Raw genomic sequence first — 136,954 nt, forward strand, 5'->3', positions numbered from 1 at the left:
GCATACCTGACTGCCTGGCCTTTTACAGTCTAATTCAAGCCCATCAGAAATGCAAGGTAACCAAAAGGGTTTTCCTTTCCATGTGTGGGCTATAAAAAGGTCCTTATTGAAAATGACTTTGTCTCGGAGCCTACAGTTCAGACTTAGCTGCGTGCATAATGCTCTGGGTAGGTCGTGCTTGGCTCCAGTGAGCCAGCCACGAGAAAAGAAACCCAGCATTTTTGGCCTCACTGCAAAAATCACACAAGCGACCTGCATGTGGATGCTGGTCCCACATGGTGGCACAGCCCTCGTTTTTGTGGTCAGTACGGTCACTGCCTAGCATTAGAGAATCACACCTGAATCTTAACTCTAACACTGTCTCCTGGGAATCACAAAGCACTTGCAGCCTATATTTTCAGCCCTTGAAGTATTGCTGGAACATAGAAGCCCTTTGCAGAGGCTCAGTGACAACAGACAAGCACATCGGTCCATGCCATTCCTGCTCCTTTCCTTCATTTTGTAACTGTGCATGTAGCTCTCTGTGGGGCTCTGCTGAATTCAAAACTAAAACCTTAGGCCTGGAGAAGCCCAGGAGAGGGCAATGAGCAGCCTGAGGTGGAGAAAGGAGAGAGAGGTTTTCGAGTGAACTTTGGCACTACAGGAAATCCTCACATAACTGTCTTTCTGGGATGAGTTCAGGACACTTAATCAGCAGGTGCCAGGGGCCAGGATGTGAATCAGAGTGATTCATTTCCATATACAATTGTGAGACAGAAGTGAAGACTCCCCCCTAGGGAAGACCCAGAAAACAAGCCAAGTAATTACAAAGAGCTGGAAGGACAAGGGACAGTATTTCCTTCTCCCTCTGAAATTTCAGCACCCAAACCCCGCTCCCTTATCACGTCCTGAAACAATAAATTCATGTTTAGGACAAAGAAGTGAGGGAATAGAAATGTCCCATACATTTCCACACAGCCCCATACATTACCGGCCCAGTAAAACCAGTAGAAGTAGAAGCCGGTCTTGTTTTTTCCAACAAACTTAATGCTGCTCAACTCTCATGTGGCCATGCTGGATTGCTTGGACTTCTCAAGCCTTTCCACCATCCCTTCCCACTTGCTGTGTCAGCATCTTGCCATGGAGCCCACAGCTCTGCAAAGAACCTGCAAGAAGCCTGGAGAGAATCATGAGTACATGTGGGAAGATGCCATTGCAATGAGGCTCCTGCTCCTACAGAATTATGGTGCAGAGCTTGCTCCAGAGCACAGAGTTCATTCCCAGCCCAAATGTTGGAGGCTGACCCGTGTCGAAGGCCAATGCACCATCTCCAGGGCAGGTGGGAACCTGTGTGATGCAGTCAGGAACTGCTGGAAAGGACAAAGTCAGTGGTGGAAAGGGCTTTCTGAGCCCTAGGTACCCCCAGGAACCCATGGACCTAAGGCATGAGCCAGCAGCTGCCAACCTATTTAAGGGAGCCTTTGCAGGCCCCTTCTGCTCATATTTATTTTTGGTGTTTTGCTTTCTGTCCCTTAGGGCTTTGTCTGTTCCTGGGCATGCGGTCAGGCCCTGGGCACTTTGCCAGCAGTGCAGTTCAGCCTTGCTGGTCACACCATGCTCCAGCCTGGGAACTTCTGCTCCCAGCATGGTTGCTCCAGTCTCTTCCAGCCAGAAATACATGGTGGCAGTTTTCAACAAGCAAATGCAGACTGACATGCACCCATGCAGCCTTTGTGGTGATGCTCATTGCTCATCCTATTCAGAAGCATGTTTGGAAAAGAGAAGCAAGGCAGGATCCACAGCTCTTCTCAGAAACTACCAGTCTGCCAACATATCAGGAAAGGAGAGACTAGAGAATAGCTTAGGATAGCTATTAGCATTGCCCTTCTACCTGGGACAGCAATTTTTTGTGTATGAATGTCCTAGATGCAGCAATACACAAACCTGGGAGGAGCTTCTTTTCCATCAACACTGCTCCTGTACTTCACCTGTTTTGAATTGCTAAGCTGGAGGGCATAGCCTTGAATTCAGGCCAGCATTTCTTTACCATAAATATCTGTGATAGCAACCTCAAAGACAATGATTTCCCCTGCCACCCTTAGTGGGTTTGTTTTAAATGTTTCAGTATGTTACTGAGCCATTAGACTTCAAAGTACTCTAGCACGTGTGGTTCCCGTATCTGCACAGGAAGGACAAATGCTGCAAATAGAGGGCATGAATCTCCTGATGGGAAGGAGAGACACTGACTCTGGTATCAGTCCTTTCCACCTGATGCACCAAGGCTTTACCATAGCTGTCAAGAGCAGAGTGAAGCCAGTTAGAGATTTTAGGTTGAGCAGCAATGCAGTAGCACCAGGCTGGCACAACAAGGCTGCTAGGCTGCCTCACCACCCCACCTCCTGGGGCATCAGCTAGAGGAAGGAGAGCAAGCTCATGTTTGTGCCATATAGGCTCTATCCCAGGACATCAGAATGCGAGGTAATTCAATCTTTATTTTTTGTTTATGCAAGTATGGAAATATTTTAAGCTCATTTGGGACTTTTTCAGCTCCTTCAGGGTATGCCTTAAAAATGTCCAAGCTTCAGACATTTGCAGGGCAAAATGCAGAGGAACATTAGAAATAAGATCAGAAGTAGGCAAAGCTGACATACCTGATGTATTTGGAAAACAGTTTCAGGCCCTGAAAAAGATAAAAATGTGGTTTTCAGTGGCTGCCTCTGACTGTCTTACCAGAAGACTGCTTTTTAACAAGCACTTTTCATTTTAGGAAAGAGTAAAACAGTTGCACCTTGCTTACTGGACCATCGGCAATCTGTGTGATCATTGCCCTTTTGCTTGTCCTGTGCCTCCCTTTTGCAAGACTGAAGTGGTTAAATGAGAATTTTTATTTAGACTATTGAAGATTTTTAGCTAAAGAATAAAAAGTATTTTACAGAGGAGGATCTGGATGGTGCCTACAAATTCCTGTCCCTATTACTAACCAGCTACATGAGGTAAGTAATTTAGAAATCCTTATTTTGGCAGTTGAAAATTAGGCAGCTTTTAGGAACTGAAGTCTAAGACAATTATTCAAAAAGCACGAAGTCACTGTTATTGATCAGGTAAATAACATGTCTTTGCAATTACCATCTTCTGTATGTCTGCTAAGCACACAGCTTGGTTGGCTTTCTCCTAATCTTTCCTCCTTAGGGCAAAAAGAAATGCAAATAGAAGATAATGAAGATTATCTTCTTTGGGAGAAGTCCAAATGAGACTTTAGAAGTCCAAAGTGCTTCTCTGCACTAGTATCAGTATTTTATATGAGATAAATAGTATTTACAAGTTTTGGAGGGTTAACAGTCATTTGTTTTCCTGAGGTGGAAACAGTCAGAAGACAACAATGTGGTTTTGCTGTGAAGTGAATGTGCTGAGAGCAGCTCATGTGTCTGTCCAGAACTGCTGACTTTAGGGTGCACTGATAAGTGCCTGGTTTTAATCTCATGATAATTCATGTGTGTTCATGCTGCTGCTGTAAAAAAATACAGTTCTTTTAGCAGTTAAGGATAATGTATTTATGTGAGAGCATGGTATACTTTCCAGCAGGTACAGTGCACTAGCACTAATGTTTTAGTTTGAGTAATTAATGGGAATAAGGATTTGCCTCAACTTGAGCTGGGATTTTTATGTTTTTACTACACTCAGTTACAGATGGCTGCTTTCGAGCAGAACTTCTGGGCAGCAGAAGTCCCTTCAGCTCAAGCTTCTCCAAGGCCGGATATTGCAGTGCATGTAATAATGCTGAAAAGTGGAATGGCAAAAGGATTAGGAGACTTTGAGCCCTGTGAGACATAGACGCATGATCTCTTGCAAACTCTTTTTATCAGGGTAACACTGGAAAGACTTGTTCATTGCTGTCAGTCGCTGAGTCCATAATGGCTGTGGTGCAAGCACGGGATTGACAGAAACACCTAAGAGTGAGCCCTTCCTTTTGGATAAATGTTCTGCCTGCTGTAATCCTTGTATAAGTCAAGAAAATGATTAGAGAATCTTGTAGTGGTACACATGCTGTTGGATCTCAGCAGAACGAGGCATAGGTGGGAGCGGGGAGGGGGACAAACACTAAACCTGCACTTATGTTATCTGTGTTTACATCTCAGTTCTGCCACAAACCACCCATTTGTCTCTCACTGTCTCTCTCTTGCTGGGTACGTGAGTGAGGCACAGTGCAACCTGTGCTGTGGCTGGAATTTCTAAGTACTCTTGTGATAAATGTAGCATAGACATTTACATTCCAGTGTTGTGCCTATGAGGGTTTGCATTTCTGTATCAGTATCATCAGTTCAATGAAGCCAGCTGAAGTAACAGTAGAAACACACAGTAAAACAGGTGTTCTCCATTTAAACTCCTTGACCCGTGCCTATTAAAGCATTTAGTGGAGGTCTGATCTGTAGCCTACTCAATTTAATGCAAGTCTGTGCATTCACTTCCATGGGCCTCAGATCAAGACCAATGAAATTAATTACAGAAACCATTCTCAGGAAAGAAACAATAAAAAGAAAAGCATTGTATTGGAGGATGCAGAAGAGAATGGCAGCAACAAAGCTTAATCACTCAGAACTGCTTAGTCTTTTTTTCAGTTAACTATCAAAAATGTTAGTGAAAATGTGAATATGATGGCAGGAAAATTAGATTTTTTTGTATAAAGATTATTAGATTAGATTAGACACTACACGCTGACTTCTGAATAACTGCATATAATTGACTTTAAAGCAATAAACTGACCAAGACAATGACCAACCTGTTGTTAAGAATAAGGCTGTAAGCAAAGATATAAAGATGGAACAGCCTTGCTAAGGTACAGGACAAAGGCACTAATTCCACTGCTCTCATCTAAGGCAGTGGCTTCAGAAGATACAGTATTTGGCAGCAGTATCAGTTACTGATATTTTCTTTCTCAGCTCTTGGGGTTCCTTCATTTCACCCCTTGATCCTGCCTGCCCTTGTACCAGCACAGACCTCAGTACAGCCTTTGCTTGAATCACATGGAGAAACTGATTCCACTTTCAAACTTGCATACACAGAGACAAGCAAACGTGTTTTGCTGGGTTATTTTTTAAACCAGATTGCACCCCAGTCTAGCTCAGAGCATGGGCTTCCAAGAGCTGGTGTTGACACCAGCACCAGGATAGCACAAGCTGAGGACAGGCAGGGTGGCTGGGATGAGCATGGGGCAGGGGGTGGCAGGGCAACCCTGAGGCATCAGCATTTCAAATCAGCCTCTCCTTCGCTAACAGGTCCGAAAAGCTTTCACATGATCCAAAGATCACCAGAAAATTCTTGGTTTTCCATTTGTTTGTTTGTTTTAAGGCAGTCAAATGGTGTTTTTACAGTAACCATTTACTTTAAAAATTGTTTAACCTTGTAGGAAATGATGGAGTGTTGATTACTCATTCACTGAAATTCAGGAGTCTGAATATAAATTCTCCTCACACTCCCATTCTTAGCATGTCATTATTCCAATTAGGAGAGTGTTTAAGGTATTTAAGTAATCTCCCATTCAGCTACATTATGAGAAAATGCATTCACTCAGTGCAATAATGCATTTGTGCCTTTACTCTTAGATGGCAAAAGAGGGTTCTTGGAGCCATTTTGAGAAACAGTAACTGAAAAGCAAAGGCAGTTGAACAGATTGGGCATGAGAAAACATAAAATCAAATAGCAAATGTGAAAAAGCCCCTTTGCATGTGCAGACAGCAGAGAACAAAGCAACTGTGTGAGATGAGAAACCACATCACTTCACCAGCTAAGGAAATACGTCAGTTTGAGTTGACTCTTTCAAACTGGCCAAGAGAACGGAGCATGAGTGGGCTGATGCTCTTCTGACCTTCACTGATCAAAGCAACTATGCTCAAGCGACTCATTTCAGTACAGGTACACTAACATAAAAATTATCTACGTGAAAAAAGGCTCAGGTCCAAAAGAACAGGTGCAAAACCTGGCAGTCAGCCCGTGTACTTTGTAACAGCCATAACACTTTTGTGGTGATGACCTAAAAAATTATGAAGTCCCAGTGACAATTATTCACAGCACAGGCACTGGGACATTTACTGTACAGCCAAAAGAGTAGCAGCAGCATAGGAGGTCTGTATTTTAAGCAAAGGGAACAAAACAACATTTTTGCAGTTGTTTGTGTTTGTTTGCTCTATAAATACTGAGTCAAGATTCCTTTTGGGCCACTCTGTGGATCCAATTAATTTGCTTTTCAGTTTCATTTTTGTGACTATAAGTTCGGAGGTGACTTAAGGTTGCCATACACAGCAGCCACAGCTGCTAAAAATAGACCGCAATAACGTAATAGATACAACAGTGTTTAACCACCTCATTTCCCTGTACCTCAGCTCTCTGAAGTCCCTATACTTAGGAGATCTGTGTATTTGAAGGCATGTAAACCTGCTGTGGCTGTGAATTATCATGTCCAGAGTAACATGGGGAAGGAGATGAAAACAACATGTCCAAGAGGCATTCTGAACTGCTGAACAGACGCATGGCTGAACATTATCCTGTCCCATAGCAATTGGTGGGGAAAAGTTTTCTTTTGGGAAAGCTGGGATTTCAGCCTTTACAGTGTTCCATGGCATTGATTTCAATTGAAAAGTTATTAAAATAGCAGTCTCTAAAATTAAGACAGAAAAGAAAGAAAAGGTTGTGGTGGGAATCAACACAATGTGATTTTGATGGAATTTTTCTTGCAAAGTCACAAACCTAGAAATAGGTCTTACAAAGCAAACTAAAAATTCTGCCCCTTCCAATAGTGGGCCATGGCCATTTTTATCCTTAAAATTTTCAGGCCATCAGATATAAAACAGCTCTGAAGAAGAGCTAGTAACTCCCTGCTGGGCCAGGGGACTCCAAGCAAGGTCTGGAGTGGGTGCCCTGAGCAGAGAACAGTGCATCAGTGCTCTTGGAGCAGCTCAGTAAGTAGCCTGAGATCTTTCCAGCTGCTTTGCAGTGGCAGAATCAATGTTTTACTCACTCCCTGCTGCTCTTCTCTGGGTAACTGAGATCCAGAAGTGGCCTGGATGGGGCAGAAGACCAGCTACTAAGCCAGGATGTTGGGCCAAGAGGGACAGGACAGCTACAGGAGGTGGGGATAATGCTGGAGGAAGTCATGAAAGGTCTAAAATAGTGGGAGTAGAGGTGTTTAATTATGCACATGTGTCAAAGTAGATACAGGAGAGGCCAAAGTAGGGCCAGTTAATGGGACCTCCTGCCCCAGAAGCTACTTTCTGATATTGCAACTAGGAGCAGTTCGTGACTGGTTGTCGTGGTTTACACCCAGCCAGACAGCTTGTTCACTTACTTCCCCCACTTCTTGCCCTCCCCCTACTCCTGGAGGGACGGAGAGGAGAGTCAAAAAGAATGCAACTCCCACGGGTTGAGATAAGAACAGTTTAGTAACTAAGGTATAACACAAATCACTGCTGCTACCACCAATAATAACAATGATAAAGGAAATAACAAGGGAAGAGAATACAACACCTCATCACCAGCCGACCGATAACTCACCCCCCCCCACAGCCTGACCAAGCTCTGACCGATGCCTCCTCCAACCCCGCAGTCCCAGCCCTTCCAGCTAACTCCCAGTTACATCCTGGGCATGACGTGCTGTGGTATGGAATACCTCTTTGGCTAGCTTGGGTCAGGTGTCCTGTCTCTGCTTCCTCCTGGCTTCCCCTCCTACCTGGCAGAGCATGAGGCTCACAAAGTCCTTGGCCAAACCAAAACATCACTGTTATCAGCTCTGTTCCCGAGCCGAAAGTCAAAACACTGCACTGCACCAGCTACCAAGAAGGAGAAAAATGACTGCTACTGCTGAACCCAGGACACTGGCAAGCAAAGGTCTGGGTGAAATTATCCCATCTAATGACATTATTTATACTGTTCTGCTTGGCATGTTCTCCTTCTCAGACCAAGAAAAGAAGATGCTTTCATAGGAAAAGCATACAAGGTTTGGTTTTGTGCAAGAAGAAGCAACATTTATAAGTTGGAAGGATGCCAGTCGGTAGGGTAGGGATGCAGCAGCGATCTCTGCCATTAATGGTCTATCTATTTTTTCAAGTGGTGCCTACCTAAAGTTACTTGTCCAACTTCATCAGTAAAATCAACAGCAGTGCAGGAGGTAGCTTGTGTTTCCTTGCTCTCTGACAGTTGTCATCTTCTTCTTTATGGAGGGAGAGGTAGAAATTTCTTGGTTGATGGAGGGGAGGCAGACAGGGCAACACTGACAGCCGAAGAGCATGGCAGGACAAATATTACCAGGAAGCCAAGGGTATGCAACTCCGGAAGTGAGCAATGCAGAACCTGTGATGGTCCACCACAGCAGGGCTTTAGGTTTTTAGCTGCCTCTATTTAGGGTTTTAATTTTGTATTTAAGGCCTTTAATTTTGTGGTTATGGCACAAACTTGGCATTCATGCAATACTCCTGGTGACCAGCTGAAGTCCTCTTTTCTGCCCCTCTTTCCTGGCACTTTTCTCATCTCTCTTTCTCCATCCCAGCTCCGTCTCTGGCTCTGCCAGCCCTCCCATGATCCCACAGGATCTCAGAGCAGCTGCTGACAGATGGATGGAGATCCCTCACATTTGGTAAAATTGTAGCCTTGCCTAGATGTGACATATCTGACAAAATATCCCATTCCTCCCAGACAGCCCTTTGCTCCTGTCCGTGTCTCCAGTGACTGTCACCTAATCCATTCCTGCCAAATCACTTCCTGCATGCAGGGGTATTTGCGTGAAAAGTGTTTGTAAGACCACATTGTGCGATGTGTTTGTGCTCTGGATTAGCTTAATGGAACCTGCAAGACAGTTTCCCATCTGGTAAACCATGTTTAAACAGTGAAAAACAAATACACTTTCTTATTGCTCCAGTCTGTTTACATCTGGTTGCTTAGCATTGTTCCTATCTGGTGTCCACTTTGCAGTGCTTCAGCAAGATTGCCAAACAAACTGGCCAAAAATCAATTTAACAGAGACCAGAAAAAAAGAAAAAAAAAAGAGATAACAGTGACTGATGGGCTGCACACATGGATCAATTTGGCACCTACTCAAACTTCTCAGAGCCATCAACTGTGCTCATTACATGCCAGAGTTGTGAATTTGCCCCAGAACTCATCAGCAAAGGTTTGAATGTGTCCCAGCTTGGTTGAAAGAGATTTTCTCCCCCAAATTTCAGGTACGCAGATGAATGAGATATCAATAGCAATGCCATACCCCAGTTTTAGCTCCAGAATCAGATTTCTCTGCCACAAAGCCAGGCTGTAAATTTCCCTTTTATTCCAAATAAAGATAAATCTTTTCCCTAAGTATTCACAGGTACTTCTCAAGCAGAGGATCCCAAATCATAGAGATTTGAATTTAATGCCAGTAAAACTTTATTTTATAATGCTCACTTATACAGCAATGTAAGCATTTATATAGACACATTTTCCTCAAATCTTTTACCCTACCTTGCGGAAGTGATAGAGCTTCTAAGTGGGTTTTGGTTGTTTTGTTTTGTTTTGTTTTTTTGATGTGGAAGATTCACGAAGCAGCAAACTTTCTGTAAGCACTGAAACTTGGAAAGAAAGATGCTGCCATTACTGGGGTTTGTTTTCTTTACTATCACAGCAGTTCATGTATTACATGACAACTGCTAGGAGGTGACATAAAATTGAAGACAACTAGAGTGAGGTAGAGAAAATTGCATTCTTCTAGAGGTCAGCAAAGAAAGAGAAACAGCTCCCATCCCCACTACCACTGCTGAGCAGTGGGGGAGAGGGCATAGCCAGCACAAGAGAGCTCCCAGGCCCTGTTAAGTTGTTCTACTCTGCACATCAGGAGGTTCTCACTGCTTTAGGTTCAAAAAGCATAAATTAGAAGACCCAGTGGTTTGCTCTTTGTATAGGCTTTGGAAAAATCTGAGGAGTTTATACTGAGCAGATATCAGGAAGGTCACCTTTTTTTGCACCTGACAGGGTCTTGACAATGATAGGATTTAAGCAAGGTATTACTCAGGTTACAGAAATCAGTGACAAACTGGTTACCCAATGTGGCCTAGCTTGCGAAACACACACTTGGCTAAGAGCTTTACCTCACTAAGGACCTTGAGATTTGACCTTTAATTTTGAACATGTGAGTGTATAAACAAGCCATCACAATTTGTCTGCGCTGCGCTTGTCACAAAAACTATTTACACAGAAAGGACCTACAGCTAAGTAGCAGGCAGAGGCCATTCTTGTAACACCCTACCCTGGTGATTTCTCTGAGGGTAAGAGACCTCCTTGCCTTACCACACAGGTGGAGAGGTGCCCAGCTTTATAGCTGGGGCCCTAAGCACTCTGCAGGTCCCTCCACCGGACAGCCTTTGACTTGGATCTTCATGTATCTGGGCATCTGGGACAACGCTCAGAAGTCAAGCATTCCCCTGTTTAAGAGGTACTGTTGCTTCTGAAGTGCAGCATTACTGTTGCATTAGGCAAGAGTCACCATCAGTGTCCTGAGTAATGCTGCCTGCTTATATCATGTTTCAAAACATGCAAACAAATCTGTGGCCTTTGCTCCCAGCAGAAGCGTTGTGTGGATTTGAATGGAGATGGAAAGACTGGCTGGTAGGAGGGGACCTGCAGACCAGCTAAACCATGCACTACTGAGCAAGTAAGCCAGGGAGCTTCTTAAGAATGAAATGCCTGTGTCAGACACTGCATTTCTCTAGCCCTGGACCCAACAGGAATCAGTATCCTTTGTTCCATTGCTCAAATGTGGTAGCACCTTCAGGAGGAAGTGGCATTTATTAAGTGAATGCTGAGTAGCATCTGCAACATACATGATACTGGTGTCTTGGGTATTATTATTAATATAATAAATTTATTATATAAAAATATGAATTATATTATTTACCAGAAAGGAGGGTATCAATTCTCCACCTCTAGTTTGCTAATTATCAGGGAAGAGTTAAAACTGTAACTGCAACCCCAAAATCTGCAGCTACTTGTACCCTGTTGTTGGGTCAGCAGTTTGCCTTATAAGGAGCCCTCACCTCCTCACCTGTAGAGGAAAGTCCAAATGCGTATTCAGAAGGTTCTGGGGTAGTTCACCAAAAGGCAGAAGTGCAGAAATCCACGTAGAAGGACAGCCTGGGAATACAGGCCAAAACTGCAACATGCTGGAGATCTCTGACTCCCAAGAAGACAGTACAAGTCTTTACTCGGAACTTTGTAATGCCCCTCAACCATCTGAAACCCCAACTCATCCTGTGAGTGACATGAACTGAATCTTGCTGAATCTATGATTCAGTGCCATGACTGTGCTGTTTCCTGCAATCCCTCTGATGCTGAAGAAAATGACTTGCCTATTATCTTTACTGCTAAAGCCTGGATTTCCTATGCAGGGGAAGTCTTCATGTAAAAAAGCAGCAAAAATGCTTTAAAGAAGGAGGAGAATGTGCTCAGTTTGTGAAGCAGCCGATTTAAAGGCAACAAGACCCTTAGGGAACCCTGAGCCACAATAGTTGACATTTGGAGCAGGAAATGATGGTTTATTTAACTGAACTGAAAACTACCAGGGAATTTATACAAGGAAACAGAATTAACAAGAGCATTTAGCTAAGACAGACATGAAGGCTAAAACCCCTGTGACTGTGGGAAAGACTGAGATTTTTGCCATCTGTAAAGTGAAAGTGGCCTCTGCTTTGTGATTAATCTATAAGACAGATCAGGTGGGCAAGAGATCCCCCCAGGCGTGTTCCTTTTGCTCATCAACACTGCTTCTTGCAGTGTCTGCTGCTTCTCTGCAGTTTCCCTTCCAGCCACAGACCTGCCTTGAAGCTTCTAATAGCACAATTCTGCTCCTAAATATGCATTTTTTTTCAAATGCTTCAGTAAAAATACCTTTGAACACACTTGCTAGTTAAAAGGGAGCTTTCTGTTCAAATAATGGTCTTTTTTCAGAGATTTTCTTCACTCTTCTTACCAATATGCAGTAACTGTGATCTTTCACCTTCTGTGGTAGTGAATGATATCTAGGAGTTTAACTTTGCTAGAGGATCTGCCTACAGACAGCAGGGCAAGAGAAGAAAACCTAAGTCAGGTAACTTTAGTAACAGGAAAGGAAATGGAAGGAATGGCACAGCATAAAAGCATTAATTATTCATTACTAAATACCGGGGGGTGAGGGGAGGGGGGAAGAAGAAGTATCTGTGAGCAGCTTTGGGGTTTGCCAGAACATGGATGTCTCAAGACAGAGGTCCCTTAGATGATGGGCTTGATCTATGATCTCCTCTGTCATTGCCCAACAGCGACATTCCCATGGCCTAGCTTTCTTTTCTGTGTGTCTCTTCCCTTCTCCCTCCACCCCTGCTGAGGGCCAAGGAGTCTGTGTTTTGGAACTGGCATCCATTGTCTCAGCTGCACTTGAGCCCATCCAACAGGGAGAATGCAAGTAGCTGGCCTTCTGCAGAGCTGTCCTGGTTTGGGCTGTAACAGCTATTTTTTCTCCCTCCTAGCAAGTGATCCCAGCTGCTTGGCTTCCTTACCCTCAGATCCCCGTTCTGACTTACTGGCTGGGTTTAAACCACAGCAAGAACAGTGACCTTAACCTCCTTCTCCAGCCCGCTGGGAGAGCAGAGTTCAATGAACAACAGTCTGGGTGCGCTGCTGAAAGCCGTGGCCTTAGGGGAACTAACTTTTTGTTGTTGTTAGGTTTGCTTCCAGCTGAATGGTTCCCAGTCGGCTTCATTGTGCAATCCTACAAATCCTGATGCCAGCACAAATAAGGGGTGATGAAAAAGCTAGCAATGCAGGGAGCAGAGGTTTCTTCTGTCAGCAGCTGCGCTGGCTTAGGCCATCCACAAACACTTATGGGATGCCTGCTCCAAGAAAAGCTTGATGAACCATGTTGAATGTGAAACCCTGTGAGATGATTATTCAGACTTTCCTGCAATTCTCACAGATCCTAGCATGGGCTTGCTTCTCTCTGTACTGCACTCTGTGTGCTGCGTACTTTTTAGGTATTCACACGGCACTACCTGGACGAGAGTGCTTCAAAAGGGAATGAGTTTGTTACACCAAATCATCTTCTGTTGAGCACCACCAAATCATCGCAACCTTGGACAACCAATCAACTGACTTTGTGTTATCTATGTTGTTCTAAAGGCTACATTTCAAAACCTGAAATGTATGGATTGGAGAAGCTGACAACAATTTGTTCTGCTCAAGCTGTTTAATAACACCACACAGACCTTGTTTGAAAAGCTTGCTTCCAAGGGAGGGAATTTAACCAACTTCCAGATTAACTTCCTCCTCAGTTATAGTGAACAAGAAGTCTTCAAATATTTAGCATCTAATTTACTCTAACAAGTCGAGGAAATAAGTGTTAAAAACTCAAACTCCTGCTTGACAGTCTATTTGTAGTTCCTCCTGTGGTAATGAGCCAGATTCTTGTCTAGTATAAATGGACAAAAATCCACTTAAGACATGCAAAAATGTTGATTTATGCTAGCTACAAATCTGACCTTTATTTTGGTATTTCATGGTAAGCTCCAGTCACTGTTCATTTATTGAAATTGAATTAGATTTACCAAAGTATGCTCTGACAAAATGGATGGCTTTTCCCTTAACTTTTTGTGCCAGGGATAAAATGGTGGTCTATTTCAATGTAGAATTGTTAATAAGACAGTTTTGTTAAAGGAAAGCTGGAAATCATATTAACATTCATTACAATGCCACACGTTTTTTATTTCTCAAGGTTACACCACATGTGTACAATTTGATCCACAAGTTACAGCATCCTTCCATGAAATCTGAGATAAACCTGCAGAATAGAGGTTGAAATAAATTTAGCTAACAAGCAATTCCATTAAAGTTTAAATATATGAAGCCAAAGGATTTGCTGAGAGTGTATTGGAATGAATATATCCTTATGTTTGCTTAACTGAAACTACATTGCTCCAAATGACCTTATGTTCTTTATTTCTAAGTCCACAATCTCTGCACTGAGGCACAGACTTACCAAAGACAATAATCAAGAATTTATCTTATTAAATATCACACTATTTTTGACTATGCCAGCTGCACAGTAAATACAGCTTAGCACTGCAGAGAACCATGCTGAGAAAATTGCATGTGAGATTACACTACTGTGACTTGCTCAATATGGGGGCTACACTCAAAAGACAGAGCTCATGTAGGAGGCAGCAGCCTGTTTGCTAAATTCTTTTTCACATAGGTAACATCTGACGATGCTGTTTCCAGTCTGCAGTACTGGTTTTTATTAGCTTCCTGATGAAGTAGTTTGCATTAAATTGTTTACAACCCAGCCACTAGGTAAAGACTTCTCCTCTAACATGACAGTACACCCATAGGGATTTGACAAAGAAACATGACGTGTGACATGAATGAGGTATGAATGGCAATCTGCTAGTGTGAAATCATCAAGAAACAGTAAGAATGGGCAAAGTAATGGCATGTGCAGCTTCTAAAGACACTGGGGTGTGGAAAACCAAGCGCTGCCTCCTGGATGGACCTCAGACATATGCTGGAGGCAGGTTTTTCTCCAGCCCTGACTCCTAGACCTATACCAGAGCTGGCTTGTCTCCAGCCATGGTTCCTAGAAGGACCTTGGACTTATGCTGCAGCTTTGTCTTCAGCTCCATCTCCTGGGTGGACCGTGGGCCTGTGTTGCAGCCTTGTTTCAAGCTGTCTCTTTGTCCTATCTCCTGCTACTCCTGGATAACCCCTGGACCTGATTCATTAACTTCACCTTGTTTGAGTCCATTGATGGACCCTTTAATCAATATCTGTATCTGCATGCCACATTAAGGGAATGCACCCAGTCAATGAAGGCACTGCTTGTACTGGGTTACCCTTGGTTCCTGGCTTGCACCTCAGAGTCCTGTCCAGGCTAAGAGTTCACATGCAACTCCACCCTCAATGCACATGAAAGGAGAAAGTCTGTGAGAGAAAGTATGTGTGAAATCAGTTTAAGTATTGTGTCCAGCTCTAGGGCCCCCAAGATAAGGACTTGTACCTATCAAAGGGAGTCCAGGGGAGGGCCACAAAGGTGATCAGGGGGCTGGAGCACCTCTCCTGTGCAGACAGGCTGAGAGAGCTGGGCTTGTTCGGCCTGGAGAAGAGAAGGCTCTGGGGAGACTTTAGAGCCGCTTCCAGTAGCCAAAGAGGGCCTACAGGAAAGCTGGAGAAGCCCTTTTTACAAGGGCAAGTAGTGATAGAACAAGGGGGAATGGCTTTAAGCTGAAATAGGGGGGTTGAAACTAGGCAATCTTTAATGTCCTTTCCAAAACAAACCGTTCCATGATTCTATGAAAATAAAATCATCTTTCCTTCTGTGTGGTTTTGCATTGAACTTTGCTATGTTAGGCAAACATAAGGAAACAAAACACTCAGGACAACACTGATCTAATAGACAGGTGCAGAGTTTTTTGTACCCTTCATTCTGAAACTTGTTCCCTCATTATATACAAAGGAGACTGATTTATTAATCTTGGAGGGTGAGGGGTACCTAATAATCTGGGCATGATTTTCTTCAAGACAGGGAGCAGATGAGATGAAAAGGTGCAACAAGTAAAGGAGCAGAGTTTCAAGAAACAGTTCATCTTCTGTTGCTTCCATTTGCAGCTTATTATATTGTTTTTATTCTCATGTGTAATACAGTAGAGATCTGTAGAAACAGCTAGGAGCCTAAGCTGCAGAAATGCCATAGCCCCAGAAAATTACACAGATCTTCAAATGAGGCTCTCAGCACTGTTTGGGAAATAAATCCAAATATTTCTCTAAGTGTTTGAAGAGAAGATGCTTTGGCTCCAGAGCAATACGAGAAAATGTACAATCCAATTGATCTGCTTCAGATGCCACAACCATCTGCAACTGCATGTGGCATACACATATTTCTCAGCTTTGCAGACATGTATAATTATGAAAAGCCTTGAATACTTTCAGTAAAATAGATAAACCTTTGATGTGTTCTTTTGGTTGTTTACTTATGTCTCAGCAGCACTCTGTGGAAAGATCTCCTCCTGGAAAGCTCAGGGCGGGGGGCTCTGCGAAGGCACTGTACAGAAGCGCCTGAGAAGCAGCCAATATGAACAACAACGGCTGGCACCAGCGGGGGTCACAGGTGCTTGTCTGAACACAGTATTGTGCAACATCTCCAGGCAGTGTAGGCGACCGCCGCGGCTGTACCAGAGACACGACCGCCATCTGCTGCCACAAACCCAGCCCGACCCATGTAACGCAAACGAGGAGCAGAAATCCCGCAAGAAGCCCCATGTCCACGACCCACCAGCGGCTCCCGTGGGCTTGCGCCTTAGCGTCTCATCTTCATTATTTCTAGCGCTGCTGTCACTTCTTACCTCTTATTTATTTCTGTCAGGTAGAAAGAGCAAACTCCTGTTACCGGTCGTATGAGCTGGCGTGCGGATGGGCAGCTGACCGCAACACTGCACTACATCCTCTGGGGATGCCACACACCATGTGCGATGGGGATGGAGAGGCACACATAGTCAAAGTAACTATACAGCCAGCACACACGCATATACCTGCATATGCACATGTCTGTGCTCACTGCAGCTCAATAGTGCTAACAATTGCTTTCTATGCACCTGAAATACACAGAGTTTATATTCCATGCAAACACTTGGTCCCTTAGTTGGAAGCTTGGATGGAATGCAGACAGGGGTTTTGGTTGTGGGTATTTTCTATGGAAGAGAGCTTGCCAGCACTGAATGATTGATCTGTTGGAATCAGCTCACTAAACTGGGGCAGTCGGCTCTCAGTCCAAGTTTTCTTATCTGGATGCTCTCCCCAAAGGCTGTTTCCCCTGTGATCTAAATCCACCTAATCACTAAGGAAAACCCTTATTGCTTTGCAGACTGTCTTACATACGTTGTTTGCTTTCCTATTAACTCTATAATATCTGAGCGCTGTGCCCGCTGTTCAATATTTAAATACTGTTTTTTCCTCATTTACTATGATGGTGATTTTTTTCATTGCCTTATTTTTAGTAACTTTGGAAGGAAGTTTATTCTTATAAAATAATCCTTTCTTTGCCTCATATTTTCAGAATTCTTATGAACATATTGCTTGCTTAAATAGCTCAACCTACTGTCCATGTATCCTGATACCACATATCAGAGAAGGGTTTTTGTCTATTTCCTGCAATAGCAGAAAATGCACACATGCCAGATATCTCTGTTTTAGAAAGACTTCTAACACTGTCTCACATGGCCATGCATCTCACAAGCAAGTCCAGAAAAACACAAATGGATGAACACACAACTGGGTGGAAACTGGACCCACAGAATATTTAGCAAGAGTACACTGTTGACTTGGCTGGATGCATCAAGCAGAATTCTGCAGGAGTATCTCCATTAAACAACTTGGATGGCAGAACAGACAACTTGCTTACCAAATCCACTGGCTTGGAGGGGCAGGAAGTTTTGCAGGATAAAGTTAGGATCACAATGAACCTGGCAAATTACAGTAGGGGGGAAGAAAATACAAAGGAGGTGCTTTCATTCTCTGCAGAATCACCAACATCGGGAATGGAGGTTGCGGAATTACTGGTCTGATAGCATCACTGAATAAACAGACTTGGTGGTTAGCACAGATGGCAAACCAAACAGGAGTCAGCCATACCACTACAAGAAAGGTAAATACCACCTGGAGTTATATAAAAAAGAATATTTTTTTGCCAGGCAAATGAAGCTATTCTTCTGTTATGCTTGGGGCCAGTAAACCTTCAGTTGGAGTACTGTCTTCTGCTTTGGGTAGAATAAGGAATTAGAGGTTTTATGAGGAAACACTGGAAGAATTGGAGTGGTTTGGCCTAGAGAAAAAGGAGACCCAGTAGGGGGGCCCTAAATATGTGCTCTGTATTTCTAAGGGAGAGGCCAATAAATTCACGTGCTGAAAAGGCTCAGTGGACAACAAAGAGCTGGGTTTGATGTTTGAAACAGATCGCTCATGGTGCAGATAAAAAAACAGTAAGAAAGATTATTGCAGGGCACAACAGCATTGGGTTTTGAGTTTTCAGGCACAGGCTGGACAACGTATGTGTCAGAAATTACCTGAATACAATTGATCCTGCTTTTTGGGTGGGAGGAAGTGGGCAATTCCCATCCTTGTTTCTCTGATACTCCTGTTTGGAGGCAAAGGTCATAATTTAGACATCAAGGTTAGATGTCAAAATTACGTATTGTCAGTACCAGCTAATTACCATCCCAAGACTCTTGCTTTCCATTTCTGTTTAATATATCATTAGGGAAAAAAAAAACAACCCTGTAGTTAATAATTCACATGAAAAGCAGCAATAAAGTAGGCTGGCACCACGCCATGAAAGCTTGATTTGTTCAAACCTGTGTTTTCCAAGTTGTAGGCTTCTTTTGAGCACATCCTGCCAATTTTGCTGATGTCTAAATGGCTGATGATCTAGAGACCTGTCTGTTGGCCATTAGGATGATTCAGTTCATTTAATAAAGGCCATATTAGAACACCCATTTAAGTTACTGCAGAAAGGATCCTGGGTGAACAGGGGAAAGGAAAACTAACACAAATATTACTCACCCAGAAAATGCTAAAACTTGGGCTCTGAACAGCCTTTGATATTTGACCTCTGCAGATGGCCTGTAATTAAGATTCTAATCCTTTTAACACTTAAGCACACTTCACTCAAAATTAGTAAGATTAGTCACATGCCTGAAGTGTGCATGGCTGGGGTGAAAAACTTGTTGAGTACAGCTGGTTAAAAACTTGCAGTGAAGACACTTTCTGGTGGAATATTGTCTTACATTTTCTAAGTCTTTGATAAACAGTTCTAGTCTCAAGTAATTTCCTAATGTGAAGATATTTCATAAAAAATAAACTTAACCAGGTTCCTGCTTAAAAAGTTACACACAAGAAGAATAAATCAATCTGAACTTTTTCAAAAGCGGAAATTACCGGTTCTTGGGAGATTTGAGGGGAGTTATTTTGGTTTTATGTAAGATGTAGTTTTAAATTCACTAACTTTCATGAGTCTTTCAAAGTATATTTGGGGTTAAACATGCACAGAATCAGACAAGTCAGAGAGTTATGAAATGAGTAAGAAACATTTTCTATGTTGGTGCTTATTTAACAGGAGTATCAGTTTGGCTTAAGAGCACAATTTGTTTCTTCTCCTGCTGCTGACAAACCAGCTATACTTGGGAATCCTGACAAGTCTGGTCTGGATCAGTTCATCACATTTGAAACATATGCAAAGATTATGAAGAGTGAACACAATTTGGGAAGTGATTTAAGACACAGGGACGATAGATCTGTAGGCATACATGGCATGGAGGTTCCCATTTGTTGTTGCACATCTGCCAGAAAAGAGACTGGACCACATCAAGGCATTGTGCTGGTGTGTAACATGCGCTAGAACTGGATTTAACTGCCACAGGTGCAATCTGAGAATCCTGACACAGCTCAGCGTCTCTTGCTGCTGCCCTATAAAATGCCTGCAGCATACATTTACACAGCACTATTATTTCTCCCATTGGCCCTAACACAGATATAAATCCCGTCTGATGAAGGACATGTGATATCACACTATTGTCATAAACAAGAAAAGGTAAGGACTGTGGTTAAAGGTTTCCCAAAAGTGGCATGCAACAAACAGCTGCCATGCCATCCCCTGATCTCTTTTAGATGCAGGGAGAGATTTTCCTCATTCATCTTCAAGACTGCAGTCAGCAGAATAAAGACTGCATTTAGCCAAGTATTTTTGCCAGCTCTCACAGGGACCAAAGTAAGCAAACATAAAAGCCACAGAGAGCAACAACCATCGCTCTGTCAATACTGCTGTTGTTATACAGGAATCCGAGTCATACTAAAAGCCCTCTCAAGGAAGCAGTGCAGTGGAGATACAAGAAATTCAAGACAGACCAGGGAAATTCTGATTCAAGAAGCACCACAGCAGTGATGGGGTGGCAGAGAAGACTCCCAGAAAATGGCATCATATCTTTGACAGCACCACCATGGGTAACAGAATGCCAAAACTGAGAGAAAGTTGGTGAACCACTCACTGCCTGTGAAGACAGACTGGAAAGTCTTACAATTAAAAAAATACTTAAGCTGAAAATTTAAAGAAAGTAAAAATACAAAAAGGGCGGTAACCAGAAGAGATGATCTAGGTCTGAGTCAGAAGTAAAAAGTCAGTGCAGTGTCTTATGGAGGTAAGAATTAAAAGGGGAAGTGAGAGAAAGATTAAGTTCTTAAAGGACAAGGGTTTAAACTGGGACCGTGGCCCAGGTGAAAGCAAAGAGAGATCAGTGGAAGCATCACCCTGCTTGCAATGCAAGCATCACAGAAACAACTTCAGGTCTCCCTTAGCTCAAGAACTACAAAAGCCCTGTGAGTTAACTGGTGTGATGCCTCACTCTAAATATTGTCCTGTTCCTCATCTCAGTTAGGGCCACACTGGACACCTTTATCCCAGGCTGCAACATGGCTTATAGCTACATACAGGAAAGGCATTTCAGATACAGAAAAAATAAGGTGAAGGCAGTGAAGAGGCAAAGGGAGATTGGAAAAGGCAGGAACCTGGAGGAACAGAAAGTGAAAAGTGGTCAAGGAATAGCAATGTTAAAGAAGAATTTATGTTAAAGAAGAATGAAATAAAGACGGGAGGGAAAGGAGAGTTTCCTTTCAGTGCCTGTGTTTCTCTAGAAGCAGTGTGTAGTAGAGGAATTTTTCAGATGGATCTCAGATAACAGCTCCTGAAAAGAGCTGACCACTGGTACAAGGGAAGAGTCTTTATTCAGCTACATTGCACAGTTTTCCGGGTTGTGAGAGACTTGGAAGAGTATTTAAACACACACAGAGGGTTTTGTTTGGCCCCTTCGAAGGTCAGCACTGCTCTGGGGAGCCCTGTTTATCAGGAGGCATTCATGGGACCCAGGGCGTGCTGATAGTGCAACCATGACGTGCCTAGAAGCCAAGCACCGTTTTTCAAGGCCCCCATCAACCAAGGAGGGTCGTTGCGGAAACTTAGTACATACTTTTGGTACAGGGTTTCGGCTCGGCTGTGGTCACCTTAGCAGCTGACCTCCCTCCCCGGGAATGCGAGAGGCACTGGGGCAGGTGTTGGGGAGCACCTCAGCCCTCACCCCAAACAGCTTTCCCCCTTCAAGACCCAACAAACCTCACCGCCAGCGGAGGAGCAAGAGCTGTTATTAAATAAACTAGCCACCTGCTTGGTCTATTGACCTGTCCGTACGCCGAGGCCGCGGAGCTGGCGCCCTGTTAGTCTAGGTGACACCAAGCCGCACGAGGGGCCGGAGAGGCAGAACTCTGCGGAGGGCGGAGGGCAGCGAGGGGCGGGGCAGGGGCGGCCCCGGAGGCCGTTGTTAGGCCGCGCCCGGTTCGGCCCTGGACCTCGCTGCTCCGCGGGGCTCCTGGAGAGGCGCCGCTGAGAGGAACAGCACGGGAAACCGCTCCCCCCTCTGCAGCGGAGACGTTTCCTGAGGCGTGGCGTCCGTCACAGTGGAAGTGACGTGCAGGCCGGGTGACGCCGGCGCGAGGCGAGGTGATATAAAGGGTAGGCGGTGGCGGCCGGAAGCGAGCGGAGCGGAGCTGAGCCGAGCGGCGGTGGCGGAGGGGTGGGCTGCGGGTGGGGGGCGCTTCCGTCGGGCGCGGAGGGGAGCGGGGAGGAGGAGGGCCGGTGCCCCAGCCCCTCTCGAGCTGGCCATGGATTTCCACAATATTCTCTTGAAGGCCTCGGAGCAACAGGGGCTGAACTCGGTGCCGGTGAGCTCGGGGGTCGTCAGGGCTGTTGACGGGGAGGGCGGGCTACGTGAGGGCCAGGGCACGGTGACCGCTACAGCCGCTGGGGCGGCGGAGCACCCGGCTGCCCGATCTCTCGTGGCCCCGGGGGGAGCGGTTACTGGGGCCGCGCAGGGAGGAGCTGGCGGGCCCGGCAGCCCTGCGCTCCCCTCACCGGGGGCTGAGGGTCCCGCTTGGGCCGCTGCCCCTCTCCTCGGCCCCTGCCCCGGGGGCCGCCCGAGGAGGCCGGTGTACGGGCCTGGCTGGCCTTCGCGGAGCGGGCCTGGGGCCGCGCCTTCCGCCTCGCCAGCTGAGGTACTCGCTTTAGGGTACCGGAGAGGAGCCGGCGTGGGGGAGGCGAAGCGGGGCCCTTCCTGTCAGCAGGTCTCGGCAGTCTTGGGGCTGGGAAGGGGCTGCCGGAGTTTGCGCTTTCTGGTCGCCGAGATCCCGAGAGAGAAAACGGTGGTGCAGGGGTTGTTGTTAAAAGTTGGCTAAGCCCTTTTGTTTGCTCTGAAAACAGAAGTCTGCCACGTCTCAAATGCAGGTCGGAGACAATATCAAGCTTGGGATGAATATGCTGTGTTTTCCAATACCTTTGTATACATTGCTAAGGGATAACAACTACATGGGGATGACTGGTGAAAGGCATTTGATTTGTTATGAGTATTGCTCAGAAGTTTGTGTTTCAGCAGTTTGTGCTTTAACTCAAACTAAAAGTTTTATGTTGATTCAGTATGAAATAACCCACTTGGCTGAATGAAGCCCTAGGAAGGGCCTGTGGCCTGTCGGTACATTCATATACTGGGTTTCATTCCTTTGACAGGACCCAAATTGTAAGTCGTGTGCTTATTTGGATAAAAGAAAATATTTTCTTTTTTAGTAGCCACGAGCTAGAGAAACACTTTTCCTGTCCTTTAACTGAGTGCCAGAGTCCCATGTTTCTATGATTAGCTTGCTTGTACCAGTATAAATGGGAGGGGTAGTTGTTTTTCTACAGTTTATCCTAAAAAGCAGAAAAAAGTATACTCTTCAGTTCTGACATTGCTGAAGTGGAGACACTGTGGAATTGAGAGTATCTCAGTTTCTGTATCGCTCGTAAAACTTTGGTAATGTTCACCGATACTGTGACTAGTTGACAATATGGACCAGCTGTATGGTAGATAACTTGTCAAATATTACTGTGTTTTAAAAATCTGATAAAATGTATTCAATATCTAGCTTGATTTAGTTTGCCTCTTGACTCTACATAGAGGTCTAATTTGTAACATAAATATGAAAATATCAAATGTATAAATACTTTAAGATAACTAAATATCTATTTATGACTCTTAAAACAACTTGTTCCATTAAATTGTCATTGGGATGTTGTAGTTCTTACTCCAGATGTTTAAAACTTATTTTTATCTATTTAGTTTGCTCTTGCAGCTTTAGTGTAGTGTACTGCTATTTTTTGTCACAAATAGTTACAAGCCATGATGATGAATTGATGAAATCTGCTATGTTCTCTATTGCCGATGTGATGGTAGAGAGAGGCAGTCCTACTTGCTGTGCAATGGATGACAGTTCTGTTACTCTTTTTAGTAAAGGCAAGATTAGGATTTGCATATGCGATTAATTCAATCCATAGCTGGAGCAGTTCAGTTCTAGACAATGTGGCTTTCAACTGTAAAGCTGGCCTTAGTTTTTGAGCAAAAGTGGAGCTGCACTTGGCACTGCCTGAGGTTGTCTTCAGCTGTTAAGCTTCAAAAGGGGGTCTGATCAATGGACATCAAAGTAACTCCAGATTAAAGCTTGTACATAAAATGTGCATATAGGAATATAATTAATTTTAAATATTTTTTTATTAAAAATGCCATATAGGCTAGTAACAACTTACTGGTGTGTCAAGTTAGCAGGTTTCCAGCAATGTCCATTCCTGGGTTAATCACCATATTGCCCGAGTTTTTCTTTGGGAAGTTTAAAGTTTACAGTGCACTAAACTGAATATTCCGTGCCTCTTTTAATGAAAAATAGTAACATGCACTACAGTATATATCTCAAAAGTAGAAACTAGAAAAACTCTATTTAAGACATAATATAGTCTTGTACTGTGGAAGAGGGACCTGCATAAAACAGGTCCCTGTAAAAATGGATCTATTTGTTCATCTCCCTGTGGAAATCCAGATTCAAAAGGAATATTGTTGAAATAAGATTTTCTATACCCTATTAACTGCATCAGGGTTTTTTTCTAAATAAAACAGAAGGTATATGAACTAGTGTAAAGCTATTAATGATGTGTTGCTAATGATCTTCATAGCAGTTGCTGGTAAGAGCCCCAGTTTTTCCTCACATAATGTTCCATAGGGACTCCTGTATCATGTGTGTATATCTTGTTACATGTGTTCATGTTAGCAGCTTATTAGATTTCCAATATGGTCTTGCTTTGATTAGACATGATGTCAATTAGGAGGTCTAATGTTTATTTTAGTAAAATTTTAATACTGTCTATGTTGCTCTTCTCTGTGAAACTGGTATATTCTATTATGCTGCAGCAAGTTTTATGTGACTTGATAGATGTGGGGAAGCACTTTGAGATGTTTGAATGGAAGATATTCTTAAAGCATAAAATTGTATTGCAGTTCAAAGAAAAAACAAAACTCACACACACACTGAGCATAGTTGGAACTGTCATTCTTTTATTTCACCTTCTTTCTACTGTCATTAATAATTTATTAGAAATGATCTCGCGTACCTCGATGTTCCTTTTAACTGAGGCTGGATCTTTGGTGCAAAACATCTGGTACAGAATATCATTCAACCAAGAACAGGTGACCCAAAACTGAAACAGCTGGGCAGCCACGAAGTCTCATTTTAAGTTGGACTGATACATAGTGAGTATTCAAAGTTGCAAAATACCCTCTGGTAAAGTTGACAGATACACCTAGTGACAGGGAGTTAAGTATTTGCAAAGTAAAAGAGTAGCAAAGTCCCAGAGTTTGTTGAGAGGACCCTGTGTCTTTCAGAGCCTGCCCATGAAAATTGTGACCTGCAAGCTGTTTTCCCATAGGGAAGAGAAGCCCTGCAAGAGTACCTGCTGAGAAGCCCTACTGTGAAGTACCGATTGCTATTGTAGAATCAGACTCCTGTTTGATTGGTGTGCATGTGTTTGTTTAGTGTTAAAACGTGTCCCAAACCAGGGCCTACAAATGCTTTGTGTTCTATCAACTTCCACACCAGGAGAACTGCTAGATACATAATGTAAGAAGTTGGCAAGAGTTAGAAGGGCATTTACTCTATTTGACAGAACTTGATAGTTAAGTTACAGGCACTTGCAGACATTTACTAAAATGCATAGAACTTTAAGTTTTTCCTATTCCTAGTGTCTTTGAGTAAGTGGATGAGATGGGGAACACAATACCACTACAGAAAGGGAAGCATGAAGTGTTCTGCTTAATTTTCTTTTTATTATGTGAAGCAACATTTAAGGGAAGAAATTTCTACATTATTTTCAGCTAGTGGTTCAGCTCCTATGTGGTGACAGCAGTTGCAAAATCTTAAAACTGTTTTTGCATGTTTAGGAGTAAGAGGTGTGACCCTTTTGAATTGGTTTTGGGAGGTAACAGTAGGAGCTGATAGTTAAAATTCTTGTCAGTAAAGCCTTTCTCTTGGTATGGGTTAGAACCTGCAAGGAATTGAACAATTTTAAGTAAATGCTTGATAACTACCATCTAGATAACTACCATAACTAGATACTGAAAATAATAGTTGAGAGAAGATTATGTGCACATTCTGAGAAAGCCTAACTGCAGAGCTGTTGATTTTTTAAAAAAAAAAAAAACAAACAAAACCCAGCAGGGTGTCTGCAGGAGCAGACTGTAATAAGGCTGCAGCAGAGGCCCCTGGGCTGTTAACACAAATGACCACTTACAGTTTGGAAAACTGCCTTTTGAGGAACTAGTGTTAGGGCATTGTGAGAGATGAGACACAAACAAGGTTATATGTGTGGCTTAACTGGGTGAATGAACTGTTAGTGATGTTCGGCAACTTCCCATTGGAGAAGGCTGCATGTCTTGATGGATGGTAAGGCAAAACAGTTAAAGTGTTGTAACATCACACAGGGGCCACAACTGGCCAGTGAAAAACAAGCAAACAGAAACCCCCACCCTCTGGGAGCCTCTGCAACTTGCCCATACTAGCTAGCACAAGTAGAATATTCTTTACGTTGTATATGCAAGCACATGGCAGAAATTATTAGCTGCAGAGGTGCTCTACCTGAGAATCAGGTTTGGAAGAATTGATCACTCATATCTTGTGCTGTTACCTTTGTAAATATTGATTTAATGTGAAAAGCAACACTACTTCACTTGCTTGTGTCTGGGTCTAGGCCTTTTAGGGCTTCATTTGGATGCCATGAAGTTTATAGTTATTTTATGGAATCCGTTTTACAGTCCAAGATCTGATAATTGAATGCTGACCTCAAAACAGCTGCAACTGTATCAGGATCATGTGCCATCTTTTAAAGAAAGTCAGTGATTTAAGTGCAAAAGCTTGGTTGCAGGTTGCACAGTTAAACTTGGCACCTGGAGCTTACCTGTGGCTGACCGCTAGACGCTGGCATCTGCATTTAAGGGATGGATGTCTTGTGTATATGTACATAAACTATATCTGATATATCTCACAAGACAGTATGCATGTGTGTGAATGTGTAGGCACATACAGTCTGGTGAGATTTTTAACTACCATATTAATACCAGTGTTTTTTGGTGATTGTTTTTTAATTCATTTCTTTGTTTTGAGGAATACTTTTCTGCTTCTTTGTTACTCATGTAACTTTTTATGCTATGTATCCCATGGAGGACAAAAAATATTCAGGTTTTAGGGGGAAAACAAATAAGATTTTGCACTGTAATGGACTACACCATACTTTTATTATAAAAGTACCATTAGTCGAATTTAGGGAGAGCCAGGTATTGGGTAGATAGTTATGGCAAGATTTGCAGAGGTGAAGATAAAAAAAAAAAGAAACCTCAGGAGAAATACTACTCACAGGTAGGAAAAGACTTGTTATCTCAGGAGGGTACACAGTTGAAGAAAAGCACTGCCATGGCCTTTACTTTTTCCTTTGGGTAAAGCAGAACCCACTTTGTGTATCTCAGCAGTATAGAGTTAGAGGTGTCATCAAGGGCTGCCCAGGGAAATAATCAGTGTTCTGGGAACAGTCCGAGCTGCTCTCTCCTACAGGCTAAACTTTTCTGTTTCTCTTTTGATTTAACCAACTTGGCAATAGCTTTAAAAAGCCAGAATAGTGCAGCTGCTGCTTGGATGATAGTGATAAAGGTTTACAAAATCAGTTCTCACAGTGTGGTGAACTCACTTGTGCAGAGATGAAACTCAATAAATGAGCTTGACAGTAGTAGCTCTTTAATGTGATGAGGCAACATGTCAGGTTTTACGACTGTAGTGTACACTGCAGTCATATCTCTGTAATTTGGTTTTAGTAGTTCTGGAAATTACTTCAGGTGACTACAACTAGGTGGGATTGCAGCTGCTGTTCCTGGAACCAGTTTTGGCAGCAGCTTAGAAATGAGTCTCCGAACCTTGCTTCTTAGTGCATGTATGTACAAGATAATGTATGGGTTTGCATGTTGGTAATTGAAGTAATCCGAGGATCTCTTCATGTACTGCTGTTTCAGTAAATCAAATTAGAATGAAGGCTTCCATTGTGTGATACTGAAATCTAGGAAGTTATGATACTAGCTTGCCTGATTATTATTGCTTCTAAAACATTTGGAGGTAGGTGTTTTAACTATCAGATATTTTAATTTAATTTTTTAGTTACATTTCATAAGGCTACATGAGGATAGGAAGATATTTATGGAATCCTGATTTGTGTGGCTTTATTAATGATGTTGGTTTTATTTGGGACCATATTTTACAGCTCTTATTTGGTGAGGCTCCGAACTTGCCATGCAGAAGATCTTGGTTTATGTTGTAATTTGTCTTACTACTGAAATAAAGAAAACAAACAAACCCCTAAGCCCTAGGGCTGTGTTGGTTTTGTTGTGTTTTAACATACTCTTCTGCTTTCCATCTGCTTCAGGGTTTAACTGGCCTCTGTTGTATTTACCTCTGCAAATGTCTCTTTCTCATTGATTTTTCTTCTCCAGTCTGTTTGTGGGAGGAAGTTCCAGTCTGTTTCTTTCCATGTTATTCCAATAATCGGGACATTTAAGAAAGGTAATGTCTGAACAGGTATAGCACACTAGTGCAGGTGTTTGTTACAGATTTCCATAAGAAAGGTGCTTGCACTCTTAACATTGATTAAAATAATATTTATTGGATATAAGCAGGAGAAGCAAAAGAGGGAGACAGTATAGAGTAACTTTACATCTGCATTGGACAGGCATCTAGGCGTGGCAAGCTGTACAGATCTTGTGTGTGGTGAGGATTGCTAGCATCTTCAGAGCTGTTACAGGATGTTCTTGGAAGTAAGCAGCTCTGTTTCCTCTGCCAAGCAAAAGGGTGGTAGATGAAAACATCCTGCTTCGCTTTAAAATACAGACATAGAAACATACAATAGTTTGGGTTGAAAGAGACCTTTAACAATAATCTAGTCCAACCTGCCTGCAATGAGCAGGGACATCTTCAACTAGAGCAGGTGGCTCAGAGCCACATCTAGCCTGACGTATATGTTTCCAGGGATGGCACATCTGCCACCTCTCTAGGCAGTCTGTTCTGGTGTTGCCCCAGAGAGCACTCTTATAAAAGGTTTTTCTTATATCTAGTCTGAATCTACCCTCTTTTAGTTTAAAGCCAGTAGCCTTGTCCTATTGCTACAGATCCTACTAAAAAGCAAGGTCTTCCACTGGAGCCTTCTCTTTTCCAGGCAAATTGCACCACATGCAGTTGGTACAATTACCAGGTGCCACGTGGGAGCTGCACATTCTGTTGCCATTTGTCTGCTGAGTTCATCCAGTTGTCTTGAGTGATAAGTATAGTAGTGTGCATGCCTGCACCAGTTCAGGTCAGCTGGTATGTGGATCACTTTACTCCTTAATGTACAATAGTCTAAGATCACTGCAGCAACAACTAAAATCAGTGTCACTGTGTTTAGATCCATCTACTAGTTATGTTGGTGAAGTCAGTTCCAATTTACTTTTGGAGTAATTAAATTTTTGGGGTTGATGTATTTATTCATTGAATAAGGCAAGCTGAAACTGAGTGTCCACAAACAAAGCTGAAAAGCCCTAATGGACCTGGAAACCTGTAGCCTGGGATTGCACAGACTCTGGAAGCTTGGGCTTTAGTCTGCTTTTGTTTCCTGCTTGATTTAGAGACTAAGGCTGGACTGAAATATTTGTATTTCATTACTGATACGGTTGTTTCATTCCTTCTCAGTCCAGTGCATTTCATTCATTTCTGTTGGTTTCCCTACCTGTCTTCTGGTTTCCCGTTCATTCCTTCAAAAGCTGAGTGTGTTCTTGAAAAGCTGAGTGTGCTCTTGTTGCAGATGACTGGAAAGCACCTCACTAGAGAGAAGCAGCAATATATTTTAGTTAGGCAAAGTAATAACTTTACAGAGCTCAATAAGTTCCATGGAATTTAACAGAGTTTAACAGTGGTTTGACAAGGTTCAGTAAGCTTGATGGCAAGGTTCACCTTATTAATTACTGCATGGAAAAAAACATTTGAAGGAAAATTGGGTTCAGGTTGGGTTAGAATGATTCACACAGGGACCAGAGACACACAGAGTAAGGAGGTCTCTCCCATTGAATCATTAGGTTCAGAGTGGATCCTCTTGCTTTCTGAACCACTTCTGGAGCCCAGCTGTGGCTGGTTCCAGTCTTAGTCTCAGATTTGGTCAATGGTTTAGGTGTAACGGAATTATCCATGTAATGCTTATAATAACATTGAATAGCTATGTGGATTAGTAATGTTTCATAATACTAATTCAGCATGCTGTCAGTCACTGAGGATCTGTTGTGGGTAAGCGGTCGCTCCATCCTCTAATGAGAGATGTCCATGCTCAAGGGAGCCACCAGACATAAAGTCCAGCTGCAGTTCAGGGAGAGCTCAGACAGGGCCCATCCTGATAATAACGTTTTTAGGGTGAAGTAAGTAGTTGGCTGCTTGTCAATAACATAAACAAGATGGGGGGGTTTCTAGGTCGCAAGTTCACCCCAAAGATATGAGGCCTGTTGCTCCTTAGCATGAACCAAAATACAGCTGTGAGTTAAGTGTATCCATCACAGCTCTGCTTCAGTGGGAATTCATGTGTGTTTATCCTGTACCATCCCTGCCTAAAGTCAAGTACATGACTGTTATGCAACTTGTCAGTTTTAAAAACTTCTAAGATTTTTACATTTCTTAATTTTTCTGACATATTTCTTTTTTCTTTACAGAAAAGGTACAGTTTGGCTGTTGGTCCTCCCAAAAAGGTTCCGAAAGTCAAGGGTGTAGAGTCTGCAGCAGTGCAGGCATTCCTCAGACGGCAAGAAGAAGAGAAAAGAAAGAAAGGTAGCAGCTCAAAATATTTCCTGTGGGAGACTTCCATTGACCTTGAGACTCTGTCACCTTACTAAAAGCTCTAGCAAATACAGCTACACATCTGTTTCTGGAATTTATGTACCTAACATGCTGAGGGAAAGCCAGGACTAAGTAAAGACTAGGGATTTTTTGCATGACTGAAGTATCAGCTATACTAGTATTTGCTGTTGGAGATGAGTAGGTAAGGAGAAAGAGGTATTGCAAGAAATCATCTGGACTTTTGGTAACTTCACTTTGAAAAGCTTTGTGCGTGGAAAAATGGTAAAAGTTCTTGTTGTGTCTTAATCTAATGTATTGGTGCAGTCTGAATTTCACATTTGTAAAGCAGCAGCTTTGTTTGAGCCACAGTTTTTCCACTGTATTGTATTTCCTTTAAATAGTCTGTAAAATAAGCTAATACTGTGTTGCTTCTGATATTAATGCTTTGATAGAGGTAACCAAATCTGATGGACTGGATGACCCAGGTGTTATTCTTCCTCTTCTGGTCCTGTAATGAGCCTGCTCCTTATTCCCTGTATTGTGGTCCAGCCAGAAGCAAGACTGAACATGAATTCCACATAGGCATGCACACACACTCTGTACAGTCATGGCCCTTGACAACACAATAACATAGGTAGGGGGTGTTACCTTTACAGGTAACACCCAAAGCATGAGTAGGTCGATCCATTTTCTAGGAATTGATGCTTTTTCTGAGTGTTTTCTGGTATTTGGCACCTACTCCCTTGGTCTCCCCAGTACCTGACATTCAAACATCTCATTCTATTCACCAGCTAGTTCAGACTGAATTTTACATCAGCAGATCACATGCAGGCTTGAGCTAGAGAGCATAGCTGTGAAGAAATTAGCTAAAAACAGTTCAGTAAAAATATAGGACAGACTATAGAGATAGGGCACAGTTCTCTGTCAGACAAATGTAGCCACCACCAGTTTGTTTATGTGTGGCTGGCTCCTCTCTCCCCTACACCCTTCTAAACACACTCAGTGTGTTTTCTGGTTCTTATTCCCCCAGTGCTCTCTGATTTCCTCCATTTCCTCATTTCCTGTAAACATCTGACAGTCAATTCTGTACTGTCTCAAGGTTCTCTTGCTCAGTCTCAGAACTCCTTCCATTACCCAGAAATTCCCTAAGTCGTGTACCTCCTCACACAGTAGTTCTCCTTAGTTTGCATAGCTTTCTGGAGAGCTGCTTTGGTTGAATAACCTTAATGGGTTTTGCAGTAGCAGTATTTGACTTAATTGTTCACCTTTGTTTGTAAGAGTAGCTTGTTCAGGTGGGTTAGCTATAGTCTATTTTGAATAGCTGTTAGCCAGATATCTAAATTACTGTCCTAAATGTCTTATCTCGAAGAAATTTAAATAAAGGAGTGCTTTTGCATACTTTTCTCCTGGTTTTCTTTTACAGCACTGGAAGAAAGAAGAAAGAAAGAACAGCTCTTGGCTAGACGCATTGAACTTAAACATGACAGAAAGGCAAGAGCTATGGCCTCAAGGACAAAGGATAATTTTTATGGTTATAATGGCATTCCTGTTGAAGAGAAGCCTAAAAAGAGGAGGACTTGTGAAAATGTTGCTCAAGCCCCAGAGGCTGAGTACGCAACAGAAGAGGAAACTGAGCAACCTGAATATAGTCACACTGAATCTGAGCATGAGCAAGAATATGAAGAGAAACCATCCAAAGCTGCAATGAAACCAAAGGCACCTCCCAAAAGTGCACCAGCACCTCTGAACTTTGCAGAGCTCTTAAGGCTTGCTGAAAAAAAGCAGTATGAACCGGTGGAAATAAAACCAGTGAAAAAAGTAGAAGAGAGACCCAGAACAGCAGAAGAATTGAGAGAGAGGGAGTACTTAGGGCGCAAAAACAAAAGAGTAGAAATGCACAGGAAAACCGAGAAGGAGGTTAAGAATACAGGGATATCCAGTTCTTCCAAAAAAGTGACCTCTCAGAAAGAATCTGTGAATGCAAAGCTTAACAAAAGCTCAGTAGATAAACATTCCACACCAAAAAGCAGTCTGACATCTTCTATCAGTGGTACTGATAAGAAATCCAAAACACCAGCACTGGCTGAAAAATATTCACGATCATCATCTTCCTCCAGATTTGATCAAACGGGAAAAAACTCACAAAATGGCTCCTTAAAAAGCTCTCCTGGTAGCAGTCATGGTAAATTGCCTGTTAATGGTATTGGAAGGTCTGGCTCAAGTTCTCATGTGCCACCCTCAAAAGCAACAGCCAATGGGGCTCAGAGGCCTCTGTCTGCTAAAGAATCCAGCCTAAAAAAGTCTGCCCATATGAAATCGGGAAATACTGCATTCCTTCAGCATGGAATTAACTCCAGTGCAAAGCGATCAGGCAGCAGCTTAGGGAAAGGAGGACCTGGGCATCCAGGTGGTGGTTCAAGTACAGGACCTGGGCGATCAAGCAGCAATTCTGGTGTGGGACCTGGAAGGCCGGGAAGTGGTTTAAGCCCAGGACCTGGGCGACTGGGCAGTGGTTCAAGCATGAAACCTGGAAAGTCAGGCAGCTCAAGCACAGGACCTGGGCGACCAGGCAGCAGCTCAGGCACAGGACTTGGGCAACCAGGCAGCAGCTTGGGCACTGGGCCAGGAAGGCCAGCCATCAGCACGAGTACGGGACCTGGTCGACCAGGCGGCAGCAGCACGAGTACGGGACCTGGTCGACCAGGCGGCAGCAGCACGAGTACAGGACCTGGTCGACCAGGCGGCAGCAGCATGAGTACGGGACCTGGTCGACCAGGCGGCAGCAGCACGAGTACGGGACCTGGTCGACCAGGCAGCAGCACGAGTACGGGACCAGGAAGGCCAGGCATCAGACCAAGTACTGGACCTGGTCGACCAGGCAGCAGCATGGGTACGGAACCAGGAAGGCCAGGAGTCGGTTCAGGCATGGGAGCCAAGCGACCAGGCAGCAGTTTGGGAACAGGACCAGGAAGACCAGGCATCGGCCCAAGTGCGGGACCTGGGCGACCAGGCAGTGGTTTGGGTACTACTGTAAAACCGAAGTGTACTGTTGTATCAGAAACTATTTCTTCTAAAAACTTAGTAACAAGACCCAGCAATGGACAGATAAATGGCATGAGATCTTTTCAAGGTCGTAGACCTGTGTTTCATCCCCAAGGTATGAAATTCCAGAGCAAATTTTTTTCAGTTATTTGGTTTATATTTTTAAAGTATGTATGTGTTTATGTCACAGAGGGCCTTTGACAATTATAGGTGCAATTAGGAAGTCTTGGACAAAATACCATATTTCACAGTAGAATGTTTGTTTTCTGCTTTGCAATTTCTAGTTTATTTTTTACCTGTGCTCATGTTTCTTGAAATCCAGACTGGGATGTGAAGTATTACAGGAAAGAAAACTAAGCAGCCTATGATAGGTGTTGATATATGAATGCTGTTAGAAGGAAAAGAATTAAAGGATTCACTTCCTGTATTGTTTAATTATGCTTAGTCTTTAAAATTCTAATGTCTTAAATAATGGATGTTTAAAGTGGTACATAAAAACTAAAACCACACAGCAAACCTGTGACTGAAATGTACATATTTTGGAAAATTCACCTTAACAGTAAGCAAGCTGTTCTGAAAAGTTGTTTCTGAACAGGAACAAGCAGCATGAACCCTATCTAACAAATAAGTGCCTAGAAAGCCTTGAACAAGAGCATAGACTTCTGCCTGACAGTTTCCTCAGGTTGGCATCATTGGTGATACTAAGATGTAATCTTCTAAAGCACAACTTAGGGAAAGTATTTCCTGTTACTGAGTTTCTGAGAATTGTTAGTTAACTTGAGGCAGACATTTTCCACCTTGAAGCCTGGAGCTGTAAAACTGCTGTGTCCAAAGCATACCGAGGAGAAGTACTGTCAAATCAATGTTATATTAATGCTATTAATTAATGATTTTTTTTTTTACTCTCCTGTCAATTAGGGCTTGGGAGACCACCTATTAGTTACAAGAGACAAATAGATGATGGTGATGATGATGATGATGATGAATATGACTCTGAAATGGATGACTTCATTGAAGATGAAGGGGAACCCCAGGAAGAAATATCAAAACATATTCGGGAAATATTTGGCTATGACCGGAAAAGGTAAGCAAATGTTAATTTTAAGGTATTGCAGAGCAATCAACAGAAATCAGTATAGTTCAAATATAAATGTTTTTGAATTAGAGGAAGTGCTGGTATCCAAAACTGGGTTTGCATTGCAGAAATTTAACAATCATTAGAACTGCGTCTGTGCTAAAGGGACCTTGAATTTTCACACTGCTACCACGTTCAGTAACATTTGATGCAGTAGAACATAGCTGGAAAACAATACAGCTTCTTCAATGTCTCACCTGTATAAATCATAGTAACTTCTTTCCATTACTGGATTTTAAATGGTTTCCATAGCAGTCTGTAGTATTTCAGAATTCATCAAATGTTGCTGCCTGAATATGAACTGCTAAATGTAATAGTGCTAGCTACTCTGTAAGAGGATCTAACTTGATATGATTAGGAACTGCTGGGAAGTGAAGGCTGCTCTTTGGCTATTTAAGTACTTCCCTCTTGTCTGACAAAGTATAAGGAAGCAAGCATTTTAAAGGCTTGTAATATAGATTCTTTCAAAACTTTAAAATCTGTGTGGGGCAAGGTAATTATTTCTAAGAAGTGATGTGAATTCATAACTGAATTGTACATGATTGTAGTTTTTATTGTGCTGAAAACTAATATTTAATTTCCAGATACAAAGATGAAAGTGATTATGCCTTACGCTATATGGAGAGCAGCTGGAGAGAGCAACAGAAAGAAGAAGCTAGGAGGTATGCACGAATTTAAAACTGATAGAAAGAGGGAAGACCCCATTGCCAAGGCATGGGGCTGAATTAGAGTGGATATTTGCCACTTTTTATTGCAGAGATAAATATGTCTTAGTGTTACTTGTAAGAGAGCTTTGGTAAAGATGAAAGCCAGCCTGTGGTGGGTACAGTAAATACATCTTGTATGTTCATTCTCATGCATCACAAACTCTGCTTATTAAAAACAAAAAAAAAGCCCCACACAAAAATGCAAACTTATGCCCAAAAATCTATTTAAAAATACTTCTGCTGAAATATGAAACCCATCAATTTGTCCCAAACTTTATATTCTGCTAGTTTGAGGACTGGAAGGAGGTGGGGCTTTTTTGGGTGGTGGGTGTGTGTGTGTTATTTATAGACATGTGTTTGTGTGCATATTTTGTTGTTTGAAGTACTCTGAACTTTTGCAATCAGTGATTTAGAATACAAATATTGTATTTTCACTGGTTTTGCCCTCTAGACCTATACAGCTCCTGTTACTATAAAACCTGTTGATCATAAACTGATTTACTTTGGATTTTAATGGCTGATGGGACAAGCTTTGTGTAAGTTATAAAAGGTTTTTGTAGATAGTGGGAAATACTGGAATATACTGACCTAACAAATGGTTTTTGTTCAACTGAAACTTTATTATTCAGAAGGTGCCTTGAGCATTGGAAACTTGCATCTTTTTGAAGTTACAGTCAGTGTCCTTATTTGTCCTTGTCCCTGGTGAATAGTTGCAGCTCATGCAGAGCTATAGTCTGTTAAATGGAGTAAGAGGAAATAGCTGTAATATTACAATGATATTGCTATTAACTGTAGTCTGTGAAGATCAAGAGTGAGGTTTTGCAGAATTGGAAATCTATGTGTGCAGCATAAAGGAAGGGGAGATAAGGAACTTGAGTAAAATTGGGTTTAATTATTTTTCCATGCTTAGGTGCTTTTTAATTGAGAGTTTGGTTAAAAGCAACCTTGAAAAGAGGAACTACTTCTAAGAAAACAATCCCACCAAAATTGTAATTGTTAAGTTCTAAGTTGAAATGAAAAAATATCTCAAGCCAGTTTCATCACGAAGATCCCTGATGTGTTTGTTTCTATTCTTAATTGAAAAGATTGCAGTTTTCTGAATTCAGGATGACTTTGCTGTGCTTGTTTAGGCATAAAATCCATTTTATAGCCTGTATTGGAGCAGTTTAGCCCAAAAGAGTTGAATCCTCGTTGTCATGTGGCTCAGCCTTCTGCATTGAGGTGCATGCTATGCTGCCTTATGTTGCTCCATAATGAACTATGAGTGTGCAAATGCACTTGGCTGGGCTGCAAAAGAAGCAAAAGCTGATAAGGAAGTTACCAATAGCTGGTAACTTTGCTGCACCCATTCCTAGTATCAAACCAACAAGACTATCCTGCCCTTATTTGTTGAAGAGGAGAACAGCTGTTGCAGATACTGTTCTCAGTATCACTTTCAACATACTGACCTCTAGGAAGCTGCAGAAATCATGCAGGGATGTAGCTAAACACAATGTATTAGAGTTTCTTCCATGGGCCTGTTCACAAGAGCTAGGTGGGGTGAGGATGGAGCAATGTTGTGCCTGTAGCTACCTCAATGGTGCCTCAAGCCAGGAAGCTGCAACAAGTCGTTTGCTTCATTACTGTTTGACATTATCTATTGTCTCCCTTGCCAGTGTAAAAGGTCTATTTAGGTGGCTCTCAGAAGCTGATCAGAGTCAGTCCTGCTATGACTTGTATGTAAGAGCTACATTGGCAGGAATTGATGGATGTGTTTCAGCAGCTTCTTTTTGGGAAAAAAAATACTTTTCATATTAAAATCACTTTTTTACCATTTTACTTTCTTAAAGTAACTTTTCCTTCCAAAGATTTTATTCTAATTTCATATCTTGATTTCTTAAAGCTGTATTCTTGGTATAATTAAAAAAAAACTTGATTGTTGAACTTTTGTAAAGTTTTTGCTCAAATCAGATGTAATTTTAACATTGTTTTTGTTGGGGGATGGATAAAAGTCAAGCTTCATGTTTCTTGAGTAGTTGTGTAAAGAATTTAATCTTATTTGGCAGCTTAAGGCTCGGTGTTCAGGAGGACTTAGAAGAATTGAGACGGGAAGAAGAAGAATTAAAACGCAAGAGACAGTCTAAGAAGATGAGGACACATTAACTGACTGATGGTGTTGACTTTGTCATGTTTCTGTTACCCTCTGCTTCCATACATCTCTTATTCTACTTCAGTTTCCGTTTGCTTCTTAGAGGGCAAATAATATTTAAAGGGATAAAGTACTGAAAAGCAAGGCTTTAGTTTGACTTAAATAAGATATTTATTTTTAATACTTGCCAGGGTTGTTTTTTATTAAGAAATTAATGCACTAATGCGTATTAAGTGGAATAAAATAAATAGATGTTTCCATTAATTAAACCTGTTCAAGATGCCAGCAGAAATATTGACTAGCTATGCACTGATTCAGAACTAATCAGCATATAGAGGTAAACCAATTTTATATTCACTTGAAAGACTAGAATATCATTCTTGTTCCTTAATATTTCTTGAGACTTGGAGAAATTGCTTTATATCCTATTCTCCGTCCCAGCTTGAGCCTCGAAGTATTAAGATGTCATCATCTCTTCAGAAGCGGCTTGGGTATAAATTCAGCGCTTGCCACAGATGTTCAAAGCAATAAAGTGCTGCATATTTTCTGATTTGAAGACCCATAAAACCAATTTGAGTCTCTTTTATTTCTAAACAGAAAAGTGCATATCATTTGGAAACTGTTACAGACGTGGCCAAAAGATTACATTGGGTTTTGCTGTGTCTGGATTTCCAATACAAATCTAATTCAGGATGATAAATACACGCCCTGAAAACAGGAATTCCTAATGCTTGTATGTAACATGTGCTTTTGGGCTCAAGCATACGCTTGGAAGTTCTTTTCCTGCCCTGTAAATCTTCCCATTTGCTTAATAGCTTCTGCTGCTTTACAGACTGTGTTTGGTGCACGTTTTTTTTTCCTTGCATTAAACATCCAATGTGTTAAATGATTTACAATGTGAAGCAGTCATTTATCTAATTAGGTTTTATTTAGAAAGCACATCAGAATTAAGTTTTGTTAGAAAGTATTTGCAGCTCTTCAATATTAACAACTTCTTTTTGACTGGTTAGTACTTGTGATTAATTTCATCAAACCAAGAAGCTAAAATGTTATATACAGCAGGAAATCTAGTTCAGTTACTTACTTTAATGCCCATATTTGCACATTATTTCTAACTATGCACTTAAAGACTGTTTGTTTCAGTAACTGAATTTGTTTACAGTCAGCACAGGGCTTATGTAGGTCTACAGGAGTTGTACTGGAAGTCTGAAGCTCAAATCTGATGTTGCACCTGCTTTTGATTTCCCCAGGTCGCCCTTCAAAGTTCACCAGTACCACTACTCAGCTTTGCCTCAAGCTCCAGGACTCCATTGATAGTACCTCTGGCTTCAGCTGCTGAGGCTGTTATGTTTTAATGCTAGGTGTACTTGGAAAAGTACAAAAAGGGAGGAAGTAAAGCAATACAAATGAAAAATTATCCCATAGGAAAGGTTCCCTTGTTGTTTTTCTATCAGGGCTATTCTGAACAATGATGCTTTTAGGAAGCAGTTCAGATAGCAACATATAAGGAGCAATCTTAGAAGCTGCTGAAGTTTAAATGTCTGATTCTTAATGTAAGAAAAAACAGATTGGCCTTTTTAAGATGTTTTCTCTCAATGGTGTAGCATTTCACTGCCTCAGTAAAACACTGACATGAGTAAGCTATTGGCATAGATTCTATAAACTAATTCAGTATTATCTGACAGGGAGCCCAGGTAAAGATACCATCATCCTTGCTCTCTATGTATTTTTTAACTTTCTATGTTAACTAACAAAAACCATTTATCAGTGTATGCACTTGAGACCATGCAAGATAGCATAACCTCTCTGCTTGTCTAAAGTGTGTTGTATTCACCCTGGTACATTGGGACTATCTGAAATTTTCTGTTGTAATTCCTAGAGTTATTCATTCAAGACCGTGAACACTGGGACCATGATCAAGTTACTGGGTTTTTGCTTTTTAATTCTTTTTAGCTGGAGAAAGGCTCTAGGTCTGCCAAACCTGATAGCTAGATCAGCTGTGAGCAACTTCCTGCCTGGCTGGGAAAAGTCTCTTACGAAGCAAAAGAAATATATTCAGAATTGGTTCAATTGGAAATTGAATCGGCATTTCAGATAAATACAGGTTAAATAAACCCCAGTTATTTCACCTTCCTGATTTTATTTTTTTTTTTTTACCATGCAAGATCTGTTAACTTTCTTAATCTGTAAAGCACTTTGTCCTTTAAATGGTGACTGGAATGTACTCTGCTAGCCTCCCTAAAATACTGTTACAACTGTTTCTTCACACAATGATCATTGCTTAAATTTTGTTGATTTCATGTGAAAAACTGTTCAATGACACGTTTATAATTTTACAGTCAATAAGTACTTTCTCATATTTGGCATGGGATGCTAATGGGTTTCAAATTTGGTACAAATGTTTGGGGTTTAATGTTTGCATTTGCTGCATATTTGTAAATTGGCTATGAGGAACTAAGGTTTTAGGGTTTAATTCCTGACCTTGTATCCAAAAACATGTTTACTGTTTGCCGATTAGTAGTATTAATCTAATGAGAGTACTTCAGTGCTTGTCCAAAGTGCATCTGAATTTGAGGTTAAGAAAAACTGGAAGAATGCTCATATTGGTTTATGAGGATCTGATGTTAAACTAATGGTTTAATTGTATTTAATGAGATTCTGGTTTGGTTTGTAGATTCTTAATTCACTGTTTGACAATGTGCCTTTTTCACTAAATTGTGTCAAAAAAATAATGAATGTAGGAGTATAAAAAGGTTGGTTGGTTTCTGCTATCTCAGATTCTGTATCCTTAAACTTGACAGTATGAAATTACATACTTTTCATAAAACCCTTCCAGGTCTGGATTTGATTGCGCAATTACAGTAGCTACTTCTTTACTGTTAATGCTAAATCAAATGAAGGGCACTTTCTATTGATGACTACTTTTTGAAAATGTCTTGTATTTACACTTGAGCTGTATTTCACTCTACAGCGACGTCTTTTGGAGGCCAGGGTTTTGCATATCACAGGAAGCCTTAGTGTGCAACTCTGTGCTGTGCTTTAAAATAAAAATCTTTCAAGAAGCATATGAGATCTCTATGGAAATCTGGATTTATTTTTATGTAAAGCCCAAAGTATTGTCCAGGGAAACAAATTTTCTATTATTTTTGCATTTTGTAACATAATCTAGTAACTGACGCATATTTCTAGATAGAGCGTTATTTCTGGAGACCAAAACATGTCAGAAAGAAAATAAATATATGGAGAGACTGGTGTTTAAATTGTGATGAATGTACTATTTATTTTGGTGAGTGGGTTTGATGCAATGTTAAAGTGTTAGTGTGTAAATAAGGGTGCTTCTAGTTTTAGCCAATGATTTATTTTTTTTTTTCCTTTGGGGATATCATTTGTGCACAATGTCTTTTTGCACAATGTCTTTTTACACAATGTGACAAATCAGGTTAAAAACTCTTACATGGCTTAACTGTTTTCTGGTGCTGTCAAAGTGTACACTTTTGCACACACCAAATGCATATAAGTTTTGCAGAGTATGTATACAATAAATTACAGGCATTAAACATTTTACTGCTATTTCTCACTGGTTTACTTTATGGAAGAGTTTTCAGAATTCTTCTCTGCTGGTTTCTTCTGTCATGTACAACAGCATTAGGCTGAATGTTCTCCAAGAATTGTTATCTTGTTCTCACGCAGCCAGCAAGAATGTATGAAAAATTAATGGAGTCACTTAAGCATTCAGAAAAGATCTGAAAATCATTGACATCTCCTGCAGTTCAGGCTTGTGACACAATATATATTTGGAGGTATATGTGTGTATTAGCATTCTAAAACACAAGTGTACCAATTGCCTGTAATCTTTTCCATTGGGGTGTGGTGTTTCATCCTGTAGCTTCACCAAGGAGTGTCCTCCTCAGATTCTCTTATTCCTGTGTAAAGGTTCTGAACCTTCTGTGGAACAGTTTACTGCTTCAGTGGGTGGAGGTAAATACCACTGACTGTTCTGATTAGTTAGCGCTGTGACCCACTTCTGAATAGATAAATGAATGCACATCAAAGAGAGCCCATCTGCTGTTCCTTTGAAACAGCAACACTTGCACTCTCTTCTGATTTTAAAAAAAAAACAACAAACAAACAAAAAAAAACCCACTACTTTTAAGTTATGTTGCAAATCAGCATTTAGTCAGTGTCCTGTGAGTACCTTGTTTTGAAGGCATGAAGTCTCACCTTCTTTAGAAATGCCTGGTATGAAATTCCCTTCATTTTTAATGTATCTTAAATAGCTGTAGGCAGTCATTATCACTCATTATTTCAAAGCAAATATATTCTGTTCAGGTAGAGGGTGATTCTACACTGTTACTTGAATCCAGCCATTAAAGCTGTACTTCTCTAGGAATCAGTAAATTTATTTTACGCAGGTTTGGGGGGAAGGTGAGGAGGTGAAATACAGGTTTCTGTTATTTGAGGGCAACTTCTTGTTGTAATTTATTTGAAATCACATTTTTAGTTCCACAGGGCAGAACTGCTGGTTAGCCATCCCATAGATTGCCTTTTCTTACCACTTGAAAAGAATATGGAAGCGTTTCATTTTTCCATGCACCTATGGATCCAAAAAGCCTGACATACCGTGCCCCACATACTTGTGGGGTGAAATCGGAGATGGAAGAGATTCCTGAAGTAATATAACATGTCAGTAGTTTAGTCCTGACTTCTCTGTCCACAATGGATGAACAGTTTTGTTTTCACAAATCATGTTTAATTTGCTTTGGGGACCTTCATGGGAGTCTTGGGTTTTGCCTATATCCTTTTTCCTGGCAAAATTATAATTTTTTATTTTATTTTTTTTTTTGCTTTTTGCATGCTGAATGCAGATTCTCTCCAGTTTCTCAATGTTCCTCAGCTGAGGAAAGGCAAGTATCCAATGTCATCTCCTCTCATATTGTCTGTGTGAGAGCTGATGGCAATTGACAACTTAAAGAGAATTGAGAGCTTCCATAACTTTTTGTTTTTCCCTTGTTAAAGGAATGGGCTTGATTCTGACTTAAAAAATGCTGTGTAGTGTTCAAGGTTTTATAGTGCACTCAATAACTATGAGTGCAAAAGGAGGTTTTTGAATGCCTGTTTATTTAATCTCTTTTGTGGGTAAGTAGCTTCCTTGAATGATACAGCTAAGGATATATTATGTTTGATGCAGATTTGTCCTCACCTGCCTATCACAATAACTCCTTCCTGTCAGCTTCTTCCAGCTGTTGTGTTGCACAAATGCTCTGTGGTTGCTCAACACATCCAGTATGCCATGAGATGTGTCCAGGCAAAGAAGTGGTGTACATGTTAGAGCATTGCATCTGTCAGTTGGCCTGCTGCTCTGCAGTTGATAAAGTACTCTGCTTATCATTGGTTTTGCACAGGATGGGCACTAATGTGACACAATCCACTTTACCTGGGTCTTGATTTCTAAGGAATGTGCCAGAAGTCTATTTTTGAGACCTCTACAGTGGTGTCAAATGTGACCGTAACTGATGGGTGGGCAGGCAGCTCGGTCATGTAAGGTGATTCTTCAGAGTTCATGCAGAGTGATGTGCTGCTGTTAACAACCCTCTTCCCCCACCCCAAATGAGTGAACCAGCAAAGCCTTTATTAACCTGGCTTCTGTTTGCTAGCTGCGCATACAAAAAGAATGTGGTGATGGCAGTGTTTAGTCTGTGATGGGGCCCAGGGCTAAGGGGAGCCTTGTTTGTGAGCGGTGTGCGAGTTAATTTTTCCTGCAGGTTTCAGCATCTGTTTTGTGGGAGAGTATTTGCTGCTGTATGCAGTTGGCAATGAGGTCTGATGTACATCAAAACTGCTGGTTTATATCCAGCCTTGACTGGTTGGTGCTTTTGAATTGATAGTTATAATGTATAAAATGGTCATGGTATAGTTCACACATGCAGGTGACTTAATGGTTGTTCAGAACAAAGGTAAACACTGACATAAATAATGTTTTTGTGATATTTCCAAACCTGAAGCCAATTTGGGTTTTGTGAGGAAACTGGCTCCTGCCATTTGTTTTGCAGTTAGTCTTCATTTATTGCTCAAACTTCAGCATCTGTGACAATCACTCAAGCATATTTCAGAAGTGCAAATTTTGCCCATTGCATTTAATATTTGTATGTTCAAATTGTAATTTTCATTCCATTACTCACTACTTGATTTGGACAAATTATAATATTGTATTATTTTCTCCACTGGAGACAATTCTTTGAAATGCTTCCTAAATCATAGTTTCAGGTTATTTAGGACCTTTTTCCCTTGGCTTTGCTCTAAGCTCACCTACCTACAGATAGAGGGTGCCCACAGTAGGCAGAAGAATGAGACTAGTATTTAGAGTATGGAAGTTTAAGACAGTAAAAATGATGCTGTTTTATGTGGAACTGAATAAAACTTAAAAGCCACGCTGTAGAGCTTGCTCCATGTTCCATGAGATGGTCATTTTATTTTACCTTCTCCCTTAGCACCTGAGAAACTGCAGCCTATTTTCTGTATAATTAAGCCATCTTTTCTACCATGTCTCAAAGAAAACATCTGAGAGGACCAATACTCCTGGCATAATGCTATATTTTTCAATACATAGGGTGAGCTTTTATGCAGAACAGAGTTATAATAAAATGTGAGGTGAGTGTATTGCTTGACAAATTCCCACTTGGAGAATTTTCTCTAGCTTGTTTGGTAAGAACATACAAAATGCTATGACCTCGTTTGGAAGAACACAGCATTGCCAGTTGAACTGGCTTTACCAGTTTGTGTTGAAAGTGCTGATAGGCACGTGAAAGCTTTTCTAGAGCAAAGACAGTGTTTGGTAATACATGACTTGATCCTTGTAAATGGATGGACTCTCAACACCCATAAACAAACCAGCAGTAGTTTGGTGCAGGCTCTATTGGAGGTAAAGGCCTGAACCATAGCTGGGCCAAGAACTCCTCTAAGAAACCCACAACTGGGGCAGAGTGACCCAGTGAGCATCACTGTGATGTGTACAAGCTTGAAACACTGATTATGCGATTAACACAAGAATAGTGGTTAGTATTTCCAAGGCTCATTTATCAAGGAAAAAAGAAAGCTGTGGCTACAGAGGGTCTCATGCATACCTTTCCCATTGTGTGCAATTTGACTACAAGCCAACCGCTTTATCCCATGGCATGGCAGCCTTCTTGGAGCTCTCCCTGTGCTAGCCAGCTTGGCTGTATGGTAGTGATCTCTCCTTGAGCTCAAGGTTGCAGATTTCTTACTGAGACTGGAATATCTTTCCTACTCAAGGCAGAGACCCCTTACTAGCAGCAGGTCCTCAGTAAGTTGCTTGACAGCATGCTAAATTAATGCTGATTAAATCCATGTAGTCAATTCCTTTAGACATAAACTGTTGTCCAAGGCTGAGACTAAGATTAGACCTAGCTGCACCTAAGCTCCATGAGTTCAGAAAGCAGGGAGGTCTACTCTGAACCTCATGACTCAACGGAAGGGTCTCCCTTACACTTTTGTTTCTTTGGTCTCTGTGTAAATCATTCCAAATTGATTCTAATTTGACTCTGTTAAGTCTCACTTCTACAAATTCGTATCAAAATCACTTTTGCTGATACATTTAACAGTGATTCTTTAAGTGACCTAAACCACTCATTCTGCAAGAAACTGGCATAGTCATCAGGATTCACAACATCCTGAAAGCTAAGCTAAGCTTCATATTTTTACCACTAGAAATTATAAAACCCAGAATTCACACTGAATCAAAGATATGTTAGTCAGAACTATGGCCAATAGACAAATAGAATAAAAGAATGAATCTTTTAATCACAGATTAAAATTTAGTATGTCCAGTAAAGGACATCTCATTACTGCCTTTCTTGGTGTAGATGGTGTAAGGCAAGGTGTGTTTAAGACTGTACTTACCAGAACATCCTCACTGCTCATAAAGCTATTGGTATCTCTCTACCTGGCCATGTTCAACTTCAGCACTATCCTGAGTGCTTCTGGCTTGCCTTGTCCTGCTTTGGCTGATTGAAGTGAGTAAGCATACACAGGTGAAGTAAACAACCAGCAGAAAATATCTTCAGAAATAACTGTTGTACTACTGGCTTCCTCCTTGGTTAATACCTGGGAGGTGCTGCGGGAGGGAATAAGAGATACAGCTTCAGAGATATTAAAGATAACTTGATCCCTAGCTTTTGTTACTAAAGTTATGTGGGGGAGAGGAACTACTGGAGGACCAGTACAGGGTGGTATGTGGCATGGGAAGGCAGCTGTGTAGCCAGAGTATTAGCCTGATAGCAATGTATTTAATTCTCTAGAGATTAGTTGGCGTTAAGATCTGTTAATTTAATATGGAATTATTCATTGCAAATGACGTTCAGAGAAGATTTTGAGCCAGAGGGCACAGGTACAGAAGAGTTTGAACAATGAGTACTAAGAAATGTGGCTCTGTAGTTTGGGTGTGGGCTTAGTTAAGGGTGACCTCTCAGCCTTGCACAGAAATGGTATTAGCATTCTCATTCTTGAGATGATAGTGGTGTAAAACTACCAAGGGTATGTTGTTACTGTTCTGGTTTCTATGATTATTTTGGTTATGTATGCACATAAAGATTTTTAAAAGTGTTTTCAAGCACCTAACCTACCAGTAACCTATTAATAAATATCTATCAGACTTTCCCAGTTATTTTTACTGTAAAATGGGGAGAAATTAAAATTCTAAATGCTTAAGATTAAAAAATTTAAAAGAACTGATGTGTTCTCAAACATTAGTCTGTGCTAGGATCTCTGTGAAACAAAAATTATGTTAAAATTGTCTCTTAGGAGGGTTTAGATAAGTGTTTGTGTAGATCATTCTGTAACGAGTCATAGCATTCACTAGGCTTCAGTCCTTGAAAATTCATTAGGCTGCAGAGTCTGTAGGAGGCATGGTGAAGGCTGCTGTCATGGCTTGTGTCTCAGACCTGAGTTCTTGGGGTCCAAGTAAAGCTTTAATTTCCTGTTCCTCCTACCACAAAACTGAAGTCGCTCAGAATACTTTCCCCTGTTTACAGATGGTCTCTACACAGCAACCACCACCCCAGAGAACACAGTGTGTGAGGTTGTACTGCTGACAGTCCCCGAGACAAACTCTCTCCCTCCCTTCTTCAGGTTAAGGGCTCCTCTGAGCTGGTGGAGTTAGGGACACAGGACTTCGGATGCTGCTGGCCTCACATATACAGTGCAGAGTAGGGCCAAGGTGCTGCTGGTGTTTCATGTATTCTGCCCCGCAAACACTCTCCTGGAGGTCAACAGCTCCTTCACAAAAAAGGTCTAGGAATGATAGGACCAAGCAAAGTGAGACCACCAGGAAAGAGGAAAGGTGTTATTCACTATATTTCCTATTCAGTCCGTGGTAAGTCTGGCATCATACCCCATGTCTCACTCATTCAAGAGGTCTCATAACCCTTCCCCCCTTGCCCTGGGATTCACAGAGCCCCAGCTGTCATTTGCTTGGAGCTGAGTGTCACCGGGCTATTTCCAGCACTCCCACTGTTCCTGCAGCCAGCAGACACTGTCCTTCAAAATGCCAGGCTATGGTTTCTACTTCTGAATGAGCTTTCACAGCCCTGAATACAAGGCACTGTTGTGAATTCACCTAGCTGGGATTGTCAAGTGAAAGAAAACCCAATATGCAATAGTCCTAGCATCCTATAGCTGGAAAAGGTGAGGTCAGTGCTCCTTCTTCAAGCTAAGTTGGTTTTTAGTATCTCTTTCCTGCAACTTAGTTGCACTGAATGTGAGCAGCTGGAAACTAAAGTATCTCTCCGCATGATACATCAGCTTCTGATATTAAGAGCATCATGTCTGCTTAAGCAATATGTAAAAATAATCTGATGCTGATTCATTGGGAAAGCTCAAAGGGCCGGAAAGATCCTCACAGAGGATCTTGTGCAAATCATTGTAAGTCTGCTGAACGACAGCAACTTATTGTGGCAGAGGGGAGGTGCTCCAGTCCTCTGATCTTCATGGCTTTCCTCTGGACTTGCTCAAGCAGTCAGAGAGCAACATTGATCCGTTGATTGCAACTCTTTGATAACCCTGACCCATAAGGTCTCAGTCTGTTCTGTTATGTCAGTTTTCCGGTAGGCTGTGGGGCTAGGGCTGGCATTTATCTCCATTTACACAGCTGAAGCCATTGTGTTTTCCGCTGAAGTGGTCATCGGACTTGCACGCCCCCCTGGCCAGAAGGCAATTTTTACTGTGTGTTAGGCTTAAAGGGGGGCTTAAAAAAAAAAACGAGGTAGATCAACGTAGGGAAAGAAGTTAATTCCAGATTTTTATTTACTTATTTTCTTTGTTTGTTTATTTATTTTCCTTGAAGAATGTGTGTGAGTTCCTAAGGAAGGACTTCCCGCGTCTTTCCCCCGCTGCTCACCGGGAGCAGGCAGGGGAGGGCCGCGGGCGCGAGCGTCCCGCGCAAGGGCTGCTGGGAGCCGGGCTCGGGCAGCCGCCGCCGCCGCCGCCATGGCGTTCTCGGAGGAGGCGCTGCGGAAGCAGCTGGGCAAGGTGCGCGAGCCCCGGCGGCCGTTGAGGCGTCGCGGCAAGGGGGAGGAGGGGGTGTGCGGAAGATGGCGTCTCGCCTGAAGCAGGAGAGGCGTGGGAGATGCTATGCTTGGCGGCACGCCGTCAGTGACACTTCCCGCGAGTCAGAAAATGAGGCGCTGGGAGGGACGGGCAGAGCGGAGGGGGGTCAGCAGCAGCCGTGTCGTCTTTAGTTTCGTGGTCATCGCATGTAGAAGGCTTCAGTCCCGCTCAGGGTACCGGGAGAGATGGAGCTGTTCAGCCGGGAGAAGGGAAGGCTCCGGGGAGACCCTGGAGCAGTTGCCAGTGCACCCCCCTAAAGGGCGCCTACAAGAAATCTGGAGAGGAACTTTTTACAAGGGCGCATAGGACAAGGGGTAATGACTTAAAATTGAAGGAGGATATATTTAGGTTAGATTTTAGGAAGAAGTTCTTCCCTGTGAGGGTGGTGAGGCCATGGCATAGGTTGCCCAGACAAGCTGTGGCTTCGCAATCCCTGGCAGTGCTCAAGGCAGGGCTTGGAGCAGCCTGGTCTAGTGGAAGGTGTCCGTGGCCATGGCAGGGGGTTGGAACTGGATGAGCTTTCAGATCCCTTCCAACCCAAATCATTCATTGGTTCTGTGATTTACATTCACTTACTGCAGCTGTTTAAATTTCTACTGTGTATAATTTTATTCCTGTGGTTCAGGACACAGTAACATGTGTGATGTGCTGCATGCGACTGAAACTTCACTCTATAGGAAGTTATTAATTTACGGGGTGTGTGGGTGTGTGTGTGTGACAATCCCTGTGTTAATATCTTCACGATTTATAAATACAGATTAATTTTCACAGCATCCATCTGAGGTAAAGATGTTTTAATTTCAATGTGAGAAACTGAGGTATGTGTATTTAAAAAATTTTAGATGCAAAGTGAGAAAGGTCAGTATCTGACTCACCTTAGAAGTCCTCTCATCCTTAGAAAAGAACTAAATATTTAATAGGAATGTCTCATTTTACATTACAAATAAGAAGGGGGTCAGCTGGGGGAAAGATGGCTTTGATTTCACAACCAGCTGTATTGACCTAAATGTATTAAATTTAAATTGCATAGACTTTCGTAACTTAGGCACTTTTGGTTATTTCTTTTTACTGCTTGACTTCGCAGTACCCCGTAAGACTGAACAGGGAGAAGCTAACTAAAAGGTGCTTCTTTTCAGCAGCTTTGTGTTTTCTTCCAAGAAGCAGAAAATAATCATTCCATCCACCTAGCTGTGGTATTGCTGCTGCTTCTGGTGGGGGGCCTTGCTGCAGAGGTTAAAGATTTTAGCTGCTACTTTGTGACAAGCGTTGCAGTGCAGTGGGCAGATCTTTAAGCCACTCTCAGGCTGCAGTTGTGTTTGCTTAGGCAAGGGCTACAGGGCATCTGCGGACTTCCTTAAACGAGAAGTAAATGCCCTAACCTAGAAAACATTCTTCATACCTTTCAGATGTGGGAGGATGCAAAATCTCTTGGAAGTTCAGGTACTGGACTGGCTGGGGACAGGCTAAATAAAGTAGGAGTGATTCATGAGTGCTGATAATTACTTTTAAGATCACATTTCAAGCACTGGTACTTCAGTTAATCTGTAGGCAGGTTTTCTGCAGGCAGGAAAGAGAGATGTATTATTTTGTTGGAATTTTCTCAGCTCTCAAGGACAGTTTAAACATGTAAAAAAAATCCCATAGGCTAATGACTTACACTTAATATGTCTGTGGAAATCGACCTTATGAAACTAGTAACTGTGTCAATAATAAGGTGGCGTCTTTTTTCTAACAGGTTTATATTTTTATATTGTTTTTAATTATTGAGTGCAGAGGAGACTGAATTTATTAGGCTTCTGCTCATACATCTGTAAAGGGGAAGAAATGCTATATAAGGAGTGATGCTCAGGATTTGAGCTCTATTGTAGCACCGGCAGACTTGTGCTACCTTTAAATCTATTTCTTTTTTTTGTATATATATTTTTTAAAATTTATTTCACACCAAAACTATTTATAATCTGCAAGTAATTGTTACCTTCCCCTTCTTGTGTTTCTACCTTCTCTTGGTTCCTTTCCCATATCTCTGGTAATGAAAGAAGCTTTTGAAGTTCAGCATTTTTTTCTCTCCCTTCCCAGTACAAGTTCAGAGACCTGACCATAGAAGAACTGAAGAATGTTAATAAGGCCTACCCAAACTTCACGTTCTCCATGAACGCATACAGTAAGAAGTGATACGGTTACTTTGAACTAATTATGGAGATTCTTAGTTGCCATCAATTTCGGCTGTGTATAATAGAATCTAAATAGTGTTAATACCTTTCATTGTGTTCCAGTCTTTATTTTGACACAGTAAAATTTCTTACACCATGTGACCCTTTTTGAAAGTTCTCCCAAGAATGCATACAAGTAAAAAAATGAAGCAACTCATTCACTAAATTTAATTTTATTTTAACTTGTCAGTAATTATAGAAGATTGATATTCTTTCAAATTCTTTCTATGTAACAGCATTTTTCCCTTATCCCATGATTGTACTGAAAGCATTTTGATGTCTTTAGCTTATCAGGCATAACTTTCAGAATCCCTCAGCCTGAGTGAAAGTCACCAGAATTACCCAGGACAAGGATGTTCAGACATCAAACTGATGATGTGCTTAGCTGTACCAATGCAATTTTCATCAAGATTCTTTCAAGGAATTATATCAAAGGGGGGGGGAACTTTGTAACATTTAAGCCTTGGTTCTTTCAGTAGTGGATTTGATTTCTGAAGAAAAATTTGTTCTGTATAGTGGATTGCTATGCTAGATTCAAAAGGATTTATTATTACTATTTTTTAAAATAGCATTTTTATTTTCAGCCTTCAAGGATGGATCACAGAAGGACCTTCTGAATTTTAGTGGTACTGTTCCAGTGAAATATGGTAAGATAAATCAAATATAATCTCTTTACAAGTTATGAACCTAAATATAAAGTATGTTGGGTACTGCCTCTTAACAGTACACTGTGCAGCTTCATTAAAAATGGCTGTAAAGGATTTTGGATGAATTGGCAGAAGCCACTTCTACTGCAAGTGCCTTCATGCACACACAGATGCTGAAATAAGGCGCTATTAATTAAATGAGTCAACTAACTATTAAAAAAAAATCATGTCCTTTGAGACTGTTTAGGCAAACTTTTTGGTTCTAATGAAGATTGCATGAACTCTACAAACCCTATGCTTGTACAGGCAGTGTCCAAAAATAGCTAGTAGGTAATTCTTTATTTTTTAACTTAAAGCCTTTGAAGTCTGAGATAAAGTTCTTGGTAGATGCCTCTTTGCACCAGTTGTTGAGTCCTAAAATAAGTACAAAATGAGTAGCTGTAAGAGATTTCTTTGCCCAGAAAAGGAGACACGTTAGATAGATAGAATAGGCTGATACAATACTCTGGGAAGCAAAACAACTATGAAGCCTTATATTAAGAAACACACAATAGTAGCACATTAAGTTGATCCAGACAAGTCTGTTCCTATTAACTAGCCAGAGTAACAAACACTTTCCAGTGTGAATCTGGAAAGTGATCCATCAGGCTTTTTCATTTTGTTATTACAAACTGTGAATCACATGCACACATGCCTGGTTTTTAGTGCCTCTTCTCAATGCAGAAGCTAGTAATGGCTTTTATTTTGTGTTTAACAGGTAATTCCTATAACATACCTATTTGTCTGTGGATTCTGGATTCTCATCCCTTTGCTCCCCCCATTTGCTTCTTGAAGCCAACTGTGAACATGGGCATTTCAGTAGGAAAGCATGTTGATGCTCATGGCAGGATTTATTTGCCCTACCTGCAAAACTGGAGCCATGTAAGAGGTGGAGTGGCTGACAGGGGAGGGGGAAGTACTTGGAAATAGTGAACAGTATCTTATGGAGATCAATGGGGAAGAGTAGGTAGGGTTCAGGGCTTTTTGTTTTCTGTATTTTTTTGGATAACCTTAATTATGTAATGATTCTGCAAAGAGAAGCAGAATATTATGCTCTCTTTCAGACAGTCTAAAGCAATTGTAAAGAAGTTTAAAGTGATTGTAAGGAAAATTATTTTAAGCTGAGGAAAAGAGGACTGGCTTTATTACAAAGCAATGTAAGCCTCTGTTTCTATGAATAGTAAGTAATAATATTACGTCAGTTGAGTGACCCTCAAGAAAGTTCAGTGGAAGTTTCTGTCTTTTGTGTATGTCTCAGCAGAACTCTGAAATGTTAGCATAGAGATTCAAAAGCCAGTGCCGTTCCTAAATGATTTTATGCTCTGTATTAAATAACTTACATAAATGTGACTGCCATGCCAGGCCAGTAAAAATTGTTTAATGAATGCTAGTTTTCTGAAATGGATGGGACATATTTCACATTATTGTTATAGAATGGAAACTTTTACTGATTTCTACTGTGTGATTTGCCCAAAGGAGGATTGAATTGTCAAAGCTCCAGACAGCTAAGCTTGTCTGAGAAGACTGAACGATCCTGCCTTGAGCTATGATTTGTCCCATTTATAATATTGGATGTGGCTATATCAAAGGCTTCCATATGTTCGTGGATGCTTTCAAAAACTAGTTGCACTAATAATTTAAATTTTATAATTCCTTTTTGTTAAATTCCTTTTAATCTATACTCCTGTTTGGAAATTACCTTCTTGTAGAGTAGTGCTTTTTTTCCCTTAAGTGTTTATGTGTTAAGGGTGTCAAGATTTATAATTTGAATAAATTTTGTATAGTTAGGATCTTTATGAACTCCTGCTGGTTACAGCTGATACCACTCCATGGAATAGCTACTCAACTGTTTTGTCTTCTGTATTGCTATATTTCAGCCTAAATCAACTGTCATTGGATTAATCAGGGAAATGATTGCAAAATTTGAGGAAGAGCTCCCTTTGTATTCACTGTCATCTTCTGATGCAGCTAGGCAATCGGAACTTCTCTCCTACATTGCAAAGATTACTGAAGGTGCAGATGTTTTCATATCTTTGTTAGTAATGTTCTTACACAGTGTATGCTTTGTTTATTGTTATTAGTTGATATCACAAAGATTCCTACGCAATTTTAATATCTGAGGTTTTAGTGTTTGCATGTCCATAGTGCTTGGTATTTTCTTTGTATAATCAAAAGTGCCTATTTTTGAACAGAGAGCTCAGATTCTCTTCATTTGAGTAAGCAGCTCATTTTGCATTTAAGCTTACTGAAAAATTCTGTAGACTTGGTACTACTCATTTCCTGGAAATTACTGCAGCAAAACTCAATATGAGATCTTGTGTAAGAGAAATGTGATTTTATTATAAACAAGTTGATTTTACCAAATCATAATCATTCATTCTCTCAGATCTCATTCACTCATACTCTCACATCCACAGTCATAAGCCCTGAGACCCGTCTGACCACAGTCACTGGTGTGCAACACTAAGGACAAGGAGTGCTGGCTGTTGAGTCCATATCATGTCTCTTGGGTTCTTCTTGTTCAGTGGTGACAAGTTGATTTTGGACTTGACTTTTATACCCTTCAGGAGTGGATGCCATTTGGCATTTTTGCCTCATTACTTTATCTCACCCATTGTAAGTCTTGGGCAAAATTCCAGATTTTCACAGTTCTCGTGTTTTCTTTATATGGGTATTTTATGGGTCCTGTTGTTGTTCATCCTGACACATTTTCTTTAGTTCAGTGTTTTCTTCTTCCTTCTTTTAGTGAAATCATGATGGTGATCTGTGGCACCTAGTGCAAACTTTCCCCTTTAACCCTTTCCTGCTATTTCTTCTGATAATCGTATACACACACATGCTTGTGAGCACACATGCATGTCCACACAATTCACGTTGCTAGGCAATCAATGTTTCTGTTACAAATCTCTCTGCCTTATACTCAGAATTGTTGTGTTACCAGTAACATTGGCTAAAGAATCTCAGATCATTGTATTTTAATCAGATTCCATTTTCCATCAAATTCCAGTCTCTCTCACTCCCCCCCTGCTCCTGCTTCCAGAGGGATGGGGAGGAGTAAGAGAGAGACTGCATGGTTCTGATTTACAGCTGGGCTTAAACGACGACACATGTCTTTTCAAAATATGAGATCTTTTACAAATGTTATGACTGTGGTATATATTCACACCTGTAACAGTAGCAAAGGGAGTATTGTTTGTATGGTCTTAGTGCCTAGCTTCTTGGTGTTGTTATGCTCGTATTTTCTACTTGGTGAAAAAAAAACATTCTTACCCAGAGAGGAATATTTGTGTTTTACACCTTGCAAGTTGTGATTAATTTTCTGTGGTCACACTTGACCACTATTTTGAAAAAGTTTATGTAATTTGGTTTAACTCTGGCACAACTATGATCCTTTAAGAAGCAGCAATGCTTGTATTGATACAGTGTGGACCAGTACTAAAGTCTGTGGTTTTCTTTTAATTGTAGGAGAAACTGACTTGAAATCAAAGAGTAAAATTGGTGGAGGCAAAAATGAAGGATGTATTAACAAAATTACTATTGTTGGAGCGGGAGAACTTGGCATTGCGTGTGTGCTAGCAGTTGCAGCAAAGGTATGTAATTATTATAAATAGCAACAGCCCTAATTAATAGACAGGTTTCAGTTTAGTTCTTAGTGTCTGACTCATAGAAATAACTCAGCAGTTTCAATAACTTGTAAGCCATGTGACTGCTTCTCTCATTTGCCTCATCAGTTAACTCAGGGACACACAGAAGTGTTGGTTTCTGCCCCGTTTTCTCAGTCACCTTTTAAATACAAAAGGTTGAATATTGAATTCACATATTTTGAAAATTTTTACTTAAAGGATTCTTGCCTAAGTAGTAGCCTCTTACCATCAGGATCTTCCAGTCCCCTGGAAAAGGATAGTCTCTAGATGGTCTGCACTTCATTGTGGCTGTACGCTCAGAGACATCAGTAACACCAACATTTAGAACTTCCCAGAGATTGTTTTGTGAGGTTTTTGTTTGTTTCATAATAAGTTATTTTGCAATTAAACTCACTAAACTGAATTGTTTCTTTTGTGATTTGGCAGTAATTTTGATCAGCAATTTTGTTTGTTATATACACAGTACAACAAACACTGGAATTGGAGCAACACAGGGTTATGTTCCTTACCCCTACAAGAACAAAATTTTGTTTATTGTTCATCTGCATTACTTTTATTAATACAGGGTAGTGCAAACAAGGTGGTTCTTTTGGATCTTTCTGAAGGTGCAGCAAAAGGAGGAACCATGGACTTGGACATCTTTGCTTTGCCAAACGTGGAGATCAGCAAAGGTATTAGATGTTGTTTCTGTAATGGGAACAAATATATACTGTGTGTGGTTGTGCTCATTTTAATGAGAGCAGGACACCTGGGGAGATACAGAGATTCTGGTGTATAGGCCATCTTTTTAAACTTAGGATGTTCTTTTTCCATAGCTTCTTACTTTTCTTCTTCTTTTCAGGGTAGAATTGTTAAGAGAAGCCTCAGCAAAGCTTGCATCACTTTTATTTCAGGCTTTTTTCATTCTGTTTATAGAGGTAGAGGTATGTGAGTCTGTACTTCCAAGGTAAGAGGCTAATACTGAAATTGGACTCGTGCAGAAATATAGAGAAGCCAAGCTATTACTTAGAATCATAGAATCATAGAATCATAGAACAGTTAGGGTTGGAAAGGACCTCAAGATCATCTAGTTCCAACCCCCCTGCCATGGGCAGGGACACCTCACACTAAACCATATCACCCAAGGCCTCGTCCAACCTGGCCTTGAACACTGCCAGGGATGGAGCATTCACAACCTCCCTGGGCAACCTATTCCAGTGCCTCACCACCCTAACAGGAAAGAATTTCCTCCTTATATCCAATCTAAACTTCCCCTGGTTCAGTTTTAACCCGTTACCCCTTGTGCTGTCACTACAGTCCCTAATGAAGAGTCCCTCCCCAGCATCCCTATAGGCCCCCTTCAGATACTGGAAGGCTGCTATGAGGTCTCCACGCAGCCTTCTCTTCTCCAGGCTGAACAGCCCCAACTTCCTCAGCCTGTCTTCATATGGGAGGTGCTCCAGTCCCCTGATCATCCTCGTGGCCCTTCTCTGGACTTGTTCCAACAGTTCCATGTCCTTTTTATGTTGAGGACACCAGAACTGCACACAATACTCCACCTGAGGTTTCACAAGAGCAGAGTAAAGAGGCAGGGTCACCCCCTTCGACCTGCTGGTCACGCTCCTTTTGATGCAGCCCAGGATATGGTTGGCTTTCTGGGCTGCAAGTGCACACTGCTGGCTCATCTTCATTTTCTCATCAACCAACACCCCCAAGTCTTTCTCCGCAGGGCTGCTCTGAATCTCTTCTCTACCCAATCTGTAGCTGTGCCTGGGATTGCTCCGACCCAGGTGTAGGACCTTGCACTTGGCATGGTTAAACTTCATAAGGTTGGCATCAGCCCACCTCACAAGTGTGTCAAGGTCCCTCTGGATGGCATTTCTTCAGAGCCATAAGTAGAGAGAGGGAAGGAAGGGGTATGCAAGTATGTGTGTGCTGAGCAATCAGAGGTAGCTATGAGAGCAGTGTTTTTAAGGCTAGTAAGTAAAGGTAAATTTCAAAGTGCTACTTTGCTAGATTGATGGTCATTAAGCATGTACATGGCCAATAGTTCTTAATCACCATCACTGCATATTCAAACAATTAGTTCTTAACAATCTTGTCCTCAGCTGTGAGTGTACAACTCAAGTCAATACCATGTCTCCGTAACTAGTGGTGGTGGCTAGTCTTAGATGGTCTTAGTAGCAGAGGTTGAGGTGGTGTGGCTCAAAAGCTCTTCCACAGGGAAAGCTGGAACTGAATTGAGCAACTTCACCATTCTTCCTCACTTGTATGTTGTGGTTTTATGTCCTTGTGCCCTCTGCAAGATGATTTTTTTTTTTTCCCCTGTGCTTCTGATGTGCTTTTTCTTATTTTGGAGACAGGGACTTGTTCTGGTTTCACCAAGCATCTTAGCTGCTTATTCCACACCTGTCATTGCCTGCTCTACATTCTTTCATCTGTTTTGCAGGTTTTACTGCTAGCACATTTTTTTCCTGAACCCTGGTTGTGTAACTGTACCACAAATCTCTGCGCCTTTGCAATTACCTATTATATATTTACATTTGGGTAGAAAAAGCTTGTTGCTAGCTGTGCTGTTAGTAGTGTTAAAATACTACAAAATGCTTAGACAGTCACCTGTTATTTTAGTATGCTTACATCTAGTCTTGGGGCAAAGTGATATTAATTATATCCCGCTTAGTATGCTTCCAATATGTTTCCAGTGCAGTAGGCCTCTGCTTTAGCTTCAGGTGGTTTCAGAAGTGGTGTGACAGTCAAATTACATTGTTATTGTGCCCAAGCTGATCACCTATGTGGTACTTAGATATTCAGTTACCCCCTCAAGGTGTCGCTGACAGTTGGGAGACTAAAACTCCTTAATTACCAATGTAGCATTAAGAAGCAGGCACTTCTTTATTGCAGCGCTTGGTGGGATTTCCACAAATCAAGCACACCCAATGCCGATTTCACCATTACAATTATAATAATCTGCTGTGTCATTCTCTTCTGTTACTATGCTTGCATGGAGGAAGGGTCTTCACCTGGGCAAGGGTGTACTTAATCTGTGGGTGTGTTTTTTAGTATTATAATAAAGGCAGTTTACTTCAGGACACCTTAAAAGTAAGTTTTGTTGCCAAGTTTCAGATAACTCATCCTGTATACAATAGACCCTAGGTGCTCTGGTTATGGTCTAGAGAGTATAGGGACTAAGCCTAACATGTTAGAGAGAACAGGGATTTCAAGCAATGCAGCATCTGATTTCAAGCAGAACAGCAACCCATGCTAACATAAGGCTAACCTAAATCAAGATGTTCCTATAGCTAACTGTTTAACAAACAAACACAAAATATAAAAAGATTCAGTAAAAGTTAAGATAATCTGTAACAAAGGCAGTTTTGACTTAAGAATTTCTTCAACAAATATGGTTGTGTCTTTTCTTGAGCTAATAAATACATGCATTTTACTTAAATAGACTTTTGGAACAGTTTTTATGATTGTCTACATGTCCTTGCTTAAGCTATAAAATTAAAAAAAAATAAATATAGAAACCTCAGATAAACGAAGGCTTTCCCCTTATTTAAAAATTATTTAAAAATTTTCTTTATATTTTCAGATTTTTCTGCTTCGGCTGATTCAAAAGTTGTGGTACTTACAGTTAATTCTCTGGGTAATGCTCAAACTTATCTTGATGTCATACAAAGCAATGTGGATTTGTTCAGAGGAATTATTCCAGCAATATCACACTACAGTCAGAACACTGTTCTCCTTGTTGCTTCTCATCCAGGTATATTGGTACTTCACCTAATGTTCTATCCCTCAGCTGGCTTTTTCTTTTGGCCATTTAAAAATGTTGCTGCTGAATACACCCAGCAGTCAAAAATTCTTGCTACTCTGAAAGATGTTTTCATTTTCACCTTTGAGCAGGACTCTGTCTTTGAGGGTTTTTTTCTTTACTGTTACCAAGATAAAAGAAAATAGTGTACTTTGAGTAAAAGGTATGTATTTCTGTGTGTTTCTGTGCCTAGTTTCAACATGAGTGTATCTACAAGATTAGCATCCATTGGGTGTTGTCTTGTCAGTTGTGAGTTTTACGTATATGTTTCTCCTGTGTTGTAAGGATAAATGCATGTGTGTTACATGCCATACATGATCACACACACAGACTACTGATGTCCATAATACAGTGTTGATAGTAAATATCACATCTATGTTTTCGTGGAAAGTTTAAATCTGTTGCACCAGTGACACTGTGAACTAAGGCAAAGCAAAAATCCTACCTAAAATAAATGTGAGCATCTCTGTCCTGTAAACACACTGAAGACAGCCCTTCTCTATATCTCAAGTGCTTCTTGCCCTTCCTATCATTTAAATCTGTGAAGATGGAAAAGAGATGCCAAATGTAAAGAAATTAAATACTGTCTGAATTAAATTTAGAAGCATGTGAGATTTTTGGTAAAGGAAGTGTGGTGACTCATTCGGAAGTTCCATTGGACTGTTCTTTAAGCTTTATTTAGGCTGTGAATTTTGTTCACCTCTTCCTCACCTGACTTGGTGGTTTAGGTTGAAATAAACTACTGATATGTCCTTACATGCTCATACCTTTTCTAAAGTAAATTTGGTCCTGAGTTTTGGGGAATTGTGAGTCATAGTTCACAGTTGTGTTGAATTTTGAGTGGTCTTTCATTGTCAACCTATTTTTCTTTTTCACATACAGTTGAAGTAATGACATATGTGTCATGGAAGCTGAGTGGGTTTCCCAAAAACAGAGTTATTGGAGTAGGTGCTAACCTAGATACTGAGAGATTTCAGAATATACTGGCAAACCTTTTGAAAGCGCAGGTGTTGGCAAAAGATGCTTGGATCATTGGTGAACAAGGGGAAAACAAAGGTAAAGTGATACTTTATATAATGTCCTGGCAGTGCTTAAGTAATTGAGTAATAAATGAATAATTGAGAAAAGCAATGCAGGCAGTCATAAGCAGGGTGGTAGATATTCATAATAATGGTTCCAAATAATGCAGTTTTGGTGTGTGCCCAAGACTGTGGACCTGGAGTGGTAGCAAAAGTATTTGACACTTGTCATAGTTAAAAAAAAAGAAGATAATACAACCTCAAATGCTTTTTATTTGGTAAAACAATACAGGTTAGAGGTACTGAGAAAAGAAGGACATGTAGTATAATATATGGTAGGTTGCTGCTCATGTAGGAATTATTACATATTACTTCATTTTTTAAGCAAGTCTCTGGCCAGGTGCTGCTATGGAGTTTATTTCAGCAGCCCTGGGAGCCTTAGAAGGTTGTTAGCTGTATTTGGGTTGTTGTGCAGGAAGGACAGTGTGGAAAGCTTGAATTTATTACTAGTATGATTATTTTTTTTTTTATTCTCACCTTACCTGGTACCTATTTTAGTCACTGCTTAGATGTGCATTTAAATATTGTTTCTATTTAGTACCAGCGTGGACCAGTTGTAATTTAGCTGCAGCTCAAGCAGAAGGAATGGCTGCTCATAACTCAAGGGAAACAGTGGCTAACAGGTAACACCATTACAATCTCAATTCTTTTTCTTCGCATTTAGGCACTTGGTGTTTGCAGAGGCTTTTTCCTCAGCTCTTTATGAAGAGGAGGAAGTTTGCCCTAAAATGTTCACATATTGAGTCTACAGGAATTTGTAGGTCTGGGTGTTACTCACTTTCAGATATGTGTATATGGCCACTCTTTTTCTGAAATTCTTAATAATGTTGTACCTGTGATGATCTAAGGACAAGACAAGCTTTGTAGAATATACACTAAAAATATGAGAGCTGCCAGATCAATCGTGTGTGGGGTTTTAAAGTAATTCTTCATTCTCTTCTGTTGTTTTCCAAACCAGAAATCATGTTTTTATAGTACACTTTACTTGATATGGTGCCTTAATCTGTCTATTGAATTTTACACATAAACCAGATAGGAACAATTAAAATCTAAGCATCATGTTTTTCTCCTTTTCCTGATTTATATAGAGCTATGGAAGTTCTAAAGGGAAAAGGTCAGAGATCTTGGTCTGTTGGGCTCTCGGTTGCTGATTTGACTGACAGTATACTGAAAGATAAAAGAAAGGTTCATTCTGTATCAACTCTGGCAAAGGTAAATGTGTTAATATCTTTTGGTTGGCACTAAAATTTTATTATTTATATTGGATATAACTATTAATTTTAGCAGCACAGACCTCTCACTTAAAGAGGTGTTCTGAAGTAGCTCTACTTCTGTTACTTTCTTCCAACAACAGTTTTCAAATTCCAGTCCAAAAATAAACAAAAGTCAATTATTGTGTTAATCTGAAACCAATATAAAAAGTGGATTATTCTCCCAAAGATACAAGACTCCAGTGGGGAAATATTCAAAGTTGCTGACCAGCTCTCCCAGAATAGCTGGATTAGGTAAATGAAGAGAAATGTGTGTGTTGCAGTCTCCCAGTGCGCTCAGTATTGAATGTAGACTTGTCCAGGGGCCAGAAGAGCTCAGTATCTTTTATGAAAGTATAAAATGCATTTTCTGCCAATATTTTATTTGACCAGCTTTGAAGTGGCTGGTTTTTTACTCAGTGATACTTTATATTGAGAAGATCATGAAGCTACATTTATCTTCAAACAAAGTTCTGTCTATAATTTTAAGTTTATCCTGAGAGGCTTCATTAAAGCATGAAGTCATTTCATGTAAGGAAAGTAAATCCCATGTAGAAACATGTACTTGTCACTTCTATTTACAGGCTTCACAAGGGTGATTTGCAGGTCCCGGTGCAGGGAAATTGAGCAGGCTGCTTATTGCATTGAGTACAGAGATATACCTAATTTCATCATTATGCTTTCAAGTAGTGTTTTTAATCATTTATGAATTATTAATTTACGAATGATAAATGCAAATACAGAGGAGTAACAAGTCTCTTAAACTGCAGAGTAAGTACAGAATGTAAAATTTCCCATACAGATCCTAAGAAGAAACAAAATTTGCAGTGTAAACTTGAATTACAGGGATATAAGTTCAGTGAAGGTTCTCACAGAATGCATATGGGATCAATAATTGAAAAACGTTCCCTGGACAGCGTTCTCTGGCTGCATTTTTAAATTTCATCTGTGAAGTCCTGAAAGAACTAGTAATACTGTCCTAGCAAGCATCCTTGCTTCTTCTACCTAACAAACTGGTTAAACAGGTTTTTGTAGGATAAACTTTGCCTGCAATATAGAGGTCTGCTTTACCTGTATTATGAAACTCCTCCAAATGTGGCATGGTTCAAGATATTTTTTTTATCTGTACAATAATATTTTACAGTTTCTGTTCAGTAGCCTATTGCACAGGATTTAAAATAACTCACATGTGACCTATAAAAAAACATGCCACATGATGGAATATCCTTGCATAAGTAAAATCAATTTATTCGATGTAGTTCCATGCTTCAGGCAAAGCTGAAACTAAGTAACTGTTTGACAGTGTACTTTGCATGTTGTTTCAGGGATGCTGCAATATAAACAGTGAAGTATTCTTAAGTCTGCCATGTGTTCTTGGAACCAATGGGATGATTGAAATGGTCAAACTAGAAGAAGATCCACTAGTGCAAGAGAAACTGCAGAGCACTGCAGGATCAATTAATGACCTTCAGCAGCAACTGAAACTGTAAGCAAGTGCAAGGGAAGCCACAGTGTCTGCTTGCAGAAGTCAAAGATTAGCTAGATGGAAAGAGTTGCTTGGTATATATGGATTTCTATGTAGAACAAGGTGTTTTTTTACTTTACTGTCAAAAAATGCTTTCTCACTTTTGATTTAAATTATTTAATACTGCACAGTAACTGCTTATTTGAAAAGTGCACTTTTGGTAGCCAAAATGAGGAGGGTAATGTGGAAAAATGTTTTACCTAAATTCAGGTGACTTCTGCCTGTGGTTTTTTGTTGCTGATTATAGCCTGGTTCTTAGGTTATTCTTAGCTCTTTGCACCTCATTAGGAGACATCCTAGGAGTGGGGCTTACCCAGCTCTGCAGAAACTCCAGAGAGCAGATCCCACCAGAACTCTTCCTCCTGGTATTTAAGTGCTTCACTACGGGCTCATTTAGAACATGGTCATACTCCAGGTCTTCAGGGCACTCAGAGATGCAGTTTGATAGCTCAATCTTCCATGCCTATTGCTCTTATGTGGACTCCTGCTTGCTACTAAGGGATAAAAAGGTAAAAGCATGACATTAACAATACCCTTCAAACATGAAATATTGGTATGAATTTCTGTTTAATGATGTCTGAGATTTTGTGATCATGATTTGTTTGCTGTTATTTTGGGAGGAAGTTCAGAGCACTAAAGTGTCTGCAGTTCTTGGTACGTACAACACACCCTGTGTGGCACTGGAACAGGTGCTCTTCCTGAGCAGGAGGAACAGGGGGTGGGCTTCAAATAAAGATTAAAATTCTGGCAGTTAAGTAATGCAGAAGTATCTGTGAGCTCAGGCCTTCATCCCAAGCCAGCTGATGTCAGTAGGCTTTACATCAGCCCAAGGAGAATACAACTGCTTGAGATGGGAAACCAAGTATGAAGTGAAAAAGCAGGATGTGGATTTTTAGGTATATCAAAGAGCACATGTTTTTCAGATGAAAGGTTTATTGGGCTCTAACCTCTTGATTTGCTGCACTGGTAAAATACTATATTCATCCTAACCATACCTCAGCACTACACTGCAGGCAGAGGAGGCATGTGAGCTCCGCTTCTGCTGTGGGCAGTGTAGAAACTTCATTCCACATCTGTGTCTTGAGGGCTGACTGGTTAAATACTGATGAAGCTTTCTAAGCTCACGCAGTATCTGTGTCAGTGCAAAATCTATTCCTTAGTGCCTTCCAGTTGTGTCTCACAAAAAGCCAGCCTTACACAGAATTCTGAGTTATACTGATTTCTGAATTAAGATAAAAATATAAAAAGAACCCTTAAATAATTCAGATTTTTTCATTGAATACTCAAATTTCCTCTTTGTGGTGGGCACTGATATGACAAAATTAGTGATGGATACAGCTGGCCAACTTTGCGGCTATATTATATATTCCAATACAACAGCTGGACTTTGGGGGCTGTTTTTTAATCTCTTCAGAAAAAAAAACCAGCATAAAATAATGTGCTTATGTTGTTCTTTGAGATGTTTTTAACATGCTGACCATTTATTCTCATGTGAATAGTCAGGGTGTTTTGTTTATTTGGGGGCGTTTTATTACTACTTTTCATCATAAAAGGCTGTAAACTGTTTCAGGTATGTTTTTTAGCTCGATGCTTCTGTCCTGGCTGTTAGTCGTGTTTATATTGAAAAGCAACCGAAGGGCCCCAGCACTTTCCCTTCTCGCATGGAATGAATTCCCAGAAACACTTTTACAATAAACCGCCCTCCAGACCCGTGTTCCGTGCAGTTTTCGGTACCCCGACTGACCCTCAGGCGCCGGTACCTCCCGCCGCTGGCGCCCGCCACCCTCTGACCCGTCGCAGAACTGTCGTCACGGCCGGGCGGAAGTGGGGTCGCTGCCGGAAGCGGGTTCTTGGGCGCTTCCTGTTTTTATGTAGAGGGCGGCTGGGCTGGGCTGGGCCGGGCTGGGCCGGGCCGGGCCGGTGGGGTGTGTGGCGTGTGGCGGCGGCGGCACCACCACCACCACCACCACCACCGGGAGCGGAGCCTGGGTGGAGGAGGGACCGGCCGCCATGGCGGTCTCCGAGAGCCAGCTCAAGAAAATGCTCGCCAAGGTAATGGCGCTTCCGCGGGCACGGAGAGCCCCCTACCAGCCCTACATGCTCGGTTCGGTGGCTGCAGGCGTCTCCTCCCCGCCCCCTCCCCGGGTCCATCGGGCGGGGTGGCCTCTGGGTCGAGCCGGCGGCAGCCTCAGCCCGGGGGCTGGGCGGAGGGGAGAAGGGTCTTGTCCGCGGCCTGGTGCGGGCTGTCCGCGGTGTTCGGTGATGGCCTCGTGTCTCCTGCGGCCTCTGCGCTGGCCTCGGGAGCGGTCGGGTCTCTAACCATTCTCCTCAGCACGGGTGGTTACGGACACTCGCGAGCCTGCGAGGAGCTTCGGGGTAGTCGCATCGGCTGCCGGACCGAACAGTGTAAAATGGTTGTGTGCAGCCGCCTGGAAACTGTAAATTGAGTTAGTTTGTAAAGGGAAGTATGGTGCACCGAAATCTCGGATATACTGTTACTTGTAGTCCTGTGAAACTTTAGTTCTGGGTTAGGATGTTACCAGTAAAAGCTAAGTAGAAACCGTTTGCCTAGCTGGGGCTGTCACACAGTGAAGTGGATCAGAACTACAGTGTGGTTGTAGGGCTATAGGGCACCATGTGTGTTCACTGCTCAAATGTAGGTGGAAGGCAAGTTCAGCTTCACTGACAAGGATGAAGACGGGCTTTTTTGTCGTCCTTGTTTAAAGAACCAAGAAAATTTCTTGAAAGGTAAATCATTAGTCACTGATTAATACAGAGCCAAGCAGTGTTGTGTGACGCTTCCGGTGAAAACAGGGCTATGGCCAGCAGCCTGAAATGAAAATCCCTACTTTTTAATTTTTTTTAACTTCATCACAATAAAACCACTGTCAAGAGACTATATTTCTGCTTTTCTTTTTAGTGGTGGTTACCAGGAAGAATGGCCATAAGGTTAAAGAGCTGCACTGCTTGGTGAACCAGCTCTCTGCTGGCCAGGAGCATGCCCTTTATTGTCTGTGGATTATAGTTCTGAGGTTGTTAAATTCTGTAGTAGTGTGTCTGGTTTACTGAACCTCTGTGCTATGAGTTACTCCCTGCTCCTGATTAAAGGGAAGGAGTGAAACCAGTATTATGACAGATAATATCGTGCCTTGAAATGTCTGCTCTCTAGTTGATAAAATACTGATCAATGACTGATAAACACTGTGATGCTCTGCAAAGTTCTATGGAAGATACTTATGCAGTTCAGATCCTAGACAGCTGTGTATCAGGACTATTGGAAACACCACTGTATTTGTTTGGAGGTGCAGGGATGTATTTTATTTTTTGTTTAGATACACATACATCTCTTAATACTGCTGGTGGCGGTAGAATGTGAATGAAAATGCTTTCCCCCAATCGCTTGATGTATGAATCATTATTTAAGACTAAAAGCACCTTGACACCTTGTTAAAGTTCAGTAAGTTACATAGGCAGTGTTCAGTTAAGTAATATGGAAAAATAAATTCATATTCCAAAAGAAGAGGGGAAAGGTATGTCCATATGTCAATGTAAACTCTCATAAGTCCAGTCTGTTGGATAAAATAAAAGAAAATAAATTACACTGAAAATTTAATCTAAAGTGATTCTGTGTTTTGTTTTCCAGTACAAGTATAGAGACCTAACTATACAGGAGACAACCAGTGTTATTACTCAGTACAAGGACCTCAAACCTGTCATGGATTCATATGGTTAGTCTGTGCAATGAGAAAATTTTTATTATTGAATTGTTGATGGTTTAGATATGTTTGGTAGGTTTTGTAGGGAAAAAGCAGATTAAAACTAGAAAGCATAATTTGTTTCTCTTCCTGATTATCAATATTTCCTTAAAAACACAGTTATTTTCCAATATATTTTCTAAGATAACCTTTTTATATTACTGAGTCAGTGTAACATGCTAGGAAGTGTTGCATTTTTCACAGCTTAACTTTAGCTTGATTGCTGAGTGATGTAATAGCAGTAGGTGTCCTGAGACTGCTGGGATCTTACAAATCCAGCTATGCTGTCATATAAAGATATTTTTAGAGTTCTATTTAGACAGAACTGCAAAACGATGAACAAATAATTCATTAAATGGAATTGTGGCAGTCCTTAAGACTATGAAGAAAACAATGTCAAATACATAGAAAATTGGCACAAAGCGGTTTTTAATGTAAATTAACGATGACAGTCACTATTTGATGGCTACTTTAAAGGCTTTGGGTAAATTTGAGTGCGTTGAATTAAGATAATATCTAGGGTCAGCTCCAGAGGCTGAGAGCATTGTTTCATAAGATACAGTGAGCCAGCGTAGCTGCTGAGGTCATCCTCCTTCTGATCACCTTTTTTAAGCTACCATCTGTGGGATTCCTCTGGGAGCTCATTTATATTACTAATATGTCATCAGAGATTTTAGTGTCTTCTGCTTTCAAAATTCTAAATCTGGATTGAGAAGTACTGAAAAGGGACATGGACAGGTGAATAGTTTTAACTTGAGTAATTTGAATAGCTGCAAGCCAGCAGTTGTCACACTGACTGGAGAATCAGAAACAATAGTGAAAGTACTGTGGTTGGAACAGTGTGCGGTACACAAGTTTGTGTGTACAATACGGATCAGAATTCCATGTCCCTTTGACATGCAGCAAGAAGCCCATTTGTGTTACCTCACTCTTTCGAAGCTGCCTGGGAAAGGCTGAGCACAGACCATTTACAAATAATCGGTATTATTTGAAGCAATGAAATGAGCAACAAGAAATTGGGTACATTGCTGTTGAGATAGTTTTCAAGTTTATATTAATAATTAAATATAGAGCCTTATTTAAGTAATCTAAGACTAGAAACTTTCAGGTGAAATTAGGAAATTTAAAACTGTATTGCCAGAAGTTGATTTATTCAGGCAAGAATAATGTATTGGATTGAAATTATGGGAAAACTGAATACAGCAGTTCAGTAAACTGAGGTCAGGGTTCCTGTGCAGTTTGTCAACTAAGATTAAAGCTTTGGCAGCAAGTCAAGTGCTACACATTTCTGTTTCTTCGGTGTATTATTGTTAGGTTAAATTACCTTTACTGATTATATAATAGATGCCTATAGCCCAGAGACTGTCAGTATTCTTGCTGAGTTGTTTGTTTGGAGAAAGCATAAGGAATTCTTTGTAACCTAAAATCTCAGGTATTTTCTAAATTAAATTTGAGTTGAGGTTATCTTTGCAGCAGTTTGTATGGTTCCAACATGTTTTACTTCTCTGAATGAGGAAACAGTTTTATTTGCAGTGAAGGAAGTTTAACAATAATGAGTCACTCATTTCTCAGAAATACGTTATTCATAAGAAGTTATCAGACTACAGACAATCATTTGCTTGTCTATAAATGTGCAAGAGCAGAACCTTTCAAGCTGAGTTCGGCATATGTGAAACTTCTGAAAACTTCTGCTAACGGAGTATAAACTGAACAGACATAAAAGTTGTTTGTTTTAAAAATATTTTGTTCCCTTTCAGTTTTTAATGATGGTTCATCTAGGGAGTTGATGAGCCTCAGTGGAACCATTCCTGTGCCTTACAGAGGTATGCATTAATAATTATCATCACTATCATTATTTTTCCAGATTACATGAAAAACTATTTAGATTTGTCATGATTCAACTTCACTGCTTCAGTGATCATTGTTTTCTCACAATCCTTTACTTGTCCAAAGTATAATGTTTTAAAGAAATTGTTCCCTATTTTTGCTGCAGAATAAAATTTTAATGTTGAGCATTGCTTTGTCAATCTTGTGCAGCTCTGCAACATTTCTTTCAGTACTGCACGTTTTTTGAACTTCCTAGTTGAATGAGGGTTGCAAACCATTTATTGCTGCAGTTAGCAGTTCACGTTAGGGTCTAGTGATGTTGCATTGTAGAACAAATGAGATGGTTTATTAGTGGTAAATGATTATTGTAAATCAAAGATAAATTGTTTTGAAAAATGTTGACTTCATAGCCATATTGTGAGCTCTTTATTGAATGTTACTGGTAGACTTAAGCTTCAGCTTCTGACTCTGTGCAGTTGAAATTACTGGGTTTAGGAGTTTTTCATAAATCTGATACAAGAGGACAGTTGAAGTGTTGGAGTAACTTAAAATCTTTCAAAATATCTTTTCTAGGTAACACATACAATATCCCAGTTTGCCTGTGGCTGCTTGACACCTACCCTTTCAACCCCCCAATTTGTTTTGTTAAACCCACTAGCTCTATGACAATAAAAACTGGGAAGCATGTTGATGCAAATGGAAAGATATACCTTCCTTATCTGCATGAGTGGAAATATGTAAGTATAGGGAACTTGAAATTCTCAAATTGCTCAGTTCTGAGTGCCTTTAGATTGTTGTGTCATTTTTAGCAAAACCTGTAATCCTCATTTAAGGTCTTAAAACTGTTTGGTTTTTTTTTAATGAAAACAGCTGCTTATTATTTGTAATGTCCTAAAGTTCAGGACTTTGCATTCTGTAGTTCAGCACTTGCGTGGTAATAGTGGAAAATGAGTGCCTAGATCAGGATGCAGGATGCAGGTCTTGCACAAGCAAGAGGAACATCTAAGATACACGTGATACAGAATTCATTCAGTTTGAGAGGTTGCTAAAAATAAATAAGTGGATTGTAGAGCTAAGAAAATTTGGAAATAGGATGTTTAATGAGGTGATGCCTTCATGATGCTTGTCCTTATTTTGTTGAAATGAAATCATGCCTGTATTAAATATAGTTATAAACTGAGAAGCCCAGCTTAGCTATATTTAAAGGAGATTTGTGCCACTCCTTAGTGGGTTAGAATATTTTTTCTATTGAGTCATTCTGAACCTAAGCAAAATCTATATGCTGTATGAAATCAAAATGTCTGAAAACTTAGTGATCTGTACTCTTTCATGTTGGAGAGTGGATTTAAGTTTTTAAAAAATAATTTTAATCCATCATTGCACAGTCATCTTCAGTCCTTTATTGCAATGTATTCCCCAGTTTATTCTGAGTGCAAACAATACTGTAGCTGTACTTTGCTATGCAGTTTTGAATACCAGCTGGCTAGGTTTGGTATCAGTAAAGGAATCCAGAAAAGAAGTTATAAATGCACATATACACGCACACTCATACTCATAGACATACATATGTATAAAAAAAATGAACAAACACCAAACCACACAAATGGATGGTTTTGAGAGCTGATAGAATGATAACATTTTGTTATTAAACTCCTTGTCAGCGAAATCAACACCTTGTGATTTGCTTACTTTCACAGCCCCAGTCAGACTTGCTAGAACTGATTCAGGTCATGATTGTTGTGTTTGGTGAGGAACCTCCAGTCTTTTCTCGGCCTACGGCTTCATCAAGCTACCCACCATACCAGGCAACAGGCCCACCAAATAGTAAGTGGTCGTGACTACTAATTTCTACAAATACTCGTATTCCAAAGTGATATTTGCTCTGCAAAGTTTGTCAACAAATTATGTATTCTACTCTAGAATGACCTTCTGTATTACTGGCTAATGAAGTCACCTGTGCTGTACTTGCCCTGTTTGAACTATGTTGGAAGAATGTGTGTAGTTTTTTGGCTTTTGAAAGAGAAAAAAATTTTGTTTTTAAAACAAACAAAATAACAAACCAGCCAAAATCCCCACAAACACACACACACACACACCCCAAGACCCTTAAAATAACCAGTAAACGTTACCATTGCGGTATAATTAAAAAAAATATTCGGATAACCATCTCTGTATTTTGTTTTGTTTTTTTTTATTCTCTTAATGCTAAGTTTCCTTCAACCCTTGATTTCGTAAGTAGAATCACACTGCTTCTGTTTCTCATGCCCACACTCCTGGTTTTTGTTTGGTGTTTGTTTTTTTAATAATTGCTGGCTGAATATAGAAATAAAAACTGCATCATGGTTTTTATATTGTTTTCTGTCGATGTGGTACTCTGACACGGTACACAGTCTCACTTTCTTGCAAAAATTCTCAAGACTTTTAAAATCCTATACTTATTTAAATTTCTGGAGACATCTTATTTTAAAGACTGAGGGTAGGTGGGTAGGGGAAAAGAGGAAGTGAGAAACAGAAAATCCTTGAAAATCTTCTGAGACTCTGCCTTGGTGGAAAAACGTACCAGTAGAGTAGACCTACTCAAGCCAAAGACTGAGGCAGGAGGGAAGGGGGAGCAGATTAACTGCAGATTGTTTAATGATATTATGACAGTTCTACAAGAATTTAATACTAGAGTAGCTGTATTTATGTATTTTTGCTGTATTGTTAAGTCTGTGTCTGTTTTCTGTTGAAATACGGCTTTTATCACATCATAGTGTTACATCTGAAAAGCTCAAGTCTTTTTCCAGCAGAAAGCATTTTTAACATGTGAGCAAAAGGGCAATAAACATGAACAGGACCATTAGGCATAGTTGGCTAAAGGTGTTTAGGACTATTTAGTTTGTCCAGAACTAGTTTAAGTATAGGAGCACTAGATGATTCTGCTGTTGTGATTTTCCAAGACGAGAGGGTGTCGGTACAAGTATGGATTTAGTAGAGACAGTGACCTATTGTGCTTCAAGGAAGGACCATCAGTGGAAACAGGCTTGATTATTCTTGTAAGCACTCTGTGGTAGCATAGCTGTAGTAATTCTAGTGGAAATGTTTCAGGATTTTCAAATTGTTAATGGCTACTTTGATTTACTAGTGCAGTCAGTTTTTCCTTATTTTACAGACATTTAGGTTTGTTTGTTTGTGTTTTAAAGTTCTAGATGCAGTGTTTAAGAAGAAATGAAGCCCAGGTTAAAAAATTGAATCATTTGAGGTATTCAAGGATAAAAAAATAGCTTGGCTCTTAAGAAAAGCTATTTGATACAATATTCCTAAAATTACTAGAAATATGGAATAAATATATTCAAGACATAATTTTTATAATAGAATTAGTAAGATTTCCAAGAAGAAACTTAAAATTGCTAAGGTCTTAGATATGTGTATGTTCTGTTAATTGTTTTAGAAGCATTACTTCTAAATAGCAGAAATGACTGGGTAAGCTCATGGTTGGATTGTTAAACAGCTGATCAACTGTCGCGAAGTCTAGCTACTTTGAAGGTACAGAAATGACACACGTCATTGAATGAGTAGAGAACAATGGCTACATTTGAAAGGTTACTTTGTTTTTCAGCTGTACATGTTAGAAATGGGGACAGCTGTTCAGGTGTGTCATCTTTAATAACATGCTTTCTTTTTTTTCTGAATTCCCCAGCTGCAGATACTCTTTCTTGTATATCCACATTTTACTTTACTGGTTCAACTATTTGTTACGCATTTTTAAATCAATACCCGTTTTCATCCATGCAGTGGTTAGTATAAAGTAACAATTAGGAAAAAAAATACACAGTGAAAGGTGTTCTAGCTAGTTGATCTAAGGAATGTGTAAATTACTTAAATTACAGTTCTCATATTCTCTCTCGAATCAACATACTCTTGAAAATATTTTAACCACAGTTGATAGGTGGAGGTAGAATCTTTAGACATGCAAAATTTGTCTGTATTTTGTGAAAATGTGCTTGGCTACAGAAAGGAAATTCTAACTGGTCAATACGTGGAGGCTAGGTCCACTGCAGTTTAGCCGTTATGTGGGGGGAAACAGCCACTTGGGCAGTTGGCACAGAGGTAGCAAACAGCAGACATCTGCATGTATCCTTCTTGCCAAGCTGCATGACAGCAGCATGGGAAATGTCTGGGAGTGTTGGGAGAAGTGATGGTGTTAGAGGATGCAGGGTAAGCATTCTTGAGGGGATTTGGCCATAGCATGACTTCTCTCTGAAACTTCTTGTTTCATTGTGTTATACTGTATTTACTGTTCAGTAACAGTTTGAGAAGGATCTTACTGCGGATTAATATATATGTGGCCTTATGTTACTAAACTCCTGAAAAGTAAAAATATGCAAAATCATTATTTTATTTAGCTTCGTATGTACCAGGCATTCCAGGTGGAATATCTCCCTATCCAGCAGGAAGCACTCCAAACCCAAGGTGAGAGCCCGTGGTACCATCATCATTTACATGATACACAGTTTCACTGGATAGTATCTAGTATTAGTTTCATTTTGGTTATGGTGTATTTCTTGTATAATTATTGCATTAGCAGGTGGGTTTTTTTTTAAGTGAGGACTGAATTCTTGTTAATAGCCAGAAGAAAGCTTGAGAAAGATTTAGCTTTCTTAGTGCTGCTTGCTCAGATACAATATACTTGATAAGATCATTTTGAATATATATATAAATAATATATAAAGTATGTATTATACTTGAGAATATATTTTGAAAGTTATTACCTAATTCCCACATGTTATCTTGTTTCCCTGCTGTATCAGATTAGGTTTTGTAAGGTTGATATGTTTACATGATATAGAAAGAAATGTGCTCCTACAGTTTGGGTGACTTATTAGCATTGTTAGTGTCGTTTGGCGTAATCAGCAAGTCCAAACATTGAACAAAACAATTGCTGGATTAACACAAACCTTCACTCCAGCATAAATGTGGATTTAACTCAGAGCACTCCAAGAGAATTTGCAGGGAACAAAACTATTTTAAAAGCTTTTTATTAATACAAAGCAAGACTTTTAATTAAATAAATTTTATAGGAGTTTGGAATAAAGCTTTTCCAGAAGACTAGCAGTTCTGTGTTAAGAAACACTAAGATGCTGATTACTGCCTCCTAGTGTGTACCTACATTTTTTTTACACCATAAATAATTATTCTTGTTATTAATGTCCTAATGTCCTGATTTTATGTTAGGAGCATATGAGGGGTTGCTGTAATAAATAACATTTTGATTAAAAAATAAAATAAACCCCTGTAAGTATTAGGAAAGTGGGGTGTTATGTTTTAAAGAAATTAAAATGGGGTTTTGATAACTTTTTATGGTAAGCTACTTCCTCCTAAATACATTTGTTTAAAGTGATCTTAATGTTTGAACAAAAATGAGTACTAGACCTATTTCAAAAATTAGATAATTTAGTAATAAACAGAAAAAGTCTTAAGAACTATAAAATTTGCAGTTATCTGGAGAGGCACAGAATATACTTATTTTGTATTTCACATGTTTTCTTGGACCATTTGGTTTACTTACAGCCGTGGTTAATACTTTGCTGTATACAGATGTTTGTTAGTCTGTTACTGGTTAAATTGAGTCCTTGTTTCAGCTGATAATAAATGTGTTTTAGAAAGGTAACATAGCCTGTCTCGTTATATGTTATCTCACAATTGTTTTAGTGAACAGTTGAATACTTCTGTTTCCTTCATCCTTCAGAGCAGGGCTGAGAATTTCTGGAGGATTTTCATCTTGCAACTGCTCAACAGTTTTAGGTTTACATAAAGCAGTTCAGCAATCATCTTGTTAACTGTTCTCATATTAAAGGTATTAAATGGCTGTTTGTGAGTTTTTAACTAGAATAATTTTTTTGGATACATTTGTGTTTTCATATGGAAAGTTATAAATTGCATGGCAAGACCAGACAGTAACTAGATAGGATTTCAGATAAAGTGATTTATCTTCTGAAATCATGCCACAAATATAAATTGTGGGAAATGTTAATATGAACAGGAAAAGAGAAGTAGTATAACTTGGCCTGCAATTTAAACTTTCTGGTGATATTTTACAAATAATTACATAACACTAGCATATCTGTCTTTGTCAAAACAGCTACCCAAACTATCCTTTTGCTGGTGGCGTTCCATTTCCAGCAACTACTAGTGTTCCGTACTACCCTTCTCAGCCTCCTGTGACTACTGTTGGTGAGTAGCTTTAAAAGAATTTCTCTGAAGTGAAGCATCTCTCTATAACTGATATGTAAAGAAAGAAAATGGGGAAAAGAATGTATTGTTCTTAATCTGGCCTTCCAAAATATTTATATTCAATTCTAGAAGTTACTCAAAAGAAGAATAAAATACAATTTATGTTCTTCACCTTATATTTTATTAATTTAGGAAAATGATAAGCTCCTGGGTTTGTACAATGCATTGTGTGTGCTCTATGAATATTTTGAAGAATACTGCATGTAACTACCTTAAGTATTTTATTCTCCCCTTTAACTGTAGGTGACTTCTGATTGTCCGCATTGCTCTGTTCATGGTCATGGTTTATAAAAATGCTTTTGTCCTCATTTAATCATCTACTGGACTCACTTTTTTTACTCTTTATTTATACTTTCCTTACTCCAGAAGTCATAGCTGTCTAAAGCAGAGGTTTCCAGTGCATTTGGAATGAGCTTCATTTTTACTGAGTTTCCTCTCCAGCCTCTTCAGCGTTCTTCTTAATGATCTTTTCTTGTCACTTCTTTCTTTCTTCCCTTCAGCAGCAAGATCTAGAGTATTAACTTGTGTCTTTTCCTAGTCTGCTGCCCTATGGCCCTTTGCTGGCAAAATACATTAGCTTGGTTTCCACTCAGCACCTAAATTTTAGTGTATGTGTAACATATTGGGAACCAGTGATAAAGGTCTAAATGATATAGTTAAGTAGAAAGTTAGTGCAATAACTTTCCAATTGGATGATAGTCCTTTTGGAGCGGTTACAGTAAGGACGTAGACTCTTTTGTGACCTTGTTCAGAGTATCTATCATTTGCAGTCTCTTGCACCAGAATTTAAAAATGCATCCATAGGTTCTTCATTCATACTCATTCAGGGTAGTGAAGGTTTTAGTAATAGCTGTTTTTCCAAAAAGTCCTTCAAGATTTTGTTCAGCCATCTGCCATTAATTACCTTTCTGGTGCAGTTAGTAGTTTGATGATTCTGTAAGGTCACTTATGAAACTGGACTCCACCTGGTAAATGCTAAGGATTTCAGTGCTCTGTGGGTTTAATGGCTGTGCCATAAAATTTTCCCTAAACTGGGCTAATTATAGAAGTGACAGGAAATGCTAAGGGTTCATGCTCTTTAAGAAGATACATAAAATCTAATTGAGCTGTATTAAAATGATCCTTTATATGTTCAAAGACCTCTTTCCTATCTGTTGGTATTTCTGTGTGAACTTTCAATGTATTAGGTGCATTGTGATTTTATTTTTTCTTTGTTCTGTGTCCTGCTTTACTGTTAAAGTGAGCCTTGTATAAAATCTCCCAGCATGAGGGATATCAGGAAGAGGGGAAAAAAGTAGAACTGGTGGCTGGTTCTGACTTTGTGTTAGAAAATAATTAATTACGTAAAGTGAATAGTAACTGAAATTATGCTGATTTTGGAGGGGAAAAAGTAGAACTGACAGGTGGTTCTGACTTTGTGTTAGAGAGTAATTCATTGTGTAAAGTAAATAATAACTGAAATTGTGCTAATTTTAGAGTGAAACTGGACCTTTTTGTTTTGCTTTGGTACCTCTGTATTTACATTTGTCTGCCTTAAAGAATGAATAAACAGTGAATAATTCCTAAACAGTGAATAAACTCTTTGTCCCAGGTAGTTTGACTGACCTGGTTTAAGTTTTAATTCTCATTATGGAAAGTACTGTTCTTTTCCCCTTTCCATATGAAGCAGAAGTGATGAATTCCTGGGTTTGTGTGTGTGGTGCCATTTGACAATTTATGTTGCTGATTCTGCTGGTTAGGTAACCAAATATTGAAAATGATTTTATTGGCTGGTAACAGGGTGAATTGCTTAAGACAGAGCTGTAAATCAGATTAGATGTTGGGATATTTATATTTTCATAAGGCAATCTTTGCAGCAGTTGATTAATAATCGAATCTCTTTTTTCCAATAGTAATTAGCTTTGTAATCTAAAAAAAAAAAAGAAAAAAATTCTGGTGCAGTCTGTATGTAAGGAAAGTGCTCATATATTAGTAACTATCAAACTGTGATGCTTTCTTAATTTTAGAAGAATTTGGCGGATTAGTAGTGTGATGTGCATCTTCCCATAGTTTCTTTCATGTCGTTTGCATAGCTTTATTTTTCCACGTATCTTGTTTGCTGTAGGTTTTGTGGTCAGGAATAGAATAAAAGTCATAGGGAAGAAAGGTGAATTTGTGCAGTCTTGTCCTGTTAGCAGCAGAAGTATAAAAAAAAAAAATCCACTGGGTCTTTTAAGAATTCTCAGGTGTGCAGTCCTCTCAACAGCAGTTTGCATTTGTTAGTGTAAGGATAACAACGGACACTCCAAGTAGTTATTTATTTATTTATTTTTATAATTATGATGTTACCCTAACAGAAAAGTGTTGATTTTCCATTGAGATGCTAGTTTCTAAAAGCAGTGTTTAGATTTTTAAACTTTGTCCTGAATTGTTGCTAATTATCAGGAAGATACTACACCAGTAACACTGTAATGCTGAAATTTCACTGAATAGCCCTCTTCCTGCACAATTGTAGTAAAATTATTGAATCTTATTCTTAGTTAATCAAATTTTAGTTACTGAGCACTGCCAATAACATATTGAAAATTATATTTAGCACTATTCATGTTAGCTTAATTTACTCTAAAAAATGCACTTTTAATTTACTCTAAAAATACAGTCTCTGAACTATTGTATTTAAATGACAAAATTTATGTATTGTTTGAATTACTTGTTTGCTTTTGCTTCTTCTGGGGGCCTGTGATTACTAAGAACGGTGAAGAGGTTGATTGGATTTCAGTTGACTTGAGACATTTTTCTGATCCTTTAGGAAGAAACCCAAAAGATATGCTAATGGTTTTGTCTTTAGCCAGGTAACAATCATGGGAGCCTTGATGATGTGTTTTTAGTTTGTAATTTTTTGAGATCTAGGCTAGTAGGTATTGTAGTGTATGTTATACTGTAACAGCTTCAGGGTTTTGATAACTGTCTCAGGATAAAAAGATACTCTGGTGTATTTCTGCAAATTCTTTTTGCAAATTTTCTTTTCAGTTACAGAGCTTCAGATCTCCTTGTTTCATCCAAAAAAGGTGGAATGCTTAGGCACAAAACTTGATATAATTCTTCCTTTCTTAGTAGTTGTTGCAATTGAAATTTCACTGGTCTAAAAGGCATGAGGCACAAGCATGAGGAAACTCTGACATTCCAGTTTTTCCTGTGGAAAAGTGGTTTAAGTGGTTTGTGATAAATTCAGATAGAGTTCTGCAACCAGTAGCCACTTCACATTCTCTAAAGCAATCAGTTTCCTGGTAATCTCATTGAAAGGCTGATTTGCAAAAGCAATAGTAATATTCAGGCGTAAATGTGAAAGTCTCTAGTGCTTCAGAGGGAAAGGGACTATTATATTTTCTAGTATTGCTGCATCAAAATGTGATTTAATAAACTGAAATTACAAGTTGTACTTAGCACTCAATCAAAAAAGGTTGTAGCCTCAGTTGTTAACTGTTAGATCTATTTTTGGTCTGCTAGAACATGTCTGTAAACCATGTGCCAATGCAGTTGATTATAATTTCTCTCTGCTTTATAATCTTTTAATAAATGTTACTTTTTAAAGTAAGATTGCCTCAATAACAGATGTGCTGTATTAATGCTGATTGTTTTACTGGCCTCCCATACCTGCGCTAGGATGACTGATAGATAATAATTGTAAAAACAACCACAGCAAAGCAGTCACTTGGCAAGCCTCAAGATAGAGTGGCTATAGGCAAATTGACTGTCTCAAGCCAGTCATTACATTAATTGTGGTTGAATATATTCCTGCAGAGTTTACCAGAACTTAGTCATTTTTAAAAGGACTTGGACTAACATTTGTAGACTTTGGGGGAAATGGCCAGCCCATGTTTAAATTAAAAGATTGTGGATATGGGAATAGTAAAGTGAATGAATACTGTATATTTTCTGTATTCATAAAGTGAATGAATACACTAAAATTTACTTGTGAACATCATAATGTGTTTTATCTCGCTGTGGTCTCTTCACTGCTTCTGGAAATTAGTATGGAAAATAGTTTATTTTACTGTTATTTTGCTGTCTTGTATTGCCAAAGTACATGCAGCTTCTGAAAATTATTGCTGAAATAGATACGGAAGAACAGAGATAATTTTCTGCTTGTGGATTTTCTTGTGCAGGACCCAGTAGAGACGGAACTATCAGTGAGGATACCATCCGCGCTTCCCTTATTTCAGCAGTCAGTGATAAACTGAGATGGCGGATGAAAGAAGAAATGGATCGTGCACAAGCTGAACTCAATGCCTTGAAACGGACAGAGGAAGACCTGAAGAAAGGACACCAGAAACTGGAAGAGATGGTAACTCGCCTGGATCAAGAGGTGGTAAGCTGAGATGAAACACCGGTCTCTCTGTACCTTGAGCATTCGTAGTAGTGAGCAGAGGCTCACTAATGAATTCAATAATTCATTATTAAACATGATAGAAATATCAAAACTTCCAGTGTATTGCTTTTGAAATATATATTCTCTTTCCCAATTGAGGTGCATGTCAGAAATAGCAGTGACTGTAAGATGCATTTTCCTGCATGTGTCTTACAAACATCATTGTTCAGTGGTAAAGGAGCAGTATTATTTTTTTCCCCACTCTCTGTGTGAAAGATGTCAGTGGTGTGAGATTATTTCATAATTTCTGGATAATAGTGTGTAACAGCAGCACTGCAGAACATTTCAGTGTCTTAATGCAGAGATGCTGATTTTAGCCACAGCCTCCTTGTATAACTTGCAGCCTTTTTCAGACAAAAGCCTCTCCTGCTCTGCATGCCCAGAAATTCCTGCAGTTTTTCCTTAAGGCCTGACATCTGCTTAGTCCATCTGCTCCTTGCATGACTGCCCAGGAGTAAGATTTTTGGGATTGGTGATCAGTTTCTGAAACCAGCTCAGTGCTTGGGTAAGATTTAAAAAAAAATAAGAAATTATTAATCAGAACTAGAGAGCAGGGGTTACCATTATTACCATCATATAAATCTGTAATGTGCCGCTTTAAATATAGTGTGTAATTCTAGTCTTTCCTATCTGGGAAAGAAAGGACATAATAGAACTGCAGATGTTTGATGCAAAGGCAAGAAGCATGATCCAGCATGATCAGACAGCTTCCATATAAGTTGTCTGGTAAATAAGCTAGGATTTCAATCTGGAAAAAAGACAGTGAGGACAGAGAGTGGAATATGATAATAGTCTGAATGTCATGAGAAAAAAACAGTGCTGTACAGTTTCTTCCAGTGTGTTAACTGTTGGGACCTCAAAAATATTGAGAGGCAAATTCAAAAGTAGCAAAAGGAAGTACATCTCATACAGATGCAGTTACATTATAGTTACCATTAGTGTGTAAGGCCAGCATATTTTGTTTCCTGTCCGCACAGTTTGTTTGGTCCATAGTCAAACAACTTGTATATGAAGTTACTCCAAAAGGCATATTTCCAGAGGAAATGCTTTTTTTGGCTTTTATTACTGTTAGCTAGTTTGAATGGTTATTTTTCCTTATATATGGCATATTCAGAATACATAAAAACTGTTAGCCAGCCTTCTTTACAGTGACAAATTGATAGTGGTTTGACATTAACTAAAACAGCCTTTTAAAAAACAAATCCAAAATCTGTAGATTGGTAGCTCTTTCTTTTGCAAAAGGTCATAATAGAGATGAGTAAAAAAAGTAAAGAATCAACCAGCATGTCTAAAAATCTTTCATCTTGACAGCTCTATCACAAGAAGACATTCAGCTCTTAAGACCTAAGAAATAAACAAATGTCTTAATTATTTTTAGGCTGAAGTTGACAAGAACATTGAACTTCTCAAGAAGAAGGATGAGGAGCTCAGTTCTGCCTTAGAGAAGATGGAAAATCAATCAGAAAATAATGATATAGATGAAGTTATTATTCCTACAGCACCACTTTACAAGCAGATCCTGAACTTATATGCAGAAGAAAATGCAATTGAAGATACCATCTTCTATCTTGGCGAAGCATTGAGACGTGGAGTGATAGATCTAGATGTCTTTTTAAAGGTACGCTTTCTTGGGGTGTTTTTTAAGATGTGCTGTTTAAATGTCTTTAAATACTTTGAACTCTTGTTCAGCTTATTAATGTTAGTAATTTCTTCACGAAAGAGTAAAAACAAACACTTTTCTGTTGAAAAAGTTTTAAAGAGGTATTTCAGAATTATGATAAAGGACCAATTGTAGAAGCATTATAGATACAAAGTGATTTCTCATTAGACAGGTGCAAGTGTCAACATAAGCTTTCCATTTGGTGGGCATGCTAATTCTGGAGAAAACAACTTTAAGAGTGATGGGAGCATTCGGACAGCTTTTCACTTGAAGTCTGTGGTTGCCTCTACTGAGGCAGCCAATGGAGTGTTAGAATCATAGCGGGGGGAAAAGCCAGCTAGTTTTGTGTCTCTAGTAGAGACCTTCTTAGACATTTTGTTCCCTTTCTTTGCTGTCCTTAATGCTGAAAGTTTTCATACCATGTCTGATCTAATAACCTTCGTTTATTTTGAACTTATGTACATCATGATAGCTCATGAAATAATAACAGATCTGTAATTTTGAAAATATTAAACACACTTTTTAATGTGGAATAAAACTACAGAAAACATGTATCTCAGTAATTAATATTGCCATTGGATCTGGAAAGATGAGTGTGCAGCAGTGTTAATGGTCCGTACTGGGGCCATTGGATAACAGGAGTTACCAGTCCTTCCTTCTTCTAGCAGCTGAGGTTCTCCCAAGTTAACACTTAAGCTTTGCTTTTAACATCCAGTGTACAATGGACTGCATAGAGAAATGTTATTTCCTTCTGTAGTTCTGTTTATCTACTGTTAAAAGAACTGTGCTCTGCACTGTGAGACATGCATTACTCTGTTTTCACCTCGAGAACGTATTTCTACTCTTTGATAAGATTATGTGCAGAGTTAAAAATAAAAATCACAAAAAAATATACTGTAGTGATTGTATTTGGTAGCCCTCTGCAAGTCATTTTAAGCCAAGAAGATGCCATTTAGTAGACTAATACATTTAATGTTTCCAAAAAAAACCAATCCTCTTTGGGCCATGGAACATGTCAAAAAAATAATAAATTGTATTGCAGTGTAATTAAGATTTTATCAAAACTTTCACAATAGCCACCTGTTCTTTCTTTCTGCAGCATGTACGTCTTCTGTCTCGCAAGCAGTTCCAGCTGAGAGCATTGATGCAGAAAGCAAGGAAGACTGCTGGACTCAGCGATCTCTACTAAATTCTCAGACTTTCCCTGGGAAGTTAAATTTCCTTATGAAGCAGCCATTCTCTTGGTATTTCTCTTAATCAGTAGGTGCCCAGAATAAGTTATTACATCATTCAAGTGTAAGATATTTTGAATCAATAATATATTTTCTTTTTGGTAAAGACTAGCTTTTATTAATGCACTTTCTATCTTCTGTAATCTTTGTGCTGGTGGACTTAATGCTGAATAAAACTCATTGCATATTTTCTTCCTCTACAGAACTGTGTACAGTGCACTTTCTTTACAAACAAGGCCTGGCTTATGCAGTGTCAGCTTAACCATACTTTCACTTCTGAGATTTGGAAGACATTTCTGTCCTGAACTGGAAGAATTCAGGTTTCAGTGTAACTCACTGTTATGACCAGTGAAAACAGAAAACTTGAAATTTCAAGGCCCTCTTGTTTGACCTAGCTGTTGACATGCAGGGATTGTTTGAAGTGAGTTTAGTAACTGTTGTATTGACTTGCCTATTCTACCATCATATCATGGTCATTGTGGAGTATACCTTACGGTGTGTTAAGAAGCCTCGACATATGTTGCATTTTTCCACTAGAAAATGCTAGGCAAAAGAAAGGCTGCCACAGTATTTGCAAGACAGAAAACACAACACACCAGGATGCCACAGGAAGCATGTGTTTGGGCTGTTTGCTGAGACAGACCGTGTAGTGACAAGCCTGGTGGTTAAACACTGCACTGTCTTCAAAAGAAGGTATGTTGTACAGAGCATCTCCCAGCGTGGAGTGCTGTAGGGATGCGTGGTGCTGCTCTTGTCACCTCAAGAGCATGCTGTTGTCTTTTTCTGTTTGCCTTTGTAGGCTGCCACAGCAAAGCTAGCTTGAAAACTGAAGTGCAGTAACTGCTGGGGCTCAAAACCGAGTGGTTGTCATGTTACCACTGGATCTGAAAAGGTTGGAGTTGTTATTAGAAAGATAGCTGACACCTCATGTAGTAAACGATTTAAGTCCTGTGGATCTTCTGAAAGCTTTGAAAATGGCTTCCTGACATGTTTCTGTCACCTGCATAAAACATGACTCTTCATAGTCACTTGCTATGTACTCTCTTTCCAGGTGCTATCATTTTGGTCACATAGATACAAGACAAAGCAGAATAGTAGCTACAGCTTTTCATTACTGCATTTTGAGCTTGCTCTGAATACTTTGTTCCAAGAAGTATCAACCCAAAACCCAAATCTGCCCTGGACTTAATCAGATGATCTGTTTCCATTCTTAAGCTACATGCTGTGGCCTAATGTTAGAAAAAAAACTAAGAATAAGGCCTTTCCCTCTTCATTGTAATGAAGTATGTTTTAAAATGTTATTGATGAGGAAGAATTAATCACCTTCTCTAACTTACTGTGGGCTTTGAGGAGCAACTCTGGTTACTGTTTCTGTGCCTGGCTGCCACTGCAGCTGAGATGCAGCAAGCTGACATTCTGTGGATGTGAAGTACTTGACTGTGAGAGATTTCTTTTCTATATGCATTTTTGTGCGTACACGTAAGGCAGACACTTGCTTTAGTTGCATTATTTCTTCACTCCCCTAACAATGTCAGTAGAGCCTGTTTCCTTTGTATTAAGATGGAAATCAAGTTCCAAGTATTTAAATACTTCTGTTACTGTTTTCTTCATTCCTACTTTGAGCCTGTTAAGAAAGTTCACTGCATAAATACGTGAGCTGGAGCCTGCAACCGAGTACCTGTACACAAAACATTATTACACAGGTGAGGTTTGAGTTACTGTGACTGAAGAAATAGAATTGTTTGTTTGATTTAGATATGTGCATTTTAGAGACAAAGGGCCATAAAGGAAAACAAGGAGACAGAAAAAAGTTTGTGGTTTATTTGGTGTTGGACAGTCACTGTCTTCTTGTGCACAGAAACCTTAATGTTTTTTTAAACATGCTTAGGAGACAGACTTACAACTAGGCTGATATAGTACACAAAAATAAGATTCACTAAAAAAATTATACACAAATTCCAAAGCAGTGTTAGGAAAATACATTTGGACCTACCAACAGTGAAATATTTAAGCTATTTAGCTGGCAGGGAAGGTTGGTCAATTGGCTTGACAATCCCTTAACTGCAAGAAAACAGTCTTTGGTTTCACATTGTGTAATAATTAAGTTACTTACTGTTCTGAAGCAACGTTAAGCGACATGAGGAAAAGGCAAGGGCTTTTCCAGACAGTGCTGCTTTGAATGCTGGATTTCTGTCATACTATATCACTGTACAAGACTAAGTTACCTAGCTCTGGCTAAGAACATGGGTGTCTGTGAACAGGGAAAACCCTAGAATAGTTTCCTAATGCTATATTCAGGAAACTCATTTGTTCAGATTTCAGCTTTTCGTGTGTTCTAGTTGAGATACATACATTGAAAGATTTGACCTACTTGGGAAGTGCAACATAAGACAAACCACTAAACCCATTAAACTGCAGAGAGTGAACTACATAGACAGATTTAAAACTGTAGTTCCTTTTGGATCCCCCAGAGTGTATCTGCACTCTTCCTTAATTTGTCCTCTTCCTCAGGTTTTAGGATCATCTTCACTACATCAGTGATGCCAGTGTTGCCTAGTACACAAGGAACGCTTAGGAAGACATCTTCTTTTATCCCATGCATGCCCTGAAAAGGAAGTAAGGACAGTTAGGCTAGGCTGTGTATGTGTATTTTACAGAATATCCTATCAGGAAAACTCAAACTTATTTGAAATTAAACTGGAAAGTGATCACTGTTCTTCAGAATTCCCAAGGTTTAGTTCTCAGTAAGACAAAAGTTACCATAAGGGGGGCTGCTCACCTTAACAACTGTAGAGATCGGGTGCACTCTTCTCAAATTCTTCATAATAGTTTCGGCTAGATCTGCCACAGACAGGCCAATAGCCCATGATGTGTACCCCTTAAGTTTGATGACCTCATAGGCACTGTGGAGACAAAGTTACTCATTAAACAAGTACCATCAACTGCAATACTGCAAAGTTTGTAAGAAGGGCTTTTGGAGAGGCCTTAATCAAACTGAATACATCAGAAACTTGGCTGATTTTCTGACAGAACTAAAATGAAGACTGAAGGATACCGTTTTAATTTTATACTACCTGCAGTTACATAGAAAATTTGGAAGTTAAATCACTTTCCTAAAGTTCATTAACAGTGAAAAATTTAACTCTGCCAAATTTGCACTATTCCTTAAAATATTAGTTCAAGTTCTATTATGTCTACATCTTCAGATTTGTTTTGGGTTACTACAGTGTTTATGAATCCAGATATGGACACTGCAGTTCAGAGATGCTGAAGATCATTAGCACTTGCTTCTTGTTTTAAAAGAAAAAAAAGTATTTACCTGTCCACCACCTGCTTGTGGACCTCCTTCCAGTGTTCCTTGTCTGCATCAGTTCCCAGGTCTGGATGAAGAGCCTTCAGGGACACACCAGCAACATTCACTCCACTCCAGACAGGTACTGAGAGTTGCATATAGATTAATTATCTCAGAAGAAAACTTAAGTTTTGTTGTCCTCAAATCAACAGTTAACACAAGATCCAGTTGGATTAATCTGCAGTGCACATCACTATGATTTAGACTTCAAATATAGTGACCTATGAGGCCAACTGAAGGCTGAGAACCTAGGAGCATATGAACATCTTTATATATGATGTCATAAGGTTTGAATGCACCTTTTTTAAAGCAAAATGCCCAGGCAACATGAACTAAAATGACAATAAAGGACCTCTGTATTTTGCAGAGGTTTCTCAAAATAAGAATTGATTCCAAGTGAGTCCTGAGTGTCAGGAAGTAGCCAGTACTGCTCTGGTGCTGCTAAGGGTTAAGCAAGGATAATGTTGCACATCCTGCCATCCTCTAGACTTGCCTCTTCACTTCATTTCCTATATATAGTTTTGAAGTAATCAAGAGATGCCAGTAGAGACAACTGAGTGACTACCAGTAGGTCCAATGGAGATTTCTGGAAGTCCCTTGCAGAGACCTTTACACTCTTGCATTTTTATTTTTTTTTCAAGAGAGTTATGGGAACAACTTAGCCTAGAACTTTTAAGCCTCCTCACATTACAGTTACGACCTTTTCTAAGTAGAGAAACCTGGGTCAAATGTAGAGCATCTAGGGTTACTCTATGAAGCAGAAGACTTAAAGCAGGACTTGCAGTTGTAAGGTGCTGCAGTGCAAAGGTTTAAGCAACATTTTGCCGTAGCTTGTAGAGATCTTTCTTGCAAACAAAGTATCGGGGAAAAAAAATTACATGGAACAGCCAGACAGATTTCACCCTTACCACTGGAATCTCCATGCTCTCCAACAATCCATCCATGACAGCTCAGAGGATGGATACCCAGTCTTTCTCCCATGAGGTGGCGGAAACGGGCAGAGTCCAGATTGCAGCCGCTACCAATAACACGGTGTTTAGGAAAGCCACTGATCTTCCAGGCCACATAGGTCAAAATATCCACTGTAAGTAGAACAGAAAGGCTAACAAATGCCACTCAGTGTGATAACTAGGCTGCTATCTTCCATTCATCTGTAGTGATTTTATCTGCATGCTAGTTATGCAGAACAGAGCATAAAGCAATGCATATGGTGAGGCCCTACAGTGAGCTAACATAATGACTGTTTTCAAGGCAGAACTGAGGGGCTGTTAATGCTATGCATGCAATTATCAGTGCCCCTTAGTGTGTTCTGTGCTAACACTTAAAAGCAAATGAAGACCCAAGCAGGAGGGAACTTCACTTCTCAGAGGACCAGCTTGCCGAGTGTAGAGAGGGAAGATGACACTTCCCGCTACGTAGCACAAGTATTTTCTAAAAGCCTATGCTTGGTCATATTAGTATACTAATGCCACCTTACTGAATAAAACACTCTTCTGTAAACCAAATCCTTTTATTAAGGCAATACAGGACAAACCTGGGTTTGAGACAATAAGCAGCTTGCAGTCAGGACTGTATTTAACAACATTGGGAATGATGAATTTGAAGATATTCACGTTGCGCTGGACCAAATTAAGGCGGCTCTCTCCTTCTTGCTGACGGGCACCAGCAGTGACGATGACCAGCTTGGAGTGTGCAGTCACACTGTAATCTGCAGACAATAGGCTACATCAAACATGACCTCTTTCTGCATATGGTTCAGAACAGGAGTTTGTGGTTCCTTTTAGTATCGATGCCCATTTAAATTCTCAAGTTTGAGAGTGTGAAACTTCTCTTGATACCTGTTACTCTAGACTTTGCTTCTACTGGAAGTTTTCCAGTAGAAGACTGTGGCTCATTGGCACAAGTGGCAACCTTAAGGGCACTTCAAAATCTTAACATGCAGAATGTGGCAGTGGCATTCCACTACTTCTCAGGCATAGATGGGTACAGGGCTAGCCATCAGGACAGCATCCAGTGCAAGTTGCTGGGTAGAAGAGGAAGGCAGCACTGCCCTTGTAACCTACTACCTGTGGACACTGTAGCTGCACATTAATTTGGGTATGAGGTGGTTAGCATTTGCCCTAGTCAGTTTTTCAGTGAACTTAAAGCTATCAGAAATTTGTAGCCAAGAAGCAAGCATTAATGCATTTAGAGGTTAACTGGCTGTGAAATAAAATTCTCAAAGGTGCAGGAGTATTTAACAAATTCATCCTTCTGTACTGACTGGTGAACTCTGGAACAGGATTCCTAGTTGGACTGGCCTTAAGGTACAAGAAACAATGTCAGCTGAGTAATACTTCTGTAGGAGAACAAAATAAATGCCCTTTCCTCCTAACAATCAGGAGGACAGGCTAAGTGTTGGACTTGGATGACCAGTTTGAGATCTGAAGTGGCTATCTCCATTTGGATGGAAATAATGAGCACATTGGAGCCAACCACTTGCCTTTCCCAGAGACAATCTTTGGCGTCCTAAGGAAGAGGCTGCCATGCTGGAGATCCAGCATCTCTCCTCTGAGCTTGTCCTCCACAACATCAACAAGGGCAAGTTCATCAGCTAAGTCCTATGAGAGATCAAGATTAAATAGTAAGCTTATTGCCTCTGAGCAAAAGTACCCAATTCGTAAACTGTGAAGCTACAATTGCTTTAAAAGCAGTGATCTCTAAGCAGTTTTGCTCATCTGTAACATCTTACTTGTTCCCAGAGTACTTTAATCTACTTTGTTGAGTTAGTTTTGTACTTTTCACACCCGCATTTTTTGTGGAATACTTCTCCAATTTAGCAGGACAATAATGAAGAATAATTTAATAGCTGTTTATAAGCAACCTATTTTGCAGTTAAGAAAATCAAGTCTGGTGTTAACCACAGCATTTTCAACACAATGAAATGCAGAGGACAAGTCATTCAGAGTGTCTAGGACAATTTTTTCCAGTCTACATGGCAAAGAATTATTCCACTGCACACTCTGCTTTAGACAAAATGACTCATCAGTTGTTTATGTTTAGAGTGCTAGAGGACTCCAACTTAGAGCATGGAAGTCATTCAAAGGCAAATGCAGCTCTTAAGTCAAGATGATACATAAAGCATGTTCTGTCTTATACTGGAGTAAACTTGGTTTACAAGGTTTGTTCTCTGTCAGTTGCTTAATGGCTGCTGCTTCATTTCAGGCTCAAACAAAGGAATGTACAACTGGAAGTTCACCTGGTGTGCTAGCCCAATTTGTCTAACAAGGGAGATTACTTTTTGCCTCTCTTTTAGGCCTCAGTCACAACTGTGCTGCTAAGCTTGATGCTTACCTTCATCAGGATGCTGATAGCACAGGCCATTCCAACTGCCCCCACGCCAACCACACTAATCTTATTGTGGGCATGACTCTGCTCCTGTTTGTGGACATTGTGGATGAGCTGATCCTTGAGAGACATGGTGCACTGCTGACAGGAAAGCAACAGATTATTTCTCAAGTTCTGGAGCTTTTACTGATGTCAGAGTATCAAGCAAAGATGGATTCTGTTCCAGGATAATAAGAAAATGGATATACATCACACACCTAAGTAGTCTGGCAGTACTGAAAAATGATTGAAAAAAATTAATTATTAATGACAATGCACTGTTTAAGCTCATTGTAGCTTTCCCTTTCACAGCCTGAGAACCACTGATTATATAACTGGGTGACACTCCAGACGCATTAGTGGAATGTTCTAAATGATCATCCATATTACATTTAGGTACAGGAAGCCATTTTAGTACTTCTAAGCACAGCATGGTCTGGCAGTCTGCATTCTCCTGCCCTGAAAAACCAGTACTCTCTGCCCTGAAGCCTTTCCTGAGGTGAAGCTGTTCAACACTTAGGCAAACCCTTCTTAAGTACAGTGTGATCCTCAAAGTCAACATTTATGAATTTGTTTTAAAGCAACTGCAGAGTCTCATGTTACCATCTCTCCCATCCTCAATTATTTTTTAGCGACCAGCTGCACAGCAGTTATATGGGCTCTGATCCGACAGCTATGTGTGTGCTGAAATGGCACAATGGAGATGGAGTATTGAGCTTTCACACCAGGCTCTCTGCAGGAGACTACACGGTGCTTTCCCGGATGGTGCTGGCAGCAGCACAGCTTCTGCCTTGCCAGGAAGAGCTAGAGGCAGCGGCAGCCTCACAGATTGATGCAAGTACAGCCACAACGTGATTCTCAAGTTAGTGTGAACAAGCAGCAGCTCGGTCTGAGCACAAAAGGCCAGGCAGCGTTGGCAGAGCAGTTAAGGGCTGTGAGCTGCGGCAGGGGGACAGGCTGGAGCATGGGGTTGGAAACCACCAGTACCCGTATTTAGGAAAATCTAACCAACATGCAACACCAACATCACTGTTCGGTTGCAGAAGTCTCCTTAAACATGGCCCCCTATAGTGCACACTCTCTCCATGTGCCGAGTTCTCCCCTTGCACTGTAAGTACTTTAGTCTGCAGGGCTGGCAAAGAAGCACACTCAGGCATCTCTTAGTTACACTTGGCACTACAAATTCTGGGCATTTAGAACACTCCTGAAAGAAGCAGGTTAGAGGAGAGCTAGGAGCAGGGGTGCGTATTTCAAACGCAAGCAGCGCTTCCTTTGCAGAAAGAAGCACTCTCGATTAGGGGTAGCAAAGGAGGCTGAAAGGGGATTGGGGAGCAATGCTATCTTAAGGATGTGGGGGGAAGAGATGCGTGGCAATCACGCGTGTTGCACAGGGCCGCCGAGCAGGGCGTGGTACCTCCCTACGCCGCACCCAACAAGGCGCCGGGATTAAGTCCAAAGCCCGGTAGCGCCTCAGCCGGGGTAAACTTGGTCGAGCAGGAGGGGCCGAGAGGACCACGGTCCTCCAGGCGCCTCCTGCTCGGCTGAGTCCCCTCCCGGAGAGTTTGGGACAGCAGCTCCCACATTCCTCCTTCCTCCCGCGCCTCAAGCACTCTCCCTCCCCCGCATTAACCCGCGAAACACGATCGCACCTACCGAGCAGCCTCTACCGACCGTGGCGACGGCTGTAACGGCGGGGCGGGGAGCCGGCCGCTGCCTTAAATAGGGGCCGGGCAGCTGACGTTATAGCGGGCGGAGTGCGGCGGTGGAGACGTGCACGCTGACACGTCGGGATGGAGAGGAGGGCAGAGGGCGGGAGGGGGAAGTTGTACCGGGCTGGCATGGGAGCAGCGAAAGGGGTGGGGGGATGCATGAGGTGAGGGGGGTGGTAGCGTTCGGCCCTTTAAGGACCGCTCTGGAATGTTCTGCCCGTAACAGTCGGCACCGTGAGGGAAGCTAAGACGGGCTTCTTCAGGGCCTTTTAGGCGGGCTCATACCAAGCTTGAGGTAGAGGGTGGCAAACTTTGTGCTCCTTCCTCCTCAGCACCGCCACAAGCCTTTTGGGTTCTGGGTAGAGCCTCTTGTGTGTTGGTTAGAAAACTGCTTCTGATTTCCATTCAAATCTATAGATGTTTGGCGTTTTGTTATAGGAAAACCTTCTCTGTCATTTACTTGCCCTTTCCATTTATTTACATATCCTATTCCCATTGATTGTTAAGTTACATAAGCTAAACGTTTTCAGCCTTCATGAGGCAGGTATTGGGATGTCCTTTCTATGGGACTCTTTTCTGTTTGAATGATTTTATCTTGAGAGTTGGCTGCATGCAGTGTTTTAGACAGTCTTGTCAGTGATGCCTCAGACAGGAACACTCATGTTTTCCTGTCAGTACTGGAAATATGGTGACTGAACTCAGTTTTTTCAGTCATACCACATGCCATCCCCCTGTGGTTGGTTAGTAAAGCCAAGTCCTTCTCTGATTACTTCTTGCTAGGATACCAACAAAGAGTAAAAATATTTTTAGTATTTCCTGGATGCCTGAAGTTAGTTTTGTACCATGCTGCAGGGTTGTCTCACAAAACTGGCTTTTAGTAAACCCCTGCTACCTTTTATCCCTCTATTCATTGAATTTCATGTTTGTAGTTAAACTTCCCATTGCAAGTTTTCCTGAAGAACTGCACAGACAAAAAGCACAGGCCCAACCCACTTCGCTGTGCTCACTTTTTAAACGCTTGCTGTTCTTTGGTCTTGTGGTAATGCCTCCAAGTCAGTAAATTCACTTTTAGTCTTTGCACCTACCTGGGTTTGTGGTTTACTGTGAGTCAGTGTTCTGGGACTGAGAATGACTGGTTCCTCTGGTTGGAGCATAGTAGATAGACTCTGCCGAGTTTTGCTCACCAGCTGGCTGTGTTCATTTATTATCTTGTATCAGTTTTTCCCTTCTACGCATCCCCTTAGGCATCCCATCTTCATGGATTAACATGTTCATTCTTAATGAAAATCAGGGAAGCATTAATTTAATCTTGTGTGAGTAGCTGAGTTAGCTTTATTTTCTCATCCTTGTTTTACAGTGATCCCACTGTCTTTTATTTTTATTTATTTACTTATTGTTTAGTGTAGCTGTGGTACCTTTGTGATGTTTGTCTTAGTTTCCTTCAGGGATTCTAACTCTAACTGATTTTTGTCAATATCTATTTGCAGTTTCTAGGGCGTACTTGACTTTTGAGGTTCTTATCTTGCTATAACAGGCCTTCCTTTAATTCCTTTGTCTTCCTCTTCCCATATCAGCCTTTCCATTTTTGTTTTGTTTGGGATGTCTTTTCTGTCTTCTAAAGTCATTTTAGATAGTGTACTTCTCAATCACTAGACTCAGCTAATTTACCCATGAGGAGTTTGCCATGCAGGTCCTGATCTCCCCAGACCTCATCAAACTCACAATGCATGCAAGTGTAAAACAAGGCCCTTGGTCATGCTAGACCAGAGCAGATGGTGTGAGGATAGATACATTTCATCACACCGAAGGCTTGTATTTATCTACCAAACTCTGCTTTACAACTGAAGGAAGTTTATGCTTCTATTTAGGGCAGCTAACACCTTGTCACAGCCTATCCCAGTGACAATTCCCTCCTGCTGTGGTGATCTGACAGGAATGGTAGCCCAAAGCCTCATCGTTTCTTTGACAGTCCTTTGGCAAAACAAAAGAAACTAAAACAAAGGTGAGAAAACATCTAAAAAAATCTTCAAACATAGAATAAGGAGGTTTGTATGAAACATGTCAGAAAAATAAAGAATTCTGATTCTTATTATAACAATCAGCACTTCCACCAAAGGAAATTAAATATAATGACCCATCAGTTGAAAAACTAGAAGCGTCTTGTGTCCTGTTGCAGCTTGGGGAATGAGTGATGCTTGTGAGATATGTCATGAAATAGAAGACCAGCAGCTAAGGAAGGGAAAGTGCAGGTGGATGCTGAGTAAGCCTAACACCGCATGATTGCAGAATAAAAGGAAACCATATAACATAGTTCTGTCATTCTCTGTTATGCTGGGTTCACTGAGCATCTTGTATCAGAATTCTCAAGGATGGATTAGGAAGTTTAATTTTGCATCCCAGGAATCTGTATTTACAGTGGCTTTGTATGAATGGGACTAAACATTTTATCCAAAGTTTGGGTTCCAGGCATCTGGCAGGACAGAAAATTAACATTTGACAGGAATGATGATTAAGAAGAAATATTTTCTCCCTCTAAAATATTTTACTTCTGAAGAGTTTAAATGTAAAATAAGAGGCTTCTAAGGCAAGACTGGCTGGATAGATCAATGAGCATTTTAAAAATATTTAACTAATGTAGAGTAAGTGGTATTTTCACAGAATCACACAGAATCACAGAATGGTTGGGGTTGGAAGGGACCTCTGGAGATCACCTAGTCCAGCTTCCCCTGCCAAAGCAGATTCATCTACACCAGGTTGCACGGGATTGTGTCCAGACAGGTTTTGAATATCTCCAGAGAAGGAGACTCCACAACCTTTCTGGGCAGCCTGTTGCAGTGCTCTGCCACCCTCAAAGACGTTCTTCCTCACGTTCAGATGGAACGTCCTGTGTTTCAGTTTGTGCCTCTTGCCCCTTATTTTGTCACTGGGCACCACTGAAAAGAGGCTGGCTCCATCTTTTTGATGCCTGCCCTTAAGATATTTGTATGCATTGGTAAGATCTCTGTTGTTTCTTCTCCATGCTAAATAAGCTCAGCTCTTTCAGCTTCTTCTTATAAGAGGGATGCTCTAATCCCTTAATCATATTTGTAGCCCTCTGCTGGACCCTCTCTGGTAGTTCCTTGTCTGTCTTGTACTGAAGAGCCCAGAACTGGACACAGTACTCCAGATGCTGCCTCACCCAAGCAGAGCAAAGGAGAAGGATCACTTCCCTCAACCTGCTAGCAGCAATCTTCCTTCCTAATGCAGCCCATGATACTGTTGGCCTCCTAGGCACATGGCTTGCTCATGGTTACCTTAGCCACCAGGACTCCGAGGTCCTTCTCTGCAGAGTTGCTTTCCAGCAGGTTAACGCCTAACCTGTACTGGTGTATGAGGTTACTCCTACTCAGGTTCAGGGCCCTGCACTTGCCTTTGTTAAACTCCATCAGGATGCTCTCTGCCCAGCTCTCTGCTCAACAATTCAGCCTGTTCAGGTCTTTCTGTATGGTAGCACAGCCTTCTGGTGTATCATCCACTGCTCCCAGTTTTGTGTTTTGAAGAAGGCTGCAACTGCCAAATTTTTCCTTTTGTGTGTCCTTTGTGATCTTAGTAGCAGTGGTAGATGCTCAGGAGGAGAGCAGTCATGTGGCATGATTGACATTGATTTTCTGCCTGAGAGAGCTTCAATCAGAGAAGGCTCAGAACAACACAAACAGAGCTCAGTGGGTAAATTAAGGGCATTTTTCTTGCACTTAGAAGATGGAGGCCAGGTCTGTATGTATTCTTTTAAGTGATTTTGATTGTAGGGATGGGGCCGACTTTCCTCACTTGTATGGATAAGGTTCCTCACTTGTATGGATAAGGTTCCTCACTTGTATGCATAAGGAGTTTTATTCTTCCTCTTCTTTTTTCATGCTGCCTTTCATCACAGGTAGGAGGTGGTGTTGATAGAGTGATGGGAATGTTTGAAATGTGACAGGGCCTCTCTGGAGAAACTTGGTCCTTCTTCAGCCTGCGTGCCCTCTTTTCCATATGAGCTTTCACAGATCCATAGAATCATAGAATGGTTAGGGTTAGAAAGGACCTTAAGATCACCTGCTTCCAACCCCCCTGCCATGGGCAGGGACACCTCACACTAGACCATGTTGCCCAAGGCTCTGTCCAGCCTGGTCTTGAACACTGCCAGGGATGGAGCATTTACCACTTCTTTAGTCAACCTGTTCCGGTGCCTCACCACCCTCAGAGTAAAGAACATCTTCCTTACATATAATCTAAGCTTCCCCTGTTTAAGTTTGAACCCATTACCCCCTGTCCTATCACTACAGTCCCTAATGAAGAGTCCCCCTCCAGCCCCCTTCAGATATTGAAGGCTGGTATGTGGTCTCCACACAGCCTTCTCTTCTCCAGGCTGAGCAGCCCCAACTTTCTCAGCTTATCTTCATATGGGAGGTGCTCCAGTCCCCTGATCATCCTCTGGACTTGCTCCAACAGTTCCATGTCCTTCTTAGATTGAGGACACCAGAACTGCATACAGTACTCCAAGTGGGGTCTCATAAGAGCAGAGTAAAGGGGCAGGATCACCTCCTTTGACCTGCTGGTCATGCTCCTTTTGATGCAGGCCAGGATATGGTTGGCTTTCTGGGCTGCGAGCACACACTGCTGGCTCATGTTAAGTTTCTCATTGAGCAACACCCCAAGTCCTTCTCTGCAGGGCTGCTCTGAATCTCTTCTCCTCCCAACCTGTAGCTGTGCCTGGGATTGCCACGACCCAGGTATAGGACCTTGTACTTGGCTTGGCTGAACTTCATGAGGTTGGCATTGGCCCCCCTCTCAAGCATATCATGGTCCCTCTGGATGGCATCCCCTTCCCTCCAGCATATCAACTGATCAACCGTGTCATCGTCAAACTTGCTGGGAGCTCATCAATCCCACTGTCCATGTCACCGACAAATATGTTGAACACGGTTGGTCCCAACACCAGCCCCTGAGGGACACCACTTGTTAATGGTCTCCATTTGGACACTGAGCATATGACTGCTACTCTGTGTGTGTGGCCATCCAAGATTAAACATGAAAAATAAAGAAGTTGCTGGATGTGGAAACATTTGTATTTTTATTCCAGGAGTTACAAATGGCCTTTTCACTGGCCAGTGAAGAGGTGGCATTTGATCAGGCATTGTTTGATAACAGAGGGAAACGATGTACATTCTCATTAAACAGTATGTTTGTTTTTAAACGATAAGATACTGATTAAACCTTTAGCACAAAAATAAAGTCCAAAGACAGCTATATAAGGTGAGTTCAATGTGTGTGGTATTTTCAATAAAAGTGCTAGTAAATTTCTCTCAATATTGCTAGTATACAAAAGGTTTTATCTGATGATATTTAATTTCTACATTTGCTATTTGCTCAGGTCCTGACTCATGACAGACTAAGCCAAATCTCATGGTGCTGCTGGGGTGAATAACGACACCAAACCATGACCTGCCCATACTTGCTGTATGAGCCACAGCTCAGCTAGGAGGTTAGCAGTAACCCAAAGCCACCGTTAATGCTGAATGGCCCTTGAAAGGTTAGTGGAATCTCTCTGCTCCACCTGAGATTTGAGGTCTAACCTGCCCCTAAAAATCGTGTTATTCCCAGCATGATCAGTCCTGCTTTTGCTCTGACATCATCAAGGGCTTTGCTTTCATATGTCAGTGTGTGAGGGAAAGACCTGGCACTAGACATAGCTATATCATGTTTCAAACCTGTCTTTCCTTTTTTTTTATTCTGAGACCTAAACAACTTCCTTTAGCTTTAACAGCTTAATTTCTCCTTTGTAAAATTGGAAGGGTCTTTATCTACCAACCTGATGGTGGTACTGTAGGTATTAGGTAATTGTGAAACACTTCAGTTTCATAAAGCAAAATGAAAATGATGGAGGATTTTTACCTAAACCAGAAAGATCTGGACTCCAAAATGGAGGTTGGCATCAAAAGTCTGGTATATTCTGCTAAATTGCCCACATCATAAAAGCTCCCAGAGCCAGAATTCTTGCTATTTTGAAATACTTATCAGCATAAGATATAGGAAGTTGGTTCCTACTCCGTAAGAATCCGTATTTTGTGTTCTTCAGATTTGGACAGCATAGCCACATCAATCCATTTGAGCTGACCTCCTAAGAAAATTAAAAGCTAAAAGATGAGTTTCACCTTGGCTTGCACTAACAGGTATCTCTGCACATAACTGGTTAGCCATGGTACATATACCTCTGGGTCCCTCTCCTTGGCTGCTTCCATGCATGCATGTTATGGTAAGGATGCTGGTACTGCAAAGATCCAGTGCTTTTGCAGTTTCACACCCTCTTTTTCTTTGCACTGTCATTGTTGAGAGGGAGCTAGTTGATGCAATTCTCATTTCTGGGTATTTATACATATGTGTTTCTGCAACCTACTTTTAGATGTGCACCAGTAATATATGTGGAGACCCATGTAAATAATTGTCAATTTCAGAAGATCCCAGATTTCCACAATGCCCTTTTGTCAGATGTATGGTTTTGATTGCAGACTGTTTTCTAGCAGACATGTTTCAATACTTGGACCTTACAAGTTAACACTGCTTTTTCTTTTTCCCCTTAAAAGGTTGGTTGTGTTTGCGAGTACAACAATGTACAATGTTGTTGTAAGTACAACATAAGTACAATGGGTTATGTATTCAGTTAGATAAACTAGATAAAGATAGATAAAGATAGATTAAGACTGTATTTCTTGCAATGATTTTCTCAATACAAAGCTGAAGAAATCTATTTCTTGCAATAGCTTCCTAAATCATTGCTCTAGATAGCTGGACTAAGCAGAATATGTGATTTTGCTTTACTTCTCTGAGGAAGCTTAGAGAAGCAAGCTAGCTTGCTTATTTGCCTAGCTTACTCATGGAAGTATGAGTCACTGTGCAGAATTCTCCAAGCCAAACCCTTTTCCCTGATGCAACTCTGACGACTTACCCAGTTACTTAGGAACTGAAGGAAATGGGATGCTCAAATTAATCACATGGTCAGAGAGATGGAAAGACTCCTGTGGACAAGGGCTGCTGTTCAGTCTTCACCTAACAAAATCACAAAAATATCTCATCCAGTTCAGCGCCTGTTGACCGTCAAGAGGAGTGTAACCATTAATTCATCCTTGCTGCTGCCTTCTAAACTGGCTGTAGCAGAACTGTAACTGTTACCTAACTTGTACTTGAGTGCCTAGCAGGGTGCAGTAAGTGGAGACTTTCTATAAATTACAGTAAGGAGCTGGAGAGATATAGGAGGAGGGCTGCAGGCTGCTGCCTGGCTACTTGCCAGTCAAGAGGGCAGGCAGGTTTAGCACCAAAAGGTCAGAGGCATGTCCCTGCACTCCATCTGGAGTAGAGATCCCCTTGCCCTTATTTTAATATGCACATTAATTCTGCAGCTGTCAGGTTTGATTTCTCCAGGATCCCCATTCAGCACATCTCATGCCAACAAGCCAGTTAGCTTAGGGTAAGGAGCTACAGAGTCCTGCAAAGACAAGCTTTCAATGACGCAGTATTGCCTTCCCTACAGAGGGAGATACTCTTCTAGCATTGCAGTTCTTTACCTATGTGTTTGACCCTCTTTGTATTCAAAATTATAGCAGGTTATATATTCTCTCCCATCCAAAAATCACTGTGACCAAACTTTCATTTCTGTGAATCAAAATACCAAGTTATATTGCTGGAAACTCAGCATCCTATGGCTGAGAAGTTACTGAGCCATGTAACCACTATTGAAAACTATGAGTACATCTCAACATTACAGACACACAGACTGAATGCCCTGCCTGCTCTATAGAGGCAGTGCGCAACAAAGATGTGAATTTGTCCCTTTATCTCTTTCATCCATTTAGGAGATGGGAGTGTCACAGTTGGGACTCTACAAAAGGAGGCTTTTGCTTTAGCAGTATAAAGTTACAGGGTCAAGGAAGTCCTAGACATTGAAAACAGTTCAGTCTGTGTTTTCATGGAAGACACACTTCAGCATTCAGGATACCTCTCTTCAAAGCTTTAATTGAAGATATCAGTGCTATAATGCATAACTTTTGCAGCTCCTGACATTTTCTGGACCTTGTAATGTATGTATTAGTGTCTGTAGCTCTTTGTGGGTCCTTGTGAATAAAACCCAGTTCTGTGCCTGGACTGAAGTGAGAAGGCCAGAGATCAAGAGAGAATTACATTCTAGTTTTGTAGTCTCCTTTTGAAGCCTGGATGCCACAACAGCCTCATAGTTTATCTCATGTTGGTGTTCTCAGATAATGCCCAGTAAATATGGAAAATGTGTGTGCCTGCAGATGATTATATCATAAATGACTATCTGGTCCTTGGAGAAGGAAGATGAAGTTTAATTTGCAGTTCCACAAACTTAGCAATAGGATGGAGGTAGGCAACCAGCTGCTTTCATTTCGGTGCCCACACTTGGTTCACACCTGAGGCTCTTCAAAAGAGCTGCAGCTGTGCTGGTGCAACCTTAAGATAGCAGTCCCGAGGGGTGACTTTGGCTTGTGTTACAGGGTTGAGCTTTTCCGCTGTTCTCAGGTGGGAAAAGTAGATTGGCTGTTTCTGCACAAGGTACTCTTTTAGGTCTTTGTTTTTGTGGTGGTTGTTGGCAGTTCTCTGTGGGTGAGCACAGAGCCTTTGCAAGTGGGAAGTGGGCACACATGACTGTGAAAGGCAGGTGCTGTACTGAGAGGTTACCAGGCAGAGATTTTCAATACTGTTTATATCGTATGTACTGCCATCAGTATGTACTGCTGGGGTGGACATGGAGCTATCCCCCAGGGGAAAGTTGTTGTTGTCTTATTTCTTAGAAACTTCTACACCCTAGGCTTTTTAATTTTGTTCTGTTTAATTTTATTTTATAAGCAGAAGGTAGCTAAAGGAAAAAAAAGAGAAAAAAAAAAAAAGATAGCTGTCATTTCCCTAAGGACTATATTCTCTGTAAGAGTTTTTAGGTATATAAGAGCAGACAAAAATAGCTCCTTGGAAGGTCATGCATCTTTTCTGCATGCAGATAGCTTTGCATTTCTGACCTGAAACATCTGTGTCTTGTGGTAAGCAAGCAAGAATGGATGGAAAGAAAATAGAATAACAAAAATGGACTTGGAGGGCAGCCAGAGCCTGTGTAACATGTTCCTCATTCATGTGAGCCTGTATGAACTGCTGCCAGCCAGAGATTTTTCTGTACATGCAATGGAGAAAGCTTGCATTAACTCCTAAACCATGCTTCAAAGTCAGCTTAGCCAAATAAAGACTGAATTCAAACTGTCAATAGATGAACAATGGCAGGAGGCACCCTTATGTTTTAAAATGGAGCCACAGGCTCACATTCAAATGATTTTAAGCTACTGGCTGGCTCTGGAGCCTAAAAGACATTTCAGCTTGTCAGACTGAATGTTCTCTTTCTCTTGATATCTGCACGCTGAAACAGAGTTTATGAGAAGCTTTTATAGCAAATGCCAAAGTCAGAGTCACTGCAGAACACTTCTAGTATTGAATAGTGAAGAGCTAATGTGAGAGGAAAAGGCTCTGTGTTTCTCTGCCTATTAAACTTGCCCCTCCCCCCTGCCCCTTCCTGCCCAAATCCCCTTGGTTAATCAGGTTATATTTGCCCTATTTCTCGCAGGGAGTACACAGAATGCAGTGCTGCTAGAAGTGGAGGAAGGGAAGGAAGAGAAGGGCATGCTGAAAGGAAGAGTGGTTTGAGGATGCTCCAGAAATTAAAGCTTTGCTTTGACAGGGTTCCTGAGATCAGAGCAGGATGCCTTTGGGCTGTGAGATGTCTCTGTGACCTTGAATCCCAGGCCATGTGTCGGAGGACAGTGAGGGAAGCTTGCCTGTGCGCACTCAAACCGGAGGCACTGCTGGTCTGAGTGGCCAGCAGCTCCCTCCCTGAACACCCACTCAATGGCCTGTTTCAGCCAAGAGACCCCAGGAGGGAGAAACTGATGTCCCTTGGGGAGCACTGTCTGCCTGACATTGACTGAAGTGCAGTGCTTAATTTGGGGGGGGGGGTGGGGGGTGCTAGGTATGCGTGCACATACAGAGCTGTTACATGCTGCATGCTTCTGTGCAGTCATACAGCTTTTAATTCTCACTGCACTATTCCTCTTGAACATATGGCCACAAGCCACAGAAAAATAACACAGATGGACCCGCCGAAGTAAAATGCAATTATGAGAAGCAGTTAGCCAGCATACACACAGACAGCACTGCTGACTTGGGTGCTGGTGAGTCTAAAGTCTCCTTTAAGTGTGGTGATCCTGGAATTTAGCTCTGAGTGTACTGAGATTTGGGGGCAGGTCACATGGGTGCATGTCTTGGAAATGCTCTTATCTCCAATTGTAATGGGCAATACCAGACAAGGAGACTGAGGTCCAGAGCTCTTTTGTGACCAGTTTCTAAACCCAAAGCTTGCAGCTGAAACTATTCCTGAAATGTGAAACATTCCTTGTTCTGAGGTCTGTGTGTGGGAGAGCTTAGAAGAATAGGTGAGTCTTGATGGGAGAATTAAGGGCAGTGATTTGGGCGATTTTTGGAAATGTGGCCAGTAATTCAGCAGGATGTAGACCTGCAGGTCTGCATCTGCGTTCTGGCTTTTGGGGTTGAATTTATCCAAAAGCTCCAAACCAAACTTTTCTAGACCAAATCATGAAGCTGCAGGGCGTTTATATGTAACCCTGCTTCTTTAATATTCTAATTCTGGCCCAGGATCAATTGCATGTCAGCCTCTGCTTGCACTTCCATTTTGCCAGGAAGTGCCAAGCCATGCAAGCATTGTCTAGTTGTGCCAGCTTCTTTGCTTGAATCATGGTCCTTTGACACAAATGTATGCGAAGAGATTTTTAGCAGCCCTCTTTAACAGCATGGATCAGAAACATTCATGTAGGTCAAAGCCAGGTGAATGCTAAGACATTCTTCAAATAGTGTAAGCATCGGCAAATGCAGACCTGAGCTAGCAAATCCCACAGGATGACATGATTTTACATGTTCTCCAGCACAAAGCAGGGCTAACTGGGTGGCCACAGACTCCTGTTCCCACAAGAATGAAGGCAGGCAGGAAATAAACCACCAGGAACCATTCCTTGGCAGGAGAGAGCTGTGTAACAAGCCCTGGGCTGCTGCAGAGCCAGGCCTTGCAGGTGCCTACAAGTCAAGTGAGAACAAGGCATTGGGATCTCACTGTGCAGTGCTGGCTGGCAAGCATGTGTTTTAGAACATGTCCAGAATTTACTGATGCCCCAAGACAGTGTGCTGCCATGGCCTGGTGGATATTTGCTGTAAGGTGCTGGCTGGTGCCGTATGATACGGCAGCTTTGCTGTGCTCGGGCCTCTTCTGTACAATCCTTTGTAGCAGTAAAGAGCAGGAAGGCTGCTGTTTGGTTTAACTGCAGTATGGGGGGGGGGGATGGCTACAGCATCCCCCTGCCCTGCAAGAGTGACAGCTGACTGTGTGTGTGTGTGAGGAAGGGGAGAGAGCTGAGCTGCATGATGAGTGGCTTTGGTTAAAATCTGTACTTAGGTAGGAGTCTGCTGTGCCAGCCTGTGCGTGGGAGTGCTGTTGGAGCAGGTGGTTAGCAGCCTTGTTGCTGCAGGGTTAGCTGGCTTGTGGGCAGCTGCCAGCTCTGTGCAGGAAGGAGGGCATCCTGCTTTGGAGGAGGAGAACTGTGCACGATGAGGAAGCTTGGAGGCTTATACAAACACACAGGAGTCTGTCTGACTTTAAGGTTGAGCAACACCATGATCCAAAGAGCAGATCTCATAAAATGTTTGCAGGTTAACAGGAGGCTTTTACTATGCCTCTCTGACACTGCCAGTAAAAAGCTGTCAGTTGTACAAATATATACAAAAATATCTTCTCCCCAACCTCCCCCAAACTATGCTTAGGTGCCCAGAGTTATGTGGCTGGCTTAAAAATTCTGACTCATAGGATCATAGAATAGTTTGGGTTAGAATTTACCATCTGTTGCGCTTCTGGTTATCTTCCTGTCTTCCAAAACCTCAATTCCTGTTTTCAGGCTTCTTCTTTTATATGTTTGTTAACAGTCTATGACTCCAGAAAGTGGAGCTTTAAGGAGAACTGCAGTGATTGCTCAGATCTAGTAGCACTGACAGGAAACTGAGAGGCAAAGACCTGAGCTGAGAAGGTGGGCCAGGAGGCAAGGCTGAAACAGTGGCTCCATTGTTTGGCTTTTGCTATGGCTGGTGGATATGGCTGCATGTCCCAGGGTGTTGCATATTACAAATACATGGCTCATGGTGTGCACAGCAATCAAATCACGAGGTAGTTACTGGGCCAGTGGGAGAGGAATGCAGGCAGTGGAGGGTGTTAAGAAAAAAAAAAAATCAACACTCCAGATTTTCAAGTTCAGACCTCTGCTCCTGTCATCTGTTTTTAGGTGGGAAAGAAATAAGAAGTTTAGAGATGAAGAATCTTGAGAATATCTGTCTCAGCTTTAATTGCTGATAATGATTTGGATAGGGCCAGTAGCTGTACTGACCTCTCCCAGACAGTTAAGTTTTAACCAGTGAAGACATTAGCATCTGATGCATTGAAGGTCTGATTCTGCAGAAAGTAGTGGTACAAAACACCCATTAAAGTCAGCGACTAAAAAGAAAAAAATCTTTAAAAACACTGATATGACAGCATGGGATCTGCACAAGATCCATAGGGCCTTGACTGATAGAAATTGAACAGTTCTAATCTAAAATCTCTCATCCTTTCCCATGCTGTTCTGCTGAACATATGATATGGAATTTGGGGAGTGAGGCATGAAATATTAGAATTTTAAAACGTAATGTATTAGTGTCTCAGTTCTTATGTGCAGTTTGAGGTATCCTACACAGATCAGGTTCTTGGAAGTTGGATACTTCATGGCTAGAGAGCTTGTACTTCCTCTAAATACAACCTTTTTAAGCTGTTGCATAGTGTTTCTTTGAAGTTTATTGTCCCTGGGTTGACTTAATCTGTCTGGAAACCTTGAGCAAAGGAATAAACTGTTTATTTCATATGTAATTTTTAACGTAGGGGTGTGATAAAGTTGATAGATGCCTAATACTAGCTTATACATTTAACAGTTTGTTGCATTTCTAGTACTTAAGGATGCAAGTGGCTTGCTTGTACTAAAGCAGCTGTGAGAAATTATTCATGTGCTAAGTAGAGACAAATTGCTTTTCATGTGATTTTTTTATCCCTTTGAGGATCCAGCACCTTCTAGTTTCTCTGGAGCAAGCATAATCTTTGCAATCTCCTTTGATAAAGAAATCTGAAAAAGAAGACTCTTTTTCTAGAATGTACTGATGACCTGCCCAGGTTACCTGAAAATACCTGTAATCTCAGCCTTGTGTCGGGACTAAACAAGTCATTAAAGGTCTGCTGTAAAAACGGTTGTGCAAGACCTTTAATAGGGAAATTAGTTTGAACTTTGTCCTGACACCGTTTCCTGACTCTATATAACTTGCTAATTATTACATGCAAATAAATAGAGGAGAGGAAAAAAATGACATACCCCAAAGTAAGGTCAACCACTGGACCCTGGACTGCTTCTTGTAGTGGCTGCAAACATGCAAAAAATATTTCAGGGTTAAAGATTTGCCTTTGCAATTCTCCTGTGAACTGCATATGCCTAATGAGCCTGAGGAGAAGCTCAGAAAGGTTACTAGCCATGTAGCAGTGGCACTGCCATTAGAACTCCTTCCCTAGCCAACGAAGAGAAGTCACTCTATGGATTCATCCTCTGGAAGAGCTGAATCTAATCTCTTTTGGAGATGCATGCACCCCTAGAGGTGCATGAGGGGATCCATGCACTGCAAATAGAAGACAGCTTGCATTACCTGAGACTTCTTGCACATCTCTCACAATTATTCTGTAGACCTTCAGCGGTCACAGACAAGATTTCTCTGCACCTGAAGTTCATATCTTCTGCGAGAGTAAGACAGAGCCCAGCACTGACGAGCTGAAGTTGGCCTTTGTCAATATCCTTCGTACTTCTCATCTCGCCCACTCCATCTGCTATTGGGTATCCTTAAGTATGATGTTGGAATTCAGCAACAAATTAAGAAAACATAGCCAATCTCTCTGGGACATCTTGCTGAAAAACAAACCTCTGCCAGTGACCTAGATCTGGTTAAGTTTTGAATTATTTAGTTGCCATCTTGTAGATCATGCAGAAAACGTGTGTTTGGGAGAAATCTCTCACCTTCAGATTGAATTAGGCAATCTCTCACTGCTTTAGAAATTTTGTTGCTGACTAGGGACAGCTGAAGGACTGTCTTTGACCATTGGTACTGCTTTTTGATTACATAAATGTTCTTAACAGTTGATAGTTATCTTGGGAAATGACACATTTGAAATGTTGAACCTACTTGTTTTTTTTTCCTCATGTTGTTGTTTGGCAGATGCAGATTCCAAAAGAGCTGCACAGGTTGGCTGTGCTGCTGGCAAGGCTTGGGCTCTATACTACCCAGTTAGGCTCTTGCCAGTAAAGTCAGTAGAAGGGACAGCCACAGGGCTGGATTTTTAAAGAACCAGTAAGTATTTTAATCCTGCTGCATTCAGTGAGATTTAGATGCACAAATACTTGGTTATAAACCATAGCAGGTAGGTGGGGGAGCTGCACACAGACCTTGTCTCTCTGCTCTCTATGCTGCTCTTTGGACATGCTATATGGCTCTTGCTGCCACCAGGATCTATAGGCCTCCTGAAAAGCACGCACTGCTGCAGAACGGCATTTCTTTACCCCTAGTCCTTTATAAAGGATGGAGCTGTCATTTTGTTAGTGAGCTGAAAATGGGTAATATGAAATATTTGTAGAGTTTATTAATGTTAGTACAGCTTCCTGGTGCTGATGTAGGAGCAAATTCAGACAGGAGCTTGCCTTCTTGCTGCTGGAAAGAGAAAGCTGAGCAGTGAAGCCTTGGAGTTTGGAGCTAGGCTTTTGATTTGAGCTGATCCTTTAAATGAATTAAAGACATTTCTTGGTCTGGCAGTAGTGCTTGGCATTGGGATTTGCACAGGACTGTGACTACCTGTGTCTGCGTTAACAAGCTGTGTGCAATAAATGGGGTCAAGCAATTGATACTAAGGACGAGGCATCCCTTTGGTATGTGTGCTGGAGGTTTTACTTCTGGTTAACTCTATTCTAGCCCTGTGGACTGGCACTCACTAGTGACTGGAGTTCATCTCTAGTTTATTGTCAGACCAGGGAACTCTGTTTGCATGCTCTGAGATGGCCTTGTGATCTGAACTAAAGCTCATAACCAAGAACACTCAAGAGGCTTTGCTTTAAGAGTTTGTTTGTGATGTGAATAAAATGCTAATATGGCTTCACCCAGTACCCAGGGCTCCAAGCTGTGTTGTGTAACCCAGCAATGTGTGCATGAGGGGTGTCTAATTATAGCACCAGATTCTGGTTTCAGATAGCTTGATATTATTTAAAAGGGAGTATGTTTAGGGGAGAGTAATAATGAAATAATGTAAGTTGAACTTGGGCAGTAGCGTGAGTGCTGAAGCCACAGAGCTGCCTCACTGTCAGGCTGTCTGTGTAGCCTGTGTACTGATGTGGCAGAGCTTCTTGCTGCACTGAGCCATCATTGTCTGCGCAGGAAGTGGAGCAGTGTTGCATAAGGGGAAGAGACGGCTGTGAGCCAGGGCTGGGGAGAGAGGAGTTCCTGCACAGGTAGAGCACAAAATGTCAACACTTGAATGTGGAGTGTCTGGGCATGGCCCTGCTGTGTGCTGTAGGATTGAATAGGAGTCTGACTAGGACAGAAACAAAACTTATTTTTGTGAGCTTTCCCCACCTCATTTCTGTGAGTTTTTCTGTGGTAGAAAAAGCATTGGGTAGTCCTCATGTAGTAGACAATGAAGCATGTTGCTTCTACCATCCCAGGAGCTGCAGTTTAACCGTGGATTGAACCAAATTGACAGGAAATCAAGACTATATTGTAACGTAGAGCTGCTCTGTCTGATGCTTCTTCTAGTGGAAGATTTCCTGATCACAGTCAGGTTTATTACCATTGAGAGTGCCACACTGAACACTTCTGTGGATAAAGACTTCTTTGCGCAAGAGGACAAGGCAGAGCCCTCACACCTGCTGGCAGGGACCTGATGCCTGACACCAGCTGCAGCCTGTGTCTCGAGGAGAACATCAAGGCTCCAAAGCCACCCTTGCTGGAGCCAAATCCAAATTCAGTCTGCAAAGAGCACTGTTAAGTGCTGCTGTGCCTCACTGCTGCAGCTCCCCCAGGAGTAGAGGCTGTGGATGTGAGTGCCTGTTCCGCAGAGCTCTGGCTGCACCCTGCACAGATGCAGGCAGGGGATTGCATGTCAGGTCAGCGCTGCTTGCTCTTGCTGCTTGCTCTTGCTGCTTGAGTGCCAGTCTCCCTATGAATATGCTATTTCTGAATGTAGGACACTGCTTCATAAGCCTGTGTCATTCTTTGCTTGGGTACAGCAAACAGCTGCAGGGTGGAGGGGCCTCCTTTTGTACTCGGATGGCATGATGTGGTAACCTTCCCCAGAAGTAGCTCTGCACAGTGAGAGGGTTTTTTCCTGGCTGGTCTCAAATGTGATCAGTTACTGACTCCATGGAACCTGGACTGCATGTTTAGGTTAGCTCTGCTTCCATCACAGGCAGCAGAGAAACTAGGTGTCTCTTCTGTGGCTCCTTCTAGGTTCTGCATGTCAAGACAAAGAGCCCAGGATATGGAGTCTGGGGGCTGGTAATGCTTTGTCCCAGCTTGGGTACAACAGGGAGCTCTCAGGGTAGGGTCCTGTGCTGGGCAATGTTGGAAAGTGGCCTCAGAACCAGGCTGCCAACATTTAATGGGTGGAGTTAGGGATCAAGGCCATGCTCTGCCAACCATGTATACAAGGCACTGTCTGGCCTCATGGTTTTCCTTGGTAGCCCCGTGGCTGTGTTCCCATCACAGCCCCATGAAAGGCAGTTGTGATGGGGGAGCAGAGAGGAGACAGAGCAGCTGTTTCCCTTTGTCTGCTGGCAGAGCACAGTAAGAACTAGATGTCACTAACTAGGTGACTTTCATGGTCATGGCTTTCATCAGGAGAAAGAGATCAGAACCAAGGAAACTGCTGGCAATCTCTGACTGCTTTCCAGCCAAGAAGTACCTTGGGCTGCCTGTGACCTGGGGATCATTTCCCTTTCTAGAACTAAATGGGGTTTGTCTGTCTTCTATGGTATAAGGTCTAGAAATTGTGACATGAAGTGTTTGGTGTATGGGGGAGAATGATGAAGAGGAGCGTTTCCCACCCTCCTTTCCCCCAGGAAAAAAGTTACCCCTGGGAGAAATCTCCTTCCTTGGGAGAAATTAATCTTAAATCCATGGATAGAGATCCCCATTACTGTAGCTTAACAGGGCCACATTTAAGGAGTGGATCAAAGCTTTGATAGCTGCTTCCTATTCTGGTTTATTGTCACCTGAGCATGTTTATCACAAAATCCAGTAGTAATTCCTGTGTTTGTCTTTGGACTTTTGTATGTTTGCTTCTGTAAGATAGGGTTGAGGAGCTGTGCCCAAGGGAGTGCCAACCCATGAAGAAAATCACTTCAATTTCTGCAGCTCCCAGGATTCCTTCCCATCCATGACTGAGGTTCCTAAAGCACTCTATCTGCTGTAGAACAGCACAAACCAGTTTGGGAGCTAGTGACAGCATTTTACATGGGAAAAAGTGGCATTTTGGTGAATTGGAGTAAGCTAGAGTGCTGAAGAGAAGATCTGAGCTCTCCTGAGATTTCAGTTGTTCCCAGAATGCTTTTGATCAATATAAATTCTAAATTATGGCAGGACCCCTACTTGAAGTGTATTTGGAGTCCAACCGAGATCTTTCCTTCCTGTCCCTTTTTTGAGGGACTGCTATCTCTCCCCATAACTGCCCCTTGCTGTCCACATCTGTCCCATGCAGAATGGTGCCATGATCAGCCCCTTAGCATGCAAAACCTAGAGACCCCCTTACCTCAAGTAGAAGAGGTGTTAGTGAGATAGATAGACGAGGCTTGGGCGTCTAAGCAAGTTCATTTCTTATGGGTGGGCTTTATCAGGCATTCTTAGTTTGGTAGCTGGCCTTTGCTGTGACTCCTTGAATTACCAATGACATCTCTGTCATCTTAATTCCACCATTTCCAACCAGTCATTTGGCACCTTGTCTTCCAGTTACAATAATTGGTGTGTTTGGTACCATGTTCACCTTAACAACACCAACCACACTCCTCAAATTCTTGTTTGGAATTGTGGCAGGGTGTGCATGAGCACAAGCCAGGTTTTATGGGGCGATTTGGTTACCTGAAGGTTAGGAAAGCAGAAAGCCTTTGAGGGTATAATTTCCTGAGGTCAGCAGAGCTTCAGGGCAAGAGGAAGCATTCTGCTTTTGGTGCCATAATGTCTCCACACAGAACTTGTTGAGGTCTGTGCTGTACTGTTGCAAAGCATTGCTATTTTTCATAGCAATGTGCTTTGTGTGGCATGCTGCTGCAGAACAGGGTGCTTGGTGCTTACCTGCTCTGCTGTTCTGGCCGTGCAGTCTTTGCCCCTGCTTGGTGCACACCTGGCATAACCACGCAGCCTGATGCTAGCAGTGTCCTTCCTTGGCCCTTGCTGCCAAGATTTCACTTGATCAGCTCTTGGCTGGGAGGGGAGGGCAGCATGGTGCCTGGCAGGTAGCAGGTGGGGGTGCTGTGTTAGACTCAGGGGTTGTCAGTCGGGAAGCACGTGGCTTTACATCTTAGTGCTTATTTCCTTAATGTGCTATCTGCAGAAGTAGGGCAAAGGTGGAAACTGGAGAGTGCTTGCAGGGAAGTGCTATTGTATCCAAGTTGTCAATTCTGATCATGGGACATGCCATATATCAAATAAAGCTATTATGAATCCTCTCTTATCTGGATCAGTCCATCGGCTGCCAGTGTAGAGCCTGCAGGTTAGGTCAGGGAGGAAGTGAACATGCTGCTGTGTATCATGTGGCAGGCTGGAAGTCCCACCTGAGGGCAATGCTCCTTGTGTAATACCTCAAATGAGGCAACTCCTGCCCCAGAAAGTCTCATCATCTCTGGTCAGTTCCCAAAGTGTTTGTGTCTTGTCTTTTTAGCAGAAGCTTAAGCTTGGGTATGCTCAAGTCCTTCCCTCTTTTCTCTGTATTTTGTAATCAGGATCTTGTTGGCATGACAGCAGACTGGTAGTTGTGGGGTAGAAAAGGGAGGATGAAAGTGTTGGCAAGAGCTGAACAACAGTTTCCCTTATAGTTTAGGGGATGAAATGCACAACTGTGGGTACATGTAGCTTGTGTTGGCAGCCGAGTCCTGCGGAGGTTATACTGAAGGAATCTGGGATTCCCAGGCTACAAGGTGCTTGGGCATGGTGTCAAAGTGTGGTGATGACAGTGTTGTGCCAGAGAGGTGATGGGCAGGCAGGTGGGTCAGCAAACACAAAGGGCAGGCACTTGCTCAAGGAGGGTGGTTCATGCAAGTGGCAGTTGTCAGCAGTGCTTGAGGATGCTTCTGTTAAGTGCAGTAATGGTAATAAAGGGCTGGTTTGCCATGTGCTTGTGAATGAATTTGGGTTGGAAGGGGATGGAGTGTGGCTGTGAGGATGCTGGATGCTGATGCTTTGGAGAACAAAATTGTGTCCAGGTTTAGCTGGTGTTTGAGGTGGGGGGTGCTGCCTTTCAAAGCTTCAGATATAATTTGTGAGTGCTGTGGGTGAGATCATAAAGTAACCCCTTTGAGGGGATCCTACCAGGCCCAGAGGATAGTGTTTGTGTACATCCAGGACACTTTTTCCTCAAGGGTATGCTGGCAGATAGAGTAGATTGCCTTTACAGGGATGAAGGATGTGTGGACTTCTGTGGGGAAGGAAGACCAGAGGGCTGTCAGGTTTTGGAGAGGACGGGGACGTTCATTGCATGGGAAACACACCAGCTGAGGGCACGTGGGCTGGGAACATGCCAGCAAGGAGGCCCAGCCTCGGCTGTGAGGCTGTCTTCCATGTCACTGTTGTGGCACTCTGCCACCCGGCTGTCATCCTAAAGCTGCCTAGAAGGCAGAATAAAGGTGAGCTGGCATTGCATGGCCTGGCGGGAAGCAGGGTGCAAACGTCCTGACCTACCCCGGTGGGCGAGCTGGGGCTGCCTGTGAGGTGCTTGCCACCCCTGGCTGGACAGACAGACGGCGGCGTCTGGGCTCTGACCCATGCCCTCTAGCGGCCACTGTGCTCCAGCCAGGCTGCTCATTGTCAGACCAACCTCTCCGGCTGCGTCTCACACCTTTCGGTCTTGCCTCTTCCACGGCAGGCGGCCCAAAGGAGCCCGGATATGTTATTCTCTAGGATGTTAGAGGAGAGTGGTGAATTCTCTTGCTCTCATTGTTACAGACAAGGACTTGGATATCTTCTGGGGAGATGTGATGTGTTCAGAGATAGCTGAGGGGAAATGCAATGTCCTGATGAAAGAACCAGGGGGTTAGGCTAGGTAATGTAAGAGCTCCCCAGGCTTTAAACGCTACCACAGGAGCACATCTGACACTGGTTATCAGGGCTTATGGAGGATCAGTGTTACATCACCAGTGATGTCTGATTGCTGTTCAAACTGAAGTTGCTGTGCGTTGTTTGGACTGATCTCCAGTTTTTGCTGCAAGGTAAAGGAGAGCTTGGAGACAGATTCAGAATATTGCAGCTCACACACTGGAAGTGTGCTACAGTGCAGAGGTTTCAAATCCACTTAGTACACTGCCTGCAGATAGCTTGAACAGGTTTTTCCTTCTTAGGAAAGGGAAACAGGATGGACAGTGGAAAACTGAATGGTAAGCTTTCTTTTCACCTCTGCTTAAACAAGTGACTTTCTGGATAAAGCAGTTGTTCGATAGCAGTTTCAGTGAGGATAATGTAAGCTTCCTAGCTAATAACAATACCCCATCATAGAAGTTGTAAGGATTTAGTTACACTATAAATAAGGGACAAAATACTTGTAGCCATAAAAAAGCATCTTAAAGGGGTAGTGGGGAAAGTCTACTCATCTGGGAAAGTGCAGGCTCTTGTAATGAGTGGAGTCCCTCAGGGATCGGTGTTGGGACTGGTCTTGTTCATTATCTTTCTCGCTGACATGGACAGTAGGATTGAGTGCACTCTCAGCAAGTTTGCCGATGACACCAAGCTGTATGGTTCAGTTGATACGCTGGAGGGAAGGGGATGCCATCCAGAGGGACCACGATATGCTTGAGAGGGGGGCCAGTGCCAACCTCATGAAGTTCAACCAAGCCAAGTGCAAGGTCCTGCACCTGGGTCGTGGCAATCCCATGCACAGCTACAGGTTGGGCAGAGAAGAGATTCAGAGCAGCCCTGCAGAGAAGGACTTGGGGGTGTTGGTTGATGAGAAAATGAGCACGAGCTGGCAGTGTGCGCTTGCTGCCCAGAAAGCCAACAGTATCCTGGGCTGCATCAAAAGGAGCGTGACCAGCAGGTCGAAAGAGGTGATCCTGCCCCTCTGCTCTCGTGAGACCTCACTTGGAGTACTGTGTGCAGTTCTGTGGTCCTCAACGTGAAAAGGACATGGAACTGTTGGAACAAGTCCAGAGGAGGGTCATGAGGATGATCAGGGGACTGGAACACCTCCTGTATGCAGACAGGCTGAGAAACTTCAGGATGTTCAGCCTGGAGAAGTCTGCGTGGAGACCTCATAGCAGCCTTCCACTATCTGAAGGGGGTCTATAGGGATGCTGGAGATGGAATACTCATTAAGGACAGTAGTGACAGGACAAGGGGTAATGGGTTAAAACTTAACCAGGGGAAGTTTAGATTGGATATAAGGAGGAAGTTCTTTACTGTGAGGGTGGTGAGGCACTGGAATGGGTTGCCCAGGGAAGTTGTGAATGCTCCATCCCTGGCGGTGTTCAAGGCCAGGTTGGACAGAGCCTTGGGTGACATGGTTTAGTGTGAGGTGCCCCTGCCCATGGCAGGGGGTTGGAACTAGATGATCTTAAGGTCCTTTCCAACCCTAACTATTCTATGATTCTATATAGTCTAGAGATCTACTCTGTGAGCATGGAAGAAACTACTGTCAGGAATGGCTCCAGTGAAAGATGTCACTTTCTGTCCTTGACTGGGATACAGCTCTTGTTGAGAGAGAAATAGCCCAGCCTTTTTTATGGTGCATCTAAGAATTTTAATCTGCTGAAATTTACAGGCTATGGGTAGGCTGAGCCAGACTGGTCTTAGTATCTACTTTAAGTCATCCTTTCTCCATTACTAGCAAAGCTTGGATCTGAGTGGCTGACAAAGCAGCCTGTACAGCTCTCCTGAACCAACAGCTGCTCAATCAATATATGGAACAAGCAGGGTACTAATCCCTTGAGACTTAAACTGGTGTGTCAGGAGCAGAAGGACAGTAGCACTCATAATGGTGTAGATTCCCTATGCAGCAGAAAAAAATCTCAACCCCTAAAAATGAAATAATTTGACAGTAACTGTATTGTAGCCCTCTTGCTCCTGACCTTTTCTACCAGCATGAAGGGATAGCTGAGCTAGTGCTATACCCAGCACTCTCAATTTAGACCTGAATGCAGCCCGTTTGGGATTTAACTGAACATGAGAAAATACAGCCTAAGCATTAGAGAAGACTTCACTTTAGAATTCAGTAGGGTTTATTCTACAAATCTTAGATCAATGCCAATGATACAAATTTTATGAATTCTCATTAAAAATACAAGTCAGTATAAAGATTCCAATAGTAATATAATGCATGATGATTCAGTTTCAAAACTTAAGGAATGAATCTGGGTTTTGGACCACGCTACAGAAAAGGGGAACACAATGTAGAAGAATATTTAGTTTACCTCCTTTACTTTAGGAGGGGCCTGTGCCTTATTGCCACAATACCTGAAAAAGCAATATGAAGTGCATAGCAGCCTTGCCTGTGGAGTCTCTAGGCAAAACTGTTGAATTTAGTATCAGTCCTCTTCCTTCCCCCCAGTTCTGTTAAGGTCCTTTTTGATAGCTTGATATAGCTATAATAACTTAAAGCTATTCCCCCATAATGATTATAAACAGTCCTTTGAACTGTAAAACGCTCCTGTGATGCACTGAACCACTTCCACTGCGCTAACCATCTGGCCCAGTCTTTCCAGGAACACTAAATACTGATTCAAATCAAAGGTGAATATTCAAAACCCTCCTGTCCATGACTTTTCTTTTAAATGAAGTCTCAGTACAGTCTCATACTCAAAACACGTTGTTCATAGCTTCAGGCACAGTTACAACATAAATCAGATGTACTTTCTTGAACATAGCCCTCTGATATCATGAAAGGTGTTACAGCTTTCACTAAACAGCTGAAATTTGGCCAAGAATTGCTAGATCAAGTGCTTTGGAGTGGGGGAGAACAAAACTACCCTTTCTTTTTGGGAGCTGCCTGCACTTACAAGAGGATTAGGCTTGATGAAGGAATACCCTAAACCTAAATTTTAGAGAAACAGTTTAGCACAAGAGGTAACTCTTGACAAGATATACACCTCATCCCCCAATTGCTGTACATACATCTGTTTATTCCTAATGACACTTTCACCCTATCAAAAATAACTCTTGTTGAGCCCAGTCATTTCTGGTAGCAGAACCACATTAACATCACAGAGCAGGTATCATGTATCTATCTGCAGAAGCAGACAGGAAAACTAGGCTTAACAATATGCATTACATTTCCAAACAGAATTTTGAGGCAGGCAGTGGCATTTACTGAAACTCAGCTTTTACCAAAATATTAGCATCATACAAAAATAATGATTAAAAAAAAGGTAAAAAGCAGCTGCTGACTTCCATGCACCAGTTGAATAAAAAAAAAAAACAAACCTCTTGCATAAATGGAGCAGCAGCACAGAACAAGCACAGACTTGGCTATACAAATACATCTTCTATAAGAATTTCCGAGTTATCCACCCAACATCACAATATCATGTTTCAGCTTCATACCAATGATGGCAAAATCTAGTATTAAAGCCATCATGCAGGCTAAGGGGAATTTCTTCTGCTGTGCTGAACACTGCTGTGCTTGCTTTGAATACATACTCTCACTCTGATTTGTCTTTGTAGTAAAAGCATCTTATACTCTACCAGTCACATTTAGTCAGAAGTAAAAAAAATTCTGTAGCCCATACTGGGCTTCTGTACAGTCAAGATGACAACAAAATACAAGGATGTCATTAAACTGCATATATTATAGATAACGGGTTCACTCTGCATTTAAGTCACATTTAATACAAGACATGTTGGTCTGAAATTGTGAACTGATTCTATTTGGAACAAAGTATGGCACAGATTCCCAGTATCTATGGACACTGGATAAATAACACATTTTTCTTTTTGCAATGATTATCAATTCACCAAAAACAGTGTAACAGTCAAAAGGGAAGAGTGAAGGAAAACAGACATAGGAGAAGAAATAAAAAATGTCTAAGAATTGAAAATAAATGCCTTCTTTTGTAAGAAACTTTATTTAACTTCATCTTTAAAAATTCATTCTCTCCTCAGAACAAATACCACCATAAAAAAAAAAACAAACCAAAACTGCAGTAGCACACACTTGCACTCAAAGGAAAACATGCAAAACCCATGGCTGGAAAAATTCTGCATAAAAATCCAAGACTTTAGGCAAAAGTTTGCCCCCACGTGCCTTTAGGGACCCCAGACAACAAACAGCTTTCAGTGCAATGTCGCGTTTCCAATTGGTGGGGAAACATGGCAGAAGCTTGTCTTCCAACAGCTATACTCTCCCAGATGTTTGAAGCAAAACCAGTCTCAGCTGTACTTCAAAATATCATTCTTAAACTGTTGCAGAAAGTACAGAATTCAGTAAAATGTCAGAATCCAGTGAAGGAAACGTTTTGAGTTCTACCCTGTGCCATACACTTCTTAAAAAAAAAATTAGACAGAAAAATGGATTTTTATTAATACACCCTCTTTAAATTTTTTATTTATGAAAGCAGCTCTTTACGCAAATCAAAAGCAGTTCCTGAGTAACTGCAGTAAACAATGTCTTTTAAATATTTCTGCGCCTCAGCTCTTCTGTTTTGGTTCTTTCTTGGTTTTTCTCCCTAGTTTTCAAGTTTAATCTCAGTTCTTTTTCAAAAAATGTGCAAGTTCAGTTAGCATCATTTCCAGAAGTCCGCAGCTTGCAGGTCTTCCTGCAACAACTACAAGATCTGCACATATGCTAGGTTGTACTCCTATACCTATTGCAGATTTCGCTCTCAAACCTGTACAGCATGCACTTTCACGTCTTCTTCAGCATACGCCGGGACTGCCATGTATGGAACTTATTGTAGGCCGTCTGCAGCATCTCTTCTATATGACTTACCAACTGAAACATTAAGAGGGAATTAAATGTCCCAGCTACTGGAAAATACATCCCCTCCCCTCCCTTTGATCAGATACTGTTGCCTTCTTCCTTTTATTCAGTCGAAGTAATCTTGCTAAAATCACAGAGGTATGCCAAACAAAGAGAAAAAATATCTGAGGCTCTAATGTGAAGTATCTGTAGAGGGAGCAGTTCAGATAGCTACTAAGCTGGGATGGTCACAGGGAAGTTGTGATACTTGACTGTGCTGTCTGCTCCAGTATTTACTGTGTGGTCTGTGACCACTTCAAGTCTGACACGGTGTGAGACAGTTTTGAAGTTGTTATAGTTCTACTTCATGGTGGAAGTGAGAAGTGAAACATGACTTCTGCTTCTTGCTGTCTCACTTGGGCAATTTTAAATTATATTTCTTGATAGTTTTTGGTATCATTCAGAAAGCTATACAGGGAGAGGAGGCATGCTTAACTCTGTACTCAATCTCCCTCTGCCCATTTCCTAATTAACAAAAACCTTAAATGCCCTAAGATAAGAAATAACAAAGCTACCATCCTCTTGATAATTATGATTCAAATTATTAATAAGCACCCACATAATTAAAGAGTATTTTCCCCTTACATTTGTGCTTAAATACTGTCTCCGAATCTTTTCTTGGAATGGGCAGAGCTTTGCAACCTGAAATCTTTCCAAGTTGCTCTTCATTTTCACAACCTGAAAGAGACAGAAACCAACATTATAGTCACTTTGCACAGTTCTCTTTCCTTTAACAAACTGTTCTCCAACCAAACACCTCATAACTAATCCTGGGGGCTACTTTAAATATGTGTAGTTTGAAGAAGTTACTAAAACATCAGTGTCTAACCATTCTGGAGTGCATACTTATTTTTGAGGTGAGTGCAATGTGCCACTGTGATCATTATTACTTTGTCAGTAAATACTACAGAGAAGATAGTCACAAAAACATGTTTTTGCTTCAGGCAAAGACTGAACCATGAATTTTCAGGCCATGTTTTGCAGCATGAAATCCAACACATCTGCAGATTTTTATCTTTGTGATCCACATGAGGTCAAAAGAAAGAATAGCAACAGAAAAACAGTTACAATCATATACCTGGTTGCAGCAGACATCTCTCCTCAAAGGCAACTTTATTCTAAAAGGCAGTGTATGTTTTGAAGCTATGAGTGAGTGTTTTTTGCAATGGATAGAAGAAAAAGGAAAATTTTCCTCACTGTGGAGGTGTCTTAATGTGGGGGAAGGGGGGCTTTAGTTTGTGTTTTAAAGTTGCAATGAAAGATCTGCAGCTGGAATACAGCTGACCATTCTGTTGAAATTAGCTTGCAGCAACTGCTCCTGAAGGGCAGCAACTGGCATAAGGTTGATTTTAATGGTGCCAAAAGAACTGCTGAAAAAAAAGGTAGTATTTTACATTGTTGATCTTCAGTTCTAGGGACGAGTAACTGCTGCCCTGATTTAAAGCATACGTATTAGTTCTATACTTCAAGTTAACAACAGTCACCCTAAACCATGATCTGGCCACCCTGTAACGAGGGCCACACTAAGAAGTTCTTACCTTTTCTTCTAGGAATGGCGTGTTAACAGGAAAGCAGGACCAGAAGTGTCGTAGCAGTTCCCCTACTGCCACATACAAGTGTTTTAGTTCAGACTGAATGTCATTTGGCACCATCTCTGCAACAAGAAAAAGATTTTGTTGCGTGACTCAAAACCATCATATGAAAACAAGAGAATGTAAGGCTAATGAAGGAGACCAGCAATATACATTTCTGCGAGAATCCCAGAAAGGTTGGCTGGAACACTGAGGTGCCTTACACCTGAAGTAGGACTATCAGCAGCATTAGATCAGGTCAGCTGCTATTTATGACTACATAGTTAGAAGCTTGTATGTTATATATAGGGAGATCTATGTTAGCCAAAGAATGGATATAAAACTTAATCCAGGATTAGAAGCAGTATATTTGTACTGTTCTAATGGTGTGGCAGTACTGCTTCTGGGACTGGCATCTTGTTCTCTTCAGAGCACAGCACTAAATACTGTATGGTGGATACTGCAAGCTCTTCTCTCTTTTTACAATGGCAGTGAGAACACGGTCACAGCCTGTGGAAGATGAAAAATCCAGGCAGGAACAAGGAACTGACCCTAGATACTCTTAAAGAAGAAAGGGCAATGGGGTTCAAGAGAAGGGGGGAACCACAATCATAAAAACCAAAGAAAAAAAGCACAGTCATTGAGGATGACAGGAGCATAGTTACCTGAGCAGTGAATAGCAAATTCTAGGATGAGGCTGGGTTTGGTTTCTGTTTGGTTGGGTTTTGTGGGTTTGATTTTGTTTGTTTCTGTTCTGGTTTTTAAATTGAAAAAGGTGGTCAAGCTCAAAATGGAGTGCAGCACCCAGTACGTCAACTGGGATGGGTAAGAAAGCCTCACTACCGCTTGCTGACTCCTTTTCTTTCAGTACCATAAAGAACTTACACTTGCTTTTTCAGCTGTCTGCATTAGCTTCTGTGGCTCTTCACACCAAGTAACACAAGTTAACTGGAAACCTGTTATAAACACTGCCTTGTGAGAACCTGCTGCGATGCAAAGGAAATGAACTTGGGAATAGCTGAAGAGATGCAAGAAGGAGGAGTTGTCTGTTTTGCCCTTGAAGACTACAAGAAAGTTGTCCTTTTTCACAGCAAGCTGTGGATCTTAAACGCAGGCTGCAGAAAAACCTAGTTCCAGACAATTATCTTGACCTCGCCTCCTTTAGAGCTCTCCCTGAGTATGCCTTTATTTTCTAAAATCCAGGGGAAAAAAAAAAAATGAAAAATAGAAATGCTGAACAAGCAAACCCCATTATCTATACAAGGACTTGAGATCAACTACAACCTTCATCACTTGCTTTGTACAATTTCCTCTCATTCAGTTGCCTCAGCAGTGGTGTAGCCAGTACCACCCTCATGGTGTGGCTCAGTTGTTGCTTTTTGTTTGTTACTGTAGCCCAGTATTATTTCAGCTGCATGTTTCCATAATTTCCTTTATCACTGTAACATTCCAAGAGGCAGATGAAACAGCAAGCCAGGTACTGCTTTATAATGCAGTAAGACATGATTAAAGTATTTTATGTCCTAAATCCTTACGGTTTATGGCTTGCTGTGTTCCACCCTGCATAAGTGCTCCTCCAGGTGACAGGGCTGCAATAGTGCTAGCAGCATCAGCACTTGAAAGGACCTGAAGGGAGAGAGGGAACAATTACTTCATATCACTTTCTCCAATAAAATCTTTTTAAAATGAATTGTATTTGAACTCTGATGGCAAAGATACAGTTGAGCAGATACAATGGAAGTTTTGATGAAGAGTCTGCTCAGTACTTTCAAGTGCTATAAGCTCACATTTTCAGCAAAAGCTCTCCAGTTAGTTACAGACAAACCAACCTTTTCTTTACCTAGTATGTGAACTGGCTATGCAGCCATTTTGAAATGAGACAGAGAATTACTGTACAAAAATGCGACACATTTGAATTTGTGGCTGCTTTACATCAGTTCACATACTGGCTGGGCAGACTGGCTGCCTGGGTGTGCTGCACCCTAGTTGCCAGAAGACAGCTTCTGTGTAGCCCACAGTGAGATCTACATCCTACATAAGTGCATTTAGGAATGAAAGACCTGTTCAGTTATAAATTTGCTTACTATGGACCTCTTAAGACCATTACATACTAAACTTCAGGGGGTGGGATCAATAATATTGGCCTGTGTTTCATGTTGCATAACTGTCCTGCTTTACTACTTTCTACCTTTTACCATTTCCTCAAAGAACCTGGTAACGGTAGAATATAACTCAGAGTATCAGGTCCCTATTGTTTAGAATTTAAAATCAGTAACTCAAAAGGTATTGCCTAAAGTTGTACAATAAATTGAATAACATGAAACTATTGGAGATAATTAAGTCTGCCCTGAAAAAGTAAAATTCCAGTAGACAGGAGGCACAAAATTACACAGAACGCAAGATGCTAACATCAAGAAGGGTATTTTTTTTAAGTATTCTCCCATACCTGAGTTAGTTTGGGTACATATGCTTCCATTTCTTGCCTAATACTATTAAAAGAATTAATTATATCCTGACTGGTTGCATATTGCTGTGATTGAATTGGAGTTGGACCATGATAATACCTGTGAGGCAAGAAAAGATAAAATGTATTAATAGGAGTGTTGGTAAAACAGAGGCCAAACTTGGTGGACAGGTCTTCAAATGTTTCCAATTTTAGATGCTTTGTAATTGTTGACATTACTATCTAAATCTTATTTATTGACAAAGTAAAATATATTGCCACATTGGAAGAAGTTGGGTCAGGGATGGTATGACAGCAAAATAAGAGTTTCTGTTGTTGAATCTCCGAGCATCTCTTTGCTAATAAGAAGCTATCTGTGCCACTGAGTTCTGGGAGTATTATTAGAGTAGAGGAATTCATGCCACTTTGGACTGAAACTGAGCACATTGAGTATCACTTCTTTTCTGAAGTTATATTTATGGTTTTCAAACTCAAAAAGTCTAGAAAACAACAGGACTGTTACTATAAAAACACACCAATGAGCAGTCCAAACTATCCCAATTGCTTTTTTTTTTTTCTGGGAGTGCATTTTCCTTGGAACTGAGTATATTTTCACATGCGACACATTTTTCCACTGTAAGCTACAACAAAGTGCCGACCTGTGCTAACAGGTCTGTTAGCCTTTCACAGATATTACAGCTCAAAGCTCTTCAAGTACGCTTACAGAGACTTAGCTTGCTGGAAAGCAAGATGAAATAAAAATACAAATTTAAATGGGAATTACTTGGAAGCTGGTTTATGCAGAAGTTCATATTAGGTTTTTAAGCTTAGCCTAAACACACTTGACTGTGGCACAGTAGAGACTAAATCAGCTGATTCTGTGCAGGCTGTGATGAGACCTTCTGTACTGAATATGACGAAATAACCATGTGTATTTTAACTTACCTATCAGACTTCAAGTTTAATGCAATAGTTTTAATGCTATTATTCTTTGATAAATCTTCATATTCAATGGCCTCCTGCAATTTCACCTAAAATAAGCCAAATAATTATACACATCACTAATGAGGATACAGTTTGATGCATCTAGTGCTTTTTTCCAGTTCACTGAGTCTGAGCAGTAGAGTTACTAAAACCTTAAAGAAAACCAAAGTGTGGAATGATTCACGCCTACCCTCCAGAGGGAGCAATGCCCAACATTGCTTAAAGGGTGCACTTCGGAAGTCTTGGCACTACCGTTTTTCCTGCAGGTTCTGGCCAAAATGTGCAGTCCCTGGCACTTCAAAATATGTTCTACAATATATAGATCATTCTTTGTGCTCTCTATGTCCATCTAGCTCTAGCTTAGCAGAAACAGTAATGCTTTAATGGCTGTAAGGAGTGTAAGACTAAAACCCTAATAATTACACAAGCTATGTGTTGACTGTACAGCTAGAGCATTAGTGGTGAGAGATAACAGCACAGTGGTATTACACTTTGTACAATGAGAAAACTATTTCTGAAATCTCCTACTTTCTCCTCTTTTCATCACATTTATTTTAATCCTGGTGTATCGTTTTCTCTCCAATGAAAACTGCAGTTTTCAGGAAAGTCAAAGCAGTTGACTAACTACATTTACTAACGTGTATTCTACCACCTTTTCTCACAACATATGCAGGTTTTAAGTCCCCTTCACATGTTCTATTTGGGCTGTCAACCCTAGCAAGAGTATTCAATTCAGTTCTGCAGCAATTACAATACTCTCTTCCACTTTGTGAGCTGCTATAGTTAGTCTAAAACAAGCTGTTGCCCTGTATTTCAGTGTACCAGGCATCACTAGGCTTTCAGTTCAACTTCATTTCAGCTTATGACCTTAGGATGAAGGCTGCAATGTGCCATTTTAATCATCCCCTTTACAAATGATACATTTGATAGGTTAATATTGGTGCCTGAACACCACTACCCCTTTCAGATGGATGTTCTCTAGAATGTTTCCAGCATTTGGCGGAAAGGCAAAGGGGGAGTTGGGCAAAACCAGAAATGCACTGTATGGAAAGAACCAGATTTCTGGGTCCAAGCAGACGCATCTTGGAAATTTTTTACTTTCGCTGAAGAGATAAACAGCAGTACTTCAAGGTGTAATTTATTTGTGTTTACTAAAAGAGTATAAAACTTCTTACAGCCCCTCAGGTTCTTATTCTATATACTTCTAAGCAAAGCCAAATCACATTAGATGCATCATAAAACAAGTAAGGAACCTTTAGCAACTTTCTGACAGACAGCTTCCAGTTTCATTCAATTAGAATTGCATCAGCTAACTTTATACCTTTTTAATTGGTGGCTGAAAGAAATCTGAATCCCTGGAGTTTCCATCCGTACTGCTGGTCTCACTGTAATGGTCATTTTGTGCTTCTCTTAAAATAGAGAAACAGCATTAAGAATACCTCACAGGAAACTTAAGATACAAGCTAGAGGCAAAGCAAATACATCTGCTTCAAAAACTTTATATGCATGTTCACATACTGTATGTCAACTTTTTTCCCCTTACATCTTCATTTCTAGCAGCTGATCTAGATAGAAAGAACCAGCTCCTCAAATAACCCCTCAAGAGGGAAATTCAACAGCAAGGGAGGGTGATTCTCCCTCTCCTCAGAAGTAGTAGCATGCCAGCAACGCAAGTGGGACACAGCAAAATCATGTGACTAAATTAGAAACGCTTTGCATACACGCTTATGTCAACCAGGTGTTAGCAGAGATATGGAGCCCTGAGATACTACTGTTGCAGAATGAGAGCTATTGTTTTGTCTTTCTGAACTGGAACACACATTACATGGAAGAGATCGTTAAAGGTCCAGTGTTCAGTTAGACAGAATAACAACATGACGGAGCACAGCTAGACAGAAGGTATTAGAATTTATCACAGATAAGGTCTGCAGGATTTGGGAAGAGTAGGAATCCTTTGATGTTTATCTATAAACCACTCATAAAGCAGACTTCACATCAAGCCCACTTCATTCTTCTTTGAAGAAGTTTCATTCATGAAGTTCACTGCAAATATACTAAACCACCTGGTTATTCTTTTCTTTTTAGTCTGGGCAAGGTACTGCACTAGAGGAATTTTTCACCTGATCCACCTATGCCACACTGTTCTTTTGCTTCCTCCTTTGCTTATGTCTATGCACCCCGCTATAGGAAGCCTCAGCAAACCTGCTCCTGGAAGGCAGGCAGTAGGGACTCCCTATGCCAGACCTACCCTCCACACAGCAAATGGAATACTACTTCTGCAGCCTTTACCAGGGGTGAAGAACTAAGGCAGAAACATCCTTTCCTTTTTGCATCTGCTTTGTATGGTAACTCAGCTAAAACTAGCATTTTTCATCTCAGAAAAACTGTTAAAGTAAAATGGAATGTAAAGGTATTTTCGTTTCTGAAGTGAAAATTATAAATCATAAAAATTACAAGAAAAGGTTGGATGTGCAATTGAAGACTTACTTTCATTTTGGAAATTCTTTAAAATTTGTTACAAACCAGCTTTTACACAAGAGTGAAACTTACTGTTTCCTGAGGCCAGCTGCAAGGACCATGGCACTATGATGATTAAAGCGTTTTATAATGGCAGTGGTGCTACTTTCTCTAGCAGATTTTGAGGCATTTGATGTAGAGGCCATAGAAGCAACATATTCCTACAAAGAAAACAACATTAGCTACCTCCTGCCCAAAAACCAGAAGGACTGAATCAGGAATCTTGCATGTCACCTCCTCTGAACTCTACTGAGTGATACTGCCTCATCATGGGAAGCAGTATTTTCCTGCCTAGCTCCACCATCACATTATGTAATTTGAAAAATCTCCATAGACTATTTTATTCTGCTAACACTGGGCAGTTTAGGTGTCTGAGAGAAGAAAAAAAATTGTTTTGTAAGACTGTGGTCTAGTTATAAGTAAAACTAGAACTAGCTTAAAAATGTGAGGATCACCTGCATGAAACAGACAGGCACTGATGGCAATTAAGAGCTAGCAATTGTTTTATTGACCTCTTTTTACCAGCCTGTGGGACAACAGCAGCCCACAGGCTAAATGACACCTGTCAGGAGGATGCGGTATTGCTGCGAATTCAAAAAACTTCAAGCCTTAATCCTTGCAGTGTTCCTTGGTTACCAGGTGGTTAAAGGCAACTTGCTTTGCCCCATGCGCAGTTTCATGCCTGCAGTTAACCGGCCTCAAAAAGAAAGTACGGCAGTTTGCACAGCAATTCAAACATACCTAGCCTAAACTCCTAGTCCAGTTCCAGACTGCTGGCTTTGTACAACTCTTAGAAAAAAGAAAACCAACTTAGAAATGCAGCATCATTAGTTGAAACTCCAAAGTTTACGTTAGATCAACTGCAGAAAAGCACATTTTTAGGTAATTTCACATTATGGTACACCATTTATAAAAATTGTTTTAATTTGTACTTGGAGGCAGGTAACAGAACAGTTCAAGCTAGTCATACATTTAGCAAAAGATGGTATTTAAAGCTAAACAAAGAAAACTGTATAAAGTGTCCTTAAAATTAAGCGGAATCAAGCAAATAGCCATGTTTAAAATGAGAACAAATGCAAAGACTTTTTCATTTCGTGCTACCTTCTGCATGTTGTCACAGCTTCTAAAAGGCAGGAAGAAAACAGAACATCCACTTCAGACAAGAAAAAAACAAAACCAAACTATCCAAGTGAAATAATAATTCTTTAAAAAAGGGAATTCCTGATTTTATAGCCAGCATACTAAGGCAGACAGGAGACATAAAGTACCATGGGCAGAGTTTCCATTTCTTTACACACAGACATGCAACTGTGTAAATGTCGACTATCCAACCACTGCAGAAGCCTAGTAAGCGATGTGGTTTAGAATTAGCATTTGTAGTTATTTTAAGAGGAGAGGGACCCTCTTTTTCCTTAAATGAAGCTAAGGTGGGAGTTGGGTGGGTTTTTTTGGCAACTACTTACTTCATCTAATGTGTAATCATCCAAAGCTGTTAAATCTATCAGGGGGTTTTTTACCCCTTGAGACACCATTGCTTTTAACCCTGTATAAAACAAAGAAAAAAAAATCATTAAAAACCGTATCTAATATAGGGATTATTAGATTATATTTAACCTTTAAAGGAAAAGACAAAGGTTCTGCAGATCCCCAAGTATCAGCATGACTAAAGCTTTCAACCCTTTTCAGAGTTCCATTTAAAATTGCCAATAAACTTGGAAAGGTATTGTTAAAGATCATCCTACTAATTAGCACAGCTTTCATGAACTTCTACACGTTGCTGTTGGGAAAAAAAAAAAAAAAAAAAAAAAAAAAATAATCGAACGTTGTATTAGTAATGTTAGTTGTATTAACATGGGAACTGGGAAGCCTTAGTTCTATGTTTCTTCTAATTTTGGCACTATTTTGTTGTCTTGTCTTGGGCAGAATGGCTATTTACATCTGGCGATAGCTTTTACTTGTGTAGGGTTATGGATTTCATTAGTCAGAATACATGTTAAGGAATGGTGTTAAGTGATCTCAACTCTGCACATCTCTGTATTGTTACAAACCTACCTCAAAAGTTCAATAAAAACTTATGTCAGATGGTATTTCAAGATTTCACATTAAAAAGGCTGACAGAGAACAGGGATGGCAACTCCTCTGGAAAATTTTAAACAAGATCCATATCTGTCTATTACTAAAAGCTGATCTATAACAAAAGCTATACATGTTCTAAATTGTGCACATACCACAGAATGAAGCCTTATATAAACAAAATTATTTCACAGCAACCGATGGCACAGAATAATCAATCTAGCATGATAGCACATAATAGAATTTATCACAGATTTTCTGTTGCATGAGTTGTAATAAAGCTGGTTTCTAGTGCTACCACTCTCCAAAGGCTACTTTGTTTCAAGAAAGGCACTCTCCATGAAACATGTTGAGAATCCAAAGCTACAGCTAACTTTCAGCGGCCATCCGTACCTTTCACTTCACAGTTTGACAAACAACATGCCTAGTAATGTAAGTAATGTAAGAAAACTTAAACTTCAGCTTTGCTAGATTTCTTAGACAGACCTCTTGAGTGTTGGGGTCTATGAGGCAGCTAAGACTCTTGCAGCCTATTGCACAAAGTCAAAAAACTTACCTTTTTCATCCATTTTGGCACACTCCGTAAAGAGGTCTTTTGAGCCTGTATTGAGCCTGTCCCGATGGAAATAATGAGACTGAAAAAATCGTGTCCAGAATTCCTTCTCCGTCATGTTATGTGGAACATTTTCTGCATATTTCATTTTGACTGTGAACAAAACCAGCAGTGATTACAAACTGTTCTGCAAACCTTAGTATGGTACTTCACGCTAAAATTTCCTTGCTTGCTTCCTTCCTTGTTTTTTGTCTAATGCTGCTTAGATTCATTCCAACTAAACTAAGAGAACACAGTAGTTAAGCATAAGCAAACAGGTACTCTTTTTATGCCCTGCAATGCTAGCTAATATTTTGAAATAAATGCACATAACAGTGGTCTGAATACTCTTAATTTGAACTGCACACATACAAGAAGTTTGATTTGCCAGAATTCTAGTAATTCAATATAGTGCAGGGGGATGATGGAAATCAGATTCTTTTCTTCCCAAAGGTGGTTTAATGAAAAACAACAATTAATTGAAATTCTGAGTAGGAGAGTACATGGGAACCAAACACCTATTCACAATCTAAAGAAAAAAAAAACCAAAAAACACCCCCCCCCCCCCAACCAAAATCCCAAACAACCAAAAGTTCAATGCACAAGTTAAAATGTTTTCATCTAACAAAATCAAATTTTCATTTCAAATGCATGTTTTAACACATGGTTCTTCCCATCCCTCAAACAAGACAGGGAAAATCATCTAGAAGACTGAATATATGGTGCTTTGTATTTCCAGGCTCAGACTAACATTTCAGTCTTCTCACAGCAAGATGGTAAAAAACCCCAAACAAACCAAATCTTAAATGTATGTATTCGTTTCATAAAGCACTGTTCTTACCTGCAGGATATGTTCGAAATATGGATTCAATGATATCTGAAGTCAAATTATACCGCAGACCATTGCAGCCATCTGCTTGAGGCCGTACATCAGCCTAAGAAAAAACATACAGGGAAGAAAATCAGTCACATCTGAATGCCTCTGTAACTGGAGAAGGAAAAAACCTAGCATTTTGCAGTCAAATTCTCCTGCAGATAAAATAATCTTCTTCCTCCAAAAATCCATAGCATATTTGATTATAAATATTTTTAGAAAGACTACATTTTCCACTTAAAGGCAAATTCTTTACAAAAGTAGATTGTAAATTTTAGAAGATGAAAAGCAAAGACCATTCTATCAATCAAAAGAATGTGTGCTTAGTTTAATATATTCGTGTTTCACAGTAAAAATAGGCATATTTACTGCATATGCTTAATCCATTAGTGTGCGTGCAACAATTCAGCTAGTGAATAATCAGGGATGATAATGAAGTGACAAAAAAGGATTTATGGTTCTCATACCTTATTTGCTTACACACTGAAAGCATCTCCATATAACTGACAAATAGCAATGAATTTAGAAATTGAGGGTAAGCCTCAGTCAGAACTTACAAGTTAGATCTCAGTGATCTCTTCAGGAAGCTCTGGAGCAAGCAAGTGCTCAGACCAATTCTCAATAACAGGAAAAAGTACATGATTGCATAAGCTGCCTTCTTTTCTTCCTTTTCCTGTACATCTAAATTCTAGGTTTTGTCCCACCTTCTTCCTAGAGAAACACTCATTCTGAGCAGAGCCAGATAGTTATTTTAACTTGAACTAGCACACACAAATATATGAAATTCTTTTTCACAAATGCAGAGTACACAAACACAACCATTTATTTAAGAAAGTTTTGATTTTGAAAGTCTCAGTGGGTGTGGTGCTTTGCTTTTTTATTGTCAAGGTGTAAGAATAATGAGAGAGAAAATCGGAGCCATCAAGTTCATTTGGTAAATGATTCAGGTACTTCTAGGTGGGAAAAAAACAAATATAGCAGCTAAGTCATAAAGCTGCTCCCACCTCCTGTTTCCCTCCCAAACTCTTGATGTGTGTGCAGTCATTACAAAGGTGGAAATGGGATTCCCACTAGAGAGTCACAGTATGTATTCATTCTGTTGCAGAAGTAGAAATACATCTGTGGGAGGAATCTAAAGATTGTACCTAGGTTACTTTTAGACTGCACTGAGATTACTGAGGCATGGTTTCTACAAATGGGTAACATAACAAAGATGGAAAAAGAGAGAGAAAACAAGTTTTCATACATACAAGTTGCTCTTCAAGTAGCTGAAAGCATATACTGGTTTAAGAAAAAAATGGGGAGAGAATAAAACTGTGTGGAAAATCTCTGCAGCTTCATTTATGTATGTCAATGCTGCAGCAGAGATACTCTTGAACTTACGACGTTAATACAATGTAACCTAGTGACTGTAAGTTTACCGTTATTCCTGTTTAACAGGAGGCATATATATAAAGAACAACGGCCTATTGTCAATTTAAAGTTCAAATTGAGTAGATTAAATTGTCAAAATGTTGAGGTTGCAGATTTGCAACTCAAACCTTTACTTCTGTTCTTTTTTCTCCTTTATGTGATTGCAATAGTCTCGCCAATGTGTGGAAATATGTGAAGGAACCAGGAAAGAACACTATTAAAGTATATGGGAATAAAGTATCTGAACAGAACTCAGAACACTTTCCCCAATTTGTCTGCTCTAAAATCATTTAAGTTAGAGAGGTTCAACATACCAGAAATGCTGCAGAGATGCCCACATCCTGCTTACTAGGGCCTGCAGAATTATCCCCTGCATTCAGGCTTAAACGGTTGGCCCAGAATTCTTCAGCACTGATTACTTGGCTCACAACAAGGTCTTTATAAAGCTGAAACAAAACAGGATCTTCTTGCAGCATTCTGGTAAAAGAATGTATTGAACAGAATTGAAATACTGCAGAATAAGTCACTAGGATTTCCATAACTAACATGAGTTCACAAAACGAACAGAAACCAACTTTTTTTCAAAATGCTGTGCATTTCTTAACAAGACTGTGTAAGCAAACAACCCCCATAGCTGTATTTGTCCTAAAAGACTTCAGGGCTAAAAAAGAAATGTTTAAGGAATAGTATTAAATGCTAGAGAACAATAATGCCTAGGAAAAAGTTAATATGGGATTAACATCTTATCCTAATATTCTGTGCTGCTCTTGTCTCTTTGCACATCCAGGACTGGAGTCTCCTGAACTGTAAAAGCACAATGAAATTTCCTGAACTTCTGTAACAATGTTCTCGTGGGGCAGGAAGGGATTTCAGCACTGTCCAATTTCCGTTTAATATCTTAAAATTCAGTAGTTACATGTCTCTCTTCTATTGCAAGAGCACACATAGCAAAATGTGAGGGATAAGGTACCTTAAAACATGTATTATCCCGAGTTGTTTGTTCATTTGTGTTTCTGTTGGTAACAGTAGGATCTCCATCACTTAACTATGACATGCAGCACAATTGCTACAGAAACATTCAGTGTCACTACTTCCACCACGGAATAATGTTTGCAAAAGTTATCATCCAAATATAAAGTATCACCCTTACTATCCAAAATGCAAAGAATGTATGCACCTGAAACTTAATCCATGTTTAAGCAGCTTTTCAGACAGCTGTGTACTTGACTTGAGACCCACCAGGCGATTTTCAGGGAAACATGCATGTGTGTTCATAATCAGCCAAAGATTCATAATCAACCTCAATGATCTCTGACCTGTACCTAAGAGTCTTGATCATTTGCAAACAAACAAAAATAGGAATCTTATGAATACCTAGTAAATGGTCCAGGGAAGAACATGAATAAACTGCAACCCGGACTGAATGAAAGTCTGTAGCTGCTCTAAGGATGAAGTAGGATGAGGTGGAAAAGAAGACTTGGTGCAGGACATCCCTATTATATTTTAACCACCACGTTTTTTTTCAGTTTTTCTTGTTGGTACAAATATGGATTAGTGGCCATTTTTACAAATTAGTGCAGCAGGAAGCAGTCTTATTCTAATTATTCCATTAAAACTTGGAGTATTGGTATGTACCTGACCCCTACATATCAATAAATGGAGGAAGAGCCATAGGGACTCTGGATGTAGTATCCCTTCTAGAACAGACTGAAACTTTTTTGCCTTTCAGTTGAAAATTAAGCTAGTGAAGCCCTGCCACTAGACTTGGACTTCTAATCAAAGTAACAGACTGGGACCGAGTACATGCAAAGATTCTGCCTTCCCTGTAACTAGAAAAGCTCTTATTGCCGCATGGCGTAATACTGTAAAATCTCATTTAAGGATACAAAGATCCAGAGCTAAGACTGCCCATACAATCAGCATTAAAAATCTTAGAAATAAGGCACATAGTATGATAGTGCCAAAGCAGTCTGCACTGCTGTAGAGCCTTGTGGTCCCTGCAGTACTAGAAACAGTTAAACCTGCATGTGTCAGAGCTCCTGCACAAGACTCTTACCATTCTGCTGGGAAACCTCCTTGTAAAGACCCTACCTGACCAATGAGGCAATGTTCCTAGGTTTTTAAAAAATCTAGCTTTAACTTACCTAAGTTCAAAGCTAGAACAGTCTCTGGAAATGGAAGGGAGTAGATAGAGGATTCACAGCAGATGTTAGAATAAAGTGAAACTCATCCGGGGAGATGCAGAGAACTGTAAGCATGCTCTATGGCCACAAGGACTGGTTTAACACAAGTATTTTAGAGGAATGGAAGTGTATCTTAAAAGCCCTTTTGGGAAAACAACTTTGGCCCCAAATGTCTTCTCAAAACATTTTTACAATAAAATCCTGTATCCCAAGTCACACACTACTGCATCTCAAGTGATGCAGCATGAAAATACTGCAATTTAGTAAAGCATATAAAACACCAGGAAAAATTTGAGGGGAAAGAGGTTACACAGGGAGGAGGGAGGGAGGGGAGGAAATCACAAATCAAAGGTGAGAACTTCTGGAACAGAAGGAAAAAAAAAATAAGTCTTTAAAGTAGACTTTCTAGCTAATACATATATACTTAAGAGACTAAAGAGACAGACTGCCAGCTGGGTGCTTTTGTCTCACAGCCATGGATAACAGACTGGGTGGCAGCCAGGTTGGCTGCCTTTACACCTCAAGAACATGTCGCTGAGAACACAGGTATAGTCTCAACATGTCACAGTTATGTAATTCTCAGTGAACAGCCTCTAAATTGGAAGTGGAGAGATTTATACTAGGAAAACGAATGCTGTATCACTTAGCAAAACCACACTACAGTTAGGTAACAACTAAAAAAAAAAAAAATAAACACCAAAAAAAGTCCAAGCAAAACCAACATTAAGGCTCCCTTCCCTTTACCTGTTCTTCTCCTCAAGTTCTTTATTAGCTTTCCTTTTGAACTTGGGCAACAGTTGTTGAAGAAGATCCTTTACTGCATCTCGCTCCTTCACCGCTGTGCTTTCATTGGAGAAGTGAAAGTTGGTTGTGTCCCCTGCATGCAGCACTAGCTGAAGCTGAATTTTAGCTTTACCTTCTGGACTGATTTTCTGGCCTAGATTACACAGAGTATTAATTAGCCACAGACAGTAAGCTTATACAAGGAACACTCTTCCCTAGAGTATTTGCTTATAAGCAGTTATCCTCATCATCCAATTAAATACCATTATCCAGTGTGTGAATTCCAGCCATAAAAGTGGAACATAGTCTTCCCCTTAAATTAGTTTGAACCCAGCACCTTGTTCATTCTAAAACACAAGACACAGACACCAGCAGTCTACTGTTCAGTATCCTTCAGCTACTGCTCAGGAGCCCTCATTTATCTTTGCATTCCCCACGTCTTCCATTAGAAAACTGCAAATTATATTGTCATCACCTGGACACTTTAGCCTGGTACCAGTCCAGGCTGCTGCTGAAAGGCTACAACCTCATTCCTCCTTTCCACTTCTTCCTGCTCTCTTTCTTGTATGAGTGTTAGTATTTGTGCAACAAGTTGAACCAAGGAACCAATCAACTGAAAAGTGACCCCCTTTTGTTTTTCCAGCTGGATTAGTTCCCACAGAAGAAAAGTAGTAAGAAGGCAGATGCAGGGTGCGGTAACAGCATGTCTATTGACAGTAAAGGTACGCTGGTCTGAAGTGGTGTGGTAAGCACATTTAGCTACTAGTACTCCCAGAGTCAATCACCAATGCCTCCAAGGTGCTATTACACCCGCATGACCCATAAAAAGAACCCTAACTCCTGCTTCCTTTCTCATAACCAGAAGGAGTAGACTAGAACAACTGCTTTTATGTACTGCTGTGCTATACTGACTTCAGTGTAGCACTGCAAATGGCACTAACTTAACTTTGAAACTTACCCCTTTCTCCAGTGCAAGTGGAAGACAGGAACCAGATGTCATCACTGAATCATCATTGCTACCACAAATTTACAAATATCTCCCCCCCTTTTTTAATTTTAGATGACAAAAAAGAGCATCTTTCATCTAAGTTGACTTCAATGCCTATACATGTACATTTTTAAAATATAAGCTGCTGAAGTCTAAGGAAATAGCTAAATAGAACCTTCACAAAGTTGATTACCTGAGGTGAACAGAGCTTTTAAACTCCTTACTACATCTGTATTTAAGAAAACAGCATATTAGTTCTGATTCTTCACACACATTTTTGATCATGCTGCAGTACTTGTATGTAACTTTAAATAGCAATAATCATTAAACCTTTACCAAGTGACACATACAACCTTATTTTTATTCCTTCTTTGGCATTACAGCACATGGAATATGAGCACTAATTGGAAACAGAAAGGCAGCATGCTATAGACATTAACTGTTCAGTTTTGACTCACAAGTACTCTGCTACTGCAACAGCAAGCGCTTCATCAGAATGTTACCAGTTAGGCCAAGCTACAGAAGCTAGTGCTTCTGAAGCTATGGTCTACTGGATGAAAGAAAAACAGCGAGGTTCATTTTATACGAAAATTGGAACAGCTTTAGATGCATAGTTTAACAGATGACATGTCAGATAGTTTCTGTGTTAGACCTCAAAAATCCTGTACTCTTCCTCAACCCTCCTCCCACCCTTCCCTCCACAAGCAGATGGCATGGATTATTTCTCTAATTTATTGCAGAAGTTTATCAAAATTTAATAGTAAATGCAGTATAGCTTAAACAGCTGGAGACTACAGAAGTCCTGTAGTAACATCCTTAATAAATTGAGTGATACTTCAGCATGGTCCTGACCTCTGCTGCTACACAAAATAACCTAGTCAAAGCTTCAGACCCTTTTAACCTTCCTAACTTACCTGCTAGTGTTTTATGGCAAATATGCTTTGGGTTGTATTTAAATGTTTATCAGAATACTGCTTACTGAAGCTGGAATAGGGAAAGTGCTCACTTACATTTTATGTCTGCATACATATGGCTGACTGTGAATCGGTCTTTGCCTTCAGGTGCCCATGCTATCCTTTCAGCCATAAGGTAGAGAGCTCCATCCTGCTTCTTCTGACGTACCTTCTTTACAATCAGTAACACTTCTTCAGATGATGTTGCCATTGTGTCTGTAAGGAGCTATTAAAAACACAGTCGAGCTGGTTAGTATAATTATATTTGCTGATACACTTTCAATACTCCTATCTATATCAAAGTATTACACCCACATTTACTTAATGCCTACATCATTTTTTAAATATTCCAGATAAACATGCTTCCCTCTGTAAGTGCAATCAAGAAATTTATTTAAATACTGACAGCTACCTAAATAATTCACCTTAATTGCTGATACTGCTTTCGCTTCAGTAAAAAACGTGCAAATCTTAAACCAATAACAAAATTTTCCTGTTTTAATGTTCCTTTACTGTTTTTTCAAGTTCAGAAGGATACTCAAGCTCAGAAATGGCACAAATTCCAAATCTCCTCTGGCATTTGGCAGCAGTTCTCTTCTTCAGTGTGAATGGCAGATGTTAAGTCATTTCAGAAAAGGGAAGGATACAAGGTATGTGAAAAATAGCAGTTCTCTGTGCTAAAGTAGCCCAGCTACACTCCTGTTCTTACTGTGGTGGGCTAGAACAATGTTTTGCACACTTTATTCCAGCTGGGCAGTTTCCCATCCCTCTCCTCCGAAGTCCGAGGGACTAATGTTACACCTATTTCATCACAGCGGTAATTCTGTTGCCAGTCTCACATCAACAAGACTTTTGCGTTCTTCTCCCCCCAGCAGTCACTATAATTCATCTCTGCAGGTTGAGTCTACAGCCTTAAATTTCTCAAGAGATAAAGGATACCATAAGTATCACCACATTCTATGAACATACTGTTATACACCTATCAAAAGATTCCATCTTTGGTACGTTCGCTGTAAATGTTTAGTCTGTCCAACTGCTGTATCTTGTACATCATAAACTTTACTATCAATATGTGAAACGCTATTCAAATGCTGATATGCATGTTCTTTGGCAACACAGTCTAGTGTGGCGTGTCCCTGTCCACGGCAGGGGGATTGGAACTTATATGATCATAAGGTTCTTTCCAACCAAAACCATTATATCATTCTATGTTTCATATGCTTTAGAATACCTGTAATATTTGCTGGGGTCCACATCAAACTTCCATCAACAATCTGCATCAGCTATTGCACTACTAGTAGGTATCTTAAAAAAAAAAAAAAAAAGCAGCAAGATAGGGTATTTACTGTGACAACCTGGACAGCAGCAGAGCATTCTCTTCAGCAAGTCTTACATACCCATCTCTGAAATTAGTTAAGTAAAATACTAAATTGAAAGACTTAATGGCAAAAGGGCTCTGCACTTAGGCTTCACTCCATCATTTCAGTCCTCCAAAGCTTTGCCAGAGACTTCAGTGATACTGAGCTGATACTGAATGTGGGGTTGCACATCAGCACTACTGCAGCAGTCACTGGAACAAGTTGTGCCACATTCAGAGCAGCCCTGCTAATACTTCTCTCTCAAAGAAAACTGTATGGCATGATTTCAGGACCGTTTCCTAGCACGATGCTTTACAGTCTCCCCAGCATCATTATTCTCTTCCAGTGCTATTCACCCTATCATTTTATAATTTCCAGTTGCATGTCTTAGTCTCTCATCAGGTCCTTATCCTTACTGGGAAAAAGGCAGCTGGCCACAGACTAATAAACAGTATATGCAAGACTAAGTATTTTATATATATACATATATGTAATATACATATAATCAATATATATATTTTATATATATATATGTATATATGTAATATACATGTAATCAATATATGTATTTTTATATATATATGTATATACACACACACAGAGCTCAATATATGCAAGAGTAAGGATTTTTGACTTTTTTCTCCCTTTATTACTTTACAGTCCTTTAAGGTCATTATTACCCAATGCAGTAGAGACAAATCAACAGAATGCAAACAAATCAAACCTGTACTGAACAGATAGAAAAGGGAAAGTGTTTCCATAGCCTCATCTCTGATGCAAGTTGCTTTGCTCTTCTACCATACTATTTCACCCACCTACAACCAGTCTTTCTACTACAGAAGACAACGATCGGCACCTAGCAACTTCTCCTTTACAAGCACAACCTTCTAGAACAGTACCCTGCAGTGTGCAGTCTGTGAACTCACAATTATCCCAGGAGAAGCTCATTCTACCTTCTGGGAGGATGAACACACTAGCTCACAGCTGTTCTTACTTGTGTCACTGCTCTGCATCCTTTTTCATGCAGTAATTTACAGTGGCAGTAGGATGATACAACTCAGAAGCTCAGTAAGCATTACCCAAAATGGAGAAAACCCCAACTGTCTTTTGACGAGTACATCAGAAAGAATAAAAAATTGAGGAAAGTTACCATCTCTCACTAATGAAAACAAAATGGCTTCTTGTTACAACTAGTACAGGGAAACTTCTAAAATAGAAATCTCACCTAGCTGCTAAAAAAGCATGAGGATGGTCCCCTACGAACTGCACAGGGTAAGGCCACATCCTCACTAAGGACACACAGCACACAATTTTTTTCTCTTTGGATGCTTACGGCTTACTATGCAGTCAGTTGAGAGTCATCAATGGTCTATTTGTGCCTGCCCAAACCTCCTAACCTCTATATTTAACAACTCGAGTTTCCAAGAATCAGTACTGAGGATGATGACACTGCTGCTCAAAGGGGCAAGAACTGAAACATGCACGAACTGAAACGTGCACACAAGAGAAATTCTGTTATTTTACAGCATTAACTATAATGTTAACCTGCTACTAAAACCAGAAGCATTAGAGTTCTTTAGCTGCAGACTTTAGAAGACAGATATTTCTCAGGTTTCAGTATCTTCCAGAATAGGAAGGTCAGGAATGCTTGATTTTGAATTCTCCAGCAGCAGAGCTTTTGAAATGATGATAAGGAGTTCTAGAAAGCACTTGGATCAATCCATAGCCCTAACCCATGGGGTATGACCTGTCATCAACCATGCCTTGAGGGTATTAATCTCAGGCGCAGTTTACAACTTTCTATCAGAAAGTCTCAGTATTGGCATAAAAAGTCAACATGAGGTCCTCCTGTTTGCTCACCCACCTACAACTCCCAGATCTATGAGAGTGGACAGAACTTCTGGAAAGACTGTCCAATTCCAACAGCTGCCCTTCCTCTTAATACACCAACTCTTTCTAACCACTTTTAAAATTGGATACCTCTCTTGTCTGTTACTTATACCACCTGGTCTGAATGCTCTCCATTACCAGCATTTCACTCCAGTCTCTTCCCATGTGGTTTTGTTGAGCTCTAATCAGAAATAAAGGAAACATTTACACATTGTAACAATCCTGATCCGGTCAGGGCAGATACAGGCAGGCAGGCAAGCTCTGATAGAGCTGATGCAGGCCCTGCTGCTAGGCTTCCACTCCCTGCAGGGAACAGCAGAGTATCCACGCTAATAGTCCAGACTGAACCGCAGTGGCACAGGTACGCAGCAGAACTCTGACAGTTTGGGTGGGGCCGGGAGCCGGCAGAGCAGCACCCCGAGGGGCAACATCGGGCCTGCCAGTGGAATACAGCCTACGGTAACGCTGGGAGCTGCCAAGTGCCATTTGTCTTGGATACCGGCAAGCATCGCGATAAGCTGAGGGAATCCACATGAGGTTTGTGCCCCTGAGCCCATCTGAAGGGTCAATTCGGCCTTCCTCCGCGATCCGCATCACTTGTGCTTCATACAGCGTTTCTGCCTGCAGCGAAACGTGCCCGAGGACATCCTGCGCGGCCCCGGCCGGGCACTGCTGGGGCTCTGTCCGACTCCTGGCGGCCCTGGCAGGCGGTGGCCGCTGTCCGGGAAGGCGCTGCGAGGGCACCTCTTTGTCTATCGCCCGCACCCGGCGCCCAGCGCTCCGGTGAAGCCCACTGCCCCCGCCGCGATCCCGCCGGCGGAGGGTTGCCTCCTCCCCGCCGCTCCCCTCCCTATGGGGCACATGCCGGTGGTTACAGCTGCGCCTCCCGGTTCCGTCCCTACGGCACCCGCGGCCGGCCAGGCCGCCACCGTTAAACAGCCACAGCCGGGACGGGTACGGAGGATGCTAAGGACCGCCGCGCCCCTCAGCCGGCGGAAGGGACGGAAGGAACCGCCGGGCAGCGCGGCCGTGAGAAGGATCGGGCCCCACTGCCCCCCCCCCCCCACCGAGATAATACCCGGCACCACCGCCTCCCCAACCCCGCGCCAGCTCGATCCTTACCGTGAGGGCGGTGCTGGGTGCCGGCTGCTGCCAGCGGGAGGGGCCCGGGGCGGGAGCGGGCGCTACGGGGGTCGGGCTGCTGCCGGGGCCATGGGGCGGGCAGGGAGAGGCCACGTGACCGGAAT

At 41.0% G+C, this 136,954-nt stretch overlaps 5 protein-coding genes and 2 long non-coding RNA genes across 13 annotated transcripts; 5 read left to right on the plus strand and 2 right to left on the minus strand.

Moving 5' to 3' along the window:
- The first annotated feature begins 14,943 nt into the window (after window positions 1-14,943).
- On the plus strand, window positions 14,944-17,100 carry LOC134168440 (uncharacterized). The gene is made up of 2 exons (XR_009966547.1): window positions 14,944-16,234; window positions 16,379-17,100. It is a non-coding gene; the product is annotated as an uncharacterized LOC134168440 (long non-coding RNA).
- A 4,521-nt stretch (window positions 17,101-21,621) lies between these two features.
- SPTY2D1 (SPT2 chromatin protein domain containing 1) lies at window positions 21,622-40,870 on the plus strand. Of its 2 annotated transcripts, XM_062628155.1 has the most exons (7): window positions 21,622-21,774; window positions 30,171-30,285; window positions 31,718-32,953; window positions 33,131-33,451; window positions 34,255-34,420; window positions 35,056-35,133; window positions 37,224-40,870. In XM_062628155.1, exons 1-7 carry the CDS (start codon window positions 21,715-21,717, stop codon window positions 37,318-37,320), a joined length of 2,073 nt encoding a protein of 690 aa, XP_062484139.1. In that variant the 5' UTR covers window positions 21,622-21,714; the 3' UTR covers window positions 37,321-40,870. The 2 variants fall into 2 exon arrangements, with proteins under 2 accessions (XP_062484139.1, XP_062484140.1); XM_062628156.1 differs by having other exon boundaries at window positions 31,718-33,451.
- Window positions 40,871-47,745: 6,875 nt separating this feature from the next.
- Window positions 47,746-65,838, plus strand: UEVLD (UEV and lactate/malate dehyrogenase domains). 4 transcript variants are annotated; one of them, XM_062628157.1, is made up of 13 exons: window positions 47,746-47,848; window positions 50,003-50,087; window positions 50,721-50,783; window positions 51,541-51,704; window positions 52,700-52,835; window positions 54,288-54,412; window positions 55,032-55,137; window positions 58,038-58,208; window positions 59,139-59,312; window positions 59,874-59,958; window positions 60,424-60,547; window positions 61,911-62,071; window positions 65,754-65,838. In XM_062628157.1, the coding sequence occupies exons 1-13, from the start codon at window positions 47,807-47,809 to the stop codon at window positions 65,770-65,772; spliced, it is 1,455 nt and encodes a 484-aa protein (XP_062484141.1). In that variant the 5' UTR covers window positions 47,746-47,806; the 3' UTR covers window positions 65,773-65,838. The 4 variants fall into 4 exon arrangements, with proteins under 4 accessions (XP_062484141.1, XP_062484144.1, XP_062484143.1 ...); XM_062628158.1 differs by lacking the exon at window positions 47,746-47,848 and adding an exon at window positions 48,687-48,709; XM_062628160.1 differs by lacking the exons at window positions 59,874-59,958; window positions 60,424-60,547; window positions 61,911-62,071; window positions 65,754-65,838 and adding an exon at window positions 58,349-58,419 and having other exon boundaries at window positions 47,776-47,848; window positions 58,038-58,216; window positions 59,139-59,276.
- On the plus strand, window positions 64,078-81,470 carry TSG101 (tumor susceptibility 101). Its single transcript, XM_062628161.1, has 10 exons — window positions 64,078-64,162; window positions 65,754-65,838; window positions 67,623-67,688; window positions 68,266-68,429; window positions 69,390-69,516; window positions 72,078-72,144; window positions 73,814-73,905; window positions 78,111-78,313; window positions 79,752-79,991; window positions 81,133-81,470. Exons 1-10 carry the CDS (start codon window positions 64,121-64,123, stop codon window positions 81,220-81,222), a joined length of 1,176 nt encoding a protein of 391 aa, XP_062484145.1. The 5' UTR covers window positions 64,078-64,120; the 3' UTR covers window positions 81,223-81,470.
- Window positions 81,471-83,071: 1,601 nt separating this feature from the next.
- LOC134168444 (L-lactate dehydrogenase A chain) lies at window positions 83,072-88,145 on the minus strand. The gene is made up of 7 exons (XM_062628162.1): window positions 87,951-88,145; window positions 87,100-87,217; window positions 86,152-86,325; window positions 85,526-85,699; window positions 84,585-84,702; window positions 84,045-84,168; window positions 83,072-83,870 (listed from the first exon to the last, which is right to left on the minus strand). Exons 1-7 carry the CDS (start codon window positions 88,074-88,076, stop codon window positions 83,706-83,708), a joined length of 999 nt encoding a protein of 332 aa, XP_062484146.1. The 5' UTR covers window positions 88,077-88,145; the 3' UTR covers window positions 83,072-83,705.
- Window positions 88,146-95,527: 7,382 nt separating this feature from the next.
- LOC134168446 (uncharacterized) lies at window positions 95,528-99,494 on the plus strand. Its single transcript, XR_009966549.1, has 3 exons — window positions 95,528-96,144; window positions 96,661-96,797; window positions 98,816-99,494. It is a non-coding gene; the product is annotated as an uncharacterized LOC134168446 (long non-coding RNA).
- A 13,397-nt stretch (window positions 99,495-112,891) lies between these two features.
- Window positions 112,892-136,954, minus strand: GTF2H1 (general transcription factor IIH subunit 1). Of its 3 annotated transcripts, XM_062628163.1 has the most exons (16): window positions 136,830-136,954; window positions 133,691-133,764; window positions 132,517-132,685; window positions 130,480-130,672; window positions 127,867-128,029; window positions 126,107-126,200; window positions 125,230-125,379; window positions 124,064-124,143; window positions 122,634-122,761; window positions 121,405-121,492; window positions 120,045-120,130; window positions 119,103-119,220; window positions 118,192-118,282; window positions 116,624-116,739; window positions 115,671-115,763; window positions 112,892-115,058 (listed from the first exon to the last, which is right to left on the minus strand). In XM_062628163.1, the coding sequence occupies exons 3-16, from the start codon at window positions 132,668-132,670 to the stop codon at window positions 114,972-114,974; spliced, it is 1,641 nt and encodes a 546-aa protein (XP_062484147.1). In that variant the 5' UTR covers window positions 132,671-132,685; window positions 133,691-133,764; window positions 136,830-136,954; the 3' UTR covers window positions 112,892-114,971. The 3 variants fall into 3 exon arrangements, with proteins under 3 accessions (XP_062484147.1, XP_062484148.1, XP_062484149.1); XM_062628164.1 differs by lacking the exon at window positions 133,691-133,764 and having other exon boundaries at window positions 136,830-136,948; XM_062628165.1 differs by lacking the exons at window positions 112,892-115,058; window positions 115,671-115,763; window positions 116,624-116,739; window positions 136,830-136,954 and having other exon boundaries at window positions 117,941-118,282; window positions 133,691-133,850.

This window comes from Pezoporus occidentalis, unplaced genomic scaffold, assembly GCF_034315485.1.
Source record: "Pezoporus occidentalis ecotype Australia unplaced genomic scaffold, CSIRO_AGI_Poc_V1 ctg31, whole genome shotgun sequence".
Taxonomy (NCBI): Eukaryota; Metazoa; Chordata; class Aves; order Psittaciformes; family Psittacidae; genus Pezoporus; species Pezoporus occidentalis.

Coding starts and splice junctions, on each gene's coding strand:
- TSG101 (XM_062628161.1), top strand. CDS start 64,121: ATGGCGGTCTCCGAGAGCCAGCTCAAGAAAATGCTCGCCAAG. Junction 64,163..65,753: donor TCAAGAAAATGCTCGCCAAG/GTAATGGCGCTT, acceptor TTTGTTTTCCAG/TACAAGTATAGAGACCTAAC. Junction 78,314..79,751: donor CTCGCCTGGATCAAGAGGTG/GTAAGCTGAGAT, acceptor AATTATTTTTAG/GCTGAAGTTGACAAGAACAT.
- UEVLD (XM_062628157.1), top strand. CDS start 47,807: ATGGCGTTCTCGGAGGAGGCGCTGCGGAAGCAGCTGGGCAAG. Junction 58,209..59,138: donor CCTTGTTGCTTCTCATCCAG/GTATATTGGTAC, acceptor TTTCACATACAG/TTGAAGTAATGACATATGTG. Junction 60,548..61,910: donor CTGTATCAACTCTGGCAAAG/GTAAATGTGTTA, acceptor ATGTTGTTTCAG/GGATGCTGCAATATAAACAG.
- LOC134168444 (XM_062628162.1), bottom strand. CDS start 88,076: ATGTCTCTCAAGGATCAGCTCATCCACAATGTCCACAAACAGGAGCAG. Junction 84,169..84,584: donor CACAAGCAGGTGGTGGACAG/GTAAATACTTTT, acceptor TTGTCTCCACAG/TGCCTATGAGGTCATCAAAC. Junction 83,871..84,044: donor CGATCTCTACAGTTGTTAAG/GTGAGCAGCCCC, acceptor CTTCCTTTTCAG/GGCATGCATGGGATAAAAGA.
- GTF2H1 (XM_062628163.1), bottom strand. CDS start 132,670: ATGGCAACATCATCTGAAGAAGTGTTACTGATTGTAAAGAAGGTACGT. Junction 128,030..130,479: donor GAACTTGAGGAGAAGAACAG/GTAAAGGGAAGG, acceptor TTCTTTTACCAG/AATGCTGCAAGAAGATCCTG. Junction 122,762..124,063: donor ATGATTACACATTAGATGAA/GTAAGTAGTTGC, acceptor TTTTCTTTGTAG/GAATATGTTGCTTCTATGGC.
- SPTY2D1 (XM_062628156.1), top strand. CDS start 21,715: ATGGATTTCCACAATATTCTCTTGAAGGCCTCGGAGCAACAGGGGCTG. Junction 30,286..31,717: donor AGAAGAGAAAAGAAAGAAAG/GTAGCAGCTCAA, acceptor TTTCTTTTACAG/CACTGGAAGAAAGAAGAAAG. Junction 35,134..37,223: donor CAGAAAGAAGAAGCTAGGAG/GTATGCACGAAT, acceptor CTTATTTGGCAG/CTTAAGGCTCGGTGTTCAGG.